Genomic DNA, 142,559 nt, shown 5'->3' with positions numbered 1-142,559 from the left:
TACCTATCCCAGAGCATTACGTAGCAAGAGCCCAGGATCTGCAGGTGTACTGAGTGACTCCACCTTTGGGACTATGGTTAGTTCTTCCTTGTACCAGGCCTCTGACCCTTGACCCCGCTTTGGGGAATTCTGACTCAAGTACCCCAGAGCATTCTGGAAACCAGCATGAGGCTTGCAGACCATAGGCAGACTTGTTTCCGGGAAGAGTGCCAGAGTCTGGCTTTGTAGCTAGCCATGCTCTGTCCCGGTCACAGTGGCTTTGGCCCTGAAGTTCAGCCTAAGGAACGGTGGTGAAAACTTGAACTAGGGATAGAAGGGGAGTGTTACTTACGGTGGTATCAATCCGGACGGGGAGCTCACAGCAGAGCCCTGAGGCCTCTAAGGACCCTGGGGTCTTGAGACCTCCACCATTAACTAGAAACTAGCTACTGAGGCTGGCTGGACAGATAGGATCTGCAGAGCAGCTGGTCCCAATGTGCACATAGAGGCCTCTGAAGAAGGGCAGTTGGGATAGATAGAGAGATGCTGTCGCTCACTAGACTAGCCCTGGCAGAGGTGCTTGATGTCTGTGGACTCCAGGAAAAATCCTTGCCATCTCTTTGGTGGGTCTAAGTATCAGTTTCTAAGTGGGTGGAAAGGGCATGCCTGTGGTCTCTACCCTGGTTGTCTCAGGGAAAGTTTGTGATGGAAGCAGGTTCCGGGAAGTCTTACTCAGCTTTGACATTTGTGATTATAGGAGATACGGCTGCTCTCAGCTGCTCTTCACCCTTCAGACCCTGTGTTAGTGGAGTTAGGATCAGAGCCTGGGACCTAGCAGCCCTAAAAAGCCAACGGGGCCACCCATCCTCAAACAGACGAGTCCTAATGAAGAGTTGTGAAAGGACATTTGTTCTTTGTGTCCACAATGAGAAGAGGTTCAGCGACCCCCAAGTTCATCCTTAGGGTGCTGACCTGAGTACCCTTTTAGATGTAAGAGGCAGGCAAGTATGATTCTGCCTGGCGTTATCTCGGGTGCCTGGAAGGTGGTAGGTGAGTTGTCAGAACTGGGGGAATCTCCTGGGGAGACAAGCTTTGGCTCCAGCTGGGCTCAGGCTTCAGTATTTTCTTCTCCCCCAGGATTAGCCGGGCCGTGGTGGTGCACACCTTTAATTCCAGCACTTGGGAGGCAGAGGCAGGTGGATCTCTGTGAGTTCAAGGCCATCCTGGTCTACAGAGTGAGTTCCAGGACAGCTAGGACCATTTCACAGAGAAACCTTGTCTTGAAAAACCAAAAAAAAAAAAAAAAAAAAAAAAAGAAAAGAAAGAAAAATTCTGGGGAAATTCCAGTTTCTTAGTGTCCATTGTCTCTTTAGAATGTCTTCTTTCCTGTGGGGGCGAGAACACCGGAGGTGGATCCCACCTCAAGTCAGCTCCTGGAGGAAAGCTGAGGCTGACATCTGTGTCAGCCCGGGCCAGCCTCCCACTCAGCTCACCATGGCCCTTTGCGAAAGTGCTTGTTCTGGTGAACAGGAAGTCAATCATTCCTGCTGGCAACTTGCTGCTGGTGATTTCCCCTTGGGTAGTTCCCCCCTAGAAAAGTAATGGTCATGTTCTTCCACAGATGAGCCATGTATGTCCCTGCGTTTTACTATTTGTTTGCCTTAAACAAATTAAAGGGGAAAGAAAAGTATGCGGCCTACCTGGAAATCTGCACAGTTGAAAAAAAAGAAATCAGTTTTTACCAAACACTCAGTCCAGATTAGTTTATGTATGTGTACACAGAACTCCCACCACTTCATGTAGACTGCACAGTGTGTGTGTGTGTGTGTGTGTGTGTGTGTGTGTGTGTGTGTGTGACAGATCCTTTGCTGCCCATTCCAGCAAACCCAGGGAGTTGCTTCCCATGAGTTTGGAGTTTTGGAGTTTTCTTCATGTCCACAATGGCCCTGTTTCAGCCTTGGACCTTAGTTTAGATTTCTGTATTCACATCAGTTTTTATTCTTTCTCTGTTTTTGTATCCCAGTCACGGTTAAGGCGACAGGATGCTGGCCTGAAGACCCACTTGGACCAGCTGGACCAGCAGATAAGTGAACTGCAGCTGGATGTGAGCCGGTCATCTTGCGAGGCCCTGGACAGTGACAGCAGACCCAGCTCAGGTGTGGCTAATGGTGACTAGACAGACACTGGAGAGCCAGGATCCCACCTTCCAGGAAGGCAACACAGCATTCATCATCACCCCTCACTGACCCCATCTGACTTAACATTGTGAACAGTGACCACTTCAGCCCATGTCCTCAGCTGATCTGACACTTGGGAGGTCCCTTGAGCAGCCTGGAAAGTATACGTGACTAAAGACAGGAAAAAGCTTTAACTAAACATGCTGAAAGAAAAATATAAATATAATAAATATATAAAGTTTAAATATATATATATGCTAAAGAGTTTACATACAATATAGTTTGTACAGTTTACACATATGTAAACTACCAGTTTATATATTAAACACCCCACGAGCTCCTGGTTTTGCTGGATGGTCATGGACCGTGCAAATGACTTTTTTACACACCACTTACATCATTGACATCAGTGTAACTTGCCAGCTGTTTACACAGGAGGCCCCTCCTTCCCTGTGCTCCATCCCAGAGCTCACAGAAGGTCATTGTTGGCAGTCTTGCTGGCTTGTGTGGCTGTGATCATTTTTGCTTTCTCAGTATTCTCCAGGTGAAACTTGGAAACAGGGACCCCTGTGTCTGGGTCACGGTGGTCACAGGTACCTGTGACAGCAAGCCTGCGGTGTCTGGAGTCCCCTTGGCACTCTTGGTACTTGGTACACTGGATTGTGCTCGGTACCCAGCAGTCCCTGGGGCTGAGGACTCCCAAGAAGGAATGCCCCATGTAGTTGCATGTTAAAGAAAGGAGATGCCTAAAACAAAGGAGGGTCTCCTGAGCACAGCGATAGGGTTCAGGTGAGGTAGGGTCAGTTGTTCCCGTAGCTACTCACAAGGTGACCAGCAAGAATCTGGAACGTTCTTGTTGTGGGCCTGTCCCCAGGCATTCTTATCAGCCCCTCACGCCTTCCTTTGCCAGTAAAAGCGAGAGAAAGGGGCTCTAGGTCTCTGGGGTGGAGCCCACTGGTCACAGGTGCACTGACCACTGTGTCTGCTCTGTCCAGGCTTCTACGAGCTGAGTGACGCTGGTTCCTGCTCCCTGTCCACCTCGTGTGCATCTGTTTGCAGTGACCGCCTGTCCCCCTCGCTGGGCAGCTGGCTGCCTGTGTTCCAGACCTCTAAGTCCAGGTCTGGCATAGGAGACTGGCGCCCCCGCTCTGCTGATGAGACCACGGTCCCTGCGTGGAGCCCACAGCCCAGTAGAGAAGACAGCCGGCTCCTGCATGGTTCGGAGGACACAGGCCGCCCAAGGGGCCTGTTCCGACCCAGACCAGTGTCTACAGGTGAGAGGCAGGAGAGGGCAGGAGTGTCGTTTGGGTGAGAGGGATAGCAGATGACGGTGCCTGGGCCCATTGGGGAAGAGGCTGACCCCACAAGGAGCCCGTGTGTGTGTGTGTGTGTGTGTGTGTGTGTGTGTGTGTGTGTGTTTTAAATGAACATCCAGAAGCTCTGAAGAAGCATTCAAATCGTTGAACGTGCCACATTTAGAATGAGATTCGAGGCACAAGCACCCCTCATGCTTTCCCGAGAGAAAAAGATGTCACTTGGACCCCCCCCCCCACACACACACACACCTGGGCAGTGTGCCAGCCTTAATCTCTCTGTGGTGAGAGTCCCTGCTTTCACTCTCAGGCTGTGGGTTCCCATGTGTGGCTGCAAGACATTTATCCCAGGAGTGAGGGCACTGAGATGATGCGTCCTGCCCGCTGTCACTGAAGCACAGGGACCAGTACACACAAGAGCTAAGCCTCCCTACGGGGGAGCAGGGATTGGCCTCTGTGTTGATAATGCTTTTCATGGTGGTCTCTTTCCCAGGCGATCTTGAGCGAGTCCTCCCAGATGACCTGGGGCTCCAGAGAGCTGAGACTGACACCACGTCCTCATCCCTCTTCTGCCAGGGGATAGAGGTCCCGGCCCACGCACTGGACCCCAAGTACCAGCGTGACCTGGTGGCCAGGGGTGGCCAGGAGGTGTACCCCTACCCCAGCCCCCTACATGCGGTGGCTCTGCAGAGTCCTCTCTTTGCTCTGCCCAAGGAAGCGCCACGTCTTGACATCTACTCACCACCCCAGGAGCCTCCTCTGGTCCCTGTTGATCAGAACAGGACTCAGACTGGGCCGATCCATGAGCTGGGCTCAGCCGAAGCCTACATCCACAGGCTCTTGCGTCTGCGGGGCCAGGAGCTCCCTCTGAGAGATGTGGTGCAGGAGCCTGGAAGTGAGGTGGCTCCTTTCACGCAGAAGCTCTGCGGCCAGAGGCCAGAGAGTGGAGGTCCACTCGAGAAGCTGGCCTGCGGGACGGACAGGGGAGGCATGAGACCAAGTAGGGATGCCACCAAGGACAGCCTCAAGCCACAGGGGCCTGTGTCCCTTGTGGATGCTGAGCCCCTCAGCAGCTCCCTGAAGGAGGAAACCACACCTTGGAATCCCTGTGTCCGTGGAGACAATACTGTAGGCTCCGCTCTCTGCGCCCAGGCCCAGCAGCCCCACAATGGCTATGGCCAAGGACAAATCCTGTCCCCATCCAGGATGCTGGGCCCTGAGAGTCCCCCTCTGGCCCCAGGGCCCTTTGCCTACCCATCCTGCACCACTAGTGAAACCTCCCCAATGAGGCTGAGGATGGGCTCTCCCCAAGGCAAGGCCGTGAAGGTCAGAGGGAGAGTCAGTGACCAAGTGCCCAGGCTGGGGAAGCAGCTCCCGCCACAACCCGAGAGACAGCAGCGGGGCGTCCACGCTGTGTTGCCTCCAGAGTGGGACCCCTCATCCAGACCCCAGCAGGGAGGGCTCAGCAGGAGGCCCACGCTGGCCAGAGAGCCTCCGGGACGCTCTTGCTCTGAGTCCACCCTCTACCCCGTGCCCTTCTTTGTCCCCCTAGTGGTGGCTCAGCAGGAGGGTTACCCAGCATCCCAAGCTCTGTTCCCCGTGGAGGCATCCCCTCTCAGCTCAGCAGCCAGGAGGAAGCAGCGCCGCTGGCAGTCTGCTATGGAGATCTCAGCCAAAGCCCGCTTGGCTGGCCATCCTGGGCCCAGCTCGGGGCCCCCTAGGTCCCCAGCCAGGAGAACAAGTGGTCCCCGGGCCCAGATCAGGCCCACACTTGCCCGTCAGGATGCCTGTGCGAAGAGTGAATCAGAGCACTCAGCAGAGTGCACCTCACTGTTCCACTCGACCATCGCCGAAACCAGTGAGGACGAGGAGGCCAGTGACCACACCGCCAACCGCTTCGGGGACGAGTCCAGTAGCAACGATTCAGAAGGCTGTGTCCAGAGCCGCCGCAGTAGCCGAGGAATAGGCAGTGCGGAGGCTGGGCAGGGGGAGCGGGCCTGGCCTCGGGCGCACCCCCAGCAGTCCCCACGGGCCCCAGGAAGCAGCAGGCCACCCCTGCCCCCTGTGCCCAAATTGTGCCGCATCAAGGCCTCCAAGGCCCTGAAGAAGAAGATCCGCAGGTTCCAGCCAGCAGCCCTGAAGGTCATGACCATGGTGTGATGCCAGTGTTTGAGGACAAGCCTAGGACCCCAGAAAGTGCAAAATCCTTCCATACCATGTGATGAGCAGACTGAGGCTGGTACCACACACTGCGGGGCTGCTTAGGTGTCTCAGTCACCCTCACTGTGGTTGTGAGTTCTCTGGGGTGATTTTCCTTCCAGCTATTTTCATTGCATGATCCCAGCTGCGGCTTTACCTTCCACCATGCTTTGGCTGGTGTGTGGGGAAGAGTTCTCTAATGAGGCATTCCTTCCCAGAGACGGCTTAGATGCGTCTCATCCTGTTTGGGGGAACCAGGTTTGAATTCAGCTCCACATTACACTCATATGAATAAACACCTGCACGATGCTGGTATAGTACCAAATAAAAGAACCACGTTCCCTTTCTCCTGCAGCAGCTGTCCTGTCTCTCCGCCTTCCTAACGTGGGATGTGTGCTGACCCAAGGGAGGGCGGGCATTTTGAGAATAAAGTCTGAACTCTGGATTCAACACAGGTGAATTGAGTGGAAAAATTTTTGCAAAAAGTATTTCTTCATTTTTTTTGTCTTTTGTAAAGAAAATTTCTGTTTACCTTTCAAGGATAAGAACCACAGGTTTTTCAACTCAAGATGTTCAGTGCTGCAGTTAGAAGGCAGCTTTCTCCTGGATCCATCATGTGTTGCCCTGGAGGGGATAAGGGGGTACATTTCATGGGGTGCCTGCCCTTCCCCTGCACACTTGGCAGAAGCCTTGAAAATAAGGAGACAGGAAGCCTGGCTGAAGATACTGTTTCAGTGGGTGTCACACTCGGGCTAAATGTTCCTGTAGCGAGAGCCGAATACAGGGTGAAGGGTGAAGAGAACTGAAATTTGATTAAGGTTTAGAACAAAGACATGCACCTGCCTTGAGAAGGGAGAGAGAGGGAGGGAGATAATGAAGGCTTTGGGGGTTTTGGAGCAAAAGAAAGCAAGGGGCTCTCTGTGCAAACCCCTCCACAGTGCAAACATTTCCAGCGGGCCGAGGGAGCAATCTATGCAAGGCAGACATTCCAGCGTCCACCTTGACTTCCTGCCTGCGCCTCCTGGAATTGCTCAGGCCAGGGCATCTGTCTCCCTCACAATTTGATGGAGTTTAAAGGAACATTAAAAGCCAGTCGTGACCCGGGGATTTATTGTAAAAGGCATTTTTCCATCACTGACAAAGTTTGCCTGGCAAACTTAAGGAAGGGGAGGTGTGTGTTGGCTCACAGCCTCGGAGGGCTCAGTCGATCACACAGAGAAGGCGCAGCAAGGCAGCTCGGTTCACATCCTGTCAGGAAGCAGAGAGCATGATGGGATGTGGCCAGAGATAATGTACTCGCAGGGACCAGCCTCCAGTGACTTCCCCAGCCAGGACCCAGCTCCAAAAGTTTTCAGTCTTCCCAAATACCACCACCAGCGGGGAACAAGTATTTAAAACATGAGCCTATGAGGAACATTTCAGGTTCAAACCATAGCATTCTTTCTATCTGGGGCCTTGGAAGGCTTATGGCCTTCTCACAAAGTACATTTCATCTACCTTCAAGAGTCTCAATGGTTCCAGCATCATCGTTCAAATGTCTGGAGTCTAGAGATTCAAGGCATCTCTTAGCTGTGAGCCCTTAAAAAAAAAAAAAAGATAGCCATATACTTCTGATATATAGTACACAGCACTGGATATGTTGCCAAAATGCTCTAATTCATTGCCTCATTGTTCCTGAGGTGAGGGGAAGCAGGACCTTTACCTATGCAGGCTACTCAGAATTCTGATGAAGCTGTCTGGGCCCCTGGGCAGACCCAAGACTCAAGGCTGCTGCTTCTGGAAAGATGGCATAAGCTCCATGCCATGTCCATGCTCTTGCTGGACATCATCTCTCTCTGAAGCTGTGCAGGGACTCAGGTGTACCCCATGGAATAGATGCACTTGGGCCTGTCTGCATAGCTGTGCAAGCTAAACATGAAAACCATGTAGCTACAAAATCTGTGCTCCTCTCAGCTCGCTCTCTATCTATCTCTCGTGTGTGTGTGTGTGTGTGTGTGTGTGTGTGTGTGTGTGTGTGTGTGTGTGTCCTTTCTCTCTTGTCTTTTATCTCATTGCAAAAAAATAAAGAAGTCTCCAGTGAGGCTTGTGAACACAGCAGGACACCAGAGACCAGAGCAGCAGGGACCCAAATGAGGCTCAACTCCTCAACAGTGCTGGCCAGGGCACCTCACTGCTGAGGACCAGGTGGTGACCCTGGGTGGAAAAAGACCAACAATGTCTCCCGATGAAGACAGACCTGGATCCCGGGGGTCAGAGCCTGGTGGGTGGTGGGGGCTGAGGCTCTGGAGGGACAGGTTCTTGGTGAGGCTACTTACTACTGCAGGGCTCTGGACAAGGCTGTGATGTACAAAAAAGTGCTCAGAGAGCCGGAGAACCCCCCCCCCCCCCCCCCGATTAGAAACCTGCCACACAAACATCATGCTTCTCCCAAGTCCGCCTCTGCTTGTCTGACTAGAACTCAGACATACATTTTGATTTTCCAGAGGTCAGAAACTCATTCCATGCCTTCTGCTTTCATTTGCTCCGAGGCAGGGTTGGGATGGCTGAACACAATGTAGGAGACTCCACCAGGGTCCTCTAGGCCTTTTGAGCCACATCCTGAGCCACATAGCTTGGGAAAAACAAGGACAGCTCCCCCACCAGAAGAACTTGCTTCCTTTTAAAAAGAGAGGCAAGTGGTGCTATAGGACTCAGAATGAGGGGCAGGTTGATAACATCAGAATGAGACAGGGCCTCTCTGGATCAACAGAGTGGCTCCACCCAGACTTCCTCGCGAGTACCCCAAGTGCTCAGGATGTACTCCTGGGTCAGGATGGGAAGACAGTCTGAGTGCGCAGGCAGCGGGGAGCACCATGACACACAGAGGCAGTGATACCGGTGATACAAAGCCACTTGAAATGGTTACAGGCGGTCGCTGCAGGGCTCACAGGAAGAGGGACCAGCCCGTTCCATAGCACATCAGCCCATTCCTTGGGGATAATACTCTACTCTCACCTGAAAGGAAAAGGACGGCTTATTCTGCAGCCAAACACGAGCATTGCCCTGAAGCACAGATTTGGGAAACCCAAATACCATGTTCTAACGCATCAACAGTTTTACGCAATTTTTATATCAGCAAAACAAAGAAAGTCATGAATCAAGGCAGTTTTTAAATATCTTGGTGGGGACATCGGCAGCCAGGTTAAAACAAAAACGTCTCTGCTATAACCTCAGACATCATCTTAGCTTTGGGGTTGATGAACTCTAAGGGGTCTGTTTGTACATTCCAAAGGGATTTACCTAATAGCCAAGAAGATGGCAGGCCACATACAGAGGTAGGCAATAAATGGCTATTTGGGGGACTTAAGATAACTCAAGATAATTTGTCTCCTGGCCTATAAATTCCATCTCTCCATGGTCACTGACTTTCTAATCAATCAGCCATGTGGAATGTTTAACGTAGGTGTGGCTTTTTCTTTTCTTTTCTGAGAGCGTCTGTTCACATATTTCAGGATAATTTTCTCTCAGACAGACGTATCTACTCCTGGGAAGGCAAGAGCAGAAGCCCTCTGGGCAGTGTGGCTATGATATGGGGCCTCAGAGGCGCCTCGGTTGCAGTGGCTGGCAGATGAGCATCCCTCAAAGGTGCAGGGCAGTCTAGCTGAGGCTTCCACCACGGGCTCTTTAGAAACTTTTTATAAGTTCTAGCATGTTTGAATTCAAATATATCTCAGAAAAAAGAAAGCCAAACTAATGTAGAAATGAAATGTATGTTATTATAATTAGTAAAGAGTTTAATTACAATGTTTGTGAAAGTTCCCACCTCTGTTGAATGAATGGTAACATTTAAGAAAATAGGATTAGGCCAGGCGTGGTGGTGAAAGCAAGGGGAGGCAGAGGCAGGAGGATCTCTGTGAGTTCGAGGCCAGCCTGAGCTACAGAGTGAGTTCCAGGATAGACAGGGCTCTGTAGAGAGAGGGTGTCTCAGAGAGAGACAGAGACAGAGACAGAGGAAAAGAAAATAAAAGAGAATGGGCTGTGTCACGTGTGCAGATTAAACGTGCAGGGCCCTCTGGGGGGATCGTCTGCAGCCCCTCCATTCCAGTGCAGAGTCTACGCACCTTTGGACATAGTGCAGTGTGGTTGCCAGGACGTCCCAGAGCCTTTACATTAAACCCATGCGACTGAAGGGAAAACAGCCTCACCAGCAGATCAGCTCTGTCCCTCCTTAGAGGGCAGTCCTATCTGTCAGCCAGGAAAAGACGTGATTCTACCAAAACAGACTTTGCAGGGCTCGGGTATGACATCTCTTGTATACACAGGGCTCAGACATACCCATGAACGTAGATGGGTATCAACACAGTTCTGTCAGGAAGTGGGTCATATTCCATGAGGCCAGCAAGGTAGATATCCTGTGGGTACTGATGGCCACGCTGGCTTCGGAGGGAAGGGCATACCGCAGCTCAGTGATCCTGCAACTTTGGGGTGGGCTGGAGAGAACCTTGGGTAATAGCTTCTCGCTTCTGAAAGGAGAGCTTAGCCTGCAAACCCAGCCTCACTCTGTTGTCTAAGAGCTGAACCAGGAGACAGAGACACCTGGGAGACAACAGCCAAGAGCTGAGCACTTCTCCCTGAGACCTGGCCGTCTGGACCTGTAGGGCAGAAAGTAAAAGCAGGTGATCCAGGCCGGTGATGATCCAGAGTGAAGCAGTAGCAGGTGGGATAAAGAAATCAACATAAACCGGCCGGTATCTGCTATACTGTGAGAACACCTGTGCTCTTTAACAGCGCCTGGCAGCGCGTAACTAAGGCCCATGATATAGGCGCCTCTTTGCAGCATTTTTCAATCCAAGGCATTAGGATGGGCGCTCTGCTTGCGCAGGTGATTCAGGCAGGAAGTGCACTGGGCATCTTCAGGGTCCCTCAACCTCTGTCCCACCCTCCCAGAAGCCTGACTGTATCCTACATGGGATTCAGGCAGCATCAGCATCCTGAGAAGAATGGCCTCTTTCCAGGCCAGTGTCTCCCTGCCTTGTCCCCTGGAGAAGCACTGGGAAGGAAAAGCTAGATCAGAAGCAGGACTGGGGACTGCAAGAGAGGAAACTGAGAACTTTGGCTCTAGAAACAATTAATTGTTCTTCTAATCAGGACAGTGGAGACTGAGGAGAGGCCTGATCTATGCCCGATCCAGTCTGTCTTATTTACTGAACACCTGCTGTCTGCAGTGAACCCTACTAGACGCCATTATTTGGGAAGAAGCAGAGTCAAGGGATGACTTGAAAGAAACTGTTCAGTGAAAGGCTGCATGAGCAGAGACCACGAGATAGCCTTCCAGGATCCGTATCCAGGGTCTGCAGCCAGATGCAGATGAGTGTGGAGTATTTGGGCCCAGCGAGCAATGGGTCTGCTGTGCAAGGGACCCTGTGGCCCCTGGGTTGGGCAAAGACTGAACACAAAGAGATGGAAAAGCCAATAGGCAGGGAAAAGAGGCCCACTGGCTTCTGGGGAAGCTACAGGTAGCCCTAAAGGGAGGGCATTGCCTGCAATTGGTCCCCTGCTCTTTCTGTCCCTGCGTGTCACTGGAGATGATATCCAGCTTCCTGACAGCCATCGTGGGCAGCTCCAGGGGTGTGACTGGGACAGGCTGGTTCCTGGGGATGCTATAGGTGTGGGACGGGGTTCCCTTCACACCTGAGGCTTGTCTGTTGTCCCTCTGCATACTCGGTCTCTCAGAAGCAGGAAGACATTATTGGATTTGTGTTTAGAAAGCCCCCTGGCACCTGTAGAGATTGACAGCAGGAAAGGCTGTCTCTGTGAAGACCAGGTCCAGGTTGAGGGCACCCAGGGAATCACCCACAGTGCCAGAGCTCAGCTCCAGTCCCGCGTGATCTTCCCTGGGTCTCTTGCTGTGGGGCCGTACATCAGTGACACAGACACAAAAGCACCAGTGTGTCTGGGGCTGTTCGTTCCCTGTGACGAATGGGAATTCTTAAGGAAGTAAAACAGCTTTGGAGGGAGAAGGTTCTAGTCAGGATTTCTGTTCATTTTTAAATTACACTTTCATGCTAGTTTTGCTTTTCTTTTATCTAGAGGTTCCTAATGAAGAAACCAGCAGAACCAGGGATGAAAGGAGTTTATTTCATTTCTCTTAGGGATACTTTTCTCCATTTGCATGTCCTCATCCCCTTCAAATTTGGAACTCAGTTTGTATGGTATGCAGGTTGGTGTCTGATATGCAAATGGACCATGTAAATCAACAGGGTGCAGCCTCGGGTCCCTAGGGCAGCAGAGCACCCAATGACAGACCCAGGCAGAGCTGAGGTATCGAAAGCACATAGTTGGCAATATGTGTGTGTGGGACAACCAGCATCCATGGTCTGCTGGGCTCTGAACACCATAGCTTGTGTTGCCCAACTCCAGGACCTGTGCTGTTCAGAGCAGCAGAACTCCATAGACCATGCAGCAGCCACAGCTTTGCGCTCTGGGCCTCACTTGTAGTTGTTGACTTGCTTTACTAGAGGCTTGAGGCCTAGCCCTGGAGGACCATGCTTCTACTTGAACTGCTAAGGAGGAACTCGAGCATGCTCATCTCAAGAAAATCACAGGTGACACAGAAAAGCACAAGGCATATGAGAAAGATTCAGCTTCCTCTCACTGGTCCCTCTAAAGCAGACGACACCGGAGCTGTGGCGTCCCATCAGCTGCCTGGCTTCTGAGCACCAGGAGGCCCCAGGAGATCCCAGTTGATAGACAGATGTGTTTGTCTGTGACTGGATCTTCCTGGACAGCCCTGGTTGGTCTGGAATCAGCTCCATAGACCTCAAAATTAGAGAGATACACTTGCTTCTGTCTCCCAAGTGCTAGGATTAAATGTGTCTGTCACCATGCCCCTCAATAGGCAGATTTTGACATACAGCTTTTGACATGCAACGTGGGGGGAAGGGCCAATTTATCAAAGAATTCCCAAAGGCCTGCAGCTGAGAGGAGGCCATCTTTTGGGTTTGGAGAGGTATTCATTAGCTCTAATATTTATGGCACAGTTGCCAATGGTTGACATTTATTATCTGCCATTTATTTTAACAAGTACATATGACCGATAATTAAATATACTTAGCACCCTTACAAAGCACTTCCAAGGGTCTTCTGGTGCCTGTGACAGTTCTGTGAGGTGGGTGTGGTGGGTGTGTTGTACCCACACCTTATGGAAGATGAAGGACCCGGAGCAGAAATGAAGAGTGTGTTGCTCAGGTGACTACTGAGCTGGTGCAAGGGTGTGGCTGAGGTCTGGTTTCAAAGTCGCCATGCACAGCTAGAGCACAGGTCCATTTATAGCTTGTGAATGTTCTGCTAACTTAGTCCAAGGAGTTGCCTTTAGCTGAAGCTTCAGGAATGAAGCGCTCACCTCTTTCCAGAAGAGGTTGACCTCTAGGACTTTTGCTTACCTGTCTGAGAGCTGAGGGTACAAAAGCCTCACCAAACTGTCCCCACCCCCACCCCCACCCCTATCCCCATCCTGCCATGCCATCCCAACCCCTACACCTACCCCTGCCCTTGCCCTCACTCCTACCCTTATCTCTACCCTCCGAGTGAGCTCTGCCTCAGGCATGCCTCCTTGCACAAAGATAGCAGAAGACCTAGTCACCTGACCCCTGGAAGAAAACTCCACAACACACAGGCTCTACCTCGTTTTTCTTGCTAGTTCACTATTTATTTTTCTTAAATCTCAAAGTTTTTTTTTTTTTCTCATTTTAAATAAGTTACGTCATTTGACAGACCCAGGGATGTGTGGTGCTCTGATGTCTTAACTCAGCATCAGGAGGTCACGTTCATGAACAAACAGAAATCACCTGTCAAAGTACCGCTCATGAGATCTTCTGCAGATTACCATGTTGCAGTGTTTCCTCTGAATATTTTGTTTTAAATACAGCCCCAGCCTCAGTAACACTTGCCCCAGCTGGACCCTCTGCAACATGGACCATCTTGGTTCCATATTTTATTTCTGCCTGTCATCATTTCTGCAATCTATGTGCTCCCTCAGCATTGGGGAGGGGACATGTGACGTCACCATGGGCCTGACCTGGGAAGGCTCCCTTGGTGCCTCTTGCTTCTCCTGTATGCCTGGAGGGACAAACTCCTCACCTGGGTAGTCTCACCTTGCTGTCAGTGAGGAACCACTCCCAGACTGGCCAGGCAGCACCTGGGATCTGACAGTGTTCACTTTGGGTATTGTGGAAATGCACCCCGTAAACTGCTCCCCGTTTTCCTGCCCCCAAACCAAGGAGGTCAGGCATTCCAGCAGGTGACACCAGCTCTCTCTGGAGGGGGGTGCATTTCCACTGGTAACCAATCACAAAGCATCCAGAGGGAGATGCATTTCCACTGGTAACCAATCACAAAGCAGACTAAGAAATCTTCTTGCTGTACTATGCCACACTCACTCGATGGCAGATAAAAAAAACCTGGAGGACTTCCTGAGGGACAGCAGGATTTCCTAGCACATCAGATCCACATGTTACTATGCCTGTGACTCCAGCTCCTTCATAATAAGACCCACTCTATTTTTGAGTTATCTAAAATGTAAGTATATCGTGAAATTTCAAAAAAAAATTTACAATTGCTGCAAAACAGAATTCCTGTGTGCACAGATGCCTTCAGGCCAGTGAGACGGGGCCTTGGCGACATGCTTTCCTCCCTCTCCCTCTATCTCCTTCCCTCCTCCTCCCTTCCTCCCTCCCTCTCCCTCTATCTCCTTCCCTCCTCCTCCCTTCCTCCCTCCCTCTCCCCTCTCTCCTTCCCTCCCCCTCCCTTCCTCCCTCCCTCTCCCCTCTCTCCCTTCTCCTCTATCTCCCCCATATATATCCTCTATTTATCTTCTATCTTTCTGCTTTAAGCAAAATGCTTCACATGTCTCTTGAGACCTTTCTATGGGTCATGGTCAGAACCAGGGCACTGCCCAGGCAAGGGACACCATGGTCCTGTTATATCCAGGCTCTCTGTGTTTCATGCACACATGGGTGACAATTGAAAGTCACGTTCCTGGATAACATCCAGAGTCACAGCAAGGTAGTGAGCCAGACAGGTGTGCAACGAGGCAGCCAGCAAAGTCCCCTCTTCCCTGCTAAGGAAACAAGCCAGCTGTTCTCCAGCTGTGTCCTGTGGGGGTGATCAGAGCATCTGGGGGTGAACCCAGATACTTTCTACACCAACATTAACCTCTGAGTAACGGGAGATAAGGACCAGGCTCCTAGTGTGTAGTCCTGGCTACTGAGTGCCTGCAGGGTCACCCCCGACCTCCCTAGACCAGGGAGATGCCGGATGAGGTATATATGAGACTGTAGATTAAGCTGAATGACATCCACAGTGGCCACCTGACAGCTATCCCTCCATCATGGGAACCGATGCCCAGGGAACTTGCCTTTGCTCAGGCCTGTGGTTGGCTTTCCCAGGTTTTGACATCTGCCCCCACCCATTCAGGTGAAAGCAGAATGTGGTTGCAGATCCCAATGTGACAACCCAGAGTTGCTTCTCCCTCTCATCTGAACCCCTCCTGCGGCTTCCTGGCTGTCCCTTCCTTGAGTGAACGACCACAAGCATGCACACACCTTCTTGTCCCTGTGCCAGCTTACACAAAGCCATGATTCTATGCCACAGGCAAGACTGGACAGGGTAGCTGGCACCGGAGGTATACCTCCACCCTTGCTCAGGGCTCACGGGCTGGGCTTTTAGATACCTCCCTTTGTTTAACGATGCCATAAACCTCTGAGATCTAGACATGTTCCGCTTATTCCCTCCAGCCAAGATTCGTCTCAGCAGGAGAAATGGCCAACTGAAGCTTCCCTGGTCCTTGGCTAGTTGCATAAAGGGAACCCTTCTTAGAAGTGGCCAGAAGCGCATGGCTGTTGCCAGGTCTTCCAATCTGCAAACAGGCTCAGAATGGAGCTTCGTAAAAAGACATCTAACTAACCAATACCTCCTGTCTGAAGGACAGAGGTGCCCTAAAAGGAATGCAGAGGCTGCATAGCTGAGCCCCAACAGAGGTACACAGCTTTGTGTGGTATAGCTGAACAGGGACAGCAACCAAGGGACAGAAGAGATTCCTGATAGGAAGCGGGCTGGTGTCTCCTCCCTGTCTTCAGGGGGCCTTCCCAACAGCACCCTGACCGTTTCAGTCTAATCTAACTCACGAATATGCCCTTGCGCCTCTTCCAAGCCTGAAGCTACTGTGTTCAAGTCTCTATCACAAGTAGCCAGGTCCAGCCCTCAGCAGGCTCAGGATGCCCAGACAGAGTAGATCAGGGCCAGAGGCCAGCTCTCTCTGGATGGGTGCCCACCTAGCTTTGTCCCAGAAGGACCATCCTTTGTTCTCATGCCCTGGACTGTAACACACAGCAAAGATGGAACCCTAGTGCCCAGCCACTCAGTCAGTTAGGTCAAAGTCTCTGGTGAGGACAACAGCAAGAAGCTGAGCCTATGCAGCCCATCCCCAGCTCTCTCACCACTGGGTTCTCAGCTTCCATGTCCCCAAAGCACAGGACCACATATACATCCAGTAGCTGCTGTGATGCTGCTGAAAGATGGGCACAGAAGGAAGGGTTATGCCCAAGCTGTGAGCTGTTCATAGCTTGTGAGATCATGTAGACATCAAAACAGTAATTTTAGGGATAGGGAAGTAGTGCAATTGTAGAAAGATTGCCAGTCATGTCTGTGTTTGACCTATCATTACAGTAAGAAAACACTGAAAGATGATAGATGGATAGATGGATGGATGGATGGATGGATGGATGGATGGATGGATGGATAGATAGATAGATAGATGGATGGATAGATGGATAGATGGATGAATGACAGATGAAGGTAGGAGGTGTGTGTGTGTGTGTGTGTGTGTGTGTGTGTGTGTGTGTGTGTGTAAGCATGGAGTACAGTGAACATCATCCAACCCCACCATGCACAGATGGGGGGGAGGGGGCACTCCTTATGAATACATTTTCCACACCTGCAGGGTCCCCAGAGGCTAAACCACAGGAGTCACAGCTCTGAAGGCTGGAAGTCCAAATGCCATGAATCAGCAGGGGTACCCCTCTTTCTCAACCTTTGTGTGCCTAAGTATTTGTGTCCCTCCCAAACTGACCTGTTGAGATCTTTGCTCCAAAGGAGATGGTGTAGGGAAATGGGACTTTGGGGAAGTGATTAGTTGGGTCAGGAGTGGAGCCCTGATGAATAGGCTTGGCACTTTCATAAAAGGCTCCAGGGAGCTCCCTAGCCCTTTTCACCTGTGAAGACAGAACTAGGTGTGTGTTTGGGCTGGAAGTAGCACTCACAAAGATCTGCTATAGCCTTGGAGCCCAAGAACTGTATGAAACCAATGTATGGTGCTTCTAAGTCACCCAGTCTGTAGGTGACCGAGTGGACTGAGACCTGACACTTGTTAGGGACTGTGGCCCATGGCAATAGCACTGTCATCTTCGCCTGGGCTGTTTAATGCCTGTCTTGCTTCCTGTGTCCTCAGCCACACCACATTCCCTCTTCTGTCCTTTTTCTCTTACAAGGACACCCTCATATTGGATTAGTACTTTCTTTCACCTCTCTATTAGGTCCATTCATGGTGGTCACGGGTCAGGACTTAGGTGTGTTGGGATGCTGAGTGTGGAGCATCTGGCTGAGACAGAGGGCACTGGGCTCCCATGACTTAGGCAGATGTGGAGCAGATGTGGAGACCTTGCCACTGTGACCTCCAGTCAGCTGCTTGGGGAGCTGGGCCTGGGATGCATAGCTCTTCACTTTGCTCATCATGAGAATAACAGTTCAGAGAAACTCCCTGGGCAGAGCACACATCCACTAAGTGAGCAACCACCACTGGGCCACAGGCATCTTTGGTCCAACTTGATTTCCTTAGCTTCTCTATTTACACATACAGAATTGCCCTCATGATCCTGTTATTTCTGAGGTGTGGAGATGACTCAATGGATAAAGGGCTTACTACATAGTCATGAAGACTTGAACTCAATCCCCAGCACCTAGTACAAGTGGGGCATAGTGGCATGTACCTGTAATCTGAGGAGGCAGAGACAGGAGGGGCTCCCTGGCTAGCCAGTCTACTCTAATCAGTAAGTTTTAGATGCCAATGAAAGACTCTGTCTAAAAAAAAAAAAAAATTAAGTGGACTGTTGTAGAACATTGTTTTAAGGTGTGTTACTTTTGTTTATGTTGCATTTGTTTAACTCTGTGAAGCTGTGTTACTGTGCCTGTATAAAACACCTGATGGTCTAATAAAGAACAAACAGCCAATATCAAGGCAGGAGATAAGATACTAGGGCTAGCAGGCAGAGAGAATAAATAGAAGAAGAAATCTGGGAGAGAGCCATCTTGGAGTGAGAGAAGGAGGAGGACTCCAGGGGCCAGACACCCAGCTACAGAGCAAGCCACAGAGCAAGAAAAAAGGTATACAGAATTATAAAAAGGAAAAGACCAGAAAAGCTGGCTAGCAACAAGCCAAGCTAAGGCCAGGCATTCATAGGTAAGAATAAGCCTCTGTGTGTGATTTATTTGGGAGCTGGGTGGCAGGACCCCCAAAAGAGCAAAAACAAACAACAACATTTTGACATACCAATGTGGCACTTGAATTTCCATAGTGCCTGAGAAAGCTTTAAAAAAAAAAATATAGTTCTTTTAAGAGTTTCTGCCTGCTGGTGAGCCCTTGAGCAGCCAGGACATTAGGTAGGAACAAAAAACTGAGTAAAAACGCCTGCCATAGCACAAGCATTAGTATTTCAGAGCCCCAGAAGGTTGAATGCAGTTCTCAGCACCAACCTCTGACCAGGTCATGAGCTTTCAGCTTGACTTTGACAACCCAAGAAGTGGAGCCATCCGCCAAAGCCGTGGGCAGAGGTCCACAACCCCTTAGCAGTTTAAAGTTTGTTTGTGCAATCAAAAAAGCTAAAAGATATGCAGTAAAAGAGGTCCAGATGGGGAAAAAAAAAAACTCTAAACAGGTTACAGTGTGTTTAACAATGTACATAGGCTTAAGAAAAGGAAAAGGGTATAATCATAGAAAAAAATGAATAGTTTATAAAATAAAATCTATAAAGAGAGAGAGTAGGGGCTGGAGAGATGGCTCAGAGGTTAAGAGTACTGACTGTTCTTCGAGAGGTCCTGAGTTCAATTCCCAGCAACCACATGGTGGCTCACAACCATCTGTAATGAGATCTGGTGCCCTCTTCTGGCTTGCAGGCAGAACACTGTATACATAATAAATAAATAAATAAATAAATAAATAAATAAATAAATAAATAAATAAATCTTTTAAAAAAAAAGAGAAAGAGAGAGTAAAAAAGCCATATAAGATGGGAAATACACAGGGAGTCTGGATCCTGTATGTTATTGTGTTGATTTTGAATTTTTTTTTTTTTGAACGCCGACAAGCAGACAGTGGCTACTATGAGACATGGGATTGTGAACTGGACTGCTGAATTGAACCAATCTAGATACTACAGGAATGCCTTATCTTTAAAACAGAAGTCAACAAATATATTTGTCAAATAGAAATTAAAAAACGCTTTGGAGTTTTGTTCCCACAGGAGACGAGAGACTGTGGGTTACTTCAGGGTTAATATGGATCAGGTTTGATCAGGGGAGACCTCCTGAATCTTGACAGATGGCATTTATCAGCAAAGGTTACTGCTGGTCTTCCCAGGACTTGGTCATTATCTCAAATTTTCTCAGGGACCCTAAAGATACTTTGTCCACAGACAGCAGGAAGCAAATTAGAGAAAACTATGCCCACATTCCCAAGAGCAGGTGGGTGTGGGTGGTTTTTGGTTATTTGGTGGGTTATGGATGTTTGTTATCATTTAGGAGAACATAGTATATTGATACAAATTTTAAGTTATTTTCGTTACACTGTATATATGTTTCTACTCTTGTTTAAGGGATCTTTGTTTATTGATAAAAAATTTAAGGTTATTTTTGTTACAACATTTGTATGTATGTTTCTATTTTTGTTTGAGGTATTGTGCATATGCAGTTCATTTGGAAATGTAGGGTGAAGTTCTAGTTTTTGAAAGCTATTGTTATAAACTATATAGGATAATCAGGAACATAGGTCAGTGAGTCATTTATAACAATCAAAATTGTAGATATGTTAGGTATGCTTTCCAGATTGTATAGAAACATATTTTAGATAGATAGATGATCTTCAAACCTTTCAAAGACCTACAGAATATAGAAATTAAAATGTTTTGTTGTCTTGGGGCTTTTCATGACAATGAGACACATCTGCTCCTGGCAGCACCAATTTACTTCAGAGATGATGGACATTGAAGAAACTCCTTATGGAGTTTGCTTTCAATGTGGCAAGGCTAGCCATTTGGGCAAGAAGCTGCTCTTGCCTGGACTGCTTGACAGTATGTTGTGTAAACTGGACATGCAGGACTCACAGGAAAGTGACCACTGAACTTTGCCAAAACAAGGTGGGATGGTCCTTCAGGTTCCTGCTTCACAGAAGAAATTACTGGACACTCTATAGGATACAGAGAAGTGACTGATGAATTTTGACAATATAGGTGGGACAGTCATTCAAATCTCCTGTTTCACTGAAAAGTCTACCAGATATTCTGGGCCTGTAGGCTGAAGATGGATGCCCCAACGTCACAGAGGAACTCTGGGTGACTGTTCAGGCTGCCAAATGTCTCTGTTGTTAGATAATATTACATCCTTCTGGGTCTTTGATGGAATTGAAGACTAGATAGTTATAGTTGCAGTTTTCCTTAGTTATGATGGAAAGTAAGTTAAGTATAAAACTTTGGATTCACTGAGATAAGGTAGATAATGCATTATTTTATCTGAATATGCTAACTAGAAATGGACAGAATATTGTAAATGTAATTCTTATTTGATAACTGTTTTTGTTGTGTATAGTTTTACTGTGTTAAAGTTAAAACCTTTTTTTTATTTAAACAAAAAGGGGTAAATGTAGAATATTATTTTAAGGCGTGTTAGTTTTGTTTATGTTGCATTTGTTTAACTCTGTAAAGCTGTGTTACTGAGCCTGTCTAAAACACCTAATGGTCTAATAAAGAAACGAACAGCTAATAGCAATGCAGGAAAAAGGATAGGCGGGGCTGGTAGGTAGAGAGGATAAATAGGAGGAGAAATTCAGGAGAGAGAGATCTAGGAGCAAGAGAAGGAGGAGGACTCCAGGGACCAGCCCCCAGCTACATAACAGTAACTGGGTAAGAAAGGCAGGTATACAAAATAGAGAAAGGTAAAAGCCCAGAGGCAAAAAAACAGACAGGTTAATTTAAAGTTAAGAAAAACTGGCAAGAAACAAGCCAAGCTAAGGCTGAGCATTTGTAAGTAAGAATAAGCCTGTGTGTGTGGTTTATTGGGAACTGGGCAGTGGGCCCCTCAAAAGAACAAAAACAAACAATAACAGTGGACAGATCTTGAGGAATGACAACAAATATTGACATCTGACCTCGACATACTAACATGTACACATGTACCCCCCCCACACACACAGGTATACACAAATACTAGATAAATAGGTAAATAAATCTGTTCTACTTTTCCATTTCAGCAAACCTGATGCTTTGCTTCTGTTGAGCAATATTAAAATTGTTGTTTGAAGTAAATATGATTCTTCCCAACCATACAGGCCTTTAGCATTCTACCCATGACTCAGCCACTACAGGGTCTGTGTTTCCTGCTTTCCACAGACGTGTGACCGGCCAGCACTGTCCTGCTTCCCATGGACCAGCATGCACTAAAAGCAGACAGAGCCCGCCTCCTTCCATTAGATATTTACGGTTTGCAGTGGTGATGTCTCTTGTCCTTGCTGCCACAGCTGCAGGTCAGCTGACACCTCCCATTATTGATGCCCTAGTGACTGGTCCATGCCATTCTTCAGACATAGCCAGGACTTCCCTCTACCGCAGCATTGGGACGTACAAAGTGGCCCAGGCAGATGATGCAGCTGATGTCAGATCCCCACACCATAGTTCTCACTCCCCTGCAGCCTCAACAGCTGGGGACTTCATCCATGAAGAAAGGGCTTAGTAGAACTTCCTTAGTGTCATCCCCAGCACACAGAATGGGGCAACCTAGATGGAAGACACAGCTAATCACCCCAGAGTCCAAGATATATAGCAGCAATCATAAAGGAGCAGAACCTGAGAAGCTGGTGGCTTGCACAGTGTTGGAGCCCACCTAGGTTTCCTAGTGGCTTTACCCAGTAGATTGCATAAGAGGATGATTGGACCACAGGCCTGAGGACCAGGTGTTTGGAAGGGTCTACACTTGGCTATAGTGTACAGATCCACCCGAGGCTATCCTGCGTTTCTCTGTTTCTCTCCCCTCTATACTTCTATCTAAATCTCTTATCCCTCACTCCTTAAGAGTCCCTGGGGTAAATAAATGTGGGAGCTGGTCTCCCAAAGTCCAGGATCACCTAGCAGGTAAGAGATTGACCAGGGCCAGGAACCATTGGTACTGCTGCCTGAGTGACTCACCAGCCCACCCTCTGTCCTCTTCTGTGGCTTGGTGTGGGTGGACCTAGGAGCCTTTGGGTCAGGAGTGAAAATACTGGGGCTTGCCTGTAGGATACACCCAGTGAAAGCGCCTTCTGGAACTTTCCAACTGCTAAGGAGTAGCTATCAAATGAAGTAAGACAGCACCTTCCTACAGGAAGAGAAGAATATGGACAGTCTGAGCAATGATCTCAAGTGTTCCTGCTGGACAGCCCAGCAATTCCACAGCGCCCCAGCTCTGTGCTACTGGACACCCTGACCACAGCTCCCAGCAAGGCTGTCACTGCCCCACCTCCAGCTCCATGCAGGACTGTTCGCTGCTTTCCCTCACTGTGTTAGTGAGAGCATAATAAAATGCAGAACGATGGAATATGTTACATTTTTAAAAATGGAAAACACCTTTCCCCAAGCCAAGCGCACCGTGTTGAAGGAACACACCAGTGTGGCTTCCGTGCACGCTGAGGTTCTTGGGGGTTCTCTGCTTCTGTGGATCCCTTTATAGTGAATCCTTTCTCAGATACATCAGTACATGTTCCCTTTCTAGCTTCACTCAGTACCAGATTTCAACCTTTGGCCTGAGGCATTCCTGCTGACTTTCACAAAAGGATTTAAAAAAAAAAAAAAGTGTTAAACAACTGAATTCAAAGCTGGACTTGGTTAACAAAGAGTGATTTCTAAATCCCAGAGGCTGAGCCAGGGCCCATGAAGGCCTCACCCTGCTAGGCTGGGTGGGGCCCCAGCTGCTGAGAGATGCTGGAATCCTTGGTGACCACGTCACACAGTGGAAAAGCAGTTAGTCTCCTTGGGGCACAGAGAACAGAAGAAAGTCTGGGGCCACAATGCTCTCAGAGGCAGCACGGGAAAGCAGCTTTGACAGACATGGTGGGCAGAGACTGGGTGCTGCTTCCTGGAGCTAGGCGACTTGGGATCTTGCCCAGGCTAGCCGATGTGAGTTTCCTGGGTTAGCAAATGAAGATGAGGGTAGGGCTTATATAACTTTAAAAAGACACTGAAAGACAGTGGTGTCCCCGTTTCTCGAAGACCGCCAGTGCTGTCTTGACCTTGGTCATCTACAACTATAAATTTCCAGGTCTCAAAATATACACATTCCACCCTGTAGAACATTGAAATAATGCAATTATTGCAATTTGATTTACATCTCCAAAGACGTGTACTTTCCAGTCTCTGAGTGAAAAAAAAAAAAAAAAAAATGTTTGGAGGTCTTAATGCTGACTGTACCAAGGCGATCTTCTGGGTTCGTTCTAAGCAGGGTGGTGGTTGTCTGCTAGCCCTGGGCTTGTGCCAGCAGCCAGGATCTGCATGTGGGCACAGTCTGTCTGTCTGCTTTCACAATTACCTCTGGGAGGCTTTGAAGCCCCAGAAAACGTCCCTAAGGGCTTGTCTGAAAAGCCTGGTTTTGTTCAGCCCGTCTATTTTCAAAGCTGGCTGGAAAAAAGATACGTGTAAGTAAGGTACCTAGCGATTAGTGTGCACACCTGGCCCTGCTTTCTAGCGCATTCCCGGTGATGGCAGGGAGTGGCCGCCTCCCCAAGTGAGGCGCTGACCAGGGAAAATCTTAGGTTTTTAACTCCAACCCCTCCCAGGACTCAGCATAGCCTTTCGGTCTCCTTCTTTCTGAAAGCTGCCCTGAGCCCCTCATTAGTCCTAAATAGCCCCCAGGTGGGGATGTAGACGGCGAAGGACTAGCTGAGCTACACTAGTCCTCGGAGACTCGGAAAGAGAGGGCTGGCACTGGAAAGAAAGTGGCTTCTAAGTCCCAGAGGCTACCCTACTCAGGGACTCTGACTTAGCTCAGGCTGCCCTAGAGCTGGACTGTAATCCTCACCTTCAGTGATTCCCTGTGCACCCCAAAACTCTGCCCTGGAAGAGCAGAGAAGGAACGCCCCTGCCCTAGGCCCTGGGCTTCTCCTCTTCACTTTTCTTTGTGAAGAGCAGAGCCTCCTGCTCACCTGGAGTGGAAGCAGAAATCAGAAATGGTGCAGCCCCTCCTGCAGCCCATGGTGCACTGAGAATCCCTGAACTAAGAGGAACCAGCCTCTGTGAGTGCCTAAGAGCCCATCCGCTGGATTAGAGACAGGAAAATATGCTCTGCGAGGAAGCCATCCACCTGCCAACCCTGCTCAGCCTCAGCTGCCTGCCGGCCAGAGGGGTGTCTGCACCCGTGGACTGGCGTGAGTACCTGGGGTAGCTCAGGCCAGCCCAGGTGCCCTCATCCTCACAGAGATTGTCACCCAGTCAGTTCTCCACCTCTGCCTGTGTCAGCTTGTGCCCGGTGCAGCCTGTGTCAGCTGGTGTGACTGCACACACACCAGGAAGGTTCGCTGGCCAGCGCACAGACACAGCAACTCCCCCACTGTGTGCTGGCTTCTCAGGAAGCCCGGGAGATAAAGGTTCAAGCTTAGTGTTTCTCTATGGGACTAAAGAAGCCTTTTCATTTGAAGCATGCTGGCCGTAAATAGAAGTGTTTTATGAGAGTGGAAAAATCATCTAACGTGATGTGGTTCTACGAATGTCCCTGTGTGCTGGGTAAAGACTCCATCCCCCCGAGAATGGGGCCAGAGGGACCATGAGACAGTGAAGGAGCACTGTCTGTCCCAGAAAAGGTGAGGGAGACACAGCTGAGAGCAGGAGGTACAGAAATGAGAGAGCAGAGTATGCAGCAGACCACGTGGTGAAACGCCGCGGCGTGTGTGACTGACAGATGGACAGGGTGTACCTGATGGGGTAGGATTGTGAAGTAGGGACTCAGGAGTAGGGAGACTGGTGGATTGACCCTTGGGAGAGCACACCCCCCAGAACTCCACCATCGCTCAGGACAAGAGCCCCCGGCTGGTGATCCGTCTTTGTTTCTGCAGATGAGGTTAAGGACTGGGACCAGTCGATCCTGCCGCTTCAGCGGGCACTCTCACCCGCTGGGCTCGGCCGCGGGTTTTACTCTTGCTCACCTTGTTCCTTCACTAGGGGGAAGCCAGTGTACTAACAGAAGCAGCAGCCATGGGCCAGCAACAGCGTTTCTTTCTGCAGACAGCGGACACCGTCAGTTTGTCCTCAGAGTTTCATTCTTTCTCGTCTATGGCAGACGCGCCACACCTCGGCTGCCTCAGGACTGGAGACACAGAGAGGAAAACTAAAGGACATGCTTTGTCTTTTCACATCCCTCGGGTCTGAGGTGTGACTGATACCCAGCTTGCCATAGGGAGAGCGGAGAGGGCCTGCTGACCTGCAGGTGACGTGGGCAGAGGCCATCCAGCAGCAGGGCTGAGGCTCCACTTTCTGCTTGCAGATTTAGACTCCCACAGAGATCTCCATTTCTTAAGTTAAACAGTCAATTAAACAGGGCGGGCTGAAGAGCCATGTGTGTTAACCATTAAACCTGGAGAGGGGAATTCAACCCATTCTTGCTCCCTCCACTGCAGCGGCGTTGTGACCTCTGGATGTGTTCCAGTAAAACATCAGCATCCTGGTGATTGTCTCTCCAGACTGGGAAGGCCCAACAGGCATGGCTGTACTCATCAACCTCGGAGGAGAGCCATGTCCATGAGCCTGCACCCTGAGCATCTTCCCTGTTCTCTTGTCCTTGGTGATAGTCAGTGAAGGGGGTTGGTGGAGGCTGGAGAAGACTGACTCGCCTCTGAGCCCAGGATGAAGAGCTCTTTTACCTGCCCCAGGGGCATTCCTGGGGAGTCCTGAGCCACAGAACAAAGTTAAGAATGTGCGTAAGAGATGGGTGCTCACAGTTTGAAGGGGCGAGGACACTTGGGGCTTGGCCACAGAGAGGAGCCCCACCAGCTTTCAGCCTTCTAAATCCAGACTGTGACAGCAAGAACCTTACAGTGCTGACAAGATTGTCACCAGTGTGACACAGAGAGAACCCCAGGGTCCCTCACAGCCTTTTCCTTCTCCGACTCCTCATGACCAGAGCGGTTAGCACTGAAGCAAAGCACCGGAGAGTCTTTCCAAGCGATATGGAAGCCATCTACTCAGCCTGGGGTCATGGCTTCTACCAAGTCCCTGTACCAGCCACTGTAGAGAACTGATCCCCACATCAAAAAGAAAAAAGGAAACTCTGAAGGCTGGAGAAATGGCTCAGCAGTTAACGGAGTACTGCTCTTGTGAGGACCTGAGTTTGGTTCCCAGCTCATGACTGCCTGCAACTCCAGTTCCAGGAAATCTGGCACCTCTGGCTGCCTTGGGCACTTGCACACGTGTACACAACCACAGGAAGACACACATACTTACACATAAAACTAAACTAATAAAACTAATAAAATTTAATCTAAAAAATAAGGAAAGAAATCTCTGGAACTTTAGAGAGTGGAAAAGTGAAAGCAGGAGCCACAGTGCCCCCACGCTGCTGTCCTGGACACAGACAGGACCAGATGCCAGCCCTGGGGTCCCTGGTCTAGAGCCCAGGATATCCAGAACCAAGTAAACACCTGAGCCCGGCCGGGGACCACCTTTGAGGGACAGTGCCTGCCTGCCGCCTACCATGGCATACCCAGCCCCACCTTCCTGGCCTTGAAGTCAAAGATGGAACCTATGCAGGTACAATTAGCACCCACAAAGGAGCCGGGGTGATTAACTAGTTGGATGGAAAATGAGAAGTGGAGGGAACAGAGCAAGCGCTGCCGTCAGGCACAGTCCCCTCCCTGGAGGAAGCAGGTCTCTGCTGCAGGCCTGTCTGAGGGCTCCTGGATAAACAGGGGGCTTAGGAGGAACAGCTCCGCCCACCCTGCCCTGCTCAGACTTGCTCCCTCCACAGGAGAGCCAAGTGCGTGAGGTGCCTCCTGGATCATAGCTATGATGGGAGTTGAGCGTGTAACTCATCATGACCACGTTCTGTTTCCACGTGGAATATGTTGCTTCTCTCTCCCACATGATACTATTTTAAGGTAGATTTCTCTTAGGCTTTGTGCATGGAAGAGTTTTTTCACACGTGGCTTTTTCTCAGAAAAAAGAAAGAAGAAAAAGAAAAGGAAACGCGATCAAATGTGAGGTTTGGGTCCTAGAAGGGAGCTAGAATCTATCGGTGCTTCGTCTGCTCTGAGGCCGTCACCTTGAGGCCCTGCTCAGGCAGCCAAGCGGTTAACTTATTCCATGAGAAAGAGGGCCTGTGTTTGGCAGCAAGCAAGGCCCTTTTGTAGTAAGATCTCTTATCAGGACCCACAGATCCACAGGGTGGGGGGTGGGGGACATGAATGCACTGGTTTCTGTGGCTTTTAAAGTGAGCCCTGGATGAAAACTTCTCTGGAATGGCAGAGCTAGAGTTGAGAAGATAATCAACTGGATGTGTCCTGAAAGACTTTTTCCAGCCTCTAAAAGAATAGAAGCTCTTTCAGCTTCCAGAACGGCGACTGTGCAGGGCTGCACACAGCACGCACAAGTCGCCCTGTGCATCTTGCCAGACCCCTCCATTCAAAGGTGTTGGTCCCACACCAGACGCCTCACGTTGACTTCCTCGGGGGCTTTGGTGTGACTGTATGATTTGTGTCAGCCACAGGCAGAATGCCCGGGGAAGGGAGCACGTGGAGAATGTCTCCAGCACACCTCCCACTGATGAAAGCATGTCCTTCACGGAGCCGAGGAAGGAAAAATCAATCAGGTCATTTAAAATCAAGCAACTCCATATCGTGGGATATGACGTTTTATTCCTTGGACAGTGAATCCAGAGACCTGCTCTGCCTTCTGTAGCCACCATGGATGCTCTGCTTGGGTCAACATATGTCTACCCAAGGGCCAGGGTTGGCTGGGCTTCAGCCTTAGCCTCTGGGCAGAGCCACATGCCTGCCGTCTCCCACACCACGTGGAGAGACACCATGGCACAATCCCTGCTTCTCAACTCTGCTGTTGGCCATACAGCCATGGCCCAGCTCTGAGGGACCGTTTCTGCTAAGCCTGTGAGAAGATTCCACCCAACCATCTGGCCTCATCCCAGTATGGAAAACAGATGGTGTCGAGCTGTTTAAACTAAGCAATGCTCTTTTCTCATCTCATGGGCAGACTGTCTCCTCCTCCTGGTATCTTGGGATGCAAGATCCTCTGTAACAAATCCTCATCCTACAGCCTGGCTGCACTTCACCCTAGTTGGACACCTGGGTGGGCCAAAGACAGCATTAGTTCCTGACTTAGCTCTTCTAAAAAAAGAATCCCACCCACCTTGCCTGTCTGGTAGAAACACCTAGAACAAGAGCCTACTCAGTCATAATCAGAAGGCAAATTGCAGGGGGTGTGAGTGGAATATGAATTATACACTTTGCTGGCAAGTGGGCACAGAACAGGATAGATACCATTGGTCCTTCCCCAAAGCCTGTCATGAGGACCAGGAGACAGGTCGCCAAGTTAGCACACCCTGGATTGTTAGTATGCTGAGGTGGTTGGCAGAGGAAAACAGTAACCTTAGTGGCTAGTCTCTCATTGGCATTCAGACTTAGGCATGGGACCCACAGCCTATGCTAATGAGATAGTGGAGGTCTCCCGTCTGGCCAGTGACAGAAAGGACCTGTTCTTTGCTTCCTGTGATAAAACATTCCAACCAAAAGCAACGCAGGAAAGAAAGAGCTTATTTCAGTGGACACTTCAGGTACCAGCCCATCCCTAAGGGAAGTCAGTACAGGAACTCAAGGCAGGAGCCTGGAGACAGGAGATGAAGCAGAGACCACAGAGGAGCACTTCTTCCTGGCTCCCTCCTAGTCATCTTCTTTATATAGCCCAGGACCATCTGCCCAACAAACAGTTCATCTCCCAGTGGGCTGAGCCCTCCTACATCAGTCAGTAGTCAAGATGATCCCCACAGACATAGCCACATGTTAATCTGACTTGGACAATTCTCTCAGTTGAGGTCTCTTCCCGGGTGACTCTTGGTTGTATCAAATTGGCAATAAAAACAAACCAGGATCGCACCAGTCCCCAACGGTGACATCCACTAATCTGCCGGTGTCATGACTCAGGGAACAAGGTGCTCTCACACATAACAAGATCTGCACTGTGCCAACTCTGTCCTGCCACTCCCACTGTCCCCAAAGGACAACCAGCGAGTGTGCCCTCAGTAGAACACATTCACTTGTCTTCACCCCCACAGCAGCAGGACTGTGTGCCTGAATATGTGTTATCAATCTACGTGTTGTGGGGGGTGGGTAGGTATGGTATACTGTGCGGTGTGTGACATGCATATGTGCAGTGGTGTGGTGTGTGTGTATGTCTGGATGTGGGTTTGGGTGGTATTTATGGTGTGTGTGTGTGTGTGTGTGTGTGTGTGTGTGTGTGTGTGTGTGTGGTGCATGAGTGCATGGTGTTTTATGTACATAAAGAGGGTGCATGAGAGCCTATGATTTCCTGTGGGAGGAACGCTCCAGCTCCTGTTCCTGCTTCCCTGGTCTTGGGCAAAGTCCTGTGCTCTGCACAGCCACTGCTTTCTTTAAAAAAATGGAAGCCTGTAGGCTAAGAGCCTCGGAGACCTTCCGCAGGAAATCGCAGAGGTGTGATTCTGGTGTTGCTGGAAGTAGAGGTGGTCTCAGTGGACATGGATCTGCCTTTGCTGCATGGCTTTCCGCCTCATGCGGCACCCCAGAATGAGCCTGGTGGAAGAGAGGCATCCTTGGAATTTACCCCAAACACCGTGTGGTGCCCAGAAATGGCAGATTCTGGCAATCAAACCCTTGGTGTCCATCATCACCACCTGTGGTTCCCACACTTGCTTTGGCAGCCTGGGGTGGGATGCGGCTGTGTGTATGTATTGTGTGAAATCCTCGCCAATGCTGTGAGGATCAGCACAGACATGCCTACTCCTGCTAGAGGCGTCCAGGCTCTGCAAGGCCTCCTTTCCCAGCTGAGCTTCCCGCTGCCTTGAAGAAGAGCCCACTCTGGCTGTGCAGTGGGGCTCACTGGCCTTTAACAACTCAAGCAGCGCCATCCCTCTTGTCTAGATACGACAATAATGTGAAACCAATGCCTTGTAATGAAGACCCAGGCTCAAGAGACAGACTGCAGCAGGTAGGCTCCTACGGTTCTAAGTCCGGGGTACACACCGCCGATGGACCCCTGGCCTTGATTTTGCCAAGACTTGCTTTCTTTGAATTCTCATTTCTCCTTCAGCGGGTGAGCTTGAGGAAAATATGCTCAGAAACATGAGCTGGTCCAAAGTCTCTGCCTCCTGTTACTATTTCAAGATGCCCAGGAGATGTGTAGCGCTCCTTGAGGAGAGCTTCTTTCCATGCTGTGCGCCCTGGGTGTGCTACAGAAGGCAGGCTTTTCCCAGAATCGCCGTGTCAGGGCTGAGTGATGGCACCTCTGGAGCCTTGCAGCCTTGCTCCCAGACCCACTCAGCATCAACAGATGCTACACAAGCCTTTTGGACCCTGGCTCAGACGCCTGTGACCTCAGCGAGGAAAGGATGGTCCCGAGAACACTCGTCACACAGCACAGTGTCATCAGCTGCCACTGTCTCAGGCAGTGGGGCAACTGTTCTCATAGCCCACCGTCCTTTCAATATTCTCTTAGGATGCTGTCTACTTGCAGGAATCCTTCCTTGCTGTGTCCTTATGGAACTCACACCCAGACGGGGCTGGGCCTGCATTGTTGTGACCTCGCCGGGGCCAGCACTGCTGTTATTTTGCTGTGACCCTGCTGACACACTCTAAAACCATAACACAGATGTCCTGGCCATGTCCCCTGCCTCTTGAATAAACAAGAATGGGACAAGATGAGCCCCTTGTCAGGGCTGGGTTTCCATGGGTTCCTTTTCCTAGAGAAGAAAATAGGAGTTGAGGGAAATGCAAAGCAATCATCTCTGGCCTTCAGGTTCAGCTAGCAGCCCACACCAGACCCTTAGCAAAGATGCCTGCCACCCACAGGACCAAGGGCTCCTCAGGAGCTCCTATAACCTCCTGGGTAGAGTATAATCCGGGAGGCCACAGACACTTCACTCCAGGTGCCTTCACTGGAGCCGCGGCTTTTGTCTGGGATCCCTGGTCTCTTCCTCTCTCTACCTGCCCCTGACCTCTCTGGAATCCTTCCTTCTGGTCCCAGGCTGACCAGGCCCTTACACAGCTCTTAGCCCCAGTACTATTCTCCAACAAGCTATGACTTCCAGTCCCCAGAGAAGGTTGGAATCCCACAAAGATGGGAAATGCCCAACTCTGAGGTGGACACAGTGACATCACTCCCTCCCTCCATATTCCTAACAGGCATCATAGGTCCTGACAGGTTAGGATGAGAGGACACTGTATGGAAGAAGGGCTGGTATTCCCCTTCCCATGGATACTTTTACCACGCACCTCAGGCACCTTTGAGTTTCTTGGCTCTGTGAGGGAAGAGTGTCATGGACTCTCTGGGCTGTGGATGCACCTAGAGGTGAATCAGCTAAGTTACAACAGGAAGTGTTCAGTGAGGCACTGGAGGTTGGGAGAGGAAGCATGAGGCTGCTGGTCCTGGGGTGACTGGTCCTCATGTGTGCTGAGCACTCGGGAAACGAGCATTAGCTCCTCTGTGGAGAGGCTCTGGCTTACTTTGCTCCTTCATTTACATTTGTAGGAAGCTCTCCTCCTCTGGAGAGTTTGGAGCCAGACAAGATGGCACAGGCCTGTCAGCACAGTTGTTCAGGAGGAGGCAGGAGGATCTCCAAGATTACAAGTTCTATGCCATCTTGGGTAACTTAGTGAGACCCTGCCTCAGAATAAAAGTCAAACTAGCGATTAGAGTAAACAGTGGATGCTTGACTGGCATGTGGGGACCTCTGTGGTCAGTCCCCGGGGTCCTCTTTGCCAAGAAGCATATGGAAAGAGCAGAGACCTGCAGATGAGGAGCAGGTGAGGGGGGGGATTGGAGCACTGCAGGCTCCAGGGTCTGAACAGGCTGCTCCCTTCCCTAGCAGGAACCTCAGCATGAGTGTCTATGGCCCCGCGATCCCAGCAGGGCATACACAGCTGCTCTGAGTCCCTGGTTAATTTTTAAAACGGCTGTGAGTTCTCAAAGCCTCCTGAAGAATAAACAGCTTTAATTATCCCCCAACACTGTGCCCTGAGAGGAGGTCATGGAGGTCAAGAGGAGCCAGGGGAAAGCCTTTTCCATGAGCACTGCAAGGACTTACTTTAAACAAATACTTTGAAAATCAAGATTGAAAGCAGCCTTCACGTCTACCTGGGAGCCAACTAGTCTTCCTCATCTGCAATTGATTCACCGAGACACTGGCGTTTTTGGATTCCTAAGTCAGCAAACAGACTCAGAAATGCCCTTTAAACCTTCCTAAGGGAGGGCTTCTTCAACCTGTGGAAGGATGTGGAGAAGGAGGCTTGCAAAGGATAATCCTATTTCCCTCTCAGCTGAGATGCGCTTGAGTCCCGGGAGAGACCCATCACTGTAAGAAACTTTATTTAAACTTTGTCTTCCATTTTTATATTAAAACTAATGAAATTTTTGTTTGAATTAGCCATTTTAGGAGCTAGCTGCTTTCCAAAGAGACGTCGAAGCTCACCTGTTCTTGGTGCCTCTCAGTCATCCCGGGGTCTCTGGATTTGTTGCTCCAGGGCTATTCCCTCCATCATTCTCAAGTGCCTCAGTGACCCAGATGACCACAATCCTGCAGCTTCGACATGCCTGGGTGAGTGTGGCCCCTCACGCAGCACCTGGTGACATAAAGAATCAAGGGTGAGTCTTGGTTTGATTTTACTGAAAATATGACATCACATTCAGTTAACTCGGCCTGGGTCAATAGTGGCCACTCAGTACCTACTTCTATTTGTATAACTCGGTGTCTAAGCCAAAGCCAAGGGCTCCTGTGGCCTTCTAGACTGGTGATTATCCCTCATCCTGACCTTCAGATCCACCTGGATCTGCACATCCATTTAGTTTTCCAAGGATCTCTGTTCCCACTCAGCCCTCAAAGAGCAGTGTCCAGGGTCATAGGGTGACCTGGGAGGTTGTCAGGATAAACGTAACCCAAAAGGACTCACATTAGAGCTCACTGCTCATTCGTTCTCTGCTTAACTGTCTCAGTTTCATCAATGAAAAAAATCAAGAGACAAGTCAAGGAATTGAGGCAGCTTGGCCTGACTCTGTGAGTTATTGGGGGTGTGTTGAGGGAGGGGCTGAAATATTACACAGTCACAAGCTTGAGATGTGTAAGTCACACCACAGGAGTGCAAGATCTTTGTGAAGGGCCGTGCTCTCTCATTTAAAGGCTGCTTTGTTTTCATTCACCTTCCTTTCAGTCCACAGTATCTCTGGGCTTTAATTTCTATCATTAAAAATTGATATACAGTCACTGTAGAAAATTCAGAAAGATACGTAGGTGTAGATGGATGTCAGAACAGCTATTCACTACAAGTACGCAAGGAGGAGGTGCAGGGAGAGGAGAGGAGAGGAAAGGGGAGGGGAGGAGAGAGAGGAGGAGAGAGAGGAGGGGAGGAGGAGGGGAGGAGGAGGGGAGGGGAAGGAAGCTAGTTTCATCATATATATAACAGCTGCTGGAGACAGGATAGGGACAAAACTCAAAGATGGAAACATGCAGGATTGTACAGGGCAGGGGCTGGGAATGAAACTGCTATTAAGTGATGAATAAATCATGGATCTGACATGACAGCTTATAGCTACTGTCAGACCTGGACACACCAGCCAGAAAAGCTAGAGTGTGCTCCATACGTCCCCAAATACATGGCCACTCTGGGAACTCACGCTGGAAAGTATTTATTGACAGTAATGAAGTCCTTTATGGTGATTTGGATCAATGGGTGTCTTATCTGAGGATACCCAAAATAAACAGCCCAGCCCAATCCCATCTCTCTGGGGTGATATGGGAGCTGAGCTAAACAGAGCAGAAACTAAAGTCCATCAACGATCTCAGGAGTAGCCAGCTCCTGCCTCACTGCAGGCTCTTCCCTGTAGCCTACAGGATGTCCAGGGTACCCAGAGCACGTGCTGGCTCTGCCTCTTCAAGCTTGTGTTTGCCTGGGACAATCCTGCACTGGAAGATACACAGCACAGTCTCCTCTGGGATGACAGTGCATCATGTAAACCCAGCGAGCTCAAAGGACCCTGCCAGTGGTGCAGCAGGGCTCTGTTGTGAGCCTGCACACACAGGCACCCACCTCTGGGCCTGCCTCTGGGGTTGACATCACTTACCTCATGGAGGAGGATACTCAGAGAGAGGAGGGAAGATGAGCATCTCTCTCTTTTGCTGATGTTGTCGGCATGGTGCTCAATGGGCTTGAACCTCCCAGAGGAGCCTGTGGTGTGAGAGGCTGGCCTCCACGGTCACCATCATTCCTACACCAGTCACTCAGGTATCACGGGAGCCAGTTTTGTCCCTTAAGATGGAGCACTCAGGACTCAGTCCATCTGAGTATTCCTTCTGTAAGCTCTTCATACCATGTACCCTTTGTCAACTCAATGGCTCCTTTGTTCCATCTTTTACCTGTTTGCTTGATAGCCCCTGCATCCACTCACTCATCCCTTCACTCACTCATTCATTCCTTCATTCACTCACTCATTCCTCTACTCATTCATTCTAATCACTTCTCAGCCTAGGAATGGAATCACGAGCAGTTCAGGGTCAGGTGGAAGCGTGACTTGGGAGCATAGAATTAGAGAAATAGAGTGTAAAGGGGAGCCTGTCCGTCACCTCTCTTCTGGGAAGGTAAGTAAACAAACTGATGTGGTAATACACAGACTAATTCATCTGTGGGTTTATTCACCAACTGGCAGTGAACCAGCTTCGTTTCCCAAGTCAATTGTCATGGTTCGGTCTTCTTACTGCATGTTCATCTAAGGAGAAGAACAATTTTGAAGTCCTTCTCCAACTCTCCAATCATCAACCTTGTCCAGTTCTACCAGAGTGCTACAAAGCTGCCGCCCAGCAATGGAACTACTCCCAAGTGAAGGACCCTTGAAGAGGTGGGGGAGGTTCCTCAGCCTCTGACTGTCAGATCACATCAGGCAGAACAGCAGTCCATTCAGGTCACAGGGCCGTGGACATCCTCGTCCTCCCGGAAGCTGCAGGCCCAACATCATCTCAGAGCCATCCTAGACCCAGGCCAGCTGGGCTTCTAAACATGTTCACTGGGTGCGTTTCTAAAATGTAGTCGTCTCTTCTCCCTTAAAACACCCAACTATGTGGTTTTTGCTTATTCACACTTAGCTGTTTGAGAGTCTACTTGGTACATTGCTAATTTTATTTCTATTTTTACTTGATGGATCAATTTCCCAAGTAAGATTTTTTTTCCCCTACACCTTACATTTTTAGCATAAGAGACACCTGGGAACTTGAGGTTCTACCGATTTGCATGATTGAAATGCCAGATCCCAGCTGTGCCAGCATGGGAGGGGATCGGGCTGGGTGGGTGTGGCTCAGCCTCCTAGGCTCCCAAGAGCGTCGGGTGGGCTTGTGATACTCTACTCCCTCACCGATGTTAAACCCTTCCTCACTGTAGCAGGACCAGCTAGTCCTCCTGGCACTATCACATCCATTGTGGCTTCCCTTTGAAATGTAACACCCACTGGCAGGCAGTCGCTAAAGGGCGGATGTGGATCACTGGATAAAGCCAGGCCGGCATTCATTTCCTGAGCTTGGCAAGAAAACCACTGTATCAGAGCCGCTTAGCGGCGCCCTGCCCCCAGCACCCCACCTGCGCCAGGACGGTCTCATCCCAGAGTGTTCAAGGAACAAACATAACTGCAGAGCCCCTCACAATGCAGAGGGTTACATAAGCAGTGCAGGAAACCCCCGTTGCTAGGTGACACTGTCATATCAGGCCCAGAGCTGGCAGCAGTCTGAACTTCTAAACACTGTCACAAGACTGACAGCTTTGACGAAATCTGTTCTTGTTCCAAGGATTTTTCACCTTAACAAAGGAGCAGAGCTGTAATGTGGTTTGGGATGTGGAGTTGATTTTTAGACCTGAAACCCACTCTATAGATTAGCGATCTCCCTAGGGGGTCCTTCAAATTCCTGGGACATTTCTTCCATGTCAATGAATTATGAAAGCATATATCAACAGGTCTTTTGCATGAAACACTTTACTCCAAACAACTTCAATCAAAAACGTTTTTACAGGAACGATTGATTGCACTGCAGCCTAGCTCAGGGCCCGTCATGCCACTGCCCGCAGGAGAGTGTGTGTGTGTGTGTGTGTGTGTGTGTGTGTGTGTGTGTGTGTTCTTAAGCAATCATGGTATGACGTGAACAAAGTTGAGTAGAGTGCTGTGGGCCCCAGCTCTGTGCATCTAAGGACAGATATGTCACAACCTCCAAGCTGAGGGGAGGAGGAGGACCCACCTTACCCTGGTTGTCAGAAAAATCCTACACTCCCCTGGTAGAGAAAAAACAAAACAAAACTCAGTAGCCCCTCAAGGCAGAAGACTGCATTTGTATGCTCCAATGGTTAGATTATTTCCTTTTTTGCATGTATATGTATTCTACCTATGTATGCATGTTTATACATGTGTGAGTTTAGGTGTACATACATATGCACATACATGTTCATAGAGGCCCAAAGTCGACATTAGGTATGTTCCTGCATCACTCTTCACTTTACTGAATTGGGGTCTCTTGCTGGATCCAGAACTCACACATTCCAGCTAGTCTAATTTCCCTGGGGATCCCCTCTCTCTGCGTCCGGAGTACTCATATGATAGGTCTTTTTTTTTTTTTTTTAACGTGGCTTCTGGGGATCTGAACTCTGGTCTTCAAACTTATACAGTATCAATCCAGCCATCTCACCAGTCCCCAGGTTACATCTTCAAATGTAATTAAATCCACATCAAGCTTGATGTCAACTTCATCTGCAATTTAAATAAATTGTTTTTCCTACCTCTCAAACACACAGGGTGCTTTAAATGGAACAGCTGGTGACAAGGGAGCTCAGTCACAGAGGGACACCGAGGGCTCAGTTCATGCCCTGTCGGGCAGTTGCTAAAACAAAAGCTCGTGATAAGCCCACAGCTCAGTCGCTCTGTCATATCTGATGAGTGGAATTCCCTGAAAGTTGATCCGATCTTCCCAAAAGCAAGCCGCTCTCAGAGCGTCTCAGTGGCTCAGCCTGGCAGCTGCTGCCCTAACTCTGGGTGTGAGTGGGATTCGTGTAGTGTTTTCTTTTCTGGGTGTGAATGGGATTCATGTGGTGTTTTCTTTTCTGAGCCACGTGTTCTCCAGCCCTGCTGTCCTGGGAGTTTGGTGTTGGCTCCCTGCAGCGAAGTCAGCTGGTGGCGTGTCTGGGCCAGGAGCAGCCTTTGTCTCTAAGTGTGACTGGATTTCCCAAGCAGTGCAGACCAGCTCCTCCCATAGGCTTCTGCTTTCAGCTCAGTGAAAACACACCGAGGCCAAGCAGAGTGTCCTGGGTCCCCAGGCCGCACACGCGGGAAAATCACGATGCTGCAGCTGGGTCTCCGTGACAGGGCAGCAGAGCAGGGGCTACTGGTTTATCTCAAAGAGATGCGAGGGAAGGGGCATTTATGCTGCACCGCTGGGGGTTGGCAGGATGCGATGGGGATGTGTAGGCTGCTCGTAACCAGGCCTGCCCAGGTAAGGAGTGAATTGTTAGCACTACAGTCTTCTGAGGCCACCAGAGCACCTCCATGGAAATGGCCTCTTGAGGACCAGTGACAGCAGCTGAACAGAACGCATGGGCAGTGGTACAGCATCATCTCACCCCCTGCAGGGAGCACTTACCCAGATGAACACCCCAGCCTGAAAATAAGATAGCCACAGCTTTCTTGGCCCTGTCAGAGCCTCAGCCTCAGACAGACTTCAGACCAAGAGAAGATGGATGATGGACATCACTTGTCCATTATCAGGGCCTGTGAGGCTTTGCCATGAGCCATAGTGATGAGAGGTACACACCTCGTCCTGCTAGTCTAATAAAGAGAGTCAGAGAAACAGAAAGCTTCCTGAAGCTGGCAGAGTTCGCTCCTGTCTCTGAAAGGCCACGAGGACCTCCAGGAACTGCCTCAAACACAAAGGGACATAGTTGGGCTGGAGAGATGGCTCAGCAGTTAAGAGCACTGACTGCTCTTCCACAGGACCTGAGTTCAATTCCCAGCACCCACATGGCAGCTAACAACTGTAACTCCAGTTCAAGGGAACCTGACAGCCTCACACAGACATACATGCAGGCAGAATACTAATGCATATAAAATAAGAATAAATAAATTATTTTAAAAAGGGGACCACAGTTTAGGGGAGGAGGCTAACACAGACCCCACTTGTATCATGTGGACACTTGTATCAGTCAGTGAATGGGCAGATGGATGCTCAGAACTAACACTTGGTGCTCATGTAAAAGCCAACGACCCCTGGCTTGGTAACAAGCAGGTACTTGGCAAACTCCTGTATACGTCACGGCTTCATGACTATATGGAAGACCCACTTGCCTCACCCTCTAGGGTTACGTCTGCTTCTTCTGACTCATACCCTCCCTGCTGGGCCCCGAACTGACCTCTTAGACCCATTCCAACCATCCAGATCAAGTCACAACACCCAGACCTGGGAACTCCAGCTCAGATGGCCTGAGCTGCTGATATCAACCCCTGACTGTCCTGGTTAGACAGCCCAGGTTTACCCACAACTGCTGAAGTGCACTCCCAGATTCTCCCAGATCCCAACAGGGGGCTTAGGGCTGGGCATTTGTTGCATGGCACTTGGAAATCAGAGCTGAGGTATCAACACATGTGTTCAACACACACACACACACACACACACACACACACACACACACACCGCAATGTGCAATGCATAGGGAGGGAGGGAGAGGCTGAAAACACAGACAAGCAACAGTGGACTGTATATGAAAATAGAACCCCAACCTTAGCCTGCAGTAGTGAGGCCAGGAAACCAATGGCAATCATTAGATTCCAATGGCCCAACAGAGCAGAACTTGGTCGTTAGCACATACTGTCTCTAGTTTTAATTCTGACTCCCACCTCACACTAACCAGAGGGAGCCAGTAGACCCCCTTATTCACCCAAGAAGCCCCTTTGAGGTCCCACCGTAGTTGCTCAGTTAGGCAGCAATCCCTCAGGACCTCTTTTTCCAGCTTGTACCTCCTCCTCTCTGCCTGCAGAGTCACTGGCAAAGGCAAGTGACCGTGGCAGCCAACTCCTCGGTTGTTCAGGCACAGAAACCTCTCACGCACTCACTGGGTGGTGTCAACTTATATCCCCTGATGAAAGGGTCAGATCACAAGTTGACAGTGGCTCCATGTGTCTTAAGAAGCAGGCATTTAGACTGAGGCCAAGTCTCTTGGCCTCACCTGCAGAGTTCTTCTCATCCACCTTAGAGCTGCCCTGAAAGATCAGACATGCCCAGTCATTCCACACTTCTCCTCAGATCATGAGCTGGCAGGAAGCAGGGCTCAGCCGTGTTTCTGAATCAGAAAGAGAGCCATGTGTAACTTGTTGACTGGCCCTTGGCAATGCTCTCCCGACTCCATCCCCTCCTTGTGCCTCCCTTTCTCTCCTGATTCCTCAGTCAACTTCTAAGAGTATAAAAGCGTCCAGGTTACTCTTTCAAATCCCAGCAGCCCTTCTCATTGCCCTCCACGAAGGCCAGGAGCTTGGATGTAACAAGCAGCTCTCAATCTTGATGCTACCCACTAGCCAAGCTCATTGTTACCATGGCCCCAAGGCTCACTGGCCCCATCACCTCCACGTTTCCACAAACGCTGCTGCTTCTTCATGGAACACTCACTTCCCAGTACCCTGTCTGTTAGATTCTCATCCTGAGGTCTTAGCTGCAGCCTTGCTTCTACCTCACACTCTTACACTAAATGGATGGACATCTGCCCACATTGGCCCAGCTCCCTTCTCTGGAATGGCTGGCTTAATGGATGTTTCTTTTCCACGGACTGGAAGGCTCTGTAAGTCAGAGGGAAGGTACCATCTCCACTCCCAGCTTGGTGCCAGCACAAGATCCACAGATGCTGGGCTAAGCCTTGTCAGTGGTGAGCTCTCATGGAGGCACACCTCCCCTGCATATAAATTGCACTTGAATATTGGCTGTGTGAGACACGGGATCATGTTCAGTTTCCCTTTGAGCCCTGTCTGCTTTTCGCAACACCAGCAATCTTTTAGTTAATATTTATCACCAACCCTTTAACAGACTGCGAGTCTATTGAAAACAACCCGCCATCCATAGGAGCTCTTCAAAGAGCCTCACTGTTAAATGGTCCCTACAGTGATGGTGCATGCACCTTACTCACAGCAGTGCTTATAGGGGTGTCCATCATGTATCTCCTATTCACAGATCTTAGACTAAAGTCCCTGTTGAACCTCCATGGACGAGGATGAGTAAAGATGAGAGAGCACTTTGGGAACACATGTCTACTAAATGACCCCCTCTCTCCTTTTCAAATGAAAAGGTCCTGCTCACATGGAAGAGCCATGATTTTAGTTCCCACCCAATGGGATCCTGGATAATTCCATTTTCTCAAGAAATGGAGGTGACCACTAGCTGAGACTTTAACTGAGAGTAACTGAAAACCCAAAATGTTGGTGACTTAATTCAGATAAAGCTTGTTTCTCTCTTAAGTGATAAAACCCAAAGACCAGCTGTCCTGTAGCTAAACAGCAATACTCTGGGACCTGGGACCCAGCTTTCTCATTTTATCTCTCCATCTTTCTGGAAAAACCAACCTCAAGATACTTGCTCTAGATCCAATCACATTGTGTGAGGAAAACCAGGAGGTGGCTACAACCCTTGGCAGTCCTACCAAAGCAGCCTTCCTGTTCTCTGAGGCCATCATTATCTTTAGCTAAAAATAAAAGTCTATATATAAGGAAGTACTTACACTATACAAATATTTTAAAATAAAATCTTCATAGATGTTAGAAAAAAATTGTAGATGAAGCAAAGAAACAAAACCAAAACCAGGCAGGAACCATCAGAACCGATTCTGTCAGCACTTAGAAGGTCAGCCTTCATTTCTGCTCATCCCTAAGATACTTGCAAGGAAGAAGTAGAGGTAGGATGATGAACAGTCTAAGTAAGTATTAAAGAAAGACCCAGAACAGAAATGCTGGTGCATATAGCTCAGTGCTACAGTGCTCGACTGGCGTGCATAACGCCTCAGGTTCAATCCTCAGTAGAAACAAAAACAAACAACAGTACAGAGCCATGTTCCAGAGATTGGGAGAGATAGACCTCTATTCTTTAAATATTTTTTAGTTCCTTCAAAGAGGACCTCTGATACACTGACTGAGCACATACTAACCTAACCATACATACACAAAAATCAAGACAACCTTTAATAAGAAATCATTAATTGATAAGGGGTCATCTGGTCACATTAGAACATTCAAATGTTTTCAACAATGAAAATAAAAAATATGTATGAAGAAATAGGAAAGTTTGTTGCAATCCAAAGAAACAAAACATAAAACAGAAAATGCCCCTGAAATATGCTCTCAACATACAAGGCAAAGTTTACAACCCAGTGCCTTATATATATATACACTCAAAGTTCTAAAAGAAACTATCTACAAAGAAAAAAAATGGAGACCCATAAAGTAATAGGTGGGAAAATTGAGACTATCAGTAAAGAGAAATTACATTTAAAGGGCCAAATGTGAACCATGTAGCTGAAAACTAAATGAATTAAAATGAAAGATTCACTCATGGGTCAAAACTTAAACCTCTCTAGTGGAAGCAGGGGGATCACCAAGGATCCAGGTTGGGGAAACGGGTGGTGTTGACCAAAGACCACCACTTGCTGTTGTAAGACACAAGTAAGGTACATTTAGTAATGATTCATGTATACCTGAATTTGTAAGGAGAACATAGTGTAACTGATCTTGTAACAAAATGGAGAGTGGTGGGTCACAAACACATTCATCAGTTTGACTGTGGAAATCATTTTACCACACATACGTAGATGAAAACCGTAAATTGTGTACTTTGAATATATACAACTTGTGTTTTTTAGTTAAACATCCATCAAGGTGAAAGGGGGTATAAAAAAAGCCATTAGCTTCCATCTGAAAAGCAAAGAATGAAGAGATCAGCAGTACCCATGCACTTATGGGACAGCACAAGGCAGACCAATAAGCATTCCGGGAGTCCCCGAAAGAGAAGAGCAAAAGAGTGGAGGACTGAACGTGAACCTATTTGAAGAAATAACAGCTCAAACCTACCAAAATGTGATGAATGACAAGAGTTAGCACACATGAGAATCTCACAAACGTATGATAAAATGATAGAAACCCGTCTTTCATTTGCTTCTTGATTGTGAGGACAAACTCACACAAAGCAATTGCAAGTCTGTGCTGATGGACAGGTGGGTAAGGTAGCAAGCAAGCGGGCAACATGGTGACAGGCTGTTAGGCAACTGCACTGTGGAGAGGTGCCCTCTGCCCAGGCAGAGGCGTCCCATGCTGTCAACAGGAGCTTTTGTGTCCCATGGAACTTGCTGCGGTTTTCTTTAATGTACACTGCAAAGGGGATTTACTCCTGCTTTAAACTTGATCCTCGTCAGAAGCAAAACTCTGGCTTCCAAAGCAGAAGCAAGTACCAGCTGGAGACTCCTGCCTCCACACGTTCCTTCTCCACGCTGCAGGACTGGCACACGCGCACACCGGAACTACCTATTTTACGTAATGGGCTATTTTCTATGTGCAAGGACCCCATGTGATCTGGAGACCACCTCCTACTGGTTTGTGAGATGACGTGATGACCGAAGGCCCGGAGTCTGCTTCACTGGGCCGTGGTGTAAGGTCGGTTAGATAAACAGCAGCAGCTGTGTGTTTTGTAAGAAAACCCTGTTGCTGAAGCCGGCATTCCTTGACTGTTGTTGGAGTTTTTACCTCCAGGACTTGCTTCAGTTTGTGGTTTTGATGGTATCCTTCTCCTTGCTGGATCAGATCTTGGTTTTCCCGAGTTCAGGGAATGCCTCTCTACACTCCCTCAAACTTACTTAGTTTCCCTGGGATCGCTAATTTTTAATTTTGTTTTAGTTGTTTCAAACCTTCCTTTCGAGGTGGGTTTCTGTTGAGATTCCACAGTTCTCACGCCTGGTGCTGATGTCTGTGAAGCAGGTGTCTCTTCCAGTTTTATGCAGCGGTTGCCACTGGAAAAGTTCTATCCAGAGATGGACGCTAAGATGTGGCCTGGGAAGCTTGTGTTGGTTCCTGTTCTGGGTAGGTGAGTCTTGGCCACTGCAGTGCAGGCTCTTCAGCTATGTCAAGATGAGAGACATCTGGAAGTCTCAAGAACCTAGGAGCGCATGGCTGTTTCATCATGTACAGTCTCCACTGGGGGGTGGCCTCACCTCAGGCTCCCAGGCATGTGAAGATAGTTAGTCTCACTGGATGGAGTGTGACCTCCCGTTTAAGACTAGGTGTCCTTAAGCTTCTAAGCACTCAGGGCTAATCTCCCTCCAGGTGTCATGAAGTCCCCTCTGTGCTATCGTAGATGGCCGATCTCCTTCGTTTGCACTCGGCTTCCTCTCTGCAGGGCGAGGTTGCTAGCCACTGAAGCCATGGCTGTGTTCATGCTCTGCTGCAGCCGCCAAGGGTGCTTGTGGTGGGCCTGGTTTCCCATCGCCAACATCTGTGAGTACAGTTCTGTGGTAAGGAGACGCCATGGCTAGCTGTCCCTCCAGCACAGTGCCTATGATCCCGGGGTAGCTGAAGTCTCTGCAGGCAAGGGTGTAGCATAGGTCCCTTCATGGCAGTGCAAGTGGGATCCTAAGGACCTGGCTTCTGCAGCCACAGCATCGTAGATGTGCTTTCAGTGAAGATTGCTGGATATCCCTGCTTACCCCTTCACCTCTGGGAGAAAGACTTTGGGTTCAGGTTGTTCCTAGGTCATGAGAGCAGCAAGGCAGGGGTTCCTTTCCTACTCTGCTAGCCACCCAAGGTGTGTGTGTTCCGAAGCATCCCAGTCGCTTGCTTGCTGCACACCAGCACCCTCCTCCGACGAATGCAGCTCTTAATCCTTCTGTGGTTTCTTTTTGTTGAGAGGGGGTGTGGGCCCCCAAGTCTTGCTCTGTTCTCACTAGCCTTAAATTCAAAATCTCTTTTTGAATTTAACAGCATGAGTCCTCCTGGCTGTTTCCACAGAAAACCATGACTGAGTCAATTTTATCTTTAGCTATACTAGTTCCAAACCTTGTGAATTTTTATTTGACACAAGACACACAAGGATGTTCATTTTAAAATAAGAGGATGCCAAGCCTGCCCTCCCCTTGGTCATGCCCTGCTGGGTTACTGATTTGAACACAAATGTCTCCTGCTATTAAGTGACAGGCAAGGCAGTGTCTTCAGAACTCACCCCCGTCTCAGCATGAGCTTGGGCTGCCTCATTTACAAATATCCTGGGCAGAAAGGACAGAGGACATTGGGGTGATCTGAGGATGCACCTCAGTGTTGAGAAGATGCCATGCTTGCTAGCCAGCTGCTGAGTTTAAGACCCTGGGAAAGAAGGGGTGTACGTACACTGTGTCTTGCCCACAGTTCTCGACGCCATGTGCTACCATACAGACAGTTGGTGGCCACCCAAATGCGCCTCTGAGGCTGGAGGTGGGCTTGCTCTGGACACTGTACAGACTGACTCCTGGCGTTCCATTGTTACCTGCCTGTGACTACGATTATGAAAAGAAATAAGCACACCACACTTACACAAACATACCAGAAACACATTTAGGGGCTTTGATTTTTTTTTCTTAATGTGACCAAATCCCAAAGCTACAAACCTTTGTGGATGACATTATAGTCTTGACTTGCTTTTCACTGGTGACCAAAGTTGGACAGATCCTTCTGTGTGAAAAGTGGCCCACCTGCTGGAGGTAACTGGGAGAATCACAGGGAGTGCTTTCTTGCAAGAAGGCATCCAGACCGGACCTGCAGAGCAGAGCCAGAGCCCCCTCAGCCCTTTAGGTTCCCACTGTAGAACAATCCAGGGTTCACCCTTCACGTTCTCTACTGTGAGGAGTATGGCCAAGCTGGACTTCCTCCATCCATCCTTCCCTTTTGTATTTGGAAAATCCTCAAAATAACATCACAACCAAATCTATGTGTGTCCAGAGCCTGAACCCCAGGATGAGGCAAGCCTGTGGGCGGAGTCCTGCCCCTAACGGCGCTCAGCACTTCAGAGCTTCTGAAAACGGGCCCGACCCCATGGACAGGAAAACAAGGGTGAGTGGGGGCTGAGGAAACAGGAACAGGGTCAGGTGAGAGAAGAGCTGGAGCTCGGACCTGCCCTTTGGGGCTCTCGGCCCTGCTGGATCCTCACTGCGGACATGCCTTCCCATGCAACTCAAATTCAAGACCAGGGCTGAAGAGATGGCTCAGAGGTTAAGAGCACTGGCTGCTCTTTCAGAGGTCCTGAGTTCAATTCCCAGCAACCACATGGTGGCTCACAACCATCTGCAATGGGATCTGGAGCCCTCTTCTGGTCTGCAGGTGTACATGCAGACAGAATGCTGTATACATAATAAATAAATAAATCTTTAAAAAAAAAATTCAAGACCAACTCGCTTTCATCTAGTAAAGCCGAGGGAATTTTTCATGACAGGCCAACGGGACTTCTGAACTGTGGTACTCTCAGGGCATTGTGGGTTCTGGAAGGGCGGGTAGAAGTCACTCAGTTAAAACGGGGATGGCCTCTCTTATCTTGTGGCTGGGTAGAAGAGGTTGTACCAGGTTTCTGCCTTGAGCTCAGGAATCCTCAGCCCAGGGGAACCCCACACGGGGCATCGTTCTATGAGGGCTTGTCCGCGCTGGGCCATTGTTGGCTATGGCTGTGAACTGATCCTCCCTGGGCTGTTAGAAGCCACCTTCATGCCACCTCAGTCCAGAACCAATGGGCTCACTGATCTCTGCTGCACAGAGAAGGCATATCATGGACTCGCTTAATCCTTTGGTTTTAAAGGGTTTTTCAGAGGTGAGGCAGAAAGGGCTGGATGAGATAGAAAGCAGGAACCCACACACCTACAGGAACAGACAGGCTCTGCTCACTGGGGAGCCAGCCTCTGTCCTTCCTGCCCCAGACAGAGAATGGCCATTGGGTGGGTGTTGCTAACCACCCACGAATGCTGTCTCCTAACTATGAACTTCTTCATGGCTGAGAGCCTGAAATAAATGTCGCTTCATGACTACGTCTCTGTGAAACCCACATTTTCAGTGGCTCTTTGTGAAAACAGGTTGCTCTGAGCTAACAATGGCTTTTCAAGATGTGTCTCTGAGCAGGAAGCCATTTGATAAGCACAGTCCCACTGTGCCCACTGTGCTCCAGGCATCCACAAAACACTTAGTAACACACACAGCGGACAGAAAACACGCCCATCTGCTCATCTGGGGAATCAATTCTCCCCCATCCAGTGTGCCAGGCCTGGGATCGGGCTCCTTTGGTGCACAGCCCGGGGGCCCACAGCTAGCTGGCTCCCAGGGAAAACAGTTGAGCTGCCCTGACATGAGGCCACTGCGTTATTTTTTTTTCGTGTGATAGCTGAGAGAGAAAAAATGGAGATTCTAGAAACTGGGAATTTTATAAATAATATCTAAGGAATGACGTTACGTTTCCAATTCTTGTGCTCTCTTCCATCAAATGTAGATTGCTCTCACATTCAGAATATTGAGAACATTTTGTGCCAGCTGACTGATGACCGTGCAGAGGCAGTTAGATCTGTTTCTTAGATTCCTTCTCTTCTGACGCTGCTTTGCCATCTATTTTTAGGTATGTTCATTGGACTAAAATCATCCACAGAGAATCTTCAAAGTACTGACTATACATACTCAAATCTTACATCCTGCATTTGATGTAAATGAATTGGCTCTCTCAGGTCAGCGGTCACTGCCAGGCTCATCTGTCATCTCCAGGATCTAGCCACGGTCTACCTGTCTAGGTGGTCCTCAAAGTGTCTACATCTGAAGATCTAAAGATCCCCATGAACCAGCATTTTCCTGGTAGCTAGTGCCTGAGGTTTCGAATTAAGTGTGGGTGAGAGATCCATTCAAAAGAGCGAGAAATGAAAGAACGTGAGAAACAGAGTGGTGTGCTTCAATCTTCAGAAACTAGTCAAAGAATATCCACAATAACCAGAAGGTTCTTAAAAATAGTCCTCCCTTTTTTAACCACACATGTACACATATGGGCACCTCCCCTGAAGCACTAGTGTGCTCTTGCGCTCTCTCTCTCTCTCTCTCATTTCACCTAACAGACCAACATCAGCAACAGACCAAGAATCCAGCTATTCTTTCCTAAGCTAGGTGTTAAGAAGGCTAATTTCTTTTCTTTAAAAAAAAATACATAATTTTGATTATTTAGGTTTACACATAATGGGCTTTTTATTACTACTGATAAATTGATCAAAATAAATATTTAAAAATCTGTTTCAGTCTCTAATATGATAAATAGGATTGACAAATTCACATACACTACTGATCTCTAGGGTCCTCGACAGTTTGCACCACTCCATGGGGCATGGAGACCTAGCAGGTGACCTCAAGGGGACACCAGAGTCATAGGTTCCAATCCTGTCACTGTGCTTTACCCTCACACCCTGTCCGTGTGTGGGAAGGGCAGATGAAGTTTGAGGAGCTTGTACAGGGTGGGCCAGGGCACACAACTGAAGTTCTACAGAGGGGACCCGCCAGGCTGTCTTGTCACTGGAGCTGTTACGTCAGAGCTTAGGCCCTGGAGGCCCTCACAAGTGAGGCTCAGTCACTTCCCCCCACAGGCCAACTAAGGAGGAAGTGGTAGTGAAGGACAGATGGAGGGGGGTCACTTCACATGCCATCTCAAGTCCATCTTCAGAGCTCGGACGTGAGGTTATGTTTAAACAGAGGACAAGAGTCAGGAAGAGCTAAGCAGTCCCGGGCCAGGCATGGTCCTGCCTGTCACTGTCACTAACAGTGCACAGCCTGTGAAATCTCCTCCTGGGGACAAGCCCCTCCTCTGGCTGGCACCAGGGCCCTGTTCTTTCTCTCTCAGAGAACATCCTCAGAGTCCATTGTGGGGCAGGGGTGTCTCTCTTTAGAATGTCTTTCCTCCAGGTAGCTGTCTCTGTTGCTGTCCCATGTTTTCATTTAGCAACTGTCTAAAAACACTTAGTGGAGTGGCTGTGGGCTTTAATCCCAGCGCTTGGAGGAAGGCAGGGCAGATGGAGCCTATCAGTTCAAGGCCAGCCAGGACTGCACAGTGAGACCCTATCTCAAAACAACAAAACCTCTTAGTGGAGGTTCGGGAACCAGGATGCTCTTCTGTCTGCCCTGGGTCATGGCTGACAATCAGTTACTGCTGGCCTGGGGCACACCGGTGCCTGTAGGACAATGCATACCTCCTCCCTCCCTCTACCCTCAGATGTTTTAAATTGTCGCCCCCTCGTCTCTATTGTCTTAACTTTATGTGCTTTAACTTTCCCAATGAGTAAAGCATTAAGAATGTGGAACATGGATTCTTAATTGTATCATCACAGAAAGCCTTGTGAATCGAGGGACTCCCATAGAAGTAACATGTTTCTAATCTCTCCTGCCTTTGGGGCCAAGTCCAGCAGGGGAGACATTGCTTCTTCCAGATTCTCACAGACCCTTCTCCGTCCTCACTCTGGAGCTCTGACATTTTTAAATGAAGCTATAGTGCATGCTTCATGCCACTAAAAGCATTGCGTGAGGGAAGGGTGGAGGGCTGTACTAGAGAAACATTAGGACACACACAGCCTCAGCTTCACATGATGATCCAAAGCAAATGGATATTTGTCCCTACATTAACTATACTAATAAATAAATAAACCAAAAATCAAATTATGCTCACTGGAATGTCTGACATGCTATTTATGGTAACTGTAGCCTCTTTAAAAAAAAAAACGTGTTCTCCCATCAGCTGGAATACTACAAGGAGCTTAAAGTCGAACTTTGAGAAAAGCTAGACCAGGAGCCACGCCCAGTCACTGTGAGTCTATGTCCTCTTCTGGCTCTGTGATTAAAGCCACATTCAGAGGTCAGGATATCTCAGGAACTCCAGTACAGTGGCTCCTGGCACCTGCCTTCCTGGTGCTCCATAGTCACAGGTGGACAGCGGGATTGAACCCTCCCGTCACGACAGGGCATCAGTTCTGGGGTGACAGATGGCAGTTTAATGAAGGGTTGCCGTGAGATAATGACAGCGTACGTTTAGGGAGGCGGCATGTGGGCCAACGGTCCTCTTCAGAGACAGAAACTAATAATGATGACAATCTTCCATAATCCAGCCCTGCACTCACTCATTACTGCTTTTAACACACACGTCCCCCGACATTTTCTTGACAAACACCTTATTGAAGGTCAAGCACTCGGTCCTGTCCTCTTCAACATCACCTCTCTGGATAGCATCTTAAGTAGACACAGCTCTGAGACCTGGACCTAGCTTTGAGCTCCATCAGGACCTGACTCTGTGCTCTGGCAGGGATGCGCTTTCGCAGGGGCGGAGGTGAGTTCCAGGAGTGACTCATGGACCTAGACTGCCAAAGAGCTAGGTTCAGAACTTGCCTTGCTCCCTATAGCAGTGGTCCCTGGCCATGTCACTTCTCATCTCCTGGTCTCCAGGACCTAATTTATAAACAGCAACTGTGGGATTAGCTACAGCACAGCCAGGCTGCGTGCTGAAACTCCCCAGCTAACAGTGCTGGACGGAGATGAAAAGGAATTGGAGCATCAGGTTAGAAGGTGACGATGTTGCCACAGAGTGTGCTTTGATGGGGTCCTGTGGCTTGAGCTCTTGCATCTCTTTTAACTACTCAGGTTGAGTTCAGAATTGCCAATTGAGTCAACTCCTGCACACGGTATCTCACCAGCATTGCCTGGAGAAAGGACTCCATACGGCACAGAGGCACACTGGACAGATGCACAGATAGGACAAGACACACAGATGGGTTTGTGACTGAGTGACTAGGAAGCTCCTGGGTACACACAGCGTCACACTGGGGTGGCACATGGTGCTGTCACATGCCAGGCCGCAGCTTTCCCAGGGACTAGGTGGGGGGGACGAAGAGCAGGGGCCTTTCCCCACCTCACCTTTTCCCAAGCTGAGCTCCCCCGACCTGCAAGGGTTCCTGGGCTATGCATGGGGGTGGGAGAGGGGTGGCAAGGGGGGCTGTGACCGGGATGTAGAGGGAAGAAGTGAGGCCGCTGTCCTCTAAGATTGGAGCCTGGAGAGTTCCTGTCTCACCAGAGCACTTGGCAATTTCCAGTTCTCTTGCCCAGGTGGAGCACATTCAGGTGGCCTAAAACCTTGATACACACGGGTGTGTGCCAGAATGACAACCTGAAACTATCAGGAAAATGTGTTATCATGTTCACGTGTATATAAATATGGAGTTGGAAGCTTCCGGATTTATGATTCAGTGTATGCAGAAACATGGTGGAGAGAATGCTCGGACAAAAAACCACTTTGAAAATGTAGGACAATGACCTCAGTCCCGTGTAGAGTGTTGTTCTAACACCCTCACCCATTGCCACGGCCTGGGGCTGACAGGGCAGGCCCTCAGCTGGGTGGAGATGTTTGCTGGACACTGTGGTTGCTATAGCAATGAGGAGCACCTCGTTCCTGTTTTAAGGGAAGGATACAGAGTGGCCTCTCACTCACACACTGTGGGAGTGGTGGTCCTGCAGAGACATCCACACCCTCTGCTGGGTCACCAGAGTCATGATGCCTGTGAGCTCACCAAAAGGCACACCCTCACTCTGGGAAAACATGGAATAAGCAAGAGCTCTTGAGCGATTAAATCATTAAAGATGAATGAAGTTGGTATAAGAAAGTTTGATTAGACCACATCTTGCACATGTCTCTTTATTCTGAGAAGTACATAGAGGATAAATCTGTACCGACTTTACATGCTGTTTGTTACCTGTGCTGCCATTGTTCCTGAGCACACGAAGCTGGGAATGAACACACACTTCCATGTGTACATGTGTGCAGATACCCATGTTCACCCCTGCACACAAAGGTGCGCTTGTGACTGTGCATGCAGATACACATTTGTACACAAACACCCATGGTTACACACACAGGCACATGTAGACACCCAGATCCACAGCTGCACACGCATGCAGCTATCCACATGTTCTATGCAGCTATCACACATGCCTGCACACATTCAGGAACATGTTCTCAAATGCACATACCTGCATAAATCCATGTTCACGTGTGTACATATACATGCAGGCCTCACGTTCAGATCTGTACATGCCAGTGGACACACAGGTTCATACATGCACACCATGCCCCATGCTGGGCAGGGAGGAAGCGGAGGAGGGTCAGCCACCGGTAACCTTCTCCCATCTGACAAAGCTGCTCAGACCCCAAGTGAAGTGCTGTGGCTGTGTGTAGCAGACGCATCCGCTGGCCTGTTACATGGACAACTCAGCTTTGGCCTTATCTGGCCACAGCCCCACCTTCTCAAGTTGTCTTAAGGAAATGTCTAGAAAGTGGGGCCAATGAGGAGCTGTCCCAGTGGACCAACTGGAAGGGTTAGATGCACTCTGGATGGAGCATGACTTGGAACCACAGATCAAATGCTGGGACCTGAGGCCTGGGGCTCCCGAGCTGACCTCTGGGTGCACAGTGAGAGTTGGTGAGGACGGGAAGTGCCAGGACCAGAGCAGGAAGAATGACCGGAGAACAGCGCTCCCATTGTGTTGGTTATAGGGTGACCTAGGTCACCCTGCACCTCTCATTTCAAATGCATTGGGGACAATTCCTGTGCCACGTTTAGAGGCAGACCCAGTGTCACTCTCCAGGCCTCTGGAAGTTATCTGGCACTGAGGGCCCGGGGGGGGGGGCCCAGTGATATCTTTGTTTCACCCCACATTCTTCTTCTCACCTCTCCAAATGACCTCCCTCTCTGGCCCACATCATCAAGCCACCATCTGTCACCTTGTGTCGGAGACTTTACAAATTGGGCCACTTTGTTCTATGTGACCCTGGGAGGCTACCGTTCACCCACTACCCCGGGTCTGTCACTGGACCAGCATTCAAAACACCCCTGCCCCTGTGTACATCCCAATCTGTGTGGAAACATGAGAAGACACTGAGCCCCTATGAGCATAGTCACATGTATTACAGGGCATGAAAGCCGTGGGTGGGACATAGACAGAGCTTCTAGAGAATTAAGCCAGTTCCAACAGCAAAACCAGACCGCCATCAGCTGACAACCTGGATCCCACCATGCCTGATGGCCACTCTAAGAATTCTATTACATAGGCCAGGCAGCAGTGGTGCACACACCTTTAATCCCAGCACTCAGGAGGCAGAGCCAGGCAGATCTTTGTGAATTTGAGGCCAGCCTGGTCTACACAGTGAGCTCCAGGACAGGCATCAAAATGACACAAAAAAAAACCCTGTCTCAAAAAACCAAAAAAAAAAAAATTCTATTACATAATATAGTGCATGTATTTTTGGTTTGAGCCAACCTAAATGTTTCTATCATGGCACAGGAAAATGTCTGGCCTTTTACCCATGTTCTGAGACGTCACTTGCAAATGGTACTATTCAAAGAAGAATTTTTCTCAAGGTTTAAAGACTCAATAATGCCAGGCTGAGACAAAGTGAGACTCTACCAGGAAGGTTGTCCTGCCAAGGCATTGACTGTTTCTGCTTCTCCAAACCCAAATGCAATTCATCCCATACAATATCCATCTCCTATGCATGTCTACAATTGTCACACTTGCACGACACCATTTTTAGTAAGACATTTTCTTTTCCAGAGAATAAAAATTATAAACTCTATTTCCCCCCTCTCTCTATAGCTAAGGATTACAAAGGGTGGGGGCATGTTCCTCTTAGGCACACAATCTGGCCTTATCTGTCATCATCGGGGCACAAGTGCAAGGCTTGTGAGGTGGAGACAGGCAAAGGCTCAGCAGCTGCAGGTGAGACCTGAAGACAACGATCCCACCTCGTTAATGCAGAGGCTGGGGCTAGACTTCACTCTGAAGTCCACTGAAGCTCATCACAGGCTCGACACCCATGGCGCCCCTGAGATGACCTGTCTCTGAGTGTGACTTTGGGACCTTGGGCAAGGCTTATTCCTTTCTTCTAATGCACCCAAAGCTCTCGTTCTTTGTAAGACATCCCTTTCTCCTTGGCATTCCAGTTGACTCGTAGCCTATGACACTTGGCCACCAGCCTGCATATCTCCTCAGCTCCTGTGCCTAAGTCCTATGACCATTTTCTAATACTCACCAATCCTCCACGGGCTCCTCTCTTTGATTCTGTTTATTTCTATCTCGTCCTACAAGGCCATCTGGATGACTCTGCCAAGGCTGAAACAGGTCTTAGGAAAGACCACCAAGATGGTGTGGGCACACACAATGCCCAGCACATCATGCTTTGGTGACATGCATCACAGTGCGTAGAGTTTAACAGTCTGCTGCATCACACACAGCAGATGCATCTTGACACGAAGGCACATGTCTTCATCTCTAGCACGTTGATCACATCTTAGGGTGTAGATAGCACCTGCTACCCACACCCTAATATCTACTTTTGTACCTAAAGTTGCATCTTAGTTTAATTTTCTTCAAGAGAACCTACAAAATGATGCAAGAGTCATCCCTACACGTGCTCGGGGAATCTGGGCTCTGTTGTCAAAATTGCCGCTGCAGTCCTGACTCCCAATATGGTGGCCTTTGAAACCTTCTGGAAGTGCTTAGGCCTGGCAGAGTTCGTGAGGGTGGCCTCTTGATGGAGCAGTGTCTCTACCATGAGAGAATGCATTGGTGGCCATGGAGCTCAGCCCTCTTTAGTCCCCTTCACCCTACCGGGTTAGCGGCTCCAGCCTGAAGAACTGGGGGAATGTGGATTCTTTGTCCTAGAGGCATTATTACTGTTAGCTGTGGCAGCCTGAGTCACCTGAGACACTGGCCAGGTTGGGTCCAACATCCCTGCAGGGAATGTTATCACATCGTCAACTATAGAGACAAATGAGGCACCCACACCCAGGTGATGAGAGGCGAGATTTTCTACCTCCTAGTGTAGGGTTACTTGAGCATCTGTGGAGAGCTTGTGCCCACAGAAATCAATATATGACATTTAGAAGCCATCTCGGCGCCAATATGTTCCTGGGAGAGAGGTCAGAGGAGGTAAAGCCTGAGAAAGGGCTACCCTACCAATGACCAATGGCATCTCGCTCCATGCTGAGTGGCATCTGCCCCATGAAAGTCTTAGGTAAGCTAAAACTCAGAAACCTCCTCGATGTGAACTTCCTGTTCAAAGAGGATTGGAGTTTTTAGGATCTTAAATTGTATTTTAATCACAGAATGGTCCACAAGTACTATTTTCTAGGGTAAGGTGCCGGGGTTTCCTGGCTCACAGGCTCTGGATGCAGATGACATTCACCCCTCCTTGGGGACAGCTGTGACACTCCAGGTGCCCGAGCTTCTGTGAAGGCACAGGGTTCTACACAACTCAAAGCCAGCGCAGGGCCAGGCGCTTCAGTCAGCCTTCCCATTCATGCTGACTTCAAAAGTCCCACCAGACAGGCAGCGTGGCTTCTGTCCCTGTCCACAGGTCTGGGCCCCATGCTCACACTGCTGGAGACAACCTATTGTCTTTCTTCACAAGTAATTGTAGAACAGAGGCAGTGGCCAGGGCTGGCCAGGCCCTATCAGGTGTCTCATGCCTGCCTACCGAGCATGAATGGCTTTCGGATTCCTTTCATGTAACTCCCTACCAGGGGCCCACCGTGGGCCCACATCCTCTGTCAGTCACCCTTCTGTTATCATCATCTTCCAAACAGACGGGGTGGGGCTCCACTCAGGTTGTGGCCATGGTCCCACCCATCAGAATAAATCCGAGGTCTGTGCAGCAAAGCCACCTCGGGGGAGAGGAAAGCAACTGGGACCCTGGGCCAAGGGCTGGATCTGGAGGGAGGCGGATGGCTCCTCCTCACTCTTGCCTGCCTGGGCCTTTCCCACCCAGGAAGAGCCCCACAGTTCCAGACAGATGTTCCAAGCCCAGGACTGTGTTAGATGAAAACCCAGGAGAGGCTCGTGCAGCTCTGTGTCAGAAGGCTCCTATCTAGGATATGCTAACATTGCTCCTAACTGTTTCCACCAGCCACACCCTGGGCTCAGAGAATGAAGAGCCAGCATACAGTTGCTGGCTCAAGCGGGAAGCGGCTGGACCTAGTTTGAGGCTTTGAATCTTCAGCACAGACCCCATAATAACAGTTTAGGTGGGGCTTGGTGCTGAGTGATGCTGAGTCTTCATCCTGAAGACGTTATGTGCACCCCACTCAGTGCCCTTCCCTGTAACAGTCCCCGAGCTTTGTGTGGATGACAGACTAACACCCCCCACCAACCCACTGCCACCACCCCCGCCCCACCAACCCCCTCCACCATCCCCCACCTCCACCACCCCATCACCACCCCACCGCCCCACCCCCCCAACCCCAACCCCACTACTCCCTCCCCCACCACCAGCAGCAGAGTCCCAGAGAGGATCAAATCAATTCACACACCTTGCAACTCTGGACTCCAGAATGTCACCTGGGATTGAGCTGTCAGAGTCAAGCTGGGACCCTACATTGTTGTTATTTTTGGTGACGAACACCCAGACTGTACACACAGGAATTTCCAGTTTCTGTAACAATATTATCCCGCATAGACCCAGGCTGGGCTGCCAAAGGGACAGGAGGACAAAGCTTGCTTTCTTCCCCTTTTCACCAGTGAGGATTTGGTGAGAGTCCACACACACACACACACAGAGCTGCAGCTGCTAGGTCAGGCCAGTTCCTGGAAGGAGAGGGCTTTCCCCAGGGTCCTTTGTTACCATTCCTACAAGTGCATGTGGTACTCAGCCGTCTGTACCCACGGCTGAACACCTGACACCAACGTGAAAGGCAGGTGGGGGTGGGGGTGGAGAGACACATGACTCATTTTGCCTCCTGATTTCAGGAGTTTCAGGCCACGGGGCTCAGTTGCTTTTGGGTCTGCAAAAGGCAGAACCATGGTGGGGATTGCAAGGCAGGGGGGCTGCTCACCTCATGGCTGCCAGGAAGAAAGGGCAGAGAACTAGGTGTGGGGAGCAGAGGAAGCCATGGGTGTGTGAGGTCCTGAGTGAACATGTGTTGTTGACACGAGCGTGACCACAGCCTCAGTCCCACGGGAAGTGGCAAAGCCTTCCCGAGGAATCCCTGTGTGGATGTTGACAATGTGTGCAGAAAATGTCCACCACAGCTTTCTCCCCAACCCCCGATATTTACAGCCTGAAGATGGTTCTTACTGAAATTAGCTAAACCTGCCTCAGTAGTAGTAACTGCCTCCTTCTTCAGCTGTATGTAATAACTGTTCAACTCTCCATAATAAACACGCTAAGCTTCTGGATGCTGTGGTTTCTCCCAGCCTCTGTCTGTCTGTCTTTTCTTCATTCCCTTGCCACTCCAGGCAGGTCTGTCCCCAGCCCCAGCCTCTTACAGAAGACATAGCTCCAACAAACAGAGGGGTGGGAAGAGGGGCTTCATTGAGGAGGCAAGCCCAAAGGTAACTACCTCCAAGAGAGCTGTGAGATATCTCCCTCTCCCTCTCCCCCTCCCCCTCCCTTCCTCCCTCTCTGGCTCTGGCTCTCTCCTCCCCCCCAACACACACACACACACACACACACACACACACACACCACATAAGTAAATACATATGACGGTATACCAATGGTAGAGTAGAGATGTCTGTGTGCACACACAGGGACACCTTGTCCCAAGTCTTTGACCTGATGGCTCCTTTTCTGGGTACTGTCTCCTGTTTTGCCCATCCTAGGAGTAGGGAAGCACTTACTGAGGCTCAACACCGGTAGAGGGGAGAGGGCCCATGCACTCACTAACAACCAGTCCCCTGATTCTTTTCTCTGAGTCCCCAGAAAGTCACCCCATCTCAGAATACAACTTGCTTCCCAGCCAGTGTTCAAGACAGAGGCCAGGGACTGATCCCTCCATCTTCCCAGGTTTGTGCATCTGTCTCCCGTGTGCTTTGGGTTCACCCCCCTGCTCTGGTCTGCCTGCCTGCTACGCCGCCTTGCTGTGGCTCACCTGGGCTGCAGCTGAGACTCTGGCTTATCTCTGTCCCCATCTACACAGGCCTTCTGTATGCAGCAGCCTGATCTTGCCACAGACACTGAAGCCAAGGCCTCGTTTTGTTACAGGGCTCAGGCTTTCTTTTGGGCCACCAACCAGCTCCCAAATCATGACGCGGAGACTTGTTATTAGTTATGAATGCTCAGCCTTATCTTCACTCTTGTTTTAATCTGTTTCTCTTTATCTACATTTTGGCTCAGGGCTTTTTACCTTTCTTTTATTTTGTATATCTTACTTTCCTGTTTCCTCTGTGACTGCCTGGCTTCTGGCCATGGGAGTCTCTCTCTCTCTCTCTCTCTCTCTCTCTCTCTCCCTCCCTCATCCTCTCTTCTCTCTCATACTCTAAGCCTAGAGTTCTCTTCCTACTTACTCTCTCTGCCCTCCAGCCTGGCCTAGCTATTGGCCATTCAGCTTTTTATAAGACCAATCAGGTGCCTTAGGCAGGCAAGGTGAAACAGATGCAACACATCTTTACATGATTAAACAAATGCAGCATAAACAGATGTAACACACCTTTACACAGTTAAAGTAATATTCCACAACAGAGCCCACAAAGACCACCACTCAGACGTAGTCTACAGTCAACTGAAAGTCTTTATTCCAGCCGGACGGGACTACACTCAGGTTATTTGGGACCCAAGTGCAGCCCCAAAGCATTTAAAGCAAGGGACTTTTAAAGTCAAGAGCCACATCCTGTTATCTTGCTTGGCAGCAGCAGGGGGACGTTTTGCACAATCAGGCAGAATAACAGAAGCCAAGGGTCAGGCAGTGGTGGCGCACGCCTTTGACCCCAGCACTTGGAAGGCAGAGGCTGGTGGATCTCTGAGTTTCAGGCCAGCCTGGGCTACAGAGTGAGTTCCAGGACAGGCTCCAAAGCTACACAGAGAAACCCTGTCTCGGAAAAAAAAAAAAAAAGACAAACAAACAAAAACCAGAAGCCAAGATAGTTAGCTAAGTTAGCTGGGGCATCTTGACCTTGGGCTCCTAGAATAGAGTTGGGTAATTTTCATAGGATTCTCCATCAAGGGGCTCAAATTCTAGTCAAACCTACAATGGCTTCCTCAAGAACACATGATGGAGGAACCTCTGGTCCTGTCACAGGTCCTCTGCCTAGTGTGTCCAGCGCATACAGTGGCTCTCTTTTCCTTAAAAGTCCCCTCGGCCTGAGTACAGACTTGGTGCCAGCCTGCATCACCCACTGTCCGTCCAGCTTGAACTCATGACCCATTATCCATCCACAGCCTGCCTTCTCAGTTCACCACAGCCCCCAGGTGCCACTGAGGCATGGCAGAAATACAGGGGGAGGTTGGCAGGGGAAGAGAATGGAGCCCCTCACCCATGGATCCAGTTAAAGTCTCTCACCAGCAGAGAAGCAAGAATCCGAGGAAAAAAAATAACATCTAAGACCTTTCTCCCACTCTAGCAATAAACTCACTGTTTTTTAGCAATCTTATGAGAAATCTCACACAGAGGAAAAGGCCTGTACTAATCCCCGTACATCCCTAGTGGCTCCTGGTTTCACCTTATCCAATGATAACTCCAAGGTATCTCCAGAGGCACCCCATAATCAAAACGAGGGAACAAGAGAAAACATTTCTTAGCAGCCCTCTGAGGTGTGACTTGTAAGCTGCCATATTGGTATAGAAGGATAATGGTAAGACCTTTAGTGCCACTCTCGCCTGGGGAGACGGTACCACACTTAGCATGTCTTTCTTTCTGAGCACCCCCTTTCTCTTAACCTTCATGCCCAAGTGCATATTAAAATATCTTGTATAAAATTTCTAACTCTGCTTCAAACTGGCTAGGCCTGAAATTCTTTTCTGCATTGAAGCTTTGAATCCCAGTTTGGCCTGAGTCAAAGTTCTTGAAAGATTAAGGGGACTCTTCAGAGTGGAGCTCTGTCTTTTCTCCCTTACTGCTGATATTAGAACTCATCCCCCAATCTTCTAGCTGGGGTCTTCTCTTAACCTATGCTCCTCTTTGCAGAGGCATGTGGAAGGCTCACACCAAGCCTGGCCCTTAGTGCTTCCCTTCAGCACCTTAGGGATCAGTTGCAATTAGAGCATCCCCCTCATGGCTCTCCTGCTTTTCTTGGCCACAGGCACAAGTGTCAGGCTTAGAGGACCACTGCAGGGTGGGCAGATGAGCAACACCTGCCAGCCCCACGCCTCTCACAACACCCACAGACATATATTGCTGTAGACCTGTTGGTGCAAGGCCATCTCCATAGCCAGCAGGGTAGTGCTGTGTGACATTCATGAAGGGAACAAAAATATCCAGGTTAAGGAGGGAAGACCTCAGGATACTCGGGCAAACTTTTAAAAGGACACCAGCAAAGGATGCTCAGGAAACACCCTGCAACAGCACCATAAGGGCGGACCATATGTCAGGGGTCAGCATCCTGCACACGGTTTGGAAGCTGTCACTGTAGAAACAGGGGTGTCTGCTCTGACATCTTCACCAAGAACTTACTAGGTGAGCAATCAGATCAGTACTGAACAGCCCCGACCCAGGTCATCATTCCCTCAGGGACAAGGTCAGTGTGTGCTCAAATGCAGTCGTGAATTATAAAATCCAGGACAGAAAAGCCTCTGAGAAGTTTTGAAGACTTTCTTCTCCCTCTTCAGTACCTATGCATAACTCTGCACATAACACACACGCATAGCTGACAGCAACAACAACAAAAATCATACCTTGTTGCCACAAAATTCTTCCTTGGAGCACGGAGTCGTTTTGTTAAATTTTGCATGCATTGGCTCCAGACTAGAGGCTGAGCTGATTTCTCTCTGCCAAAGAGAATACACACAGCCCTGGGGTCCGGGTGGGCTGTGATGAAAGTTGACGGGACACAAAGGGAATCCGGGCCCACTTCCAGGGAAGTAGAAGTTAATGAAGTTCTGAGGAGGCAGGAGAGTGAACTGCCTGGGAGAGACGAGAATTAGAGAGATGGCCGGCAGATGCTGAACACTGAGGACCCAGCAGAACGCAACAGCTCAGGGGCAGGCTTTTCTCCATTTTCCAAAGCCACTTCTGTACGTTCACTGTGACGCTCTTTCATGGGCTAAGGGCTCATGAGGCGCCTGTAAGGACAGAGCCTGGCTGGAAGTGTGCGAACCTCTAAGGGAGAACACATCTAGGCCACCCATGGAAGACTGGTGGCCGTGGAGATTTATTGTCCTTTTATTCAATTGTTGTTGACTTTTAAGCCACGGCTGTCCAAATCAGCAGCTGCAACTCCACCGCTACCAGCAGCGGTTAGGCCGCAAGCGCTGCAACATGAGGGAATTCTGTTCCCTCAGGCTCCGACTCAGAGCTACAAAGGGAACTTAAGTAAATCTCTGTCCCTCTAAAGAACTCAAGATTCAAAGGTTAAGGTGGAATTCTGCTCTTCAGAGAGGCTGAATAGCAAGCAGCTCACCTCCTCTCCTTGCTCGTGTCCTCCAAAAAGCCCTCATGCTTCTCCTCGCCCCTCCTTACAAACCCTTCTCCACCTGGCTCCTCCCCACCACTTCCTGTCAGCTAGTTACTGACGCAGCCTCCTGACCGCAAGTGAATTTTATTTCATCAATCACATCTTTGCATCATTAAACAAACGTTCCAGAGCATAAACAAAAGTAACACACCTTGAACTAACATTCTAAAACAGAGACTAACAGAGCCTCTGCCAGCCTGAGTCTGATTTCAGCCCTCCAGCAGCATCGCCTTCTGTGGATAGATGTGGTGGTGATGATTAGTGTTCACTGACTCGTTGTCAGACCCAGAATCACCTGGGGGACCCACCTCTGGGCATCCCTGTGGGGATCGTCTTGAATGTATTTATTGAACCAAGAAGACCTGTGTAGCAGGAATCTTAAAAGGTCTTATTTTTAAAATCAAACCTGAGCCAGTTATTGGGGTGAACACTGGAAGATCAGAGAGACAGAACAGGCTACAGCCACCTCACCTCACCAATTCCTCAGCTGATCCTGTTTCCTCAGACTGGAAGCCTCTGAGTCCTCATCCAGAATGAATCTCAGCTGAACTGCTGCTCCAAAGCCTGAAACCTTAACCAGATAACAGCTGCTAGTTCCTGGCCCTCACACCTTATATACCTTTCTGCTTTCTGCCATCACTTCTTGGGATTAAAGTCGGGTGTCACCATGCCTGGCTGTTTCCAATGTGGCCTTGAACTCACAGAGATCCAGAGGGATTTCTACCTCTGGAATGCTAGGATTAAAGGTGTGAGTGCCACCATTTTCTAGCCTTTGTATCTAGTGGCTGTTCTGTCTCTGACCCCAAATAAGTTTATTAGGGTGCACAATATTTTGGGGAACACAATACCACCACAGACCTGGCCTCTGTGGGTGGCACCATTTCCTAGGCTGGGATCCTGGACTGTATAAACAGAGAAAGGAGCTGAGCAGGAGTCTCCTCTTCCTGACTGAGGATGAGCTGTGATCAGTCACTTCAAGCTCTGTTGCCTTGACTTTACCATGACAGGTCGTACATTGAATGGTGAGCCAAAGTAAGCCCTTCTTTCTTTAATCACGACACTCTTTAAGTCACAGAGTTGAAGATGTGTCCCCCCAGGACCACCTGACCTCCATCTCTCGCCTGTGAATCCATGTACCTCATCCAGAGCTCTGGGAGACTCTGGTTATCTCACACAGAACATCTACAAATAACAAATGATGTGAGCCAAGTGTGACGGCACACTTCTGAGATCCCAGCACTCTGTAGGCGGAGGCAAGAGGATCATGAGTGTTTGAGGTCAGCCAGGGTTAAAACGCATGATGCCATCTGGGGGGAAAAAAGGATGGAATAATTTAGGGAAAACAGTGAATGGCAAAGCTGCCTTTAGTAGAACGCAGCTGTCATTACCTTCCTCTGGGCTGAGAGCTCTCTGACCATCCCTCACTATGGCGCTGTCTCTATCAGACTAGACTCAGAAGACGTGTGTGTGTGTGTGTGTGTGTGTGTGTGTGTGTGTGTGTGTGTGTTTTGAGACAGGGTCTCTCTATGTAGCTTTGGCTGTCCTGGAGCTCATTATGTAGCCTCGAACTCATGAAGATCTGTAGGACTCTGCCTCCCAGGCACTAGGATTAAAGACATGCTCCACTACATCTGGCCACTATGCCCAATGGAAAGAATAATTTTTAACACACCACTTTATACTTCATCTGAACTATGTCAAATATGTAAAGTCAACTTGACAATGGTTGATTGTTCAGACTCATAACAATGTGACTTTGGGCACATCCACCAGGGACCACCTTCCTTTGATCTTTAATCAAAGAAAACAGTATCAACTTTTTTTTTAATGAGAAAATAAAAGGAACTGAAGTATAAAATTCACTGGGTTTAAGTGAAATCCCTCTCTTGTGATTTCTTTTGCTTAGGAGCCTGTCTTTTAGAGATGGACACAGACGGACTCATGGGTGAAAGGTGTGAGGTCTAGGACCATCACCCAGGCTGGCGGAGATGGAGTTGTGAGGTCTAGGACCATCATCCAGGCTAGTGGAGATGGAGGTGACCATGGGGTGAGCACACAGGGTCCTTGGGGATCCCATACCAGAGAACACAGGGTCCACAGCTACTGAGAAACTTCCAAAGTTCAGAAAAACTGAACTCTCATCTCCAAAACACAAAGTCCACCACCTAAAAATACACAAGCCAGAGTTTTGTTATATTCATTGCTAGACACTCATCCCTGCCTCTCTCCAGAGACTTTAATCATGCCAAAGACCCACACCCGTAAGCAGTGACTCTGCCAGCCTCTCCTGAGGACCACCTGGTTAATCTGCCCTGTGGACTTGCCTTGTCTCCTAGTCAATAATTAGAATCATCAATCCTCTCAAGTGTGTCTAAACGCCAATCTAGCATTTTCTAGTATCAATTGTGTTGTAACAGGTCTTAAAACCTCCTGCCTCGGTGTGGCTGAACATTCCTCTATGAGAATCTGCCGTGTGTTATAGGTCTCTTGTCCACTGCTGATTTCCTGTCTGTTAGGCTGTCATGGACAATGCAGCTGTGGATATCCAAGCATAGTTTCTGCAGGGACTTTTTTTTTGGGTCCTATGACGCACGTGTACCTGGAAGCCCAGAGGCTGGGCCGTGTGAAAACTCCATACTTAGCCTTTTGTATTTGCCTTCCATTTTGAGAAAATTCTGATTCAGAGACCTCCAGTAAACTGTGGGGTCATCTTGCTTGTACATAGATTAGCTTGTGTTTAGAATCACATTTGAGTATGCCAAAAGTGAAGCCATGCCTGAAGACTCCTGACCAAAGCTGTTCAGCCCCAGTCTGCCATTGACGTGAGTGAGTTTTCAGCTTGATGCTCAGAAGCAGTCCACAAACTTGTGGTTACCCAACTGGGGACTTTCCAAAGTGTCCTGACCAACCGGTCAGCTGTGTAACTATGAGCAAAACTCTAGATCCGCGCCATCCCATAATGCTTCCCTCTTGTGATCCCTCGGGGCAGCCATGAACCACTTCTGACTGGAGCTGCCCAATTCATGGGCTTGCTGTGCCTCTGTTTACCTTTTTAGATACAGCACCAAAGCCATGTGCTTTGCCTTTCATGCAAAGCCTGTGTGTGCCACAGAGAGAGAGTCTCAATAAGGAGCCATCAAGTGCCCGGAGAGAAGGCATGTAAGCGTAGCATCATTGCTTTAAGTGAATGGAGTCCCTGTAGAGGTGTTCCATCCACAAGGACCGTTGGCAGGAGAGGCACATGGAATCCTGACTGAAGATGTAGTAGGACTAGCTGCTTTGAGTTCCTGACTCCCCTAAAGATGGGCAGTGTCTTAGTTACGGTTTCTATTGCTGTGATGAAATGCCATGTCTAAAGGCAACTTTGGGGGTGGGGCAGGAGTACGGGCAGGGAAGAGTTCATTTCAGCTTATAGTTGTAGTCTATTCCTGGGGCCGGAACCGGGAGGTAGGAACTGATGCAGAGGTGATGGAGGAATGCTGCTTGCTGGCTTGCTCTTTCTAGCATGCTGGTTTGTTTTCTTACACACCACAGACCACCTACCCAGGGGTGGAGCCGCCCCTGGGTGGGGCCCTCCCAATCAATCAAGAAAATGCCCCCACAGACTTGCCCAGAGAGGCATTTTCTCAAATGAGAACTCTTCTTCCCAGATGCCCCTGGCTTGTGTCAAGCTGACATAAAAACTAGCCAGCACGGACAGTAACTTTGAACTGTCAGTCAAGTAAGCCCGTTCCTCCCATGTTGCTCTGGTCGGGGCTGTTTGCCAAAGCGATGAGGACTCAGCTAGGGATCGGTGCTGAAACAGAACATCACACGTTCCCCAAGCCGCAAACCCCGAAGACACAGGGCCTACATTCCACAGAAAGCTCTACAAGCTTGCAGCACTGCTATTAATAATAGTCTCCGACTAGAAACAGCCCAGTGCCCACCTGTGTGCCGATAAACTATGAAGCATTCCTGTCATTGACACAGAACAACAGTGGAAACCGTTTACAGCCTTGGTCACACACACCACACAATGGCAAACGCAAACGCGCCTTTAAATACACAAACTTTTAGTGAGCCATGGGACCCTAGGTTTCCTTTGCACACAGTGCCTCCATAAGACCATCAGGAGAACGTTCCCTGATGACGCATGGTGTCCAACGCCAAGAACAGAGAGGTGAAAGGGGCAAGGATGAGGAGTTCTAGACAAGATCAAGATTTAACTGTAATGGCTTCACTGAGGTCAGAGATTGTGAAAGCGTGGCCAGAAGCCAGTGTCATTCAAACCAAAGCTCTTCCACCGGGGCAGGTGTGGGCTTGCTGTGGCTGACCGCAGGCAGGATGGAGGGAGGGCATATGCCCAGGAAGACTGCTACCACACTCCTCTCTGACAGACATGTAATTCTGCAACCCCTTGTTTGTGGTTCTCTGATCTCTCTGCTTTAACACAGGGGGGAGTGGAAGCTTTTACTCCAGCTGCAGCACACACACACACACACAGAGGCAGGGGTGCCCTCCCGCGGGGGACCCTGCTCAGTGCTTGTTCCAGGGACGTCGCGTCTTCCCAGGGCCTCTGACCAGACACAACGTGGTGCTTGTAAAATCATAAGCTTTCTCGCCTTGCTTTATTTTCGCGGCGCACAGACAAGTCGCTATTGTTTGAACTTCTCTCCCTGTGCAGGGCACAGTTTTTTCACAATACCATGGCCCTTCTCAGAGCCAGTCAAAGCCACCAACATGGCAGAAAGACTAGCTTGCTCACATGCTTCAGATAGAAATGACAAATGATGGGCAGGAGCTTCTGCCTCCACCCGTGGGGCAAGATACCCTTTGTCTTCTCATATTCTCCAAGCATGCCAGAGTCTGTCACAATCCTAAGCCCGTACATAAAACCTGTAGAATGTCCCATGGCCATGTGCCCTTTGGCGGTTACGTCCCATCAGCCAGTCTAAGCACCTTGAGAGACACCATGCACAAAGAAGTGAGGATTCCAACAAGGACTGTTGGACAGGCAGGTTCCCAGGCTGTGCAGCACACAATGTTCAACCATTTGGATACTGTGTGTGCACAACCTTCATAAAGGGCACACACTCAAGTAGTCAGATGCCAGGGTTCCTGGAGAGTACATGTTGGGAGTAAACTGAGGCAGGAGCCCCCATCTGCTGGGTTCCTTACTCTTACATAGGTCACTGAGATGAATACCCAGCAGGAGCAGGAAAGAGTTTGTTTTGGTTATCAAGGATGAGGTCTATCAGTGGGGGAAAGGTTTTACTAATCCTGGAACATTTCCTATTCCCCTGTAAAACCCACCATCCGTGTGCCTGACTGGAAGTGTCCACTGTCCCTGTCCCAGTGTGCTGACCTCAAGGCTGGCCAGAGAGCAGCCCTTGTGAGGTCTCAGATACAGTGAGGGACCACAGGTCATCCATCTTTCTCTTGAGACATAAAGAAGTCTGTCAAAGACGTGACCTTAGCTCAGTCTCTCAGTTCAGCTCGATGTGGTTGTTTCATCCACTCAGGTAGCCCAGGGTCCTCCGGGAAAAAATGTGGACTTGCTGGCTGTCATCCTTCATTGTCGTGACTACAGCAAGGCCGACATGTGAAGAAGAGCAAGGCCGACATGTTGAGTGCTGGCCGCTCTTTCAGAGGACCCACGTCAGATCATCACAATGGCCTGTAGCTCTACGGTATTCAGTACCCTCTTCTGGACTCCACAGGCACTCTCACACATACTGCACACACACATCTCACACTCACACACATCACCACACACACACACACATCACACACACATACACATCACCACATACACACACATTACACATACATACACATCACCACACATACTCACACATCACACACACCACACACACACTCACACATCACGCACACCACACACACACACACACATACACATATATCATATACATACACATCATACACTCACACTCACAAACATCACACACTCACACATCGTACACATCACACACATGCAAACATCACACATACTCACAAACATCACAACACACACACACACACACACACACACACACACACCCCTTTAAAAACAACAGAAGAGCAAGAGCAGCATGGGTCTCATGAGGCTCCCGCGCCCCACTTTGTGCTTCCTTCTCAGTGCTCACCTGTCTGCTCACCTGGCCGGTGTACCTGGAGAGGCCGTGCACCCCACTACCCCCCAGATCAGCTTGGGCTAGGTCCGTGCTCTGCTCTTTCTCAACCTCACTACCACCTCTCTCACGTACAATCTCCATCCTTAGCAGCTGCTTCTCCAGCATCATCATGGCTCCTCAAGGTCCCCATCTTTACGGGGATATTCCAGGTCCCCATGCCTCCCAGTGCCGGTGAAGCTCGAGTCCAACTGTGAGACCCTGCTTGCTCTAAATCCCTGCAGTCCGTGTCTGTCCCGTGTCATCCCCCACCCCACCCCCACCCCCACCCCCGCCCCGCTCAGAACACCTAAGCTTTCCCAGGGCAGAGGGAGCTTAGCTGGTCAGGCGTGTGAAGCTATCTGAAGAGGAGGTGGGTGGCTTTCTTCCAGGTCTGGAAAGCCTTCTGGGAAGAGTGTGTGTATTGTTCATCATAGCCCAGTACAATGGAGAGCCCTGGGCCTTGAGGTGCTGTAAGAAGATCCCTGACCGGTCCCTGGCTGGCTCCTCAGGAAGTCATCTCCAGCTTCCACTTCTTCCTGCTCAGTTGTTTGTGTTGGCACCTTCAGCCTCACCGTCACACCTCCAGTTGTGCAAAGCCCCTTGAGGTCCCCTGAGCAGAATGGGCCATTGTCCGCGATCTTTCTGATAACACCTCTTGTTCAAGTAGAAAGACAGCCTCTGAAACCCCAAGTCCACAAGCCGTTTGTTGTTTAAACCTGAGGCGGTCACCAATCCCAGGATGTCGGGTTAACATCAAGAAAGCAGCCCATTTGCAGACCAGGCTGAAGGCTGAAGGAAAGGAATTGTACGTAACTAGAGCGTCACCAGTAATAGTTATAAAATATTCTGATTGCCCCGTCATTAGTCTGCAGTACACCAGGACAACATAAAAAGTTAGATCTGCTGAGCCCGAGCCAAAGTCCCCTCTGCCTTCCTGATTCTGTCCCATGGGTCGATGATCCTGCTTCCCAGGGAACCCTAAGGGCTCAGGGCATTTAAAGGCTTTGGCAGATGGAAGCTGGGGCCACAAATGAGTTTGAAAATAGTAACTATTGGGGGGGGGGCGGTGGCGGAAACCTGCAGAGAGGAATTCCTCAATCTCTTTGGGGACAGGCCCTCTGAGAGTCCAATGACAGAACCTCATCCTGTTCCCCAAATAAGGAACAGAAAAATAATGGTGCATTCACAACACGCTCAGAGTTCTGCGGGCTTTAGACCCTCCCCTGAGCCCATGGCAGCTGTATGAAGGCCTGACATGCTAGCTCAGGAAACTCAGAGCAAGCATCTAGAGGTCACCCTGACACCCCAGATGCAGATTCCCGTGGAAGGAGTCCTGTGGAGGGCCAGAGAGAAATGTCTACAGCAGAGGGAGCTGATAGCCTGGCAACCGACAGCTGAGACGCCTAACAGGGCGACAGAGTGGTCCCAGTAAAGCCAAAAGAGAAGTTAAAAAAAAAAAAAAAAAAAAAAAAAAAAGCAGTAGACTTCAATGGAGTCTGGGATGATGCAGCGAGTATTACCCAGAACCCCCTGCACAGCCCACACATCCACACTGAGCCAGGTACAGTGCCTGACCCTGTGCTGGAACTGCCTAGAGAGTAGCTCAGAGGAAGACGTGTGTGGCACCCGCCCTCTCCTGGGCACTTCATTAGGAGGAGCAGAGTTTGATGGACAAGGACATCCAGGAGAAGTGCAGGAATCCATAGAAAGTCTTGTAGTAACTGGTTTTATGTCAACTTGACATAAGGTTGGGTCGTCTTGCAGGAAAGAATCTTTTTTTTTTTTTTTTGAAAGAATCTTAATCAAGAAAATGTCTGTAGGATTGTCCTGTAGGTGAGTCTGTAGGGCATTCTGTAAATTTTATAACTAATGTGAGAGGGCCCAGCCATCTATGGGTGGTGCCACCCCTGGGCTGGTGGTCCTGAGGTATATAAGAAAGCAGGCTGAGCAAGCTGTGGGGAGTATGCAGCTCCCCTCCATGGCCTCTGCATCAGCTCCTGTGTTGAGGTTCCTGCGTTGAACTCCTGCCCTGACTTCCTTCCATGATGGACTGTTATGTGGAAGTATAAGTAAAATAAGCCCTTTCCTCCCCAAGTTGCCATGGTCATGTGTTTTAACAGAGCAAGAGAAACCCTAAGACAGTCTAGTAGGAGATTCCCATGTGAGTTTTGAGGGGGATTTGAGACTGCAAAGTGCCCTAGAATTGTCCTGTTCCTTGAGCCACTGATGCGTACAGCAGCACACACTCCATATGTCCTCAGGACGGCCCACGGCAGGAGGCAGAGCAGGACACACCCCTGCCTCACATGCCCACAGCCCCCAGCACCACACATTCTGCAGGCTGAGATGCTGCTGTCCCGGGGCTTCTTGCTGCAGAGGATGGAAGAGCAGGCTGGCAAGCTGGCTGTTTCCTGCTTGTGCCTTCTTGAGGGCCTTGGTGGTGTCCCTGCAGGAATGCACGCCTGCCATGATGCCTGTGGTGGTTTGAAAGTGATGTTGCCCATAGTCTCAGGTATCTGGATACTTGGTTCCCGGTTGTTGGTGGTGTTTGGGTAGGTTTGGGAGGTGTGGCCTTGCTGGAGGAAGTATGTCACTGGGATTGCGGGGAGGAGAGACATGGGGGGGGGGGCGGGGGAAGCAGCTTTAAGATTTGAAAAGTCATGCACCACTCTCAATATGCTGTTTCCTGCTTGCGGTTTAAGATGTGAGCTCTCAGCTGCTCCAGCCACCATGCCTGCTGCCTGCTGCCTTTGCTGGGTCACCATGGACTCTAGCCTTGTGCAAACATAAATAAATGCTTTCTTTTATAAGTTTCCTTGGCCATGGTGTTTTATCACAGCGTAGACAAGTACCGAGAATTAAGCCCTTTATGCTGAATAGACATACTGAATAGCCATTCAGCTCTGAATGCCAAGGGACTCACGGAACCTCAATAGTGGGATCCATCACACGAGGCAGAGGGATCCACTTGGAACCTTCATATGCCCGTGCTGAGGCCTCACCATCTCTGAGCAACTACGTCTTGACTGCTCACTGCCTGTTCCCTCCTGGTCTACTTTCATAGACCACCACCACTCACGTACATCTTTTCTTCTCCTGCTCATCGGGGTTCCCTTGGTGTCCCCTTGACCATCCCTGCCTCAGGTCCTGCAGAATGATAAGAAAAAAACTCTACTCTTCGTACCTAATCTCAGGAAAGATGGCTGCGTGAGTGGAGTGGACTGAGGCACCAGCTCGCAGCCCAGACACTGTCTACCCTGTCCTGCTTCTAGATACCCAGGGCTGAGCAAAACCCAGGCGACCGCGTGTGGACATCACTCACAGGAGCCTCCTAGGCCCTGGATCCCAGACCACACACCACACACCAGAGTGTTCCTTCCCACCGAACCACTTCTCCAGCCCTGGGTTCTACCTCTGAGCATCAGCCTCTTTCTCATCACAGAGATGCTGGAAGTGTCACCTCCATGCCCGATCCTCTGGAGTATAATAGATGGAAAAGCCACTGGGTGTGTGTTCCTGGGGCTCGGGACATATATTAACTCAGGACACATATTAACTTGCACTAACCTCAACTTGGTGGGAAATACTCTGTCTCCTGAGGCCTGGCTTTTTTTACCTGTTGGGTAACGGTGCCCTTGTGAGAGAAATAGAAGAGGTTGGCCAGCTCCAACACTGGGCCATCTCTTTTCTCACGAACTCTCTCTGCAATTGGTACTAGTGTCCAGATTCCACACCACGCTCTGCCCTGGCCCTTTCTCTCTGCTGCTCCACAGGCACCTCAACCTAACCTGCAGGACAAGGCTCTGGGATCTACTCTGATGGCAGTTGGTTCTCCATCACCACCTCGTGTCACAGCATCATCTGGGTCTGCCTACATCCTCTTTCCGGTCCCTCTGCATGGAGAAGGTACCAAGTTCAAGCCTAGTCCTGTGAGTGTCTCATGGGCTTCAGCTGACTGAGACCTGTGCTCCTTGACCCACACGGAAAGACTCTACAATGTGGATGTAAAAATGCAATATTGGAGTCCAGTCCCTGCTCAGGTCAAAATACCTGCCACCACTCTTCCACCCAAACAGATACCTGTAGACACCCTACCGATAACACACTTCCAGGTGTCATGTCAGGGTTTCTCACCTGGGGAAGTGAGTTTACATCAGAGTAGGCATTGGTGACCACACGCTCTGCTCCCAACCCTCTTCCCTTCCTCCTCCTTGAGAACCAGAGACCCTAGCTGTGGGTCTGTGCTGAGAAACCACCCCAATCTTCAGAGAGGTCTGAGAGACCTCCATTTCTGCCACGTGGGCCTTGGCTTTTCCCTCTTCTCAGAGCCCTTGACAATCTGTCTCTGATCCTGGGACCCGCACTCTCCTCAGAAACCCCCACCATGCTGTTACCTATCTGTTGTCTGTTGATGATATTAATAACTCTTCTAATAAACTCTTTAACCCCAACAATCCACCTCAGGGGCCTCTTTAATCCATATCCGAGACCTTTCCCTGGGTCCACAGTTACATGTCCCGTCATTCACTCACTGCTCAGTGGACCTTGCTGCTAGCCCCGCCCCACTTCAGCCACTGCCCATGTGATCCAGAGCGTCCCTCTTTGATGCCGTCCCTTCACCCCCTCTGCCTGGACCCCGCTCAGACGCCCTCTGGAGGTCCACTTCTGCTGTAAGAGACACAAAGGCATTCTCTTTGCTCTGTCTGCTCCCCCCGCACTTGCTCCTGCACCAGCATTGGCCTGTCCCATCGTGAAGGCCCCACGATTCTACCTGTTCGAATCCCCTACAGATTTTAGAAATTTCGTAATATGTGTATCAGTTTGAGAAACAGGTGACAAGTATTCAGTGTAACTTTAAGAATTAATACCGAACTGTAGAGTCTTTGCTGTGGTCCTGCTCGGCCCACTGAAGCCCTCCTATGCTTCTGTGGATAGGGAGGGGGAGGAGAGAGAACCATGCCTGTGGTGTCTAGGAAGGGACAGCTCATCCCACAGGACAGACTAAGACTCCATGCAGACATTTTAATGCCAATTTGCCAGTGTGGCCCAGCTTGAGGAAATTAAGCCTAATCTTCTTGGAGAGAAAATGGTGTTATCGTGTTGGTATTTTCCGTGCTGCCTATAATTAAAGCTGTTAAAGGACACGGCAATACTCCCAGCTCCAAGAAAGCCGTGCTTACAGGGCTTAGCCACTTAAAAACAAACTGACAGCCGCATGACCATCTGAGCACACCTAACAAAGGGCTCCTTCTCCAAGGAACAAAAGCAAGAGACACTGTCCTGAGGGTCAGCCTCTTCCCAGGCTGCAGGGCAGGACCACAGATGGGAAGGCTGCCCTGCTCTGGCCAAATGTTTTCAGGAGAGAGGAAAACTAACTGACCACCGCTGGGGTGTCAGCTCCTCCACTTGCTGCAGGACCCGATGCCTTTTAATACTCTGACGGGCATGCAGGGCAAATCTATGCCACTGTTAAAGTGAAGTGTCCTCGGTCCTCAGGATTACATAATCTCTCAGAGTAAAGCCCTGTCAGAGTTGGCCTTAGGCCGAATGATTTGTGAGCATTATGGCAATCAAGCATCGCATCATAATGAAGCCCTGCTATTTTGGGTGCTATTTTTAACTACAACAATCTAGAGTATGCACCATTGTTTCTATAGTTTGACACCTCAAGTAATGATGACATCGTCTCTTCCAGATTCCCTTCCAAGGGTAGACCGCCACCTCCATGTTCAGACACCTTAGGTGAGACAGGTTGGCATTCTTGATCCCTGGATAGGAACAGTCCGTGTCCAAGTTCAACATGGAAGAATAACAAACAGAAAACAGACCTTCTGCCTTCAGCAAACTGTACTCAGGGAGCAAAGTCACCAAGGGGGAATTTAATGTGAGATAGAAAGGCAGGGAAAACCGAGGGAGCATGAGAAAGAAAAGGAGCCTCTCACCTGGAAATCCCAGCACTCAGAGGACTGCTGATAAAAACACGCTTCACTGTTCATCTCTGAGAGTTTCTTAATGTCTCCCTCTTTTTTTAAAGAGGTGTGTGTGTATGTGTGTGTGTGTATGTGTGTGTGTGTGTGTGTCTGTGTGTCTTGTGTGTGTCTGTGTGTCTTGTGTGTGTGTGTATCTGTGTGTGTATGTACACTCATGCTCCTGCACATGGAGGTCAGGGGCCACCCTCAGAACTGGTCCTCACCTTTTCCAGTGAGGCAAGGTCTCCTATGGACACTGCACACCAGACCACCTGTCCCACTAGTTTCCAGGACTCTCCTCTCCACCTCTCATTCCAACCCAGGGATGCTGAGCTTATGGATTGTGCTGCTGCACCCAGCTTTGATGTGGGTTCCAGGGGTTCAAACTCCAGTCCACACACTCAGGAGGCAAGTGCTTCACGTGTTCTAGGAGTCCTGTCTCAGGTTTTTGATGGGAATCTAGAGGTCTTCTGGGGAATTGTGAGAACAGTGTCCTTCCCTGCTGGGTCAGTTTAGGGACAGAGCTTTGTCTGAAATGTTAAGCTGTGGCATCGTCTTGGACCCGTCGGTCAGAATTCAAGGAAAAGGTGCCGTGGCGAGTGCAGACATGAGGACGCTGTTTGATTTTGGTTTTCTGTTTTTTTCTTGGGGGGGGGTGGTTTTGTATTTGGATGACTAGGTTTTTGTATTGAGTTTTCGAAGTGTGTTTATATTTGCATGTTTCGTCCTATACTAATCTTTTTCATTGTTTATTCCATGTGACTTTTTCAGTGAGCGCCCACTCACAGTATTGCCCAGCTGTGGTTTGATTTTCATCATCTACATTTTAGATGGGTGTGGTCTTTGTTTTTTGGTTTTCAGTTGGTTACCTGGTTGGATTTTGTTTTTGATTTTTGATTTGAGCTCTTTTTCTCACATTTTTCAACATTCAAATTTTTTTCTAGATTTTACTATCCTTTATTTCATCCTCCTTTTCTTGTTTATTTTTAGGTAGCATTTGTAGTGATTTTAGCTACAATGCCTTCCCCTAGTGAAGAAGAGTCATCAGAGCCACATTCTTTCAGAAGCTACTGCCTTTTCTTCCCCTGAAGTTGCCTCCACCCAAGAGCCCACCTGAAATGCTCAGCTTCTGACCATACTTGGACACAAACCCAGCTTGTGGTAGACACGTCATCACCCCTCTACTACAACCTATAAAATCTCCCTGCTTTAGTTCAGGGGTGTGGCTTCTCCGGCCTCCATCTCTAGGACTAAAGAACTCATGAGGGAGTTGCTTTGTTCAAATATACCTGTTGTTTACTTTTTCAGTTCAGCTTGATCTGGATTATTATACTGGTGGAGAAACCTATTATGGGGGAGGGGGCAGAAAACCTATTAGCCAGTATCCAAAACAATGAGACGGAGGAGGAGGAGGAGGAGGAGGAGGAGGAGGAGGAGGAGGAGGAGGAGAAAAAGGAGAAACAGAGGAGGAGAAGGGGAAAGTTATTCCCCAAAGGCAACAGAACCAACAGAACTCCTGGCAAATTTGTAGTGACTTTCCTAGGATGTGGAAATCCTGGAAAGAAAAAGTACCTTATCTCATTAAAGGGTTAATTATTCCTCCTATCTCTTTAGCTTGGCTTAAAGTGGACCTCCCTTCCTGAGAGATATTTCCTGGGCCAGGTCATTGACCTGCCCAACTGGACTGACTCTTGAGAAGACAGCCATATGTCTCTTTCCCAGAGGTAGACTACACTTTTTGGGTAGGCGGCTGTTATGAATTATTACGCGGGGACCCAGAGGGTATCTTGCACGAGTGTGCAGGGAAACATGCTGGCATGCTGGGCTACTGGGCAACCCACTCTGGCGGTGGCAGGAAGTGGGGGGAGCAGGTGGACAACCCAGATGTTACATCCATGTGGAAATGGTTTATTATAATAGAGAGACAAAGAGAAGATAGGAAAGAAGAGACAAAGAGAGAGTGGGGGTCAAGGGGTGCACACCTCATAGGAATGGAGAGAGAGAGGAAGGGGCAGAGTTTTCCCTTAAAAAGAGACTTTATGTCAGGACACAGGGTGGTGCCAAGGGGTCAGTCAGAATATTAACAGCAGCAACAGTTCTTTCTTAATGAGCCTCCAAGGCCACAGTAACCAGGTGAGAAGACCCACAGCATCAGAGAAAGTGTATCCTTTGGGCAGGATCTGAAAGAAATGGATAGAAAGAAGGACATAAAGGAGCAGGCAGACTGGCAACACAGTGCCCTCTGCAAGCTTCTGCAAAAGAGGAGAGCTTCTGGGAAGGAAAAGCACAGTATCTCATTAAGAGGATAATTATTCCTCCCACTTTCCATTAGTAGCTTGGAATGTCAGGTCTGCACCTGGGCTAGGTGTTGAGCTCAGATTCTGTTTTTTATTGTTCTGTTTTATCGGGGGAATAATAAGCTTTTCTTTAATGGACTTCAACAAAGCCCTGAAGCGTCTACCTTTCCAAATGGTAATTTAAATTCTAAAGAGCCACTTTCTTCCCTTTCCAGAGAAAGGAGAAGTGGGGTCCAAAGTTCATGAGGGAGTGGTGCATCAGCAGACACTCCAGCCAGGCAACTTGGAGGATTCTATCCGAGGACAAAGTTGTGGCCAGCTGCCTGGGCTTCTCTCGGCCCAGGAGAGGAGCTGCTTCTCCATGTGTGCCTTCAAACCTTCCTTCCTCTGTTTGCATTTTTGTGGGGAGGGGTTGTTTTTCAAGACAGGGTTCCTCTGTGTAACAGTCCTGGCTGTCCTGGATCTCACTCTGTAGACCAGGTTGGCCTCAAACTCATAGAGGTCCTCCTGCCTCTGCCTCCCGAGTGAGTGCTGGGATTAAAGGCGTGCGCCACCACCACCTGGGAACCTTCCCTTCTCTGTGTCTGCGTCCGTGTGTTCCTCTGTATAGGACGCCCACAGTTCTGCACAGAGATCACCCTGAGGACCTCATTGTGACCTCATTTCCTGTGAAGTCCTGACCTTCCAATTCCAGTTCAACAGGGTTAGGGTCAATAAATGCCTTTATTTCACTATATTCTGTTCTACTCACCTCAAGATTTACAGACCAGTGAAGCAGGACTGGGCTTACACACACACACACACACACACACACACACACACACACACACACTTATTCTCTGCCTCAGTTTACCCCTGTAGGGTGGGAATAGCATCCTTTTCCAGCCACCATCACGGGAGCAATGCCTTGCACTGCCTTTGAGATCTCACCGTGGCTCCCATCTATGCCATACTTGCACGAGCATCTCAAGTGGGAACTTTTGAGCACAGCATGTCTTCCATTTGAATACGATAACTGGATCCCAGCCTGTGTAGAGAGCCATGTGGCTCCAGGAGAGAAGAAGGTGGGGGTGGGAATGTAAAATTCACTTCCAAGGCAAGTCACAAACAAAATGAGTGGTGGGGTAATAATTTAGCATTATTGAAAAGTGCTACAAGACTGCAGGACAGACCCAGGCAGGCCAGAAAGGTGGCCAGATCTCAGCTGGCAGACGTTATTGAACTTTCACATGTCTGGTGGGTCTGGCCCATGACCAGGAAAACACACATTTGCATCAGGTCCTTTATTTTATACCTGTAATGCTGAGGAAAGTGGGCATGAGGAATAGTCACCCATCAAGAGATAGATGGAAATTTCCAGTGTCCTACAGACCCCTGTTCCTTAGGCTACACTACGTTCTCTGTACATGGTGCATGCAGGAACTGTGTCTCTCACACCAGTCACTGACAGACTCCAGGACTTGCCCTTGAACATCAAGGTCCATCTTTCCTACTACTGAGGATGTGGGGAGGTAAAAAGGGACATCATAGTGAATGACACGGCGGAGGTCCCTTCTTTGTGAGATGTGTACCTGCTGCATGTGACCTGTTGGTCCTCTGGGTATGGGGGTGCAGTGAGGGAGGCAGGGGTGAAGCATGGGTGTCTGGACCTGCTGGGTCATTGGGCTCTGCCGAGAAGAGTCTGGGGCTGCTCTCCCTGCAGCCATTCCTTGCTGGGACTGGAGTCAGTTATCTAACCCTTCCCTGCACAGGACTGGAACTGCCTCCTCACAATGGAGTCTCCAGGTCCCCTTGAGCACCAGCTGGAAGGGGAGGGAGGTGGGGTTGTGAGTCGTGACAGTGAAGGGAGGGACTTGAACAATGTGGTTTTCCTCTTACTGCCCACTTTCAAAGGAGACAGGTTCCAGAGAGGTACAGCCACAGCTGACTGATGGCAGGTGGGAGACCTCAAGGCCTACCTCTTCTGCGATGCTCTGTGGGTGTCGCTGCCCCTACTGAGGTTTGAGGACGGAGAGAAAGAGCGTGTGAGCCGTATGACACCACTGTCACATAGCATCACTGAGCTGAACCCTCATCTCTCACCTTCTCTTACCTAAGACTCTCCCACTGTGCACATTGTTTCTTTTCAGAAGCCCCTGCAGCACTTCTGGAGCCTTCCAAGACTAAGAAACCTAAAAGGAGACAGTTTCCCAAGCAAGACGAACCCTGAGAGTGACAGTGAAGCATTCCCTTCCAAACGCGGCCGGCGTTGTGGTGGAGGTATGTGCTCCCCACCCAGGGAGGAGTGATGACTGCAGTGAAGTCAGCTCTTGGGCCGATGTTGTCAAGGCCAGCCCTTCTCCAGGGTGATCAGGAGGCATTTAAATCCTCTCATGTTAGAGATAAAACATCCCCTAAGAAATGCAAGTGAAATCATGACACACTCACATCTAGTGGCTGACGGAAGATAAACTATTTCCAACAGTGTTTCGGGGCCCACAGAGACCCTAGGGCAAAGCCCTCTTTCCCAGCCACCTCTTGAGCAAGCCTTGTGGAGCAGATAGCCTTACAGGAAGTCTGAGGGTGAGAGAGGGGGACATGTGGCGCGTGGGGAGTCAAGGGTTTCCAGGTTGGCCCACTAGGTACTTACAACACAGAAGATCACTTGAGGAGAGGGACAGAGATTGAGCCCAGATCTTCAGAGGAAGGGCAGAAATCAGTGACCTCTCCTTCAGGATGAGAAATAAAAGCCACACCTAGACCCTCTCTGTAGCCACCTACTGAAAATACTCCAATGCCACCCACTTGACAGAACTCTCCCTCTGGCTGCATGGTACCCTGGGGGATGTCATTTTCCTCCTTCCCCCAGGTTCTCCGGTACGTCATTTTGCCTGTGGGGATGTGGGCACACTGGAAGACCCAAGAGATCCCTGGGGCCCTGTCACGGCTTTTGTAAAAGAAAACAGAGATGGGAATGAGAGTTCATGTTTGTTCAGCTGGGAAGGGCAGGGGCCCTCATGTGGACATGCCAGTTTCCACAGTGGATGGGAAGCCCATCCAGACACCACTATACCACCATCCAGGGAAAGTAGCGTGGAAAGAAAGAACATACATGGTTCTGTCCACTCACCACTCCGACTCTGATGATGTCTGGACCTGCAGATGCCAGCGTGCTGGATGGGAGACATCATCCAAGGAACCTGAGGGAAGCTGAGCAGCATTTACAGGGAGCCGCCACTTCGTCACAGAGGCAGGCATGGCTAGCCAGCATGCTGAGTGGCCCTCTTCCTATACATGATAATTGAATTTCAGGGGCTTCAGCAATGGTTTCACAATCCATTTTCTTTTTGAAAATTATATTTATCTTCAAAGAAAACAAAGGGAGACAATATGAAAAGTGAAAGTCTACCTTCCTGTTGGATATTAACCAAGTAGAGTGACTGTGACCTGCCCCCAGCGAATACACCCTTGGAGACTGAGAGGCAACCTCAGCTGTGGAAACTCTTCATGGGGGAAAGTGGCATTGGGGTCCTCTGCTCATTTGAAATACCTTCCACACAGCAAACCAACAGTGTGGCTGCTGGTGCCTCTCGTGGGCTGTAGTGTTTTTAGCTTAGTGTAAGCAAAGGCAATTGTGTTCCTACAACACGACAATGCATACTGGAATTATCTGCTGGGAGGGTCTCACATGGGTGAGGCTGGGCAGCTAATGACCCAACACGGGTGGAAATGAAGACAAGAATGTGTCACCATGACGAGCATGGGAAGGGTGGGAAATGAACACAGAGGCTGGGTGTGCGCTCCAGGACTCCAGGGAAGCATCTTCCTTGCCTGGAGTCTGCACTGGGGGTGGGGTATTAGAGCCCCTGTTCCTGCACTAAGAACAAAATGCAGAGCCCCAGAGGGGACCCCAAAGCTGAGTGATGGTCTTAGTGACCACACTTGTCTTCAGGGCTAGAAAAGGAAGCTATGGTAAGGGCCAGATCAATCCAGTCCTGATTCTCCAGGACTGTGAAGAAGTGTAGGATTCCACAGGGTTTAACGATTCCAGGGAAGACACAGGAGAGCATGCACTGGTCTGTGGAAAAGAGAGAGAGAATGCTTACTGTGAAGTCTGCCTACCCTTCCCGCAAAGGTCCCCACATACACCCACAGTGTCCAGCAGTACAAACTAGTGGGCATTCTGGCATCCAATCCATCCTCAGCTCGAATTACTGTACACAAATGTCCTTTAAAGTCTGGTAAAATATAAAAATTACTCTAATATCAGTATTCTGACCATTGTAGTTCTGAAAAATTATCAATAGCTAAAGAAGTTCATGGCCAACAGAAAACCCTGCTTTTGGAATTCCATTCCTGGACAGAAATGTCTGGCTAACGAAGCATGCTTCTTTTTGGCATGAGGTGTGTGAACTTTCTTCCCTATCATCCTAGAAGCCGAGGGCTGAAGAGAGGCACAGGACCTGGAACAGGAAAGGACAGTGAGTCTGGCCTGTCAGAGTGAACTCTTGTTGGAATCCTTTCACAGCCCTGTGTCGTGGTAGACGGCACACACTCCGGAAGTCAGATGGGAGCTGAAGCCTGGATCAGCTAGCTGCTGTGGAAGCTGCTCATTTGTAGTGGCTGCATTTTATAAGGTGGCCTGATCAAGAGTCTTCAGAGACTTCAGCCTGTCCTCAAGTGACGTATAGAACTAGACTCTCCTGTACCTCTGTTTATAAAATGTCCCTCAAACAACCAGGACAAACCGTATCATGTTGGCATTTCTCTCTAAAGCCTTGTTAGTGAGCAGAGCTGATATGATACTAAACTTACAGCCAACAGCAGCGAACTCAGGCCTGGCTAAGACCTTCCCCAGTGAGTGCTTGCTCCATGGCACTTCAGTGGGCACGGCGGAACATGGGACCAGGTTCCAACACTGAGCCTGGGCCCACTCTAAACAGCACCAGCAAGAAAAACAACAGCTGCAAACATTCCAGAATGCAGCACTAAACAGAACCGGTCCTCTTCCTCTTGGGCCGAGGAGCTTTTTGGAAAGGACGCCCATCAGCGCTCTGCACACATGTGTCTACCCTGGCCAGGAAGCTCAGTGATTGCCAGCTCAGACACATTGTAGCAAGTGATGAAATCGTAAGATATGAAACCCTTGGCGTTAAACATGTCTTTAATCCCAGGACTGTAAGCAGAGGCAGGTGGATCTCTATAAGTCCAAAGCCAGCCTGGGATACATAGTGAGATCCTGTCTCAAAAATTAAATTAATTAAAAAGTTCTTTAAAGTTATGAAACCCACAAACATGTTGAGAGCAGTGGTGGACACAGCTCTGTCCTAAGCTGTCCTACTGTGTGTGGGGGTGGGTGTGGGGTGGGTGTGGGTGTGTATCAGAGTGTCTGCATGGGTGTGTGTGTGTGTGTGTGTGTGTACCAGAGTGTCTGCATGGGTGTGTGTGTGTGTCTGTGTGTGTCTATGTGTGTACCAGAGTGTCTGCATGGGTGTGTGTTTGTGTCTGTGTGTGTCTGTGTGTGTATCAGAGTGTCTGCATGGGCATGTGTGTGTGTGTGTGTGTGTGTGTCTGTGTGTCTGTGTGTCTGTGTGTATCTATGTGTGTATCAGAGTATCTGCATGAGCATGTGTCTGTGTGTGTGTCTATGTGTGTACCAGAGTGTCTGCATGGGCGTGTGTGTGTGTGTGTGTGTGTGTGTGTGTGTGTGTACCAGAGTGTCTGCATGGGCGTGTGTGTGTGTGTGTGTGTGTGTGTGTGTGTGTGTGTGTGTTGCATGGGCATGTGTGTCTGGGGAAGCATAAACAGAAAGGCTGCCGTGAGGCAGCTGTGGAGATATGAGACCTCTACTCCCAGAAACACGTTAGAAATCTTCACCTTGTCTCTGTCTCTGGGAATGATCTGTGCTGCTGTCACTCTCCGATCTGAGGTCACAGAGTCCCAGGACAGAGGCCAGTGCTCTGACCTCCGGCCATGTGGAGGTGTAGGCAAGTTCAGAAAGAAAGCAGGCTTCTCTGCCCTCCCCAGGTCTCTAGGGCTGGACCATGTTTATCAAGTGTGGCTCCAGGTCAGGGATGCAGCCCCACTGCTCTTAGAGTCCAGGTCTTTCCTTGCCTTTTAAACCAATGCTGTAGGACTGTCTCTGTGCCAAGGGTGCAGCTGCCAGGCCAAAGGGCAATGCAGCATAATTTTAGCAGGGAATGCCAAGTGGGTGAGCCAGAGTTCTGTCACTGTGACAGAAACCTAACAGGAATACCTCCAGGAACGAAGGTTATCTTGGCTTGTGGTCTCAGCGCCAGGTTAGTCTGAGCCCATGCTGTGTGCCTGAGGCAAGGTGGGGTGTTAAGGCAGTGGGAATGCATGGCTCATGCCAGGGTGGCCAGGAAATGGTGTGAGGCTAGGCCAGAGAGCTACTTCAAGGTTGAGCTTCTAGCCCCCCACTTCCTCCACCGGACACCCCACCCAAGAGTCCATTCAAAATGTGAATCTGTCAATGGATCCAAGCACATTCAACCTTTTGACACTCTGAGATGGCATTGCCATGCATTCCCACTGCCTTAACATTCCACCTTGCCTCAGGCACACAGCATGGGCTCAGACTAACCTGGCGCTGAGACCACAAGCCAAGATAACCTTCGTTCCTGGAGGTGTTCCTGTTAGGTTTCTGTCACAGAAACTCTGAGATGACATCATCATCTACAAACTTCACACTCAAGACAGAACTGGACAATCAGGTTATGAAAAAAATCAAAATATTCTCATATCATTTTCGGGAGCTTTTTTTATTTTCTGGATCCCGTTCACAGCTATCCTCAGCCCCAGATAGCCTGTGCGCTATGAGGTAGAGAGGCCCAGAATGACTGATAAGCTCATCACCCTCGTGATCTAGTCTCTGGAAATGCCCTCACTTACAGGCCCAGAGGTGGACTTCATTGATCTCCTACGCTGCTCTTCATCCATCCATGTCGACAATCAACATTAGCCATTTTATCGACTGGTCTTCAAAAACAGGCAACTCCTTCTCCCCAGAGGGTATAGGCACACCATCTATACCCATCTTTGTGATACAGGGCAGATTTCAAATTATTGTGGATTGCTGGGTGAGCATGGACAGCACACCATTATAATAGAGATCCTAAGGTAGTGTGGCCAAGCACATTCCCACATCCAGTGCCCACTGGCTGACCACATCTTGGCGTCCAGGGACCACTGCTATTTTTTCTTTATGGAAATGTCTCTCTGCATTCCTCTCCCATTTTAGCCTGTCTCCCGGGCTGACTGCTATTTCGGCGCTGTAGACGCTGTTATTTGTGTTCTAAATTCTTGCTAGTCTGATGTTCGGGTTTGGCTTTCTCCTCGCCCAGAACACTCTACTTGTGTAATAAATACTGAAAGCCCCCTCCCTTTGTTTTGGGATTTCGTTCGTGTCTCCTTTATGCAAAATCATTAATGTTTTCCAGTATTTCACGGTTTTACTGTTCGAAGTTCACCTGCTGTCCCACTGGTTTTCGTGCAAGGAATGAAGAGTGCTGAGATTAAATTCAAATCCATGTCGTGTACTCCCTACATTTTAAGGGCCCTGGACTTCTGAAGAAGGAAGAACAGGGGTGAAGGAAGGGAAGGAGCCAGGAGGAAGAGAGAGGAAAGCTTGAGGAGGAGACGGAGGAGACGGGGACAGGAGGGAAAGATGCCAATTTGCTACTGTGGGGGATTTTTCCTATAACTCAGAAACCCTGTGAGCATGTCACCCTGCTGAGGACACCCGCCTGGGCTGTGTCCTGGATGCCACTAGACTCGGCCAGGATCTTCTGTGGCGGGATGCGGACCCACTGGCCATATACGTAGGCCTGGAGCGCCCTCTGCTGGACACCCTACAGAAGGACAGCCGAACAATTATCTGTTTCTGGGTCCGAATCTTCATTCTGAGAAAGCGTCGCTGCCTTGGGGCCTTTGCTTGTGTTGCAGGAACACAGAGTGACGCCCCTGCCCCAGTGTCATGTATTATATAAAGAAGTACTCCTTCCAATGACCCAAACTTCTGTGAACGGCGGCTCCAGAACCATCCTTCCACTTTCCTCTAGTATTTCACGGTTTTAGTTTAGTTAAAAGTTAACCTGATCTGAGTTTTAGTGCAAGGAATGAAGTGTGCCATGTACTCCCTGTACCTCAGGAGACATCTGAAGAAGAGACTGGAGGAGGATGGGAAGGACTCCCAGCCCTACCCCACTGCACCTGTCCCAGGGCTCCTACCCCACTGCACCTGCCCCAGGGCTCCTACCCCACTGCACCTGCCCCAGGGCTCCTACCCCACTGCACCTGCCCCAGGGCTCCTACCCCACTGCACCTGCCCCAGGGCTCCTGCCTCACTGCATCTGCCCAGGGACTCCTGCCCAGTTGTACCCACCCTGCTGCACATTCCCCCAGAGGACCTACTCACTGTGCTAAGTGACTTCTTGTTTTCAGTCTTACTCAAGCATCGCGTCAGTCAGAGTCCGTGGTTCCAAGTAGCAATTTGCAGGGCTCCCTCTCTTGCCGCTCTCAATCCCTTCGCCCAGCTGGCCATGTGGAAGCAAAGGACATTGACATGCAGCCGAGAATGGCTGTCCACCCAAGCTCCCAGGACCCCTGCAGTCCTAATGTGATGGGTTGCTCTGACCCAGATATGTGACATAGAGGTGGCAGCCAGGCCTTGGCTTTGAACTAGCTGAGGGTGGCGCACTGCTCACACGTGTCCCAGCATCTCAGCCTCACTCCAGATGTCCTACACACTGAGAAATGGAATGTGATCCTGTGGCTCTGTGTATTTCCGTACATAGAGGCTGCTCTCTGCTGTGCTGGCCAAGGTCCAGCCAAGGTGTTTGGACATGCTAGTTCCACCCCCGGAGGGGTCTCTGCCTGCCTGGTCCTTTGCTGCACTCTCTGCCTGGTGAAATGAAGGTGGGGGTGTTGGGTCCACATGAAGCAGATCTTTGAAGACAACTGTCCCGGGTCTCCGTGCTACAACTCAGGTTAGGATACACTGGGAATCAGCACATATAATTCTCCTGCGCATCCAGTGCCTCCTGGGAAAATCCTGTAGGGGCAGGGGAGGCCTCAGGAGAGTGAACTGCCGAGCTAGGACAGGACACTCAGACCCACCGCACTAACCTCACGGCTCTGCCGTAGGTGGGCTTTGGAGGGTTCTCAGAACTCGGAATGGGGTACCTACCGTATGCAAGTGCAGGTAATCCTTGGGAAACAACCAGCTTCAGGGAGGCTCCGAGATAAATACCAACCCTCGGAGAAGAAAGCGTGTGTTCCTGGGGTAACACAGCAGGAACCTGTGGATAAGGGTGTGACGCTACTCACAGCCTCATCAGCAGAGAGGCAACAAGTCCCTCAGTAGCATGACGTCACACCACTCTGTAAATAGCATCTCTCAGATCAAGCAAACAGTCCAGAGGCTTCTGGCCACATATTCTCAAGAGCATGAAACTCATGTGTGATGCTTGAAGAGCCAGGAAGCTGGTAAGGGAGCATTAGACATGCTTCCAGGAAAGGTGCCAAGGTCCTAGGAGAGAAGCCACGGTTCCCATTAATGTGTGAGGTCAGAGGCACAGAGCCTTCCACACAACCTGGAACTCAGGGAGGCAGCCTGTGAGAGAGCCTTTCCCTGGAAGCACACGTGGTTGCTAGCCTTCCTATTAAGCCAGGGGAGTCTCCAGGGCTGATCTGTCTCTCCCTTTAGAGAAATGAAGTACAACTTCCACTTCTCAGCACAATGAACAGCGAAAGTTGTGAAGTATGTAAATATAAATGATTAAATCTGAGCATGATGATTGATTTCATATTAAGTGTAAATGCCATAAATTCAAATGTAATAGCATCCTCTTCAATGTTAGTGAATGCTAATGGTTGACAGGCACACCACAAATGTTCGACAAATGCCAAGTACCGTGGATACTTTACAGAACAGTCTAGAATCCTCTCACAGAGGGACACATGCCCAGGACACGCAGCTGCAGCCAGGATTTCTATGCACAGGACACTGAGCCAATGAGATGACAGGATTAAATGGAGAGAAACGACCAGAATGTCCCTGCCCACAGCCCCAAGCCCCCAGCGGGATGAGAATGGAGAGCAGGAGCACTTTCCCAGCCGGCCTCTGTACCTGTCCATAGATAGACTTCTTCCAGGCCTTCCTTTCTTTCCAAGGTAAATAGAAGCTCATAAAGCAGAAGCAGGGAAGGACAGCCTGCTGCCCCATGGGCCTAAGACAAGCCCCTCCCCCCACCTTCCCATATCAACTGATAACAAGTCCCTCTCACCTTCCTGTGGGAGATCATTTTCAGGTTCCTCGTGGCTTTGCCCAGCAGGTCCCCATAGAGAGGATGATTGGACCACGAGCCTGAGTGCAGATGATCTGCACTTGGCTGTGCTGGGAGGAGGTCTTTTGCTCCACCCCTTGGCATTTCTATAAATACCCTACGGCAGAGACAGTCGGGGCCCGTTGGAATAGGTTCCAGGCCCTCTCGAGGCTGTCCTATGTTTTCTGTTTTTCTCCACAATCTAAATCCTTCTATCCAATATTTCCTGCTGTTCTAACTCAAAAAAACTCTGGGGAACTGCAGGGTTGGTGAGTAAACGCCCCACACCTTCCCATATCAACTGATAAGCAGCCATACACCACAGGGCTTATCTGTTGATGCACATGGACCCAGGCAAATGAGCCCTTCTTTGGCTCTATTCAGTCAGCTCAGCCACCCTCTATAACGCAAGTGTCTCCTGTACCCCATCAATGGGTGTCAGTCCTTTGATTTCCTGAACCAGAGATGCTCTGCACAGCTATTTGGAGAAGTGTTCTCTCGATACCTGGATAAAGGCTTCTGTGATGGGGGCCAGGCAAGTATCCCAGGCATGGGCCCTGGGACTGTGACCCTCTGAGCTGTTAACCATGTTCCTTTCTCCACAGAGCCCCCACTCACCCTGCTTCTTCCAGCCCATGTCCTTATGCAGCTCCTGGTTGATCTTTTTTTGTAGGGAGGCATATAGAGTCACTCCCAGGTTCTCTAGACTGAAGTGTGATCCTAATTAGTCTTATCAAGCAAAACCAGGAGTCATATTGGGGTAATAACCTGAGAGATCAGAGCAGAATAGCAGCCACTAGAGACTTTTTACCTCTATGAATCCTCAGACCAAATGGGGGCCCGAGAGCCTGTCTCCAGCTCTCAATTGTGCTGGTATCAAAGGTGTGAGCCTCCCAGGTGCTGGGATTAAAGGTGTGAGCCTCCCAAGTGCTGGGATTAAAGGCGTGAGCCTCCCAAGTGCTGGTATCAAAGGCGTGAGCCTCCCAAGTGCTGGTATCAAAGGCGTGAGCCTCCCAAGTGCTGGGATTAAAGGTGTGTGCCACCACCACCTGGCCTCTATGATTAACTAGCAGCTAGCTCCACCCTCTGATCTCCAGACAAAGCTGTGGACACACCAAACACAGGGCTTGTGTGAGGCCCTTGTGGTGGTATTATGTTCCCCAAAATTTTGTGCACCCTCATAAACTTATCCAGGGTCAGAGAACAGAACAGCCACTAAATATAGAGGCCAGAAAATGGTGACACACACATCTTTAATCCTATCACTTGGGAGGCAGAGATCCACTTGGATCTCTGTGAGTTCAAAGCCACACTGGAAACAGCCAGGCATGATGACACATGCCTTTAATCCTAGGAAGTGAGTCTTTAACCCCAGGAAGTGATGGCAGAAAGCAGAAAGGTATATAAGGCATGAGGACCAGGAACTAGAGGCTTTTAAGCTTTTAGCTTTTTGAGCAGTTCAGCTGAGATCCATTTGGGTGAGGACTCAGAGGCTTCCAGTTTGAGGAAACAGGATCAGCTGAGGAATTGTTGAGGTGAGGTAGCTGTGGCTTGTTCTGTTTCTCTGATCTTCCAGCATTCACCCCAATATCTGGCTCTGGATTTGTTTATATTAATACCTTTTAAGATTCATGCTACAGGCCCTCTACGTCATCCCTGGGCAGGTCTAGACTAGGGCTCCAGTGGGACCCTCTGTTTCTGTCACCTACACACAATAAGCATCAAATCCCAAGCCTGCCCCCTGCTCAGGACAGGTTCCTCCATGTCACCAGTGCACTGAGGCCCTGGGATGGTTCTCATCCTCCAGGCCTCTCCAGTGCTTAGGAGGCTCATTTCCTTCATGAATGAGAACTGAGTTGTGTGGGATCCCCTAAAGAGAGCCTTCCTGAGAAGTAAAGTGCTGGGAGAGAGCCAGTTCACTGTAGAGCCTGGAGAGCTAGAAGAACAGAGATTCTGGAGTCAGCTAAGGATTAGCATCCCTTGGACTGAGGGGAGATGACTTAGGACTCCAGCCCCAGCCCACTGCTTGTCACTACTGTCATTGTCCTTGCAGCCCTTGCTTTCTCTGAGGCTCAACAGTCCCCTTCAAATGGTGACAGCAAGACCTAGATGGTGTCCACAGCTCTCCTGGCCTGAAACTGTCCTGTGATTGATGCTACAAACCAGGAAGCAGGGCCTTGAACTTGAGATCACCGACTCAGGCTGGTGTGGACTCCAGGGCACTTGGAGCTCAGCTGCAAAGTCAGAGGCTGAGCCGCAATGGCCAGGGCTGGCAGGCTTTTGTTTCTTTGCTTTTCTGCTCTCAGACCTGGCAACGAACGCCAAGGATGAGGCTTTTTCCTCCCAGGTTTAGTGTCTGCAGACAGGTAGCTCCTCTACAGAGCGACTCAAACCCCCAGAAGAGAGTCCTCAGAAGGAGAGCAGTAGCCACAGCACTGCGTACAGCACTTCTGAAAAGCAGAGGCTCTTCCAGGGCTTGATCCCGTCAGTACTTAATAGACAGCTTCCGGCTGCACTGGTGTTCAGGAAGGACACAGCACCCTGGGTCCTGTGACCTGACTGTGGTTCACAGTCTATTTCGTCTGTGTCAGCACAGCTGCCCTGTTCCCTCTGGTCACAGTGTGCACAGAGCACCTGGTCCTCACATATGTCTGTTCCACCTTTGGACCTTTGCTCACCAAAGTGAGCCTTGCACATAACATGGACTTAGGTCATGTTTTCTATACATCCTGCCAACCTCTGTGAAGTGTGTGTGTGTGAGGGTGTGTATGTGTTTGCATGTGCGTGCATACCCACTTAAGTGCCTGAGTGTGCACACTTATGGACATGTGCTGTCAGGGGCCACCCTTTTCCAGTGAGGCAAGGTCTCCTATGGACACTGCACACCAGACCACCTGTCCCACTAGTTTCCAGGACTCTCCTCTCCACCTCTCATCCCCACCCCAGGGATGCTGAGCTCATGGATTGTGCTGCTGCACCCAGCTTTGATATGGATTCCAGGGGTTCAAACTCCAGTCTGCACACTTGGGAGGCAAGTGCTTCACATGTTCTAGGAGCCCTGTCTCAGGTTTTTGATGGGAACCTAGAGGTCTTCTGGGGAATTGTGAGAACAATGTCCTTCGCTGCTGGGTCAGTTTAGGGACAGAGCTTTGTCTGAAATGTTAAGCTGTGGCATCATCTTGGGCCCATCAGTCAGAATCCAAAAAGGTGCCGTGGCGAGTGCAGACGTGAGAACCGTAAAGCAGGAGGCACAGCAGACGTTCGAACCAGAAACCCAAGGACGTCACAGCTTCCTACAGGCTCTGATTTCTAAAAGCCTAATGCTGGTCTCCGTGGCCCACCTGAGCCAGAACATTTGCGTCCTGCCCAGCCATGTCAGGGCAGGTCCTGCTATGACCTCACGAGGAGTGTTTGTGACAGGTCCAGCCAGCAGATGTTATGCTGTGGCCCGGCCTGGATTTCATTGGGTGAATTTGAGAGGAGCTGTGGAGTGGTGCCCTGTGAGACTTTATTGTATCTAGTGAGGTTGTGACTTTTTTGTTTGCTTATATGTGTGCTATATATATGTGATTGTGTCAGTGTGTGTAGGAGGGTGTGTATTTACAGGTTTGCTCATATGTGTGTGTACCTGTCTCTATCTCTATCTCTCTCCCCCCCCTCTTTCTCTCTCCCCCCCTCACTGTGTGTGTGTGTGTGTGTGTGTGTGTGTGTGTGTGTGTGTGTGTTAGGTGCACCTCTGTGCAGAAGAGTGTGGAGACCAGAAGTCAGCCCAGCTGTTGTTTTTAAGTTAGGCCATCCACCTTATTTATTTTGAGGCAGGATCTCTCACTGGCCTGGAGCTGGTCAAGTGTCTAGGCTGGCCAGTGACTGCCAGGGATCTTCTGTGCCAATTCCACAATCTCAGAGTAAGAGCCTGTGTGGCTGATCTGGCTTTTTAAAATGTGAGTTCAAGAGACTGAATTCAGTCCTATTCTTGCATGGTCACCTTTTACCTTCTGAACTATCTCCCCCAAGCCACTGTTGCATGGTTTTTTGTTTGGTTGGTTGTTTTTTGTTTGTTTTTTTTTTTTAATGTGAATGAATGTTTTGTCTGTTTGTATATCTATGCACCACATGTGTGCCCAGTACCCTAGGAGGGCATGGGGCCCCTGGAACTGGAGTTAACAGATGACTGTAAGCTGGCCTGTGGGTGCTGGGCATCAAATCTGGGTCCTCGGGAAGAGCAGTCAGTGCTCTTATAAATAACCTTAACCTTATAACCAATCTCTCCAGTTCTGGCATGTGGAGTTTTATGTTTGGCTTTTTAATTTTTGTTTCTAGTTTGTTTGGCTGGTTTGGGGTTTCAGGGTTTCTTTGAGGTTTTGTTTAGAATTTTCTTTGGGGTTCTTATTGTTTTTGATGAATTATTTTTGCATTTAAAATTTCCATTCTAACTCTTCTTTATTGTATTTCTTTATACTTTGCTGTTTTGCTGTCCCATTTTTTATTTATTATTTATTATTAACTTTATTTTTATTGTATAATTTATACATATTTGGATTTTGTACCACTTTTGGTTTCATGGTTTTACTTTTTGTTTTGCTTTAGTTTTGGGGTTTGCTTATCTGTGGGGTTTTATTGTCTTACTATTTATTACTGCTTGTACTTGTTTTTGAGATGTTTTGCTTTCTGGGGTGGATTGTGATGTCTAGTTGTTTATTAAACTCAGTTATAGTTTGGAGTTTGAGAGTTTTATTTGCTTGCCTTGTGTTGCTTGGGTTACACTAATTCTTTTCTATTTTGCTCTAATTGTTATTTATAAGTGACTTTCTTTTCTCAGTTAGCTTTCACTCATAGTACTGCCTTATGAGACATATTTTGGGTTGAATTTTCTGAATTTTATGTGTGTGTGGTTTTGGTTTTCTGGATTTGGGTTAGTTGTTTGGTTGGGATTTAGTTTCATTTTTTTATTAAAAATTCATACAATATATTATCATCATGGTCTCTGCTCCCTCATCTCTTCCCAGGTACTGCCCACTTCCTTCCCACCTCCTTCCCACCTCCCCACCTCCCCACCTCCCCACTCATCCACCTCCCCACCTCCCCACCTCCCACCTCCCCACCTCCCCACCTCCCCACCTCCCACCTCCCCACCTCCCCACTCATCTACCTCCCCACCTCCCCACCTCCACACTCATCCACCTCCCCACCTCCCCACCTCCCCACTCATCCACCTCCCCACCTCCCCACCTCCCACCTCCCACCTCCCCACCTCCCCACCTCCCCCACCCATCCACCTCCCCACCTCCCCACCCATCCAACTCCATGCCTTCTCTCTCTCTCTTTAGAAAACAAACAGGCAAAAAAGAAAAAGCATAAAAAACACAAGAAAGAGACTCAACACACACACACACACACACACACACACACACACACACACACACAATTGGAAACCATAATATACAAGCAAAAGACCAATAAGATTTAAAAAAAAAAATCAGCCATGAGACAGAAAATCTACAACAACACCATGAGTTTGTTTGTGTTTGCCATCTATTATTGGTTACTGTGCTTAAGCGTGGTTTCTATACTCAGTGAGACACCATTGTAGAAACTAACTTTTCCTTTGCAAGCAGTGGTCAGTTGGAGACAGCTTCTGGGTTAGGGATGGGAGCTTGTGTCCACTTCCCCTCTGAGCTCTGTGACCTCATCTGGCTTGAACCTGTGCAAGCCCTGTGCATGCTGCCACAGTCTCTGAGTTTACATGTGTCGGTCCTGCTGTGTGTGGAAGACACAGTTTTCTTGGTATCTTCCATCCCCTCTGGGTCTAACAATCTTTCTTCCTTCTCTTCCGTATGTTTCCCTGAGCTCTGAAGGAAAGGGTTTAATGAAGACACCCCATTTAGGATTCCCACTCTCTGCATATTGTCTGATTTTGGGTCTCTGTATTAGTTCCCATCTACTGCAAGAAGTTTCTTCGATGATGGCTGAGCGAGACACTGATAGATCGGAATGCTGTTAGGAGTCATTTTATTGTTATGTTTTTTTAGCAAAACAACAGCATTTGGTTTTCCCCTAAGTCCATATATATCCAGTCTCAGGTTCTTGACCGCCCATGCAGTGTTGGGTTTCATCCTGTGGAGTGGGCCTTACACCCAGCCAGACAGCAATTGGTTGCTCACACAATGTTTGGGACGCTATCGCACCAGCAAATCATGCAGGAAAGTGGGCCACCATTATAGACTGTAGAGTTTGTAGGTGGATTGGTGGTTACCTTTCTCCCCTGACAGCATGCAGAGTACCTTCCAGTACCATGAACACCAGTCAGTAGGGGTGAAGGCTCTAGTCAGGCACCAGCTTGACTTCTCCGTGTTTAATGAGATGTCTAAGTGTTGTCTTCAGCAATGGGGCCTCAGCATCAGTTTGTGGAGGACAGCCGATAGATAGCCTTTGGCAATAGCGTTAGCTGTTGGGGTTTCTATGGAGCCCCTTTGGCCAACAACATTAGATGTAACCCATTCCTGGCACTGGGAATTTCACTTGGTGGCACAAGATGTCTAGTTGAGGTATTGTCTCCTCCATTGTTTGGTGACTCCATTTAGATTACTTTCATATATGTTATATTTTAAGAAGCCTCCACAGTAGTAGGTTTCCATATAATCCTTGAATGGCCCTTAGTGTTAGCTGTCCCATCTCCAAATTTCCTCCCTTGCCCACCTCTCCCCTCCTCCCATGCCATTTAATCTTTTTGTTCCAGTCTTTCCCCTGTCTCTCCCTAACTATGTATTCTATTTCCCCTTCCTTGGAAGATCATCCCTTCCCTCCTAGTCCCTTACTCTAGACCTAACCTCTGTGGTTATATGGATTGTAGGATGCCTGCCAAAGGCTTGACAGCAGCTAAACATCCACAAATACTATATTTGTTTTTTGGGGTCTGGGTTACCTCACTCAGGATTATTTTTTTTCTAGTTCTATCCATTTACCTGAAAATTTCATAATTTTGTCTTCTTTACAGCTGAATAACATTCCATTGTGTAAATGTACCACATTTTCATTATCTATTCATCTGATAGACATCTAGGATATTTATAATTTCTGATTTATGAACACCAACGAACATGTTTGAGCAGGCTTCTTTGTAGTAGGACATAGAGTGGCATAACTGGGTCTTGAGGTATGTCTGTTTTCAGCTTCCCAAGGAATCAACACACTAATGTCCATAGTGGCTGTACAAGTTTGCACTCCCACCAGGAATGGGTAAGTGTTCCCCGTTCCCCACATCCTCATCAGCATAAGCTGTCATTTGTTTCATTCATCTTGGGCCATTCTGATGGGTTTAAGATGAAATCACAAAGTAGTTTTGGTTTTCATTTCCCTGATGACATTTCTTTAAGTGTTTCTCAGCCATTTGTGTTTGATCTTTTGAGAACTCTGTTTAATTCCATAACCCATTTTGAATTATTTGCTTTCTTAATGTCCAGTTATTTATACATTTTAGATATTAACTTTCTATTGGATGTGTAAAGGTCTTTCCCCATTCTGTAGCATGCTACATATGTCCTAATTCTATCCTTTGCAATACAGAAGCTTTTCAGTTACATGAGGGCCCATGTATTAATTGTTGGTCTTAGTGCCTGTGCTATCAGTGTTCTGTTCAGAAGTCTTTTCCTGTGCCAATGAGTTCAAGACTATTCCCCACTTTCTCTTCTATTAGATTCAGGGGATTTGGCCTTGTGTTGAGGTCCATTGATCATTTGGAGTTGTTTTGTGAAGGGTGATAAATACAAATCTATTTGCATTCTTCTACATGCAGACTATCCAGTTTGATCAGCACCATTTCTTGAAGATGCTGTTTTTTTGCCAGTATGTATTTCTGGCTTCTTTGTCAAAAATCACGTGTCCATAGGTGTGTGGACTGATGTTTGGGTCTTTGATTTGATTCCATTGATCAACGTGCCTGTTTTTATGCCAATACCATGCTATTATAACTCTGTAGTACAACTTGAAATCAAGGATTGTAATACCTCCAGAAATTCTTTTATTAATCAGAATTTGTAGTGATCCTAGTTTTTTTTGTGTTTCCAGATGAAGCTGAAAATTATCCTTTCCATTTCTGTGAAGAATTGTGTTGGAATTTTGATGGAGAATGTGTTGAATCTGTAGATTGCTTTTGATAGGCTGGCCATTTTCACTATATTAATCCTACTGATCCATGAGCATGGGAGATCTTTCCATCTTCTGATATCTTTTTCAATTTCTTTACTATCTTAAAGTTTTTTTTATTATACAAGTCTTTCCTTGCTTGGTTAGTTATCCCAATAATATTTTTGAGGCTATTGTGAAAGGTAGTGTTTTCCTGATTTCTTTCTCAGTTTGTTATTTGTATATAGAAAGGCTAACTGATTTTTGTGTGATAATTTTGTATCCTGCTACTTTGCTGAAAGCATTTTATGAGCTGTAGGAATTTCCTGGTGGAATTTTTAGGGTCTTTCACGTATAAAATCATATTATCTGCAAGATAAGACACTTTGACTCCTTCTCTTCCTCTTTGTATCCCCTTGATCTCCTTCATTTGTCTTATCACTCTAGCTAAGTGTCCTAGTAATATGTCGAATGGGTATAGAAATAGCGGACATCTTGTTTTGTTCCTGGCTTTAGTGAGAATGCTTTGATTTTTTTCTTCATGTAGCTTGCTGTAAACTGCCTTTATAGTGTTGAGGTATGTCCCTTGTATCCCTAGTCTCTCCAGGACTTTCATCATGAAGGGGTGTTAGGTTTTGTCAAAGGCCTTTTCTACATTTATTGAAATGATCATGTGATTTTTGTCTTTCAATCTGTTTATGTGGTAGATTACTTTTATCGATTTATGCGTGTTGAACCATCCCTGCATCTCTGGGATGAAGTCTACTTGATCATGGTGGATAATCTTTTTGATGTATTATTGGATTTGGTTTGTAAATATTTTATTGAGTTTTTTGCATATATGTTCATAAGGGAAATTGGTCTGTAATTTTCTTTTGATGTTGAGTCTTTGTGTGGTTTAGGTATCAGAGTTATTGTGGCCTTATAAAAAGAATTAGGCAGCCGGGCAGTGGTGGCGCATGCCTTTAATCCCAGCATGTTACTAGGCTGTGAGAATGCAGAGACCATACTGGAGAATGGGAAGTATAATGTGATTCACCTACCAGAATCCCTGCCAGATGAAGCCACTGGAGCAGGGGTTGGTGGTGACGGTGGTGGTGTCCCAGGTAGAAGGTGTTTCTAGGTATGAGGCAGGGACTGATAAGATTCACTAGAAGGGGTAAAGCTGGGTCCACAGCAAGGTTTAGTGGAGTTCCCAGGGAATAGAGGTAGAGTAGGAGGAGAGAGGCATGTGCAAGCAGTTTGCTACAGAGCTGGGGATGAGACTGGAAATGCTGTAATGGAGAACCAGAAGGAACTAGAATGAACATTACTTACCTGAGTCCCAGCGCCGCATGGTCACTGGACATCCCAAGTAGAGAGTCCTTTAGATTTCATTTTAGTTTTAGATTTTATTTTCTCACACCTTTTTCATTATTCTTACTTTATTTTTCTAGATTTTACTATCCTATATTTCATCCTCATTTTCTTTTATTTGTTTGTTTTTAGGTGACATTTGCAGCGATTTTTAGCTACAATGCCTTCACCTAGTGAGGAGGAGTCACCAGACCCCAGCCCCGTGTCCAGCATCTTTGAAGAGGAAAGCTTCCAGTCTCAATACAGAATCCTGAGGACCATCGGCCACGGGAGCAATGCCAAGGTCCAGCTGGCCCACCACCGCCTCACAGGTACCCCCGTGGCTGTCAAAGTACTTCAAAAGAAGAAGTGGTGCCAGCCAATCAGGTCGGAGGTAGAAATAATGATGATAACCAACCACCCCAACATCATCTCACTTATCCAAGTGATTGAGTCCGAGAAGAGAACATACCTCATCATGGAGCTGGCTGAGGGCCAACAGCTTTATCAATATGTCCGGAAGGCTGGCCACCTGCCGGAACATGAGGCCCGGGGGATCTTCAGGCAAATAATAGCAGGTGTGAGCTATTGCCATGACCAAGGTATAATTCACAGGGACCTGAAACCAGACAATATCATGCTGGATGAGAAGGGAAAAGTCAAAATCATCGACTTTGGTCTCGGCACCCAAGTCAAGCCTGGGCAAAGGCTAAGCCGGCACTGTGGCGCCTACTCCTTTGGTGCCCCTGAACTCTTCCTCGGCAGACTTTATGATGGACCCAAGGTCGACATATGGACCTTGGGAGTAGTCTTATATTTCATGGTAGTCGGTAAGGTCCCATTTGGTGCTGTCAATATCCCGGAGCTGCGGAGGCAGGTTGTGTCAGGGAAGTATACTGTCCCCCTGGGCCTGTCAGAAGATCTCCAGGACCTGCTTAGCCTCTTAATGACCGTCAACCCCAGGCGTAGGCCAACAGTGGATGAAGTGAAAACACACCCCTGGCTCAGGGAAGACACGGAGGCTTTACCAAATGACTGTGAGGAAATGGTCCCCAGCCTGCCTGACCCTGCAATTGTGAAAGCCATGGAACAGATTGGGTTCCAAGCCCAGGATATCAAAGATTCATTACACCAGAGGAAATTCGACCAGACCATGGCATCCTATTGCTTACTGCAAGGGCAGGCTCTCCGGGGGTGTGGCTGCACAACATGTGCCCAGGCCACGAACCCGGGGGCGACGCCATTCCCTTCCCTAGAGGATCCTGCTGCTTTCCCTCTAGCACCAAGGAGGAGGGGAAGTGAGCCCGCCCTTGGCACACTGCTCAGAGGGTCATCCACTAACGGTCAGGTGTCTGCCTATGGCCAGCAGGCAGGTCAAAGAGGGGCCAGAAATGCCACCGGGCCGGCTCTTCCTCTCTGCAGGCCACTCCAGAGGACACCCACACTGGACCAAGTCCACCATCATGCCAGGAGTGCTCCCTGCATTTACTCAAAGAGCAGCATCAGTGAGGACACAGAAGACAGCTCATGCTCCCACAGCGCCTCAGCAGGGGGCAAGTCCACCCACAGCCGGGGCCAGCGCAGAGGCTTGAGGGCATGGAAAAGGAGGATAGGAAATGCCATGACAAGACTGTGTTGCTGCTGTCCATCAAAGAAGAAACCTCGTCGGGGTCAGAACAGCGTCTCCCCTCAAAAATGAGGCACAAGGAGGGCGTCTGGAGAAGAAGCAGCAGGCATGGCCCAGATACCCTTGTGCTTCATCCTTCCTGTCTGCTCCGAGCTGGTCCCGCCTCCATTGCTGACTTCCATTTTCCTGTCACTCTTTAGCGCAATTCCCACCTTCTCTAAGTGCTTGCATCCTTTCCTACCTCAACCTTCCCCTCTCTGTATTCCTCCTCTTCCCAGCATGGACTCAGTACCACTGATGCGGACCCCACTCTAGAAGGTTCTCTCGATGACCCCATCTCTTCACCTGGACTCCATCTCCTCCCAAAGCCAACAGCTCCCAAAGAGGACTGGAGGACTGTGGTCTCAGGGACTCTCCCAGGGGCTACCAGCCCAGCACATGCGGCCGTCAGTCACAAGAGCTGCAGAACAGAGTCTCAAGTTTTCAAAAGCAACATCACACTCCATAAGCCTCAAAACCAATAACCAACAACGCCATCAACTAAGCGTCCTAGTACAGAGAGTGTGCTGGTTGTTGAAGACAGTCAGTCCTCCTGCATGCATGCACAGTCTTTCACATACTGATTATCCCTTTGTTCCTAAGACCTAGTGATGCACAGATTTTTATAGAAAGCATTTATAAAAGAATTCTTTCAAAGAGTTCAACTGGAAAGTAGAAAAAGAAGACATGACATAGTAAGGCAAGTCAAAACCCAAGGCAGCATTCTAAGAAGTAATTAAATCTACTTCATTATTTCTTTTGTCCAGAACAAATTATCTTGTCTCTTTCACGGTGTCATCTGGAAATTCTGTCTGGTCCTGAGTAGAAACAGGAGGTGATTTCAGACACATGGTCCAAGAAAAGACACAGCAGCAGCAGCAGCTGACCCCCTGGCTTCCCTACCCCTGTGGGAATCGCTGACTGACTACTCCTGGAGCCAGACGCCATCTGATTAGGAAAATGTTCGGTTTACCTGAACACCAATATTCCTAGAAGACACATGGATATTCCTAGGACTAAACTGTTCCCTGGGAGCTGGAGCTGGAAGAAAAGGCAAGCATACTGTGTTCCTGATGAGGAACAGCCTCTCCAAGCTGATGACTGCAACATGCCTTATCTAAGCATGTGCTCAGATGACTTGAGACCATCAACCCCTGCCATCGAGGTGCTGAGACCGTGGAGTGCTGGGACAGTGGGGTGCTGGGACAGTGGGGTGCTGGGACAGTGGGGTGCTGGGACAGTGGGGTGCGGGACAGTGGGGTGCTGGGACGGTGGGGTGCTGGGACGGTGGGGTGCTGGGACGGTGGGGTGCTGGGACGGTGGGGTGCTGGGACGGTGGGGTGCTGGGACGGTGGGGTGCTGGGATGGTGGGGTGCTGGGACGGTGGGGTGCTGGGACGGTGGGGTACTGGGACATGAGGTGCTTGGACAGTGGGGTGCTGGAACATGAGGTGCTTGGACAGTGGGGGTGCTGAGAGACAGTGCAGATTGCTGGAGATGGTGGAGAGGACTGCCACATGAGGGGCCAGGAAGCCAGCCACCAACAGTTGGTGCACCTCCCTTGACCAGGTGTTTCTCGTAGACACATAGACTTCAGCATCCCAAGGAGTGATTCTGCTCCTCAAGGGCAGATTCCTGTTGTATCCACCACAGGCTGGTGAATACCGACTCTAAAATGCCTCTTCATTGTGCCAGGAGTGAACAAGTTCCTCGCAGATGGGGTTGTTTGGAGCCACAGGACATGGGCACAGGACCTAAGCTACTAGGCAGCTCCTAGATGTATATATTTATAAGCAGAAGACATTGTCTCTGTGCTGGAAGAAGTCTGAGTGTCCACATAGGCCTCACCCTCAGTGTGCCTGACAGGAACTTCAGCCAACACTCGCCCACGGGACAGAACAATGCTCTGACAAAGACCTCACTTCAGGCTGTGACCTTGGAGACACAGACCACTGATTCCCTTGACGTGTTGGAGAGGGGGCAGGCAGCCCACGCTGAGGAATCTTGTCAGTGAGAAGGTCTTCCCAGAAAGGACTGCAGTTGAAAGGGAAACACCACCAAGATCAAAATGCCAGGCTCTACTATAAGTCAATAGCTATTGTTATTGCATACATAAAATTATATGTAATATGGTTAATGCTGGTGTGTGAAAATTATGTGTCCATTACTATATGTGGTTCTAGTTAGGTTTCTATTCCTGTAATAAATTCTATGACCAAATGTAGTCAGAAGTTTTCTCTAGTCCTGCCCAACCCCACAGTCCCACAGCCAGTTACAAAATAATCACTCAAAGGTTTATATAACTGCTCGGCCATTAGCTCAGGCTTATTACTAACTCTTACCCCTAAATTAACCCGTAATTCTTACTTATGTTTAGCCACGTGGCTTGGTACCTTTTCACAGTTCTGCCTTCACATCTTGCTTCCTCTGTGCCTGGCTGGCGACTCCTGACTCTGCTCTTCCTCTTCCCAGCATTCTCATCTGCTCACTCCGCCTGCGCTTCCTGCCTGGCTACTGGCCAATCAGTGTTTTATCAAACCAGTGTACAAGAGCATTATCCCACAGCAACCAAAAGCAGCTTGGAGAAGAAAGGGGTCATTTTGGCTTGCAGTTTTAGTCCATCATGAAGGGAAGTCAAGGTAGGACCTGATTGTAAGAACTGAAGCACAGCCTGGAGAGGAGTGCTGCTTACCTGCTCTCCACAGACTCATAGGCCTAATTACACCATTAGGTCCATCTGCCCAGGGTGGCACCGACTCAGTGGGCCAGGCCCTCCTCCATCAATCATTAATCGAGAGGATTCCTACAGACTTACCTACAGGCCAGCCTGATGGAGGCGTTTTCTCAAGTGAAGCTCCTCTTACCAGTGTTTCGTCCAGTTGAAAAACAAAACCCAACCAGGACATGTGTCACTCAGTGACGGATGCCCAGGTGGTGGGGAAACACACGTTGGTACATTTGGAAAGACTGGTGCTAAAGTTCAAAGATAACTGTCGCAAGAATCCATCTCTAGGAAAACAGCCCAAGAAAAGATGGCATGCTAAAGGGAAGCTTAAATAGAGTGTAGTGGGATAGAAAACATCATGTAGAGCATTGTTGACTAGACACTCCTGGGTGCATACTGCTCAGAAACAAAGTTCCAAGGCTGTGACATCAGACGTCCTTCATGCCAGCCTGAGTCCAACCAGGAAGTGAAATCCACATGTTGGCAAAGCTTGCTCTCACCTTTGTTTTGGGGGAAGTGTTCCTTTCTACATCCTGAAGCTTTCATGGGTCCTTTCCCAGGCTGGGCTCTGCCCTGGAACCTCTGGCTAGGAACCTAAGGTCCCCATAGCAACAGGGCAGGAGCAGCAGGGCAGCAGCAAGCTTGGCAGATGATGTAATGAGGGACTAGGCAAACCCAGGGGAGGGGGAGGAGCCATCCTGAAGTGTGAACTTTTTGCTGTCTCCTCACTCCCACACCCCCACCCCCTAGCTGAGGTTCGAACCCAGGGCCTTACACTTGCTAGGCAAGTGCTCTACCACTGAGCTAAATCCCCAACTCCACTCTTTGCTGTCTCACCTCTTTCAGTCTGTGCCACAGAGAAGACCCTCAGTCCCCAGCCAGGGCATCAGACTTTGGATGTTAATGGCATGGAATACATTTTCTTTTTTTCCCTCTCTGTCTCTGTCTCTGTCTCTGTCTCTCTCTCTCTCTCTCTCTCTCTCTCTCTTTCTCCCTCTCCCTGAGGTGGGATGCAGGGTCTCACACTGTTGCTCAGGCTGACTTTTGAACTTACAATCTTCTTGTATCTGCTTCCAAAGAGCTGGGGTGCTAGGCGTGCACTACCACACCTGCTTGTCAGGTTTTACTTGGACAGATCACCTGAGATCATAGGTGGGATTATTTTAAGAGGTAAAAATGGCCAAACAATCTAATGGCACAATTTATAGTGGCCCAGGATTAAGTCCCTTGATGTAGAGTGTTTCTGCCTGCTGCTGGGGTGGGCTCCCACAGTGTTGAGTGCACACCAGTGTACAATGAGCAATAAGGTGAACACCATACTCAAGAGATGGGGTTGGCACTGCAGAACATCTCCCAGCTGTGAGGCTCTCGGTGCTGAACAAGGGGGGGAAGACAAGTACGTAATTAAATTGTGTGTTAATGTGATGTAATGAGAGGCCAAGTGCATGCTGGGGGTGTGGGATGTGCTTGGAAAGTAAACAGCAGAATGTGCTTACCCAGGCTGGGGAGGGAGAGCAGAGAACCCAGAGGACTCTCATGAGGGTGATTGGCTAAAGACCAACATGACTGTAACCCCCAGTGGTGTGTGTCTCTTGCCACTAGCCTCTTGCATCTCTGCCAAGGGCTTCAGGCTCTTCTGAGAGGCTAAGCTGCTTTCAGTGATCCTGAACTGCTTTCCCCTAAAGACATCCTCTCTCCCTGGAGGGAGGCTTAGGGACATCGTCACAACACATGAGCAGAAGTCTGCCCAGCATAGCTGACGCCAGTCAGTAGACCTGGTAGACCTGTTAACCCATGCTCCAGAGGATACCTCCCCAGCTGCCTGCCCAAGACTAGTCATCAGGAGGAACCTGAATGTGTGACACACAAAGAATTTTTCTAAAAGCAACATCAGGGCCCACAAATGACTGTGTCTCGGGACTGGGGCCCAAACTGAGTCCCTCATGTCTACAGCTGAGGGATAAATGCATGAGACCTAGAGACCCCAGCATCCTCTGCCAGGCAAAGGAGCCCACCTCAAGTCCCCAAGCAGCACCAGCCTTCAGGCTGGAAACCTATCTCTACCCCCCAACCCTGGAGCTAGGCAGCCGTGGCCCCAAATGTGTTAACTGTATAAAATATACCTTTCTCCTAAACTATAACCCCAAATTCCGAGGATGAAGAGCAGAGGGAATAGCAGGCAGCCTTCTGTAAGTGGGACACTGTGGACAGGTGGATACCTGTTTAGGCAGCATGTGTATTTGAAAGAATGGTCAACGGCCACACTATTCGACATACCTTGTCCGAAAACTCAGGTCTGACAGAGTTGGAAGCATGTGCCTTGCAGGCAGCAAATGGAGTCCCTCGGAGAGGTCTGTCTGTCTGCAAGCTCCTGCAGCTCTCCCCTCTGGCCATCAGAGTCAAGCAGCCGTAAGAGGAGTGGGCTCACGGTGTGTTATTCCTTCTGTTTGCAGCGCTCCGTGGCTCAAGGCAAGCAATGTTTACACTCATAACTGGATGCAGAGAACACTAAGAATCTGCTCTCTGAGCTGACCGAGTAAAGTCCAGAGCTGAGGAGGGCACTTAGGGAGGGCACCCCAGTGGCCAAGCTGGAATGAGCTGCTCCATGCTTCCCACCCTGCATTCTTCCCCCAGCTCTGGCTTCTTTACAAGTGATTAGGAAGCCGGCCACACTGGGGAATGGTACACAGAACTGACCTGGTGCATCCCAGGGTCCTTTGTGTCCAAACCAGGAGATCTGGCAACAGTGACAGGAGGTGGCGTTGCAGGCTCCAGGGCTCAAGCAGTCCTGAGCCCAGTAACAGGGTAGACCTGACCTTTCCTGCCCCGGCTCTGAGCCAGGGCTTTCCCTGCACGAGGTCTTTCTCCATCACTTGAAGGACTGGTGGGACTATCAGAGTGCACTGGGCATGGAGGGAAGAAGCTTCCCATGGAGACACAAGAAGCTAAGGAACATGCAGAGCCTGTCTAGACGCTGGCACTCATGCCCCTAAGCTGGCCCTCTGTACCTATGTTTTGATGGACAGTTCAAAAGTAGCCAGGGTGATGCATGGCATTCCTGGATAGAACTTTGAAAGGTTCCTGATTCAAACACCTCCGCCCCCTGCTAGAGAGCATGGCCCAGTAGCATAATCTCTAGGGGAGCGACCATAGAGGCAGTGGGGCAGGATCTCCAGAGACTCCCATGCCACCCATGGGTCCCCTGTGCTGTGTCCCACACACAAGTCAACTCATTCCATACTCCTGTCCCACAGACCTCATGAGCCATCCCAAACCCAGTCTATGTCTTGACCCAGCACCTACCACTAAAGGCATTTAGGAAGAGAAGGGTAGCCCATGCTTGGGGGACGGCAGGCTTGAGCCCGAGGAAGCCCCCTCTCCCCTGGGCGTCAGGCTCTGTGATGTGACTACAGCTGAGAGGTGACAGGGAGATGAAACACACACACTGTGGCATCAGCACAGAATGACCCCTACGGATGCTCTTCCCTTGGATGAGTATGCTCAGGCTCCTCATGGGAGCCACTTTTTCTACTGGGTGAACCTGTCTGAGCTCTTCAGGGCCTCCTACCAAGAGGCTAGAGAGGACCAGTGTGTAGGTATGTACATTCCCAATTAGTGTATGCTTGCTCTGGGCATTCACATACAGACACATGCAGGCACAAAGGTGCATGTGGGGTCAGGCTATGTCAGTCTCCTGTATAATTTACATACTGTAACATTGCTTTCCTTTAAAACAAACAATTTCACAAATCTTAGTAAGTTTAGGAGTTTTACCACCGTCTGATACAGCGTGGGTAACTCCAAACTGAGCCTGCCCACCTCAGCCCCCTCCACGGGCAGTCGCACACCCATCCGGGCACCTCACCTTGCCTGGACTTCTCGTGGGTAGAATCAGCAGGCAGCACCCCAGTTTCTGATTTCACCTTGTTAGTGCTCTGTTCCTCTTTATTGCTGAAGGTTCCTCCTGCTTTGGCTCTGAAGACTGTCTTTTTTATGTGTCGATCTCCACAAAGCTTTGGTTCTGGAACATTCTTGGCAGGCTAGGTAGAAGAGAGAAGATAAGTGCCCAGGAGAAGGGAGGACTGGGCTGAAGAGAACCAGGGTCCTGAGAGAAGCTGAGCAAGTAGCTTCCTTTCTTCCTTGTGCTCCTATGCAGTGTGAAGTCACAGCCTGAGTCAGCCCAGTGCCTCCACCTTGATCAGCCTAAACCAGAATATGTCACATGGGGTTGGCACCCACATGTATAGGCGTTACAACTGCAGATCCGACCAAATTCCAGTAACAGATATTTAAGTGGAGCGGAGGAGACGGTTCCGTCAGTAAAGTGCTTGATACTCAAACACAAGGACTTGAGTCTGATCTCCCAGAATGTATATAAAAATCCAGGTGCAACCCATGCCCGTTATCCCAGCACCGGGGTTGGGGACAGGGACACGAGGATTCCTGGAGCTTGCTGGCAAACCAGTCTAGCTGAATCTATGAGGTCTGGGTTCAGTGAAGAGACCTTGTCTCACAAAACGAGGTGGAGAGTGATGGAGGACAGCCAATGCCAAGCTCTAACTTTCCCACACACATGCACATGCATACACACACACACACACACACACACACACACACACACTAGGCTCCACCCCCATATACCCACATCAATATACGCACCACCCCCACATATACACACATATGCGCATGCAAAATATTTGAAGAAAAATACTACATGCCCTGGGCACATGCCCTTTCCCTCACTATTCCCCCAAACGTGCAGCACGACAAGTATGTTCATAGTGTGTACTTTGATGTTACCAGCCACCCAGAGGAGCTCACAGGAGCAGGGACATCACAGACAAGCTATGATTTTGTGTAATGGACCTGAGCATCTGTGGATCTTAGCTTCCTGGACTTGGAACCAGATCCCCGCAGAGACTGAGAGGTGGTGCTGAGGAGCGGTGCCCACTTGGGGCCTAGTCACATTTCTGTTTCATCAAGACACAAAGCTGTCGCCTTTTGCAGAGCTAGAGGACCATGGTCCCTGCCTGTGGTCCTCGGGGTGTTGTTGTACAGGGTAACCGGGGTTGGCTAGGCTCAGTCGCTGTAGAGCATTACAGCTGCCTGGCTGGGAGCTTCGGGGCATCTTCAGGAACTGGTGCATTCTCTGTGAACCTGTCACTTCCCAGGCATGCTGCTGCTATGGCCCTTGGTACTGGACAGCCTGTGAGTCCTGGGTTATGAGCCACCAGAGACTACCTGTTTTAGAAAATCTATCACATGTATCGGTAGTAACATGAATCTGGAGATGTGTGTGACCCGCTTGCCAAGTGTTACCCTGTAGTGCATCAGCCACAGGGCCCCTGACTGCAGACCAGCACTCTGCCTGGCCCAGTACTGGCCACTGCATCCGACTCTGGCTCCGGGATGACTCCTGCTGCCCTCTCAGGACCCCTGGGTGCTGCACATGGTGGAGGTGCTGCCAATGGTCCCCTCCTGGCTGCAGACACAGTTGGAAGAGTAACCAGCTGTACTTCACTGCTGTGTTGGAACTGATGCCTGCCTTCGGGGTGACTCCTGCTCAGACAGGGAACAGGTTCTGGGAACACAGTGGAATAGTGGTATAGTGTTGAGAGCCTGGATCTGTGTTCTAGGGGATGTTTTCCATTATCTCAGTGTGATGGACATTGACTTTACCTGATGGGGAAGAGAGCTAGCCACAAGCATCCATGGTGTAGCAGGGAGTAAGTCCCCAGCCTGAGCGGAGAGGGTTGGCAGCAGGGTCTGAGCTACCCCCAAGCTGTGCCAGGCTCTCCCAGCTAGACTCTAAGTTCCTGGCCTGGACCCTGCCTGTTCAGAGCCTGCTGTGTGTCAAACTATTTCTCTTGGATTCTGAAGCAGGACTTCTTTAATGCTGTCCCCAAGTAAGACAGGAAAGACCTCTATACCTGAATGACCTGCCCCCTGCTGAGTGCTGATCCTTAGTATTCCCAGGTGCCTGCCCCTCCTGGCTGGTGGCAGATGTCTTGCTCAGTCACATAGCTGTGACTTCTTAGTGTCCATTCACTGTGAACTGCATGGCCTACTTCTTGGCCTTCACCACTTGCTCCCGAGGAAAAGGATGCTACGGTTCTGGCCTGTGTATGGTCCTGCCCATCCTCTGAGGAGCTGAAGGGGCATCTCATGGGAGTCAGGGCTCCATCACCTCCTGCCGGGACACACAGTACTCCCGGCCTTGCATCTTGCCTGGGAGTGGTGCCATTGCTTGTCTGCATTCCTGCAGCCTCCACACACCCAGAATGACAGCCCTGACCTTTGTCCCTGCTCAGCCACTGGGTTCCCGGTCTTTCCCAGACAGTGTCTGGACAGGGCCAGCAGAGACAGTGCAGCTGCGTACAGGAGGTGACAGCACCCCCCCTGCACTGACAACCGGGGAGGACATGGGAGAACTGGCATACTGGTGCCACCGAGTGGGAGGCTCAGGACTATCCAGTCCCTAGCTCACTGTCTTCTGCGGGAAGCAGTGGACAAAGCCTGGTTCTGAGAGAGCCCTTGTGTACTTCCCCCACAGAAACCAATACCTGAGACTCTGAGATGAGCTCAGAGCTCAGGGACATCCTAGTGTTACTGCCCACCTGGGAACAACTGCGGCTGTCAGTGGAGGTAAGTGGAGAAGCAGCGGGGTTCTGCATCCAGAGGGATGGGCAGGACAAGCGGGGAGAGCAGGGGCCATGCATGGGTCCATCAGGACCAGGCCAGGCCATGGAGACTTTGCATCTTGAGGGGTGGGGGACAGCAGGAGCCGTGTGTCCAGAGGGTTGTGGGGTGGACCACGGAGGCTGTGTGTCTAGAGGGAACAGTGACAGCAGGGGCGTGTATCAGAAGCTCCAGGTACAAGAGTGCATGGGACCTCCACTTCATGATGAAGTACCCACTGTAGCATAGTAAGCACCAACCTGACCATTCACCTGGAGTCTAACATCTAACAGGGTGCTGGGCTGCTTGGTGCCCACTCTGTATCCAGTATCATGGGCTTCCCGGTCCCTCATGGTGTCTGGAGCCTCTGCAGGCTGAGTTTATTATGTGAGACCTGCCCGACCTCTAAGTACCCTGTGTCTCCCATTCTCTATGATGGTGACCACATATGAGAGAACATGGTGGCCCCAGAGGGTTCTGCGTGTGACTTTTCCATCCTCTTGCCCTTTGCCCCTGCCACATTGACAGATCTCTAGCTGCTGCCTTCTTGAGTCTGCTCTCTGAGTCATCTCCACTGTCAGGAAGGATGCAGTGTCACGGGCACACCCTCCTCCCTGGGCCACACAGTTTCTTCCCTAGCTTTCCTTCATGCTTACTGCGATCCAGGCTGTGGGTACAGAATTGTGTCATCCTCAGTTAGGCTCTTCAGCCCCGGGGACAGGGAGGGGCGTGCTACTGCATGAGGGCCCTCACCTCTACCTGGAAGCCAGCAAATGCTACAACAAGGTCCACTCCCAAGGCTGTTCTTCTGGGAGAGCAATGTTTAAATTTGTGCTTTGGAAACAACTGAGGGGCCCAGGCCATGGTCCCTGGCTCCATCCCCTGCCTGAGCAGATGACACTGCTCCCCTCTGACCCAGTATCCCTGCCATCCAGGGGTCTTACGGGGAAGTTCTGCGTGTGTCTTAAGCCCTCCCTCTATTCCAGGTCACAGCCACAGGACAAGAGCTCTTCCAGCAGGTGTGTGACATGGCACATATTCGAGAAGCCCACTTTTTTGGCCTCAGCATAATCAGAAGTAAGCGTTGCTTGGCAACCCCAGCACAGGCTACCCAGGGGCAAGAAAAGGGGATCCTTGGAATTCGGGTGTATCTGCCTTGCCACAGACCCTGCCCACAGATACACCAATAAGGCTAACAGGCAGCTGGGCCATCATGTCCAGATTATGTACACACATGCACAAATACTTGTACATATACACCACAAAATGTATATACTACTCACACAAGTATAGAGCATATGTGTATACACACACACACACACTCACACATCACAAACGTGCACATAAATATAGACCACACACATAACACAAGCACCCATCACGCACTATATACATACCACATGCCATATATTCTCATACACATACAGTTCAACCACGGACTCCCTCACACATTCATTCACACGCAGTTACCATACACATTCAAACACACATGCCCATACTTTCCTGCTGAACATATGTGAATAATTATGCACATAGTGCATGTCCATACATCAACACACAGGCACACTCACTCATGCTTAAGCATGTGTTCACCCCGCACACCTGTACATTCACATGCTCGTGAATATAAGAACCAAGTTGGACAGGAGACCAAGGAGCTCCAACCCAGCAGAGAAGGGACAGGAGAAATGGGGAGCTTAGGCAGGCCCGGCCAGTAGCTGGCCATGGAAGGCAGTATGGAAGTGGCGTGTCTGAGCAGGGGGCGGCATCCCCCAACTACATCACACTCTCTGTGGAAGCAGCTCTATGCAGATCTGCCTGCTGTGTCCTGGTCTCTGTATTCAGTCTCTGCACTGACACTGCTATTTTTCTTTCTTTCTTTCTTTCTTTCTTTCTTTCTTTCTTTCTTTCTTTCTTTCTTTCTTTCTTTCTTTCTTTCTTTTTCCGAGACAGGGTTTCTCTGTGTAGCTTTGCGCCCTTCCTGGAACTCACTTTGTAGACCAGGCTGGCCTCGAACTCACAGAGATCCGCCTGCCTCTGCCTCCCGAGTGCTGAGATTAAAGGCGTGTGCCACCACCGCCCGGTGACACTGCTATTTTTATTGGTGCAGAAAAGTCGCAAAGCTCCCTTTCCCGTGGGCTGTGATGGCCACTGTGTGTGAAGCTCCTCTTAGGGGAGATGATCCTTGGTCTAAAGGCCTTTCCAGGGTGCTGCTCTAGAGAAGGCAGCTGGGACTTGTCCTGTGTCCTGCCTGCAGGTCCCTGAGGCCTGCTTCTCTTGGGCCCTAGAACAGCAGGTGGGATGATGAAGTGATGAAGGCGAAGCCCTAGGGAGTGCTAGGTAGAATCCCCACAGAAGGAGACTCCAGCAACTGCGGTGGGTAGCCCTGTGCTAGTCAGTGGGGCACTGCCTGGGAGAGGTGGGGCGCTTCTCCCTGAGAACCCCAGAATTCAGTTTCCCTGGAGATTCACTTTAAAGCCAAGGGTTCGTTAGGCTGGGATCATGTGATGCCAAGTTACTACAGGTAACTGGTATCTAGTGTGCAAGGCCAAAGCCCCATGGTAGGACCAAGACCAGGCCATGTGTTCTGTGACCTTTGTCTTCTTAGCTGAGGTTCAACGTCATTACCAGGAGCTGTCCACACATTAGGACTTTGACAGCTGGGCAGCCACACCTAGGAAATGGACTTGGGAAATCAGGGAGCAGTCGCAGGGGGCCATGGGTTGTAAGTCCAGGTCTATTCTAGTTGAGGGGCCTGGAAGGGCCTGCAAGGTGGAGTAGCCCCAGCTGAGGAAGCCAGGGAGCACACTGGGGCTTGCTGGGACTGGGAGTGAATGTTTGCTCAGACTGTGCCTTCTCCCAGCAGGGAACATTCCTCATGGGAGGGGTTCAACTCCTGCCAACCAGCCTTACCATCCATCTCCTTCCATGCCAGATGTCTCACCAACTCAGGGAACAAGTGGTCGGGACATGGGCAAGGAAAGAACTTACGGTTCCCTTCCTCTGAGCTGAACTAAGGACTCTCTCTGAACAAGGGTGACATGCTCTGGGCTCACTTGGGGACCTGAAGAGAGCAGAAGGCTGCCAGCTGAGCTGAGCGTGCCACTCCTCCCAGTCAGGTTCTGAACTGATAGACACCCCTCTAACATGTCCCCAGAGCCCTTGCTATGGAGACCTGGACTCTTATTAGCGTGATCTGGAATTCCTTGCTTTAGTTATTTCATGATCTATAATTTGGGCACACATTTGAGACTGAGATATGTAGCAAACAGCAAAGGGTGGCTAGGCATGGCGGTGAGGCATGTGATCCCAGGACCTGGGGCCCAGGGCAGGAGATCATGAGATTCTGGCATCCTGGAATTCGTGGTGAGATGCCTCAGGGGAGAAAAAAAAAACACACAAGCAAGGTGTGAGCCCTCTACTTGCAAGGGCTTGGGACAGGGTAAGAAGAGAAAGACAGAGAGTTGTGCCGTTCTACTTGGTTCTTGGAACTTCTGAAGACAGGCTTATGGCTGCCTTCTCCATCTACTTGGAACTGGCTTTGAGCAGTCTTTCCCTTCATACTAAGTATCAAGGTTAAGAGGAGAAGGGAGGAGAGCTGGACACTTTACCCAGTCAACAGGCCTTCACTTTGTGCCCAGGTACACATGCCTCAGGCTAAGAGGGTGATTCTCACTGCAGAGAGATTGGGAAGGCTTCTGGGGTGGGTATTACCTCGTTTGGCTTGGGGAACCTGTAGTTGGAACCAGGGAATACAGCCGGTTCCTTCTCTTTCCTATAGTAATACACCCCTCCTGAAGATAAGTCTGTTTGCACAGGGTTCTCCAGAGATGCAGTCAGGAGAAACATCTATTTATATGAGGTGAGGAGGGTCAGAGGGAGGTGATAGAGCTCAGGAGACTGAGACTAATAAGTCTGGAGTCTACAGGCAGGATACCAATGCTGTAGCTAGAGCCCAAAAGTTGTGGGTGGCAGCTGTCCACCCTTCCGGGCCTACTTAGGCTCTGTAAGTTTTCAGGAGCCTGGATGAAATCTATCCAACCAGGAAGGGCTATCTGGCAGATGGCCTAACCACATAGACACACCCATGCTCAATGTCAGTGTTGATCCTGAGATGTGCTGGTCTCAGGAGGCTCTGTCTCCCCTAGTGTTGCTACAAGGATTTCTCTTACTGCACTAGAGGCTAGTCTGAGGGCATCTTCCACAGGTCCATAGCCAGGCAACCTCCCTGCATGAACAAGGTCTCCATCTGCCCACCCCTGGTGTCTACTCCTGTGTCATCCTCCTGCTCATCTCCTCTTCCCTGGCCCACTGGATACTTTCTCTTTCTCAACCTACCCATCCCAGGCTACTCATTTCAGGACCTAAGCATGCTAAGGAGTTCACGTGGCCTCCTGGAGTTCTATGGAGGGCCCCACAGTGCAGCTCTACCCAGCAGGGCGGCTGTCAAGGGTGATGATGCATCCCGGTTTCTGTCTTGGCTACAGGGTGATGTTGACTGCAGGGTCAGCCCTTGCCTTGGGGGAGCTGCTGGCTACAGGGCCCAGCTCTTTCCCCTCCACAGGGGCCCCAGGTCACATCAAGCAGCCAGCTAGACATTTTATTAAATCTGGAATGTGGCCACATTCCTGGGTCAGGCTGTACATAGAACCTGTACTCAGCCTGCCATGCCCAAGGGACCTGTAAGAGAAACAGTTCGCCCACAGGGATACAGCCCTGGGTGTGTAGCAGACCCTGCTTGCCTGGGCTATGTAGAATCCCCAATGACCTCATGGGGCTGCCCTAGCAACTGGCTCTGATTTAAAGAGGTTTATCCAGGCCTCTCCTGATGCTGGGATATTGGAAGTGGGAGGAAGCTGCAGGCTTTTCCTTCGCTGAATCATGGACCTCTGGGCCAGAGTCCCCCTGGGGACCACTGTCCACACTGCTCAAGTCACGTGGAGGCAGACAAGATTGTATTTTGACAGTTCCAGGGATTGAACTGAGGGCCTTACATAAGAGAGGCTAGCACTCTACCACAGAGAACCTACATCCCCAGCCCTAGGACTCTGTTTTTTAGAAAACCTTTAGCTTCATAGCAAAACTGAACAGAAAGTATAAAACACCCCATGTTCCTCCACTTACCCTAACCACATCCTCTAGAGGACAGGAGATTTTTCACAGTCCCTGAGCTTACAGGGACCCAGCAGCGTCACCTAGAGTCCGTGGTCAACATGAGGCTCGCTCCTGGGTTTGAGAAAACCCACAGTACCGCCTGGCAGTGTCACCGTGCCAGCTCCTGGGCTCCGTCTTCCCATCCCTCTCCCCACCCTGGAAGCTCTGGTCCATTTTCTGCCTCTTTTCCAGGTTGGTAGTCCACACCACGCAGTGTACAGCCAACCAGCCTCTGGCTCCTGGTGACATTCAGTGTCTTTTCCTGGTGGATAGTTCCTTTCTTCTCAACCCTGACTCATCTTCCAGCACATTCTCCTGCCCGAGGGAGAACTCCTTCACACTGAGGAGTTTGCTTCTTGAACACAGGAAGGTCAGGCCGACCAGATAAGAAAGTTATCTGGTCAGAGTCCTGGGTCCTTGGAGCTAGAGTGGTTGGACCCTGAGGACACGGGAAAGGCATGGAGTCAGGCCTAACACTTCCGGAGAACCCCCAGGTAGTGGAGGAACACTGTTCTAATTGGCCTGCCACATACATTTGTGACCTGAGAGGTCTTGTAAACTGGAAGTCTGAGGTCAATGTGATAACAGCCGGATCCTTTGTGGCCTCTCTGCGGCCTGTGGCAGCCTCCTCCCTGTGCCTTCCCATTGTCTCTCTGTGTCTGTCTTTCCCTGTCTGAGTCCAAGTTTGGAAGGGTGCTTGTCCTTTGGATTCCCCTGACAAGCTCTCTACAGCTTGACTCCTTCATGAAGCCTCATCTCCAACTAGACCCACTGAGGCCCCGGGGCGGGGGGATGGGAGGGTGCAGGGTTAGTCCCACAGCAGGAACAGTGCTGATTGCCGGTGAGTCTGAGAATTCATTGAGAACTCTGCCTTTCTGGATGTGGGAAAGGCTGGCTGGGCAAAAACTGGGAGTCCCCTTGTTCTGAAAGGCAGCTTTCCAGGGTGGGCGCTCTCTTTTGTCTTGCCCTGTGGTTGCTGTCTGTACATTTTCTAATCCCCCAGCCTCCTGTCGATGTGGGTAGCTGTTGCCCCCAGTGCCAGGACCGTGGATCAGGTGTCCTGCTGGCCTTTGGCTCTACCAGCCCCAGCCAGGTGTCTGCCAGGCAGCCGCTGAGCTGGGATGTGGTAGTGGATGACCACCAAATGTGGCTAGCCTGATAATGGCAAACCGTGACTCTGGACCTGATCGTGTATCCCTCACCAGATCCACAATGCCAGGGCACCTGCTTCTCGGTGCCTCCCAGACGGTCCCCTCTCTCTTGAGTCTACTCTAGGGACAGTCACCTCAGTTCTGGGCACCAAGTCTGTGAGAATGACAAAGGGAGGCCCCCGGGGCTCTACGTTCTTCTCCAGGGCACCTGTTTATGCTTTTCCAGCTTAGACAGGAGAGGGACCACGGTCTTCTCCAGAAGCATAGGAAAGCTTGCTTTAGCAAAAAGCGTCTCCAGGAACCCCCTTCTCAGAGCAGCCCCGCTAGCAAGGGTGGCATGGGTCACTAACACTGGTCAGTTTCGGTGACAGGTCACAGGAAGCCCTGCAGATTAGGTCTGCAGACATGGTCAGCATGCTCTCCCCACAGTGAGAACCAGCCCATGCCCTGGGAAGATGCTCGTCATAGCCACAGTCTGAGACTGTCATGTCTTACCCACAGTATCTTGTACTCAACCTCTGAGGCAGCTGCGTCAGTCCAGCTGGGTGCAAAGCTCTGCGTCAACAGACGGACTTGCTCCAGCCGGGCTCGGCTCTTGCCCGATGGGATTCTGGGGAAGAATGAGAGTGTCTTCTCTGCCCTGGACTTCTCTTTTCTAGACAATGAGTATGTGTTCCTGGATTTGAAGCGAAAACTCAGTAAATACTTCTCTCGGGACTGGAAGACGGAAATGCACAAAGTAAGCATAGGACAGAGGAAAGAGCCAGGGCCGTCACTGTGGCCAGGGACTAGGAGGTTCTCCTGGGTTTGGGATGGGCAGGTGCTGGGTCAGGCCCACTCTTTGTCACTGCCATGGTCACCTGTTTGTCAAGAGTTGTCCTCTGGCATACTTGCCACTTACAGGCCTGCCACTTACATCCTAAGAGGGTGGGTGGATCACCAGTCCCATGCCCTCAGTGTGATGCTTGCAACTGCCTTTGACGACATCCCACTTGGGTTTTCCCCTTTAAAGAAAAAATAAGACAAAACAATACAATGAACTGTCACAACCACTAAGACTCAAGTGTGAGACGTCCCTAGGCAGGCCTGTGGAAGCCTCCCCGACCCCATGCATGCCTCACTGGGATTCCTTTCTAGGCTCCTGCTTTTTCCTTTACTCTTCTGACAGAGGGATAAGGTATCCAGGGCGCCCTTCATCACCTTCTTCAGAGTGCAGTTCTATGTGGAAAACGGGAGGGCGATCAGGTAACTGCAAGACGGGCAAATGCCAGCATGCTTAGGGGAAAAGAGAGGTCCCATCACAAGGATGTGATCTCTGCTCGCTGAGGCACGTGTCTCCATCTGGTGGCTGTAGGTGACTCTCGGAGTTGAGCTTTAAATGGGAGCTGTGTTTCCTGCCAGGTTTCCCCAGGTCCGCTTGGGCAGGGAGGTTCCTGGGACGGGTGAGTGCAGAACTGGAAGGCTCTTGCTTTCCGATCAATGGGCTGCCTCGGTACCTGATGACAGGAAACAGCGAACTCTTTAGGGATCATCAAAGAACTAGATATTCTCCAAGCAGAACTCTGGGAAGTTACCAGCGGGGCTTGGGTGTCCTTAGGATGCCCTTTGAAAAGTGCAGATCTGGTGTTGGCACCAGAAAGGGTGAATGAGGGTGTGGAAGGTTCTGGAGTCCGAGGTATGTGACTATAGAAGGCTATAGGGAATGAGGGCATGTGTAGCTAGCTGAAGAATGTTCTAGAGAGTGAGAATGCATGGCTTTGTGGAAAGTTCTAGAGACATCTCAGCAGGGAAAAACACGATGGAGGCCTGTACTGTGGTGAGCAGCCAGGCTGCTTGCCATATTAGCAGATGCAGGAGGGGTTCTCGGGAGGTACGTACTGCTTTGAGTTAGCCGACGGTACTGGCAGGCAGACTGGCTGACTGGGAGGCAAGTCTGTGGCATGGGTTTGCCCCTGTGCCCTTACTAAGGAGTCCTCTCAAATGGCCCCACTTGGACCTGGACCCCAGCTGCCGGAGGGCTACACCCATAGGGACAGACCTTGTCCCTGCTTTCAAGCCCCTGACTTCATCCCTGTCTCACTAAGGGCCCTGTAACAAGAGATGCCCACGTGTATGAACAGGCTAGGAAGTGACCACCAACCGTCCTCAGAGGCCTGTGGACCAGGAAGCCAGGCCTGGGAAGGGCAGGGGGGAAGGGCAGGGGGTGCAGTCCTGGCCGCAATGGGGGGATCCACTCTTCCTGAGCCCTCCGCCCCGCTGCCTTCCAGTGACAAGACGGCCCGGTACCTCTACTACTGCCACCTGAAGGAGCAGGTACTGAGGTCCAGGTGCATGCACAGGGAGGAGGCCTACTTTCTGCTGGCTGCCTGTGGGTTACAGGCTGACCTGGGAAACCACCAGGAGTCGGTCCATGTGGGCAAGTACTTCGAGCCACACGCCTACTTCCCACAGTGGGTAAGCAAGGCTGTGTGGTGCCCTCCTTGGGATGGGGTGGGGATGGGGGAGGGTGGTGTCTGCTCACCAAGAGAAAACTCTGCAATCTATGAATAAGGGGAGGATGAGGGGCTAGGGAGGGGCAAGGGCAGGGAAACAGAGAGGCCCAAGTTCAAGGATGCTCACCTATCCAACAATAACACTGCACAGGCTGGCAACGTGGTGTAGAAACCATGGCCAGAGCAGGCTCTGCCTTAGTCCTACGTACGTCAGCCGGCTCAACAGCCGCAGGGTGTCACCCACCCAGACTCTGTGAAAACAAACAAACCCAAGGACCTAGGCCTCTCTGTGCCTCAGTTTCCTCTCACCTACATCCTAGAAGGAGAGGTCTTGAGCAAGGGTACTTCTTTGTATGTAAAATCCTAGCCTGGCTGCCATGCTGGGCATGGTTCTGGGGACTGTGGGTCCCTCCCACATTCTCCCCCATTGCCCCACCCCCAGCCCCTCTCCTTTTCTGTCCTCTGTGCCTTAGGCCTCACCTATCTGCCTCACAGAGCTGTCTCCAATGCCAGGCAGCCTTGCTGAAAGCTTCCCTCAGCCACACACACTTCTGTCCCTCATTGGAACCTCAACCCTTTGATTTCAGCCATGGTTTCCTCATTGGAGAGTTTTCCCAAGAGCCGTGGCTTTGGGGATAAAGGAACTTTCACAAATTTCTAAGGAGGGCTGTTTCTGTGGTCCTTGTGGGCACCTGGGTGACATAAGAGAGGGGACCAGGACCAAAGATTAAGGGGCATCGCATCCTCACCTTTGGATCTGAGGCTAAGGCAAAAGGCCCAACTCACTCTGCTGAACATGGGCTCTAGCTAGGAAGTTGGCTCTGACTCCAAGGGTGGTGGAGGGTGTCAGCACAGAGAAAGGGCAGGCTGGGGTCTGAGCTAGCTGGGGGCTCTGTCCTCAGATTATCAACAACAGGGGAGCTGATTACATCCTCAGGCATGTGCCTGCCATGCACCGTGAACAGCGGGGCCTGAGTCCCAAGGAGGCCACACTACGCTTCATCAGGGATGCCTGCCGACTTGAGGATGTTCCTGTCCACTTCTTCAGGCTGTACAAGGTTGACCCCATGGTGTCGGAGGGTGGGAGGAACCCAGGGCAGGGGTGGGTATATTCCCCATGGCTGTCAGTGTGACTAAGACTCCAGGGTAGTGTAGGCAGGACTGTCCTTAGGACCTGGTTAGCATGTGATGAGTTGAAGGGTTACTTGGTAGCTGTCCTAGAGGTAGCATGCTGGGTTTCTCTGGTGTTTGAAGTTCTGTCGAACCCAGCTTGCTCAGCCTCCATTATGACTGGTCTGGTCTAACAGTGGGCTGTTTTGCCTGACCACTCTGGCTGCCCCTCTTGTACTGCCTGAGCACAGCATGGCCTCTGTTCTCAGGGACAGTCTCCCACAGGGGGCACCAAGGGTGGAACTTTTGTCTATGAGGTTCACAAAGTTCAAATATCTATAGGAGCATTCCACGCATGTGCCCTGGTTGGGCTGCAGGGTGGCTTGGGCTTATGTAAAGCAACAAGAGGAGCCTAAATAGAGCCCCTGGTCTGTGGAGCCTCTAGCCTGTTGGACGGACCTCCTCCCACCTGCCCCAGGGCCACAGCCTTAACCGCTGACCTGTGTCCTTTCAGGAAAAGAAGGAAGACCACCCTTCCATCCTCCTGGGACTCACTCTGAAAGGAGTGCACATCTATCGGGTGAGGGTCCTTCCCTTTCTCTTCCCTCCTCCATCTTCTGCTGTCCCAACCTGTGCTCTGGTGCCCACATTCCTCTGCTACTGTCTTTCAGGAGGCAGACCACGCTCCACAGCTGCTCTTCGACTTCCCCTGGTCACATATTTCGAAGGTGACATTTCTGGTGGGTGTCTGAAATGGGAGAGCATCCACAACACTCAGGGGCCCTAAGAACAGAGAACGGACAGAGAACCCACAGCTTCATTCTCAGAATGGGGGCAGGAGCTCCCTACGGCCTCTCCCCACCTCCAGGCATCTCCCAGTCCTGTTGGTCCTCATGGCAATTTCTGGCGGCCTAGCCACAGTGGTATTAAGCCTCTGAGAGATGTATAGCTCTGGCCACCACCAATTTCTGAGCTCCCACTCAGCAACAAAGAGAGAGAACATGGTACCTTAGAGATGCACTCACCTTGCAGCTTCTGTCCTTCTTACTTATTCCCAAAGCTATCTCCACTGGAGAGCAGGCTGGCTCTGGACAGTGACCAGGGTTCCCTGCAAATCCTGGATTTAAGACTTGTGAACAGGGAGGTCCTATATAGGAGGGTTGTCCCAGGATCCTTCTACCTTCTCAAGGCTGGGGACAGATGGTACTGAGTCACAATGACCAGAGACCTGTTTCTACAGGAACACCAGTTCTCTACACCAGTGGGCCAGGGCTCAGTCGGGGCTTATGGCTGACATAAAGTACCTCTCTCCTGCTGCTGGGGCAGTTTTCTGGACTGTAAAGTCACATTGCCCTTCCTGTCTGTCCAGGGGAAGAAGCTGGAAATCCAGCCAGAAGGGCTGTGGGCAACACAGAAGCTGCTGTTCTACACGGGCTCTGCCTGGCGCTCCCGGTACCTGCTGCAACTGCTTCGCACCACCCACCAGCTCCACCTCAGCTTGCAGCCCGTGCTGCAGTGGTTACAACAGCTGGAGGAGGCAGAAGGTGGGTATGATATCCACCTGGGTCTGGGCTACACCTAGCTGACGGCCACACATCCTCTCCAGGGTCTGAGGTATAGCGAATCAGTCCTTGAGACCCCTCTCTCACGAGGCTGGCTGACTGTTCTGGGCTCGGCAGCCAGGCCGCACCTTCTGTTACATTCATCATTGCTGGTAGTCATTATCTTCTATCCCTCCCCACCCCCCTGTTTGGATGAAAAGTGGGGATGATCCATCCCTCACTTCACTCTGCACATGATTCTACAGTGTCTTATTCCTCACATCCTTAGCCCTGCAAAGAGCCAGAGACACAACCTGAAGGGAGGTCAGCCTTGGTGCTGCCCAAAGTCCCAGTGTTCTCTCCTTTTCCAAGTCTCCACTAAGAGGAGACCGGCCTTGCCTCACACTGCAAAGGCAGGAGAGAGAGAGAGAGGAGAGAGAGAGAGAGAGAGAGAGAGAGAGAGAGAGAGAGAGAGAGAGAGAGAGAGAGAGGAGAGAGAGGAGAGAGAGAGAGAGAGAGAGAGAGAGAGAGAGAGAGAGAGAGAGAGAGAGATGAGTGTACCTGAACATATTTGTGATTCGTGAGTGAGTGGATCTCCGTGCCTGTGTTAGGTGGCAGGCCCTGGGGGGGTCCCTGAACCTATGGCCCTGTTCAGGGGCCATCTGTGGGAGGCCAGCTCCCACCTTTTTCAGGATTCCTATGAGGAGGAGAGAGGGCTAAGAAAATATTAGATACAATGATAGGGAAGAGGAGAAAGACAGAAACACAGGATAGCTTCGGGAGGACCTGGATCACTACCCTGTGGCCCAGACATTTATTCAAAAGGGCTTTTTATAACAATGCCAAGGGGCGGGGCAAAAGACCACCCCCTTGCTAGATCAAAGCATACCGCACAGCCAAGTGTAGACCCTTCCAAACACCTGGTAACCACGCCCATGGTCAAATCATCCCCTTATGCAGTCCTGCTGGGTAAAGCAAGCTCAGGTTCTCGGACCCTGAGTAATTTGGGCCTCCACAAGGCCCATGAGGATGCTGGGTGCATATTCCATATCAGTGCATCCTCAGAACCAGCAGATACGCTCTGTTTTCAACTAGTTCTGCCCTGGGTGACAGGGCACCAGGTCCGCTCAGCATGGATCTGTGGCTAAGAGACAAGGTGTCACAGCCTGAAGAACCATCACAAGAGGATGTTGGAAGGCTGCTGGTGACAAGTTCCACTCATGATTGCCTGGCTGTCACCATGGGCATGTAGGGTTCATACACACACACACACACACACACACACACACACACACACACACACACACCCCACAGGGTGATGCTTTGCTGTACATACCTAGGCTCTGATGCATCAGCGGGTTGTGGGACTCTGACCAGCACTGGCTCTGGGAATGCAGGAGGCACTTCATCTTCCTCTAACACCAGCTCCTATGTTGTTTTCTACAGAGAAGAAAGGCTACCGGGAATCCTACATCAGTGACCCCCTGGAGCTGGACCTGGACCCACACAGCAGGAAATGCCTGGGCGATGAGGACGACAGGGACAGCAGACATTCCCTCCTCTCACTGCGCTCCAGAAGCCATGGCAGCTCCCACACAGCGAGCATCAAGCCCAACTTCCAGCACAGGGAGTGTGAGGTGTCTGTGGATGAGCCCACAGGGACCGAGAGGCTCTGTGGGAAGACGCCATCCAGTAGTTCCTGGAGCAGCTTCAGCAGCCAGGACACCTGCGCCAACAGCAGAGGTGAGCTATAGGACCAGGTAGCAAAGAGCCCGAGCTGACGGATGCTCATCCGACTCCCCGGATGCAGGCTAAAATGGCCACTCGGGCCTGCACAGTCTCTCACACAAAGCCACTCAGGGTCAGGCAGATCGGTCACTGACACTGTCTGAGGTCACATGCTCAGAGTCTTGTCCAGGCAAAGGGCAGCTGGCCTCTGATGTTGAGTCCAGACTCCACAGGCTACAGTCCAGCAGATGGGCCCAAGTATGAGATCATATAAGTGTGAGCCACTGGCTGCTCCCTGGCCTCAGTATAGATGGGCACTGAGAAGGCGCCGTTCCCAGCTTCCATGAACAGCAATCTCTGCCTCTCCTAAGGCTGACTGGAGCCACTCTGGGGAGGACATGATGTCACATGTCAGATGGAGCCCAGACACCACGGGCTCATCTGGGACTCTGTGCTCCTGTGTGTGTGAAGTCACAGACAGCCTGTGTCTTTCTTGCCGACAGTCCATACATGCAGATGGCCTCATCTCAGACAGTCCTGTGAGGAGGAGCATTTGATCCCTATTTCAGAGTTACGGCAGGAAAGAGCCCAGGGCAGGATGGGCCACAACAGTGAGTATGGGCGGTGTTCTCTTCTTGGTCCTGCTCACTCTCCTCATCCTCATCCTCCTTCTCTTCCTCTGCCTCTTCTCAGCAGCTCTCCAGAGCCCTTCACAGGAGTGTGAATCATGCTGATCAGGACATGGGGCCCAGAGGGCGGAGACCATGCCCCAGGTAAGGTCTCCTCATGGTTCCCGCCCTCTGCCCACCTAGATTTCCAAACTGGGCCCTCTGCACCCTGGAGAGGCCCCCTATAGGCAGCCCAGGAGGTACAGCCAGGCTCTTGGGAAGAGCGGGTTTGGCAGTGACTCTGCTCCAGCCTCAGAGCCTAAGTGAGCAGGCTTGCTGAGTGGCACACCAGGTCCGGGGCGGTGTGGAGCCCTCAAGTGGCTGGACATGTACTTCCACCTTTCACTGACCTCTCATGTGGGTTCTAAAGGGCTGTTATCAGCGCCCCCCCCCCAGGGGCCTAAGACCTTGAGTTCCCACTACCCTAAGGCACCAGAGAGACTAAACCAGAGGCCCCGTAAAACCTAGGCCGAGGACAACGTGGGCTCCATGTTCCCGGCCTGGCATGCAGGCTCCTGCAGGCTCCTACAAAACACCCCGGGGAAAAAGAGGAGACCAGGATATGGTTGACCAGCAAGTGTGACACTGGACCCACAGAGAGTTAGGCAGAGCTAGAAACTAGGAGGAGAGAGCCTGGGAGGGCTGTCAGAGCAGAGTCCAGGCCTGGAGTAGAGCCAGCTTGTTTAAGAGAGGAGCTTGCACCCTCCCAAAGCACCCTGAGGCTCTCAGCTAGAGGCTCAACTCCGGAGGACTGACTTAAAAACGAGGAGGTGCCCTTCCAAGAGCCCCACGGACAACACACCCTGTGCATCGCCCTCCTACCTCCACTGTGTGTCAGGGTCCTCCAGGCAGATCCAACGGCCTACCATGGCTGAAAAGCATAACTCTGAGCATCACTGTGGAGGCTGCTGTCAGCTGATGGGACCCACACAGTCTGTGGACAAGTGTGCTTAAGTGAAAGATGGCCATCCTTGGAATCTCAGGTGCTTCCAGGGCTGGTGTGTGGTGACCACATCCAGAGCCGTTCCTGAAATCCTCAAAGTAGTGAGGCTTCACGTTCAGAAAGGCAACCAGCTGGACAGCACCCCTAGGGCCAGTGTGGACCCCAAAGGGGTCCTACACTGTGGCATGGAGCCTCCAAAGAACTCCTAGAATGCACCAGAGCCACATAGGAGCCCACAGCCCAGCCTGGGGGACCATTAAAGTATCTAGTATATCAGGGAGATTAAGGTGGGCTGGGATATAGAGCTGTAGTATGCTGGGTGGTGAAGGAAACAGGATGGGGCGGCCTAGAGGGAAGCGTTTCATGAGCACTTAGACAGCACACCATCAGGATGGCCTATCAGGTCCAGGACAGGCTGGCCATGCTAGAATCAGAACGGTCTGGGTAGAGCTGGGGTCCTGGAACTGTAGCAGACAAAAAACACCAGTAGTTGGGATGAGAACTACCACACTGCTAAATCTCTCTGTAGGTTGGGGAGGCAGAGGCTGACCGCAGGGGGGACCAGTACCTCCGCAGCCTGGCCGAAGTGTATCTGCACCCATCTTCCTGATACCTTCTGACTACCTCACCTGGCTACACCTGGGGCTGCTGTGCACTGCTGGAGCTGCTGGTGCCCCAAGAGGCCAGGGCTCCTCCCAATGGCAAGAAGTTCATAAACCACCTCTTCCTGGACTAGCCTGGTGAAGACTCACCCCTGCAGGAGTTTGTGGCATAGGCAAGAGCCACACAGCAGCCCTGTCTGTGCCAGCCAGCCTTGAAGGCGGCTTGGTAGCATCCAGCATCACCAGCTTTTGGCCAGGTCTGGGCAAGGCAGTCCCTAGCCCTCGACCCTTTCTGCCCACCATATCACTGCCTCTCCTTTGCCTGCTCACCTGTAGGAGGGGTGGAGCCAGCTCTGACCTTACCCTAGAGGTAGGGGTGGGCCCTGTTCTTCCTGTCTTGGGCTGTAAGCTCCTAGGTCTGAGAGAACCAGGAGACAACATTAGCCCTGAAGCGGCTGAGCTCTTGTCTTATCTGTGAGAGAAGATGTCATAGTGGGACCTAGGCATTAGAGGGAGCCCTATGCCTGTAAAGCCAGCCTAAGCTCTGATGACCCAGAGCTGGCTGCACCACTGTGGAGACACTGGCCAGGCTTCTAGATCACAGCTCTGTAGTTCCTGGTCCCATATCTTTCTTTTAAGTGCTGCACCAAACCCAGAGGCCTCTCTTGCAGTGCGGGGCTCAGTCCCACCCAGAAACCCCTGCCACTGCCGATGCAAACAAGACACTATTGGATGCAAAGGATCCTTTTCCTTTAAAAGAACCCCTTACCTCCTCCTCAGGCTATGGGGGCTCCCTCCACCTGGCCATGACGGTGTTGCCAGGCACCGGTGTAGGGCTGTTTGGGGGTCTCCTCCACTTCCTCACCATAGGCAAAGAGGTACAGGGGCCATTATCATGGGCTCTGGGAGACCTGGAGTGTGGTGGTTATCTACCCGTGGAGTTCTCGGGACTTTTCCTGCCCAGGGTCTAAAGAAGTGCCTGATGTCCCTCTATTTGGACAAGAGGGGACTTGTAGGTCACTGCTGGTCATAAGTTCTTGATCGTTGTGCCCAACACTGGTGTGAGGGCCACATCTGGGCCCCTTATAACTCCCACATTTGTCAGAGTGGAGCACAAGCCGGGCTGGCTGGGTAGGGTGGCACTTGTTCATCTCGGCCTCTCCTCCCTGGGCATCCTGAGCCCAGGCAGAGTGTGTGGAGTTGTGCCATCCAACCGGGATGGCGGCTGAGGTATGACTCCCACAGGGGAGCTGTTTGAACTGAGAATTCTGTCCCCTGGGCAGTGTGGTATAGAGCAGATTGGGAATTGTGGATAGGAGAGGGCACCCAGGGCTGGCTCGGGCTCTTCCAAAGACCGGTGTGCCCCATTGGTACAAAGTGGGGTCAACTAGCCCTGACTGAGAGGCATACGATCTTCCATTAGAAAAATCTTTGAGAACAAAAACCGTAGTGTTAGTGGAGGTCTGTGCCAGTTGTAGGTGCCAGGCATGGGGCAGGGCAGGTTTCAGGACATGCCCCACACACACACACACACACGCATGCACGCAACCCACCACATTCAGGAACAAGAATTCAGATAGACAGTGACTACCGTGACACAAAGCTATCTCGGGGAATCAGGAAGCCTCAGTTTCCCCTTACCACATATGTCCCTGGAGAGTGAGAGCAGGGGTAGTTCCTCCCCTTCACTGGCATCCCTATCCCTCAAGTTCAGGTGAGGTCACCCTGATCCTCCATGTCCTTGCCTGGTCTCAAGCAGGCCACCTGGCCCTGGGGTTCCTAAGTGCCCTCAAGGAAGGAAAACAGCCTGTCTTTACCTTTATACTGCCGCTCACAGAGCTGGCTCCCGGCAGGAGCCCATGCTCGGCAGGGCCTACGTCTCTGGCTTTGCCAGTGTCTTCTTCACCACAGGGCACCCGTGGAACCGAGGTGCTCCAGACAGAGCTGGGTATGTGCTGGGTAGCATGGCTAAGGATGGAGAGTGACGGGTTCAGCTCTGTCACGGTGTGCCCTCCTCTGGACCTGGAAACGCATGTCCACCCTTCCTGCAGGAGCACGGCCTGCTGTTACAGCTGCTTTTCATTATGTTTGGGGCTCGAGCAGCGAGAGCCCAGCTGGGTCTTCCAGTCCTCAGGGAGAAGGCCTTGTGCTCAGTTGTCCCCTTGGCCCAGAGACTGTGGTTTTCAATACTCCCAGGAGCAGCGGAGGCCAGTTCAACTCATCCTTAGTGTGCGTGCGGCAGCTGGGGCTTCATGGAGGTCAGGGCCTGTGCCCCTGCGTCTTCACAGACAGGAAGGCAAGACCATTGGCTGACCCTGAGAAGCCACTTGGATCCCACAAGGATTCCTATTTCTGTCTTTCCGCTGGGCCTGTGGACAGACATGGGGAACTATGCCAAGTATCTCTGACCACCAGATTGTACAGAGCTGCAGACTGAGGTCGTGATCCTTAGGGAGCAGAGGGATGATTAAAGGCCAGGCTCTCTCCATGCCTCTACTCAAGAGGGTTCAACGAAGCAAGCAAGGAAAGGTGGGGGCTGAGGTAAAGTCCCCAGGCTCCTTCGTGTGTTCCTGTGTGGGGCCAGAAAGAGAAAGCCACCGTTCACAGTCCCTCTGGTCCCTAGTTCCCTAATGCAGAGTGGCTTGCCATAGTGGCTAGTCCCAGGAGCATACGTGGCCAGCGACAGCCACCCACCAGGAGTGTTTCTGCAGTGTTCACAGGGACTAGAGCACAAGAGCCTGCTGTTAGGTCCTGGTGCCCAGTGGGAAAAGGGGACAAGGACCTCTGGGTGGGGTGTGCAGATAATGGTGGCTGCTTGTGTGATGTGGACAACAGAGCAGACCAACACAGAAGTCTTGGCTCCCCTCCTCAGCAGGTAGAAGGCAGAACACTGTTCCACTTCTGAAGGGAGCACCATGTCAGTGTATTGTGGGGGCCTCAAAGCTTAGTCTCCTTTGGTGCTGGGATAGTTGCCCTGCCTGTCCCTTATCACCTTGGTTTTTTTTGAGCAACTGACTCTATGAGACCCCAGGTCAGAGATATTCATAGAGTGAAGGTGCTCCCCATCATTCTAGGTTCAGGGGATCTGGGGCGAGGCTCACTCCAGGCCCAGGGAGCAAACAGCCTCCTCGAGGCCAAGAGAACACTGTTTATTTCTGAAGCACGCACATCCTAAAGCAATGACAAGAAGCACATCTCAAAGAAGAGTTGGTGACCCCGCCAGGCCCAACCCTGGCTTCTGCATCTGGGAGCTGGGAGGTCTCCTTCTGGATGGTCGTCGCTCAACCTGCCGAGCTCCAGCCCCAAATTTTAGGGCCCGCAGAGTCTCTGCCATGTGCTTCTGCCCAGGGGACACACACAGAATCATCAGTAACTTTGCATCACCGCCTTTAAAAAAATTAAAGATGCCCGGTGTAAAGCATGAAAATGGCATTCCCCAGTGTTAAACAGCTACTGGAATGGAGAAAGCCTAACCACACTCCGAGCAGGGACCACGGGCATGGAGAAAGTCTGCCTGCACTTTGAGCAGGGATCACAACCTCCCAAACAAATGGGAAACGCCAGCACAGGCCCTGGGACTGGAAGCCACTGAAGGCCACTCATCCCTCAGTGGAGTCTATCTCCATAGCTTAGAGACCCAGCCATAGACTGCGCCTGCCCTAATGAAGAGAGTACAACAGTCCCCCTGAGGAACTGTGTAGCCTGGATGGAAGAGCATGAGGAAAACGTGCTATCCAGGCCCATCTGCAGCATAGCTAACGGATAGCATAAGCTGTAGTGACTGAAAGTCCTAAAGACACTAAGGACAGAACATGGCGGGCGGGGGGAGAGGGGCGCGGGGGGGGGGGGGGGCCTGGTGTCTGGCAGAGCCGTAACTTTGCCAAAGGTTGTGTGGCTTGGGCAAAGAGACAAGCCCGGGCTAGGATTGCTCCCTAAGGCTTGGCGCTCTGTCCCCTCTGATTTGGGGCCTCTCAGGAAGACAAACCGATGGCATCTTGGAGCAGGTGGGTGAGCTTGCTGTTCCGATATGGGATGTGGTCACAGTGCTCTGACAGGGCTCTGAGGACGTCTGCGAGGGCAGCCAGACTCCGGTTGATGAAGGAGGTCTCCTTCAGTGCCACACCGGTCACCCCAGACACTGCTGGAGAATATGAAAACAGCCACCTGTGAGCATGTGCTCAGGACAGGAACAAGGCAAGAAGAGATAGTTCTTGGGAGGTACCATGTAACCTGCCCAGTGTCTGGGAGAGGTACCACGGCCTGGCAGTCATTAAGATGAGTTCCTCATCTGGTTAACTGCTGATAGCAGTTCCTCTAGGTATAGACCACGGAGGGAATAGCTCAGCTTCTGGCCCATCGGAAGGTAACGGGTCTAACGTGGGCTATGGTGCCAGCTCACAGTTTACCCCACCACCACTGTGCTGCCCTTTGCTGACGCTGACATTCACCCCTGGGAAGATTTCTGGTCCCTGCTCACCTGCACACTCACTGCCGGCCAAGTCCACAAGCTGCAGCTTGGCCAGCACCTGCCCAGAACGGTCTGCAGAGTCCACTGGAACGGTGTGCAGAGACGAAGCCCGGGGAGAGGTAGTCCACCAGTTACCTGCTCCTGCTTTCTTCTGGAGGGAAGCCTGGCTGCACTGTGGGGCTGGAGCAAGGAGAATGCAAACAGAAAAGTCACCAGGGTCTGCCTAGCCTTACATCAGTATGAGAGCTGAAAGTTCACCCCTCAGACCTGACTTCTCATTCACTTGTAAATACAGACAGTTAAGGAGTAACAGTCCTCACCCCTCTGGGGGGACACAAAGCATGCTATACTAAGGATGGTGGAGCCAGTGCCTGCTCTGTCCCCCCAAAACTGAATAATGTTGTCGGAAAGTGCTGGTGGTGGTGTGAACTAAAACCTCAGACAGAACAGTTATCTGCCCTCTTGGGAACAAATCCCACTGTCCTTGCTCAGTAAGTTCTTGCCAGCTCTACAAAGGGGTCTCCATTTCAGATGTCCATCCGTCGTGCTGTGTGCTGTTCCCAAGCAAACCTCTTAGAAACATGTTTCAAGCTTCATCAAGCTGTCCTTGTTGTGCAAAACAGAAAACATTCTTTTGTCAAAAAAGAAGACAGAACCCGAGGTTGTCTCTCTACACAAAGGACGGTCTACTGCACAGTGTGTCAGGAGGGCTTGGCAGACATCTGGGGCTCATCAGGAGGCAGGTGCTGCCCAGGTCCTGTCGTAGTCAAGTCCTGGAGATGGCTGCGGCTAGTTGTAGCTGAGCTGTTAGTGAGGCTGAATAGACCATGCTGCCCTTCCCAGTCCCTTCCCTTGCAGAAGTCAAGCGTCACTGCGACAAGATGGAGCATTTCGGTCTACACTGGCCTTCCAGATGAGTGAGAACTAGCCTTCAGTGTGACCTGCCATGCCCAGGGCTCTGCACTCCTGCAGTATGAGGAGGAGGTTCAGAGCAGCAGCTGCCCAGCATGGCCTGTGAGGTCATGAACTGGCTGTCTTAACTGCTGGGGTGAATCTCATATGGTCAAACTCTGCATGGCTCAGGTGGCTGACCCCAAAGCTGCTGCCCTAGATGTTGCTGGCTTTTTACAATGTGGGCCTTGTCTTCATATGCACATGGGGATGTGCTAGACAACCTTGAACTCTGGATGACCAGTCCTCACTGCGAGGCTCACTTGGTCCTGAGAGACACCAAGAGAGACACTGTGGTGGTTTTCTGGGAATGACTTCTGTACCTTGAACTGACCGGGCACGAGTGTCAACTTACCGGTGCTGCCCACGGAGGAAGCTGTGGTCAGAGTTGCCGTGACAATCAAGTGAGACCTGGAAGAGTTCTTGTGAACCAGGGTGGGGTGCTGCACTCTGAGCTGTATCCCTCTGTGGATGAGCCCCACAAACTCCACAGCACTGGTGACGGCCCTGGCAGAGGACCACACAGGTCAGAGGACACCCCCAGGTTATGTGGGGAGGGAAAGCTGCCCTGAGCTCAGGTTAACCTAAACTTGCTCAGGTGACAGACAGCTCCCATGGGGACTAAGCATGCCAAGCTCAACAGAGAAGACTGGGGGGCCTAGAGAAATAGGCCTGTAATCACAAATACTCAGGAAGTACAGTAGGGAGATCACAAGTTCAAGGCTAGCCTGGTCTACAAAGTGAGTTCAAGGCCAGCTCGGACGACACTCTTTATCTAAAAAGGGAGGAAGGCCGAGGATATTAGTTCAATGGTAGCACACTCGTGTGAGACTCAAACTGCAGAGCTGACCTTTGACACCGCTCCCTGTTCACTCTGAAACACTCAGAGGCCCTGACCTAGCGCCTACTACTTTCTTAATGTGCTACATCCTTACGGCTCTGAGTTTTTATTCTGTGCAGTAAATCAAATCTGTGAAACCAAACTTAAGCTACACTCTTACCTTTCCAGTGTGGCAGGGGCGAATGAAGGCTTGCATTGAATTAGTGTTGACGGGGCCCATCAATAAAGAGCTGGTTCCTAGTACTTCCTACAAACACATCACAGCTAACTGTCTGCCTCCCTGTGGGCTCTTCCGGCACTGTACACAGCTTGGCAACCTTCCCTGCTGTGAACCCGAGGGTGGGCAACCTGACCCTCTTCCTCACAAGGGAGCCAGAGTCCTCTAGTCAGCTCTGCGCTGGCGAGGCAGGTGCATCTTGCATCCCATGGTGAGCAAGCCTGGCGCAGCTGCATGCACCTTGAAAAACGTGTAATGCTGAGAATATTTAGCAGATAAGATGGTTCTCACTTTTCCAAAATGATTCATTATGGCATCCTGTAAAATACTGCTATTTCCAAGTGTAAATAACCACACTTGTCCTTGACTGAGTGTGGTGTGTGTGATTAGATATAGAACTCAGGGTCAGTACATGCTACCATTGAGCTCCCCCATCCCTTTTTAATCTTTATTTTTAAAACAGCTTTATTAAGATATCTTTGACATATAAAGCCTATATATGTTGGAGGTATTGCATCTTGATGCTTTTTCTCTGGTAGACATATAGATTGTGAGACACTCACAGCATTCCAGCTGGTTAAGATCCCTGCTGCCTCTGCAGAGTTAGCCTTGTAATATACTGAATCTGTGCGGCACACACGAAGCACACTCCATGCCCCGCTTCATAGGTTGGTAGCACTGGCTCCATTCCACACACGGCTGGGAGTGGACTGCTGTAAGGTTAAGCGCCTATCTTAGGCGGGTACTGGGTCCCATGAGCAACTCACCTGCAGGTCAGCTTGGGTACCTCTGAACGTCCCTCCTGGCTTGTCACCGTCTGGCTCTTAGACCCAGACATCGCTGTAGAACTGTCTTTGGCCAGAAGGTCAAAAATGTTGTTATTATAAATTTCCACGATGGAGACACCAACCTTGGGACTTCTTGAAGGGTTTTCTGAAATGAGCCTGGGAGAAGCACAAGAATTAAGGTGTCAAGGAAATTCAGTGGCCTCTCACAGAAAGCATTGTAAGAACGGGCTCTTGAAACTGGGCGGTGGTGGTGCATGCCTTTAATCCCAGCACTTGGGAGGCAGAGCCGGGTAGATCTCTGTGAGTTTGAGGCCAGCCTGGTCTACAGAGTGAGTTCCAGGACAGGGACCAAAGCTACAGAGAGAAACCCTGTCTCAGAAAACAAAACAAAACAAACAAAAAAAGGCACTTGAGGGCAGACGGTTGTAGCCCCAGGAAACACAAGGCATGACCTATAAAAAAAAAAAAAAACGGGGAGACTCCACTAGCAGCAGCGTCACTAGGGAGAGCAAACCTAGAATCCTGTGGGTGAAGGCTGTCTTGAGAACAAAGCTACCACATAGGCGCTGTCTGTCACCAGCTACCATAGGAACAGGTGCCCTAGACATTCAGCACCCACTACATGAAGTGTCATGAAGAGCACAGCTTAGGCCCAGAAGCCTACCTGTCCTTTGTCACTCACAGATGTCCCCAGCAGCTGCAGGCCGTAGCTTCTGAACAGCTTGCCCACCCAAGGTTAGTTGATTTTAAGGCCTATTTGGTGAGGGGAAGACTGGACCATGGCTCCTCCCTTGTAACCATTCCTTCCACTTAGGTCTCTGACATATGCCTTCCAGAGGCTGCCTATGAACCACCTCAGGCTCACAGAAAGCAACCTCGTGTCTTACAGATAAAACAACAAAACCCAACGCTGCAGAAGTGGCCGCCAACACCCACCTTTCTCCTTCCCTCCTGTGTCTCCCAGCTCCCACTTGAGGCTGTGACGGAATCTCAGGAACTGAGACCAGACACCCTGTTGTTAGTCTTTGGGGGAATCCTGGCTGCCCTGACACCTCAACAGTGAGGCCAACTGGCCATGACAACAGCATCTTCTCAGGCAGCTGTTCTGAGAACGGGATGAAGTCTGAAGCGGCAGACACTACTTGAGGGATCGTCCAGAGGGATGTGTCAGGTAAACAGCTACCTGAGACTTCCGTCAGAGTTATGCACCAAGTGAGGAATTGGTGCCTGTCTCGGTTGTTTTATCTCCAATCTGTTCTCACAGTTGTCTTCGCGTAAGCAATTAAAAAAATAAAAATAGCAGATGAACAGAAAAGGAAAATTCTCAGGTAAAGATGATGGGCAAAGCCACAGCCAAGGCTCCTCCTCGGCACTGGTGACGGCAGAGATCTCCAAACTGCTTATCTGGCAGTAACAACAAGCTCTGGTAAGGCAGGGCTGTCGTGCCCCTTCCCTACACAGGCATGGCTTCCACAGAGCATGGCCTCACCTTTGGCCCAGTCCTTCCTCAGATGGTGTCTCTGAATGTCAAAAAACACAACTCAGAAAATAATACCCAGGAGTTAATTCAAAGACTTTCCCAAACACTGCACAACTTGTTGGCTAAAGTCTACCGGCCGACAGAAAGTACAGTCGTAAGTACAGTCGTAACTACAGTCGAAAGTACAGTCGGAAGCCTTAGCGGTCAAGTGACAAAGCATTTGGACGGTGAGCTGTGTGTGTCCTGTCTCCAACAATGCGGGCACTGTGATGAAGTTTCCGAGGGTACCAAGTCTAGGTGGGCAGAGGGGAGCAGTGGTTGGGAGTAGAGGCCCCTCTCTCTTAACCTCCTTAATCACTTTGATTTGTCACCTCAGTCCCATACATATCCTGCTAGGCCACACTGGTCTCTCCATTCTGGGCTTAGTTTTAACGGTAGAAAATTTACCACACACATCTATGTATTTCTGTGCTCCTGATCAATGCTTGGCATGTAGGGAAATACAGTATGTTTTTGTTGATAAAGATGACAAGGGAAATTAATCCAGAAGGATCAGTACCAACATCCAGAGTTAGAAGGGAGGGAGAAGGATGTAGAATAGAAAGGTACCTCATACGCGCGCGCACACACACACACACACACACACACACACACACACACAGAGAGAGAGAGAGAGAGAGAGAGAGAGAGAGAGAGAGAGAGAGAGAGAGAGAGAGAGAGAGAGAGAGATTCTCTGACATCCAGGCCTGATGTTACAGTTCCATGTGTGGGTAGAAGAACTGATAGCTTCCCAGCCTGTGTTTGTGGAAGTCACTCACACATGCCCTGACCCTGTTGCTCTCAAAGTCTGGTCTAGAGTGAATAGGAAATAAAGAGGAGAACCTTCTCCACACTTCAACTATGATTGTCCTTGAGAATGAAGGAAGTGTGGCAAGGAGCGCCAGGTCCCAACTCTGTCAGGTTCATTCGGACCCAGTACGTCACTGTCCCCATGGAAGACCTCAGATACAGCCAGATGCAAGTTCATGTTGGGCTAGAATGTCCCCCAGAGACTCATGTGTTTGAACAGTTAGTCCTTAGCTGATAGGGCTGTTTGGGAGGGTATGGCCTGTTTGGCAGATGTAGGCTAACAGGGGTAGACCTTGAGAATTATAGCACAGCCCTGCTCTGGCCTGGGCTCCCTGCTTCCTGATGGATGCCATGTGAAGAAGTCACATTACCAGCTCTTGTCCCAGCCACCAATCTTGCCCCACCCTCACGGACTAAACCCTCTGGACCATGACCCCAAATAAGTCCTCCTTCCTTTAACTTGTCTCTGGCAATCTGTCACAGTGTTGAGAATGTAGCTAACATACACCCACCAGGAATGAGGAACCTCAAACATAGGTCAGTAATGTGGTCCACTGTGAGGTGAAGCAGGTGATCTAATTTCTAGACAGTTCCCTGAGTTTTCTAACAGCCAGCAGGTCTTTCCAGCTCCTGGGGTCCAAAGCCTTGGGATACTTCTGGGCTTCTATGATGTCCTGATCACAAACTAGTTTGTGAGTAGAAATGTGATCCACTGCATGTAAATGCTTCTTAACATGCAAGGTGAGGCTGAATGACTGACTCCTTAAAGCAAGCACATGCTTCATGGAAATATGATAAAGTAAAACTCAGAATGTTTTGAAGACAGGTTTCTCCATCTACGAAGATTTTGTTTCAGAACACTATTGCAGATGAGAGGCAAGCCATCGGGGGCAGAGCTTGCCTGTCAGGGAAACTCACTGCTGGCTGTGCAGACGGGGAGCCTCCAGCAGCCGAGAGCATCTGCAGCTCCAGGGTCAGCACGGGTAGAGGCCTGGGTTCCTCAACCCTCGGTCACTAAGGTCAGTCATCTGAGTGAGCTTGAGACAGATCCCTTGTCAGTCAAGCTGCTCTTGTGCTAACTCTAGCTGGCCCCGCTGGGAAGAGGAAGATGCCTCCAGCAGATGTCCCACACCAAGCAATCCACGTGCACTGTTTCTACATGTAGGGAAGTGTCTGGCTGTGACAACCCCTGGAAAAGGGTGCCCTCAAGTTCTGGTATTGTTCAATAAGTTAAAAGCATGGCTCCCTGTGGATGTGGGTGCCATGTTCTGAGGGGCCACCTCTCACCCTCAAAGCTACATGTCTCTGAGATTTGCAGAGTGCCTGCCCCTGCAGCACAGTGACCCAGGCTGGCATGTCTCCTGGAAATAACAGTCATGAACCAGTGGAAATTTAGCAAGGATTTTGCAACATTTTTTCCAGAAGCAGTTAGTACATGCAAATTGATAAACACATCTGTTCATGTGCACAAATATTTAATGAATGATGGTTTGAAGAGGCGGAGGTGGGAGTTCTTACGTCATTGTCTGGCTCTGGTGTTCAGGATATGAAAGGGCAACACAAGAGGAATCCTAGAGACAGAACTACTCACAGGGGTAGGAGCCTGACCTCGATGCTCTGTGGGGTTGCTGTCTGCAGGGTGCGACCCCTAGGAGCCAGTAGTCCCACTAGAGACGTGCAATGTCCCCCCTCAGGTCTACATAGACAGAGAGGTGGGCAGCTAGGAAAGTGGCCTCCCAAAGGGGCTCTAGTGACAGCCACAGGGACAGGTCACAAGGACCTGTCTTCTGTTGCTAGAGAATTTCTCTCCAGCTCCCACCACCAAGTCCCGCCAGTCTCAGAGCCCACTTATAAAATAAACACACAGACTCTTACATTATTTAAACTGCTTGGCCATTAGCTCAGGCCTGTTATTGTCTAGCTCTTACTCTTATATTTAGCCCATTTCTATTAAACTTTACTTTGCCACATGGCTCATGGCTTACTGGTACCTTACATCTTCCTTGTCCTGATGGCGGCTGGCAGTGTCTCCCTCTCAGCCTTCCACTTCCCTGAATTCTTTTCCTTGTCCCGCCTATACTTCCTGCCTAGCCAATGGCCAATCAGTGATTTATTTACTGACCAATCAGCAACACACTTGACATACAGACCATCCCACAGCACTTCCCCTTTTCTTTTCTTAAAAAGGAAGGTTTTAACTTTAACATAGTAAAATTACATATAACAAAACAATTATCAAGCAAGAATTACAGTTACAATATTAAAGAAGAGATCCTATCTATCTTATATTTGTAAGTTTAAGGTTTTATATCTAACTTATCTTTTATTATAACTAAGGAAAATTGTAAGTATCTAGTCTTTAACCACATCAAAGACCTCAGAAGGATATACTACTACCTGAGAAATGGAGAAGGATATAAGCAACTTTTAGGAGTCTTGTAGGGTAGACAGAGACAGCTGGCAGCCTGGACAGTCATTCAAAGTTCTCTTGTAAAGTTGGGGCATCTGTCTTCAGCCCACAGGCCTAGAGTCTCTTATTCACTTTTCTCTGTGTCCTGTAGAATGTCTGGCAGTTTTCTCTGCAAAGCAGGAACCTGAAGGACCATTTTGTCAAGCAAAGTTCAGTGGTCACCTTTGTATGGGTCCTGCATGTCCAGTTGATCAGGCAGTCCAGGCAAGAACAGTTTCTTGCCCAAATGGCTATTTTTGTCAAGGTGAAGATAAACTCCATATGGAGTGTCTTCGATGCCCATCCTCCTCTGTGAAGTAAATCGGTACTGTCAGGAGCAGACATGTCTCACTGTCCAAAAAGTCTAAATTTTTAAAACATTTTAAATGCCATATTCTGTAGGTCTTTGAAGTGTTTGAAGACTACCTATCTATCTGAAATATATCTATGTATACCTAGAAGACTTAACTAACATGGCTACAAATATTATCATAGATGACTAACTATTAATCTATTTTTTAATTATCCATTACAATTTTAAATGAGTTACATAAACATAATACCTCAAACAAGAATAGAAATATATATACAGTATAACAAAATTAAGTTTAAATTTGTATCAATAAACTAAAATCTATAGCAATGTAAAACATTTTAAACAAGTTGTTACTCTTTAAAAGTAGGTTCAATAATCTACCCTTTCATTCTATCATATCTAAACTATCCCCCTTTTTGTTTTAGAAAGAGATTGTATTTATAATCAACCTGATTTAAATAAAAATATTGGTTTTTCTCTGTCCCACACCAGAGGGCTCTTCTGATTTGGGACACAAGAATCTCTTAACCATTTTTTTTTTTTGAGCAATATGTCTGGGTTTAGAGGGGGAGTGAGCCAATTCCATCTCTAAAGCCAGCTTGGTATATTTGGGAATTTGGGCGTAGCTTCTCTTACTACTTCCTGCTGGAGGGGGGCGCTGTATTTTATGGGGACACAAAGAAAATTTTAGGATCATGGAGTAGTCCATGAGGCTGTATATCTGAGCCAGTTGCCTTGAAACCATTCTGAATGTTGAATCATCTGGGCCATGGTGTCACTGGAGACCTTTCAGGGGGTCTGGGCTGGTCAAACCTGATGTATCTTAATCTGGAACAAATCCATAGTCTCTGGCTTTCTGTGGAAACAAGAGCAGAGACTCTTTTCCAAAGCAACATATCCTTATATCCAAATTTTGAAGTCAAGGTACCTTTAAAATATACATTTTGGCATAACTCAACAGCTTTTACAATCAAATGTTTTTCTGCAGTTACGAATATCAAAGAGAACATAATCCAGATTCTTTGTGTGGTAGCCATCTTTACGTGGCTTATTTTTTTATATTAGCGTGAGCCTATTGCTTTAAACTGCAGCCTTCTAAGCCTGAAATGGCACTGGCGCTGTGGCTGCTGGTTCCGCCCACTTCAGCTTCCCAACATGGCGGTAGTCCGTTTTCCGCCAGCTCTGGGAGCCATCAACTCTCAGAAACAGTGGGTCTATGCTTCTATCAAAGCAGCGTGTAGCGCAGAAACCTCTTTTTTGTTTTGTTTTGTTTTGTTTTGTTTTGTGCTAGCAAAGGCTAAATTCACCACATAGCTTAATGTGCCATTCGCAGAGGCCTCATTCCCGCCATACGGCGGCAGGTCGAGCACGCACGCTAGGAACCCGCCAGTAGCTCAAACCAGCAGCTGCCGCTCATTTGAGAGAGACAATTAGGAAGCTGTTTTTAGCTCCGTTTTAGAATCTTTTTACTCAGGTGTTAGGTGGAAACTCTTGCCAACACGTTGGGCGCCATTTGTTGCTAGAGAATTTCTCTCCAGCTCCCACCACCAAGTCCCGCCAGTCTCAGAGCCCACTTATAAAATAAACACACAGACTCTTACATTATTTAAACTGCTTGGCCATTAGCTCAGGCCTGTTATTGTCTAGCTCTTACTCTTATATTTAGCCCATTTCTATTAAACTTTACTTTGCCACATGGCTCATGGCTTACTGGTACCTTACATCTTCCTTGTCCTGATGGCGGCTGGCAGTGTCTCCCTCTCAGCCTTCCACTTCCCTGAATTCTTTTCCTTGTCCCGCCTATACTTCCTGCCTAGCCAATGGCCAATCAGTGATTTATTTACTGACCAATCAGCAACACACTTGACATACAGACCATCCCACAGCAGTCTTCCTTCTCGGATAACTTTTGTTGGTAAAATGATTAGCAGTAGCAGCAGGTATCCTCTGGGGATGTGCTAATGGAACAGGGGGCCCTCTGATGGGCCAAATATACAGGAACCTCTACCATAGCTGAAGCACAGGCTCCCTAGGCCCTTCCTCCTGAAACACAACCCTATCTACCCCCTCTACTCTGAACTGTCTTACTCAGAGCTCGCTCAGGAACGTCTATCCTAACGATAGACTTCCCGTGTAAACCCATGGTGAGAAGGTGCAGCCTATGTGTCCAGAACACCCAGAAGCGAGGAGCTGCTGCTAGGGTTGGTTGAATGGCCTCTGACAGGGGCACCAGCTCTGTCCATCTTCCAGCCCAGGCTTGTTCTCTCAGGGCTCACTCAGTACCCACCAGTCTGCCCTGAATCTTCACCACAGGGTTTACCTGAAGAGTTCCTCAGCTGCTCTGGGGATGATCCCCAAGTCTTCACGAGCATCTGACAGCAGTGCAGAGTCACCTTCTGAGTGGGGCCCCAACATGGTGTAGCTTTTCCCACTTCCGGTCTGTCCATATGCCATAATGCACACATTGTACCTGAAATTCAAAAACCTATTTAGCACAGCAAAATATAAATGGAGTCTGAGGCCATTGACTCTGGAGGTTTTTACCTGGACACAAATGTTGCCACCTTGTATAACCTCTCATTTTTTTTTAATTTATTTATTTTTATTTTATGTGCATTGGTGTTCTGCCTGCATACATGTCTGTGTGAGGGTGTCAGATCCTGTAGTTACAAACAGTTGTGAGCTGCCATGTGGGTGCTGGGAATTGAACTCATGACCTCTGGAAGAGCAGTCAATGCTCTTAACCGCTGAGCCATCTCTCCAGTCCCCTATAACCTCTCATTAAGCGAAGCTTACCCAACATACCCCGCAGCAGGTCCTGACTTGACCTCAGATGGCCTTTGCCAGGGCCCACTACTTCGCCCCTCTGCCAGCCTGTGGGTTACTGTCAGTGGTCACCTTGTTAATGTTCGATGTGGTTGTAGAGTCGCCTTATATAAACTCATTTTCCGAATCAGGCTTGTCAGACCTGACTGATGGAAAGCCTGAATGGTACGGTTTCCTTTGAAGGTGTGCACCACAGATCCAGCATTGATGCCTACGGTTATTCTCATAACAGCCACTTTTTAAAATATTTTTCTCTTTCACATATTTTATTTATTTACTTTGTGTATTGTGTGTGGGGGGTGTTGCTACACAGCTTGTGTGTCACAGCACACACGTGGAGGTCAGGGGACACCATGTGGAAGTTGGTTCTCTCCTTCCACCGTGTGGGTTCTAGGGAGTCAAACTTAGACTGTCAGAATTGTCAGCAAGCATCCTTACCAACTGAATCATCTCACCAGCCCATGAGTCACTTTTAAAATATAACTCGCCATCCAAATGTCTGTGGCTTCTTATTCCCAGTGGGTACTTGGGTACTGAGGGCCATGTGATGGGCAGCACATGCTCCCTTGGTCCTGTAATTTGCTGTTCCCTGAAAACAGTTTACTTCACACAAGCCCAGAGTTATTGATGATTCCTATTTTTTGTTTCTAGGCATTTTATTTTAAACTAAAACATCAACAAGAGGAGTGGAAACATTTAAAGGAGTATTTATAATTGTTTATGAATTAAAATTATATCTAAGCTTTCAGGTTTTCTTGGCTGTAAGGAAGCGGGCCTCCTGGTCCTTCTGCCCAATGCATACTGCAGACATTCCCAATGGCCTCTTGGAATCACCTGAAGATGTTCAACAGCCCATGGACTTCTCACCTAGGCAATTCTGACTTAATTACCTCAATTCAGACTTATCTGTTTGGCCCTGCAAGTTAAACAAGTCAGGGCCCCTCGCTGATGAACAGTTTTGTGAAAGTGTTCCGGAAGTTGGGTATCTGTGTCACGCCTGCAGCCACAGAGAGAAAGCAGAAGCCCTGCCTCCAAGCTTATCACTCCAGGCTCAGGGACCCCGAGGAGGAGGACAGAGCAGGTCGGGTCTCTAAGCCAGCAGGTGCTCTCCTTCTAGAGAGGTGAAGACTCAGGACAGATCACACCCCACACCTCTGCCACCCTGCTGACACCGTCCCAGGCGCTTGTCCCAAGTGTGGTGCCTTTGACTGCCACCCACAGTCAGGCTCCTCGCGGGGCTGAGTCACGAGACATGTGGAGGTGAAGGAAGCGCGGCCCTTGAAAGGATGCCGTGTGCTGGGCTCGAGATGGAAAAGCAAGTCTGGTGGGTGGTCTAGCCACGATGTCCACTCCACTTAGTTAACGGAGGAGGGAGGGCTGACCAGAACCTCACTGTCATTTCTGGTGGACAGATGTAAAAACAGAGCTGAAGCAGGAAACGCACCCCAGATGAAAGGAAGGTTGGCCCATAGACAAGTGGCAGTGGAGAAGATGTGGGTGTCCCACCGCAGACCTCCCTCTGCAGACTGCCAGGCCTCTGGCCACACAGCACAGTGTAGTGACAGCAGCTCCTGCTTTGCTAGGAAAGTCTTGGGGAAGTTTTGGTGAGACTTCTCTACAAAACTCAGTTTCTCAAAATGCCCTCAAGTTCAAAGTCTTGGCCTCGAGTGTCGTGATGCAGTCTCTGCCCGCCGCCAGCAGCGGCGGCGGCGGTGGCGGCGGCGGCGGCTCTGACGCCTGCCGGAACCAGCGGCCATGCTTCCCAAGACCAGAAGAGTGGTTCTCAAAGAAGAGAGCTCCCCAGTCAGGTGCTGTTGTTCTCAACTGTCTTTAAAGTGGTTAAGAATTTTAAATTTAAAAATTTAAAAAGAACCTGGGTGGAACGTTCTGCAGATGCCTCTTAGGTCCATGATGTCATTTAACCTTTTTTTTTTTTTTTTTTTTTGGTCTGGATGACCTGTCCACTGATAAAAGTGAGTTACTGAAGTCACCTACTATTTCTGTGTTGGGGTTAATCTGAGAGTCTATGCTTAACAGTGTTTGAAGTATTTGTATGAAGTTGGGTACAACCAAGTTTGGTGTGTATGGTTAGTACTGTAATGTCATCTTGGTGGACATTACATAGTGACCTTGATTTTTTCTGATTAATTTTGGCTTCTAATTGTCAGGTATTAGAATAGCAACACTTAGCCAGATGGTGGTGGTGCATTTAATCCCAGCACTCAGGAGGCAGAGGCAGAGGCAGGCAGATCTCTGAGTTCAAGGCCAGCCTGGTCTACAGAGGGAGTTACAGGACAGCCAAGGCTACACGGAGAAACCCTTCCTTGAAAAACCAAAGGAAAAGAACACTTGCTTATTTCCTTGTCCTATTAGTTTGGAATACTCTTTTCCATTCTTTTACTCAAGGGTGCTGTCTATCCGTGAAGGTGAGGTTTATTTCTGTAGACAACAACAACAACAACATGGCTCCTGTTTTCTAATACAGTAAGCTAGCTTGCATTTCTTTTGGATGAGGAATTGAAGTTATTACTATCCGAGGCCACTATTAAAAGACGTGTGTTAATTATGGCCCTTCGATTGTGTGGTGTTTGTCTTCTTAGGCCTACTTTCCTAACAACTGTGCATTTGTTTGCTCTTCTTGTGGAGCCTCCTGGGTGTGCTCATCTTCCCATTTGGCAGTAGGTTCTCCTTCCAGGATTCTCTGTAGGATTGGCTTGGTGGTCATGAATTCCTTTAACCTGTTTTTGTTGTGGAGTGTTTTTCTTTCTCCTTCAATTATGACAGACAGTTTTGCAGGGCACAGTAAGTAGTCTGGGCTGGCATTTGCGGTCTCTTAGAACTTGAAATACATCGTTCCAAAGCCTCATGGCTTTTAAAGTTTCTATTGAGAAGTCAGCCGTCACACTCAGCCTTAAACAGGACATGTATACCACCCCCTCTAAGGCGCAGGGGACACCCTAGAGAGAAGACAGAAAGAATGGAGGTGCTTGAGGATGGGGGCAGGGCTGTGAGCCGCTCTCTTCTGAGCATGACACAGCCATCGCAATCATGTAGTCACAGAAGCTGCAGTTGCCTACACCAGGCCTACACAAGCCTGTGCCTTTTAACCAGCAGCCGGCAGGCGGGGAGGCTCACTGGGCCCCACCCTCTCTGCTGAACTGTTGGCTACTAGTGGATTCAGGGGGGGCTGAGTCCTTGTCTCCAGCTATGGTCCCAATGCCGAGCCCACCAGCTCCACTGGCTAGTTCTAAACCTACTGTCACATAGATGGTCCTGGTTAAACTCGGTGGATCACAGCAAAAGAACATAACCATGAGACCAAGACTTAGGGAAGCAGGTGCCAACAGAGGAAGATAAGGGACAGTAAGGGGCAAGGGGGTGCGTGTGTGTGTGTGTGTGTGTGTGTGTGTGTGTGTGTACACGTGCGTGTGCCTGTGTGAAACTGTCAAGTTTAATTAGTAAAAACAAGAGAAGACAAATCTGGACAGTTCTAAGGAGACCCATGTGGTGGAGAAAGCAGCCCCTCCAGGCTGACAGTGAACTTGGTGGGATGCAGCACGGCTCGGAGCCCAGGAGCTCATCTATGCTAGTCCTCCATCACTCTGCTCTGCTCCAGGAGAGACGGTCTCCACTGACAGACACTGAGCCATGCCGGGGCAACACCAGCTCTCCTGTGACTCCCTTAGCCCTGAAGTTCCAGTCGTCCTATGGCTGGAATGAGAGGCCCTGATATTCAAATGGAACTCTGGCACTGGCCTTGGAAGTATCTGAACTCACCCATCCAAAAGGGATATGAGGAGGGGACGTATATCTCCAAACACCGTTGCCTGAGATTCTGCTGGGCCATACACTCTGGGAATAAAGAGAGTGTCACATTAGTTTAAGCGGCAGAGAACTACGGCTGTGTAAAACACAGAAACCTGGGGAGAATAAGTCCTACAACTTCCCATACAGAACACTGACAGACAAGAGTCGTATGAGAGCTTACTGTCTACTGCTTTTCAAGCTGGCGGGGGTTAAGGGAGAGCAAAGGCAAGCTGTTCACACTGTATTTGATTGTAAGGAGAGCAGGGGTGTGGGAGGAGGGCAAACTCTTGGAAACAGGTCTTTAGTGGCTTGGACTCTTCTATCCTGTGCCCTTGCCTTGTGACTGGGAGGACTGCTAGGGTCCATGACAGCTCTGTGGGAGCTCTGCTGGTCCTGTTCCCTCTAGAACAGTGATTCTTAACCTGTGAGTCACGATCCCTTGGCTTTCAAATGGTCTTTTCACAGGGGTCGCCTAAGATCATCAGAAAATGCAGATATTTGCATTATGGTTCATAACAGTAACAAAATTACAGTTATGGAGTGGCGACAAAAATAGTGTGATGGTTGGAGGTCACCACAACACGAGGCCCTTCGTTGAAGGGTTGCAGTGTGAGGAAGGTTGACTGGTGACTCCATCTTCTTACTCACTTGCTGGCTGGTCCTGAGTGGCAGGCTGGGAGAACCTGCATATCTCTAGCTAATGGGGGAAGAAGAGTCCTCAGCGGGGCAGTAAGCAGAACCTAAGCACTTGGGTCCCATCTGTCGTGTCTTGCCTGGGAGATGCCATTACACTGAGCAGTGGAAGCCTCTGATACAAAGCCCCACAGTGAGTCACTGTCACATCCTGACAAAACACTTGCTACCAAAACTGGATGACCAGGGTGAGATTTTTCACCCAGAACATTAAATTGCGGCTCATCTGTGAACACCGACACGGGAACTGGGAGACGAACCCCACATCTTCCTAGGCCCTACTGAGTTGGTATATGTGGACACTGAACCCACCTCTACACTTCTCCTTGAGACATTCTCACCTTTCAAAACTGTATGTCTTCTCAGTGGGAGGGCGGCCAGGAAGAGCACACCTCACCAGGACGGTTTCCTAATAGAGGACAAAGCAGGAGGGCAGACTCGGGCAGGCCCGCATTAGTCACACAGGGCCAAGGCTAGAGAGTGGAGCCCCAGGCGGCTCCCGCTGCCGCTGCTTGTCTTTGTCGGCAGCTTTCCCTGGAACACACAGCTCGCTCTGGTGACAGATTGTGCTTGGCTGCTCAGGGACAGGGCTATGTAAGGAAGACCGCAGCCAGATGGCCCTCAGGAAGTGGCAGTTGATACCTGGCCCTTCAGAGATGGGGTCTGCTGATCCCTGACAGGAGAGCAAAGCTGTACCTGTGAGGTCCCAGGAGCCCGTCCTGCTGAGGGTATGGACGTTTCAGACGAGGCCCAGGTCCCCACGAGGCTAGGCAGTCACATTACAGGACCACACCTGGTAGAGGTGAACTGCCTAGCTTTAAGCCTCACCCACTTTAGATCTTTTTGAAGGGAGGGGGTTTAAGAGACCGTCTGTGTAACCCGAGCTGGTCCCAAACCTCTGGCAATCTTCCTGCCTTTGCCTCCTCAGACCTCACTGAGCTGTCTCTTCACTTACAGCCTAGGAAGAGATGGTTACGGAATAATGTATAAAAGGAAAAGGTCGGCATACAAGACTGACTGACCCGAGTTCAATCCCTGGGTCCCGCATGAAGGTGGAAAGAGAAAACTATGCAGAGTTGTGTAAACACGCATACTACCCACAAAAACAAAGCTCTTAAAGGAAAAATACATATCATATATGGAGACATTATATATATATATATATATATATATATATATATATATATATATATATATATATATGTCTATATCCATGTGAAAAGTCATGCTTGTTTCAGGAGCAGAGCTGCAAGCTACAGGACCTACAGCTCTTCTCTCTAGGCGGTCATGTGTCATTATCTACTGCTAAATGCTCCAAGAAGAGCTGGAATACAGTGTGTTCCATCCAGTCACCGATGGCTCCCCAACCCCACCCCCCTCCACCACACACACACACACACACACACACACACACACACACACACACACACTGCTTATCATCTATTTCTGAGGCATGTTTTGCGATCTGGGACTTGAGCCCAGGGACTCACACATGTTAGGCAAGCAGAGACACATAAGGCCCATTCTCTCT

The 142,559-nt window shown here is 49.9% G+C and overlaps 4 protein-coding genes across 8 annotated transcripts in view; 3 read left to right on the top strand and 1 right to left on the bottom strand.

Moving 5' to 3' along the window:
* The window catches only part of Dact2 (dishevelled binding antagonist of beta catenin 2), a 9,091-nt gene extending 3,076 nt beyond the window's left edge, over positions 1-6,015 (top strand). The window contains exons 2-4 of the mRNA XM_059272906.1: positions 2,003-2,135; positions 3,152-3,430; positions 3,963-6,015. Coding sequence (XP_059128889.1) covers positions 2,003-2,135; positions 3,152-3,430; positions 3,963-5,629 — 2,079 coding nt within the window. The 3' untranslated portion in view covers positions 5,630-6,015. The remainder of the gene's footprint in view (positions 1-2,002; positions 2,136-3,151; positions 3,431-3,962) is intronic.
* Positions 6,016-88,893: 82,878 nt separating this feature from the next.
* On the top strand, positions 88,894-98,688 carry LOC131918679 (sperm motility kinase 2B-like). 5 transcript variants are annotated; one of them, XM_059272902.1, is made up of 4 exons: positions 88,894-88,955; positions 92,600-92,666; positions 95,040-97,717; positions 98,247-98,688. In XM_059272902.1, exon 3 carries the CDS (start codon positions 95,068-95,070, stop codon positions 96,583-96,585), a length of 1,518 nt encoding a protein of 505 aa, XP_059128885.1. In that variant the 5' UTR covers positions 88,894-88,955; positions 92,600-92,666; positions 95,040-95,067; the 3' UTR covers positions 96,586-97,717; positions 98,247-98,688. The 5 variants fall into 5 exon arrangements, with proteins under 5 accessions (XP_059128885.1, XP_059128888.1, XP_059128884.1 ...); XM_059272905.1 differs by having other exon boundaries at positions 88,904-89,371; positions 98,418-98,688; XM_059272901.1 differs by having other exon boundaries at positions 88,904-89,371.
* A 2,836-nt stretch (positions 98,689-101,524) lies between these two features.
* Positions 101,525-122,314, top strand: Frmd1 (FERM domain containing 1). Its single transcript, XM_059272483.1, has 11 exons — positions 101,525-101,627; positions 105,845-105,921; positions 106,941-107,031; positions 112,919-112,998; positions 113,428-113,504; positions 114,527-114,713; positions 115,654-115,809; positions 116,376-116,441; positions 117,231-117,405; positions 118,849-119,145; positions 122,124-122,314. Exons 1-11 carry the CDS (start codon positions 101,525-101,527, stop codon positions 122,312-122,314), a joined length of 1,500 nt encoding a protein of 499 aa, XP_059128466.1.
* Positions 122,315-124,478: 2,164 nt separating this feature from the next.
* Kif25 (kinesin family member 25) lies at positions 124,479-141,024 on the bottom strand. Its single transcript, XM_059272482.1, has 8 exons — positions 140,984-141,024; positions 140,306-140,380; positions 136,023-136,172; positions 128,588-128,764; positions 127,118-127,269; positions 125,821-125,991; positions 125,329-125,484; positions 124,479-124,730 (listed from the first exon to the last, which is right to left on the bottom strand). Exons 1-8 carry the CDS (start codon positions 141,022-141,024, stop codon positions 124,540-124,542), a joined length of 1,113 nt encoding a protein of 370 aa, XP_059128465.1. The 3' UTR covers positions 124,479-124,539.
* Between the last annotated feature and the right edge of the window lie 1,535 nt (positions 141,025-142,559).

Source organism: Peromyscus eremicus, chromosome 8b (genome assembly GCF_949786415.1).
Source record: "Peromyscus eremicus chromosome 8b, PerEre_H2_v1, whole genome shotgun sequence".
Lineage (NCBI taxonomy): Eukaryota > Metazoa > Chordata > Mammalia > Rodentia > Cricetidae > Peromyscus > Peromyscus eremicus.
The sequence above is the reverse complement of the archived record's forward strand: the minus strand, read 5'-3'. Positions and strand labels throughout refer to the sequence as shown.

Bases quoted from the DNA above. Each gene is read 5' to 3' on its own strand.
- Frmd1 (XM_059272483.1), top strand. From the start codon at position 101,525: ATGGTCAACGGCCACACTATTCGACATACCTTGTCCGAAAACTCAGGT. The intron at 112,999-113,427 runs GTAAGCATAGGA...CTCTTCTGACAG, and splicing joins GGAAGACGGAAATGCACAAA to AGGGATAAGGTATCCAGGGC. The intron at 113,505-114,526 runs GTAACTGCAAGA...GCTGCCTTCCAG, and splicing joins GAAAACGGGAGGGCGATCAG to TGACAAGACGGCCCGGTACC.
- Kif25 (XM_059272482.1), bottom strand. From the start codon at position 141,024: ATGCAGGTTCTCCCAGCCTGCCACTCAGGACCAGCCAGCAA. The intron at 127,270-128,587 runs GTGAGTTGCTCA...GTCCTCTGCCAG, and splicing joins GTACCCAAGCTGACCTGCAG to GGCCGTCACCAGTGCTGTGG. The intron at 124,731-125,328 runs GTTTGTCTTCCT...ATTTTTTTAAAG, and splicing joins CCTGCTCCAAGATGCCATCG to GCGGTGATGCAAAGTTACTG.
- LOC131918679 (XM_059272902.1), top strand. From the start codon at position 95,068: ATGCCTTCACCTAGTGAGGAGGAGTCACCAGACCCCAGCCCCGTGTCC.